Source organism: Protomyctophum parallelum, assembly GCF_964188405.1.
Source record: "Protomyctophum parallelum genome assembly, chromosome: 21".
Taxonomy (NCBI): domain Eukaryota; kingdom Metazoa; phylum Chordata; class Actinopteri; order Myctophiformes; family Myctophidae; genus Protomyctophum; species Protomyctophum parallelum.
In genome coordinates, this window is record NC_139713.1 from 34,871,151 (window position 1) to 35,015,329 (window position 144,179).

General features: G+C 40.6%; 4 protein-coding genes across 5 annotated transcripts in view; 2 read left to right on the forward strand and 2 right to left on the reverse strand.

Annotated features, from left to right (window-relative positions):
• The window catches only part of ythdc1 (YTH N6-methyladenosine RNA binding protein C1), a 16,998-nt gene extending 11,720 nt beyond the window's left edge, over window positions 1-5,278 (forward strand). Inside the window, exons 12-16 of one of the 2 annotated variants that reach the window (XM_083793749.1) lie at window positions 506-542; window positions 911-950; window positions 1,172-1,234; window positions 3,068-3,316; window positions 3,985-5,278. In XM_083793749.1, coding sequence (XP_083649875.1) covers window positions 506-542; window positions 911-950; window positions 1,172-1,234; window positions 3,068-3,316; window positions 3,985-4,230 — 635 coding nt within the window. In that variant the 3' untranslated portion in view covers window positions 4,231-5,278. The remainder of the gene's footprint in view (window positions 1-505; window positions 543-910; window positions 951-1,171; window positions 1,235-3,067; window positions 3,317-3,984) is intronic. The other variant, XM_083793750.1, reaches the window with a different exon arrangement.
• A 329-nt stretch (window positions 5,279-5,607) lies between these two features.
• LOC310878961 (uncharacterized protein) lies at window positions 5,608-8,694 on the reverse strand (the record flags this gene model as incomplete). Its single annotated transcript, XM_083793377.1, has 3 exons — window positions 5,608-6,728; window positions 6,976-7,105; window positions 8,299-8,694. 3 exons carry the CDS (start codon window positions 8,692-8,694, stop codon window positions 6,268-6,270), a joined length of 987 nt encoding a protein of 328 aa, XP_083649503.1. The 3' UTR covers window positions 5,608-6,267.
• A 6,825-nt stretch (window positions 8,695-15,519) lies between these two features.
• Window positions 15,520-64,632, forward strand: apc (APC regulator of WNT signaling pathway). The gene is made up of 22 exons (XM_083793378.1): window positions 15,520-15,693; window positions 32,016-32,168; window positions 37,426-37,510; window positions 39,054-39,294; window positions 41,235-41,343; window positions 41,580-41,693; window positions 42,288-42,344; window positions 43,291-43,341; window positions 44,616-44,714; window positions 45,263-45,440; window positions 46,538-46,738; window positions 46,996-47,091; window positions 47,764-47,903; window positions 48,449-48,526; window positions 48,663-48,779; window positions 51,885-52,099; window positions 52,250-52,586; window positions 52,868-53,482; window positions 54,150-54,533; window positions 54,749-57,937; window positions 58,924-59,120; window positions 59,743-64,632. Exons 2-22 carry the CDS (start codon window positions 32,034-32,036, stop codon window positions 61,817-61,819), a joined length of 8,715 nt encoding a protein of 2,904 aa, XP_083649504.1. The 5' UTR covers window positions 15,520-15,693; window positions 32,016-32,033; the 3' UTR covers window positions 61,820-64,632.
• Window positions 64,633-136,872: 72,240 nt separating this feature from the next.
• LOC310878963 (myosin light chain kinase, smooth muscle-like) overlaps window positions 136,873-144,179 on the reverse strand; it is a gene marked incomplete at both ends in the record, with an annotated part of 7,639 nt that continues 332 nt past the window's right edge. Inside the window, 9 exons of the mRNA XM_083793379.1 lie at window positions 136,873-137,078; window positions 137,391-137,462; window positions 137,974-138,061; window positions 138,363-138,492; window positions 139,860-139,979; window positions 140,985-141,108; window positions 142,199-142,416; window positions 142,762-142,968; window positions 143,131-143,233. Coding sequence (XP_083649505.1) covers window positions 136,873-137,078; window positions 137,391-137,462; window positions 137,974-138,061; window positions 138,363-138,492; window positions 139,860-139,979; window positions 140,985-141,108; window positions 142,199-142,416; window positions 142,762-142,968; window positions 143,131-143,233 — 1,268 coding nt within the window. The remainder of the gene's footprint in view (window positions 137,079-137,390; window positions 137,463-137,973; window positions 138,062-138,362; window positions 138,493-139,859; window positions 139,980-140,984; window positions 141,109-142,198; window positions 142,417-142,761; window positions 142,969-143,130; window positions 143,234-144,179) is intronic.

Consider the following 144,179-nt stretch of genomic DNA (forward strand, 5'->3'; position numbering starts at 1 on the left):
TGGATTTGTGGGAATTGGGCCATTACATTTAGTTTGACTCTGTTCCACAGATAAATATTGTGGAAATAGCCGCTCTGCATGCTCGTAACACTTTGCAATGAGAGTCGTAAGCTTGTCCAGCTATTTTCTCAATTTGTGCCTCTTTCTTACATTATTGTTTGGCCATTGTTTCACCAGTTTTTATAGTATGGTTTGATTACTTTTTAGCTATTTAAAAGGTCTTAAATTGTAACTACTGTCATCTGTGGACCTCCCTGAGGGTCTTTTTCTCTTCTTTTTTTACTTGGCACCGACTGGTTTAGTTAAACACTGTTTTATTCCTTTTTAATATACTTGCTGTTTAATGTATGTTTTAGTAGTTAATTTACTCAGGCCATTTTAATGTAAATTTTAACTTGACAGTAGTGGCTGACAGTGTTTGGAGATGGTGTTTTGAAAAACAAACGTTGAGCTGTGTCTCTCCCCCCCCCCCCCCCCCCCCCCCCCCCCCCCCCCCCCAATCCAGGTTTCATCCCGGACCCACGCAACCCACCGGTAGACAGGTAAACAAGCCTTCCACTTAGTATTTAACATTGACCTTGAGTTCACCACTAGCCTTTAACATTCAGCACAAAAGGTTAACCTCCAGTTATTGTTGGAAAGAAAACATATTTCTTTGCCTTTACTGATGGTAAACAACAGTAGACTGACAGGAAATGGGGAGCCGCCCGGGCCAGATCTCTTCATCTTTTTAGGAAGAAAATATCTTTTAGGAAGATCTCTTTATCTTTTAGAAAGAAAACATCTCTTTTAGGAAGAAAAGAAGAAAACATCTGTTATGGGTTTAGGAAGAAAACATCTCATCTTCTTAGGAAGAAAACATCTGATCTATCTTTTAGGAAGAAAACATCTCTTATCTTTTTCTTCTCAGGAGATTCTCGGGTGTCCGACGTGACGTCTTCCTGAACGGCGTGAGTACCAACGTTCTAGCTTCAGAATCCATTAAGACCTGTTTTTTTATGTTCAAAATGAAATGCTCTCAGCGTAATATAAAATCTAAAATGATGCACATACTTTCCCCGCTTGAACGTTTTAAGTATGCATTTTTCTTTTGCATTTTACATCATGCCATGTTAAGTGACATATATTGGCAATGTCATGGGAATTTACATTTGGTTTGTGTTGCTTTCAGTCGTACGACTACATGAGAGACTTCCATCACAACATGGGCCCACCTCCGCCTTGGCAAGGAATGGTAGGCCTACTCGCACTAACACTGTACTCTCCCTAAAACCTCCGCCTTGGCAAGGAATGGTAGGCCTACTCACACTAAACGCTGTACTCTCCCTAAAACCTCCACTTTGGCAAGGAATGGTAGGCCTACTCGCACTAAACTCTGTACTCTCCCTAAAACCTCCACATTGGCAAGAAATGGCAGGCTTGCTGCTCGCAGTAAAGGTCCCTGCACACAGAGCGTGTTTTTCGGATTCTTAGCTGCGTTTCTCCATCGGTTTTCCGAAAAACGCAACCATCTTTACACTATACTCAGCCCTAGATTCACACCGTACTCCCACTAGGATGGCAAGTTTATTGTATAGCAAATCAGTCTAGACGAGGAACTTCGTGTGAACCGTACGGATGACCGTATGTTGCAGAAACACTTTGCAACCACACTTCCCAATTTCTAAAAGAATTCTCCTTACTACTGTTGTTACCTCAGTGTTGTTAGAACAATTATTATTACTACTGTTACTACTAATATTATTACTACTTTTGCTACTACTAATAGTTTTACTACGATACGCCACATGCAGATTATCCTCCATCTCTCGCTTGCTCCAGTTAGTGTTGATTTCGTTGACTAAAACAATGATGAAAAATGTTCGCCGACTACCGTTTTACACTGAGGAAAACGAAATGAGAACTATGCCATGATGACTAAATTTATGACTAAATATATTGACAATTTCGTCAACAAATAAAAACTAGACTAAAATATTAGGAAGGTACTAGTGGTCAAGAAATCCAGTATAAGTAAGACGCAAGTCATTTTACTCTTGGTTTTATGCTGAGAATAGCAGATTCTACAATGGCAACAACGCATCGCGCTGCGACACATTGTGGGCTTGTAGATCGGCTATTTTCAGCAATCGTAAAGTCATTACGATGACATCAAGGCCTGCCTAAATACATTTTAGTCTACTAAATCAACTGTAGATTTAGTCGACTAAAATCTTATGATACATAGTCAACTAAAACTAGACTAACGCTACAACTGGTGACTAAAAATAAATTAAAAACTATTCCAAGAGACTAAACTAAACAATTGATTAAATCAATTAACACCCTGAGAGCACAGGACGAAGTTCTCCGCCTTTTCAATTAGTATCGCCCAGCGCCCAGGACGAAGATTGATCAAAAGGACGGAGATTATTGATATAAAAACCGATCGCATCGCTCCACAGGCTGGGAGTGTCTGTTGCGCAACATTCAATGTTGCGCAACAGTGGGAATCGAAAATGTTCCCCCCCCTGTTTAGCCGACAAGACCGAAAATCTTAAAACGTTAATAACTCTTGATCTAAATCATTCCATCCAATTCTAAGCAAATATTATGTGTTAGATGGCCCACCACGGTCCCGACGCAGCGACGCTAGTCGCGGTAGAATTAATCATACCTCCACGATCGCCTCGTGTTTTGGCTACATCTAGCTGCTTTAGCCACATCCGGGATAACATCCAGGCGTCGGTAAAAGTGCTCCGCTGCTATAAATCGTTGGGTGTTATTATTTAACGGATTAAATAACCCCGGATGTTCGGGTGTTAATTACCAGCTGCATTGTTCATATCTGCAGGAGTCCGCTATAACTGCCTCTGTCCGTTTCAGCGCAGTAGTTTAGGTAGGAACCAAAATTCTCTAAGGCAGAAGTATTGTGTTCTGAGTTGTTCGTTTCTGCCTGGACATTTGCGGTGCGCACATACATCAGTCTAGCTTGAACATCAATGATAGTCACAGCTTGCTATGCATAGCAGCAGGTAAAAATTTAAATGTCAAAATCAACACTGGCTCTCTCTCTCCATCTGTCCAGGCTCCTTATTCGGCGGTCGAGCCCCAAGCTCCACCCCCCCACCACCACCACCACCCGCACCACTCCTCCCAGTACTACCACCACCACCAGTCAGCCGTGGCCTCTTCCTCCTCCTCGGCCCCGCCCCCGCACCACCACCACCCCTATCCCCCCCAGGGTGCGGGGGGGCCCCTGGGGGCCCACCACCAGGCCTACCGGGAAAACAAGCGCTCCTCCGGCCCGAGGACCCTGTCCTCCAGCCTGGTGAGTGTGAGTGTTGTCTTTTTATTGATTTAATAGTTTATAAATGTAAAAAACAGCAGCAGAGGACAGTCAAACATAATCCTTGCGGTCTTGTTTCCATGTAGGCCCTATACAATCAATTCATAGACATGACAAAATCAACATCAATGTGGTTAAATGTGCACGGTGGTGCAGTCGGTAGCGCTGTTGCCTCACAGCTTAAAGGTCCTGCCGGGTTCGATTCCCGCTGTTGGCGCTGGGGGTGTGTTCTCTCCTCTCCATCAGTGCCCATACCCTGGGTGGGGTTGGCAAAAGGGCCTTTCTGTGTGGAGTTTGCATGTTCTTCCCGTGTCCCCCTAGGGTAGGTACCCTCACAAAAAAACATACAGTAAAACTGCCTCCCACTGGCCAGCCGGGGCGCCTGATGGAGGGGAAAGGAACTGTTTGGAATAACGTGTTCCTTCCAAGCGCCAATTGGGGAAACTCCCCCCGGTCAGGTGCAAAGAAGCGGCTTGGACTCCTCATGCATAGAAGGAAGCATGAGGTTAGTCCGTTGCTCTCCCCAGGTTGACAGAGGGAGTGTAGAGCCCAGGATTACATTAGATAATTGACATTGGGTGAAAAAATTAGTTGCAAAATCATGGGATAAAAAAAAAAGTGCTGTCAAAATCAACGCTGGTTCTGTGCTTTTGCAGCACGACTACGACATGCGCGTGGACGACTTCCTGCGGCGCACGCAGGCGGTGGTGACGGACAGCCGCAGGTCCCGCCCCCGCGAGAGGGACCGCCCCCGCGAGAGGGAAGGCGGTGCCTCCTCCCGCGACGGCGGCGGGAGGCGCGACCGCGAGCGGGAGAGGGAGAGGAGGAGCGACCGCAGCGACAGAGAGCGAGAGAGGCCCAGGGAGCGAGGAGACAAGGAGAGAGGGAGGTACCGGAGGTAGGCGAGGAGAGTAGGGAAGGAAAATGGAAGACAGGCGAGCTAGCCCATCAAGACCTGAGACCACATTCTACAAAATGTCTTCTAAACAGTTTTCTGAAAAACCTTATGTTTCTGTGTCAGTGGTTCTCAAACTACCCTATTGGCCTGAATATAAGACTATGTTTTTTTCCAATGGAAATATCCTAAAAAACGGGGTTGTATTATATATGATGTATGAAAAAGGGGGGGTCGTCTTATAATCAGTGGTCATATATTCGGGGCAATGCGGTATTTCATGTCAAGGACCCCAAAAATGATATTTAATTGGCCGCCGACCCCCATCTGAAAATGTTGTGTGTCGTCGTCCCCCTCCCACCCCCAGAAGCACGTTTTGCGCGCGTTTTCACATTTTATTTTAGAACTGCTTTTTTCAATAGCTAAAAGGAGTCACAGATGTGTCCTCAGGTCTAAATGGGCTGGGGAAGGAGGCATCTTTCTCGTTCAGAACTGAACACACCTCAGAAGAATTCCGTTTTTCCAGGAAACGCGGATTGGGCCGGAGTCAATTCTGTTGGTTCCCTATCCGTCGTTTTTCTGTGTTTTTCACGTTCTTTTCGCCACTTTTTTTTATTTTTTTAAGCAAGCAAAGAAGGAAAATGTACGCAGTTCTTAATGTCTATATCCATACAAATAATGTCCATACTTTTAAAAATATTAATGGATCTGAGATCAAAAAGGACGAAGCAAGGTCTTTCGGTATGTTTGTGAATAGCATAGTTTCTGTTTACGTGTGACTTTTTCTGGCGATATTTTTCAACATAATGAGCTTGGACAAACTTTCCCTCTTCTCGTTAATGGCCAGTGTCATTTCTGTAAAAATTACACCACAGGGTTTCTTCAGTCAACACTTTTAGTCGCATGTTTTCTTGTATTTGGTTCGTTCTTTTTTTTGTTTACGATGGTTCTTAGCAAGTGGTTTAAAAACACAAATCAAGAGAAATGTAAAAAGTCACGTTTTGTTTTGTCCATATGCTTGAATGTTGACATGAATAAAGTTTTTTTTGTATGGAAAAAAATCATAGTCTGTTGTGGTTCATGGTTGGTTGCAATTTGTAGTTCTAATACGAGACTACACACAATTGTAGGGCTTATAGTGTTGGTACCAGTAGTAATTGTCTATTCACAATAATACCAGTAATAATAATATTAGAAATAAAAGTTCTGAAACTACAGACATCTTGCTCACACTGTCACACACACCACACTATATCAATGATTCCTATAACATGCAGATGATGCTGTAATTGGAGCACTACTGCAAATACAAAAGGAGAGGAGCCAGAGCTCTTTTTTTTGCTGCATGAATCATTTTTTTATTTTATGCCATCAGTTGTGTCACCTTAAAAAGGTCCTCCAGGATCCCATGAGATCTACACCTCACCCAGACTAGGCAGGATGAAGGTTTATACACTGAACCCATTATCAAGACAAGTGAATGCTATTTCACAATACCATACACCTGATGAAAAATCATAAATGCAACAATTGAATTAAGTCAATGTCAGTATTGTTTTTCTATACATTGTATGCCTTTTATTTAAAATACCATTCATTTACATTAATTCAGGGGTAATTACCGTGCTGGCTTGTGGTGGACATTTTTGTAAAAAAAAAAAGAAAACTTGCCATGGTCATACAAAATGAGCGGACAATAATATAACCAGAAACACCTGGCTTAGGCTGTAGGTCACCTCCTGCCCCCAGGTTAGGCTACTTTCTGTAGGTCAAGCTCCTTTCAGTCCCCCTACCCACCTTAAAACTAAAGGTGACCTCTTTCTGTTGTTGCGACTCTGGAACTAGCCTCAGTACAGGCTTTTATTTTTGTACTCTGGAACAATCTTCCATCACAGGCAATTGACTTCAGTGACCAGGGAGGGGGGGCAACCTTACCGTTCTTGTTCCACTAGAAGGCTAGCCTGGATCCAGCCCAAAGCTGGATCCAGGTCAGACAGTTCTGATTCTGACAGCTGCTGACTCTGAAAACTGACATTAGACTCTTCTATGCTCTCCTGTGCTGTGGCAGGTGCTTCTCTTTGAGCTTTAAGCTCGTGTAGATCTTCTCCACATTTTCTGACATGGCTTGTTGTTTAAGGACTGCATTGGCATGTGTGGTGGTGATGCCCATCCTGCTCAAATGCTCGAAGACCGTTTTTGTACCACCGTACTGCAGCACACTGTTGATGTAGTATGCAAAGGCTGAAAGATGGTTCTCTCTCCCTCGAAGGGCAATAGCAGCAGCTGCACAGGCTTGGTTTGTTTGCTGTCCCGATATGGTGCAGATCATAGAGAACATGAACGGTGCCATCTGCTCCAAATCCTTCTTAAGGTTGTGTAAGGAGAATTTTTTCAATTCTTCTGGGGAACTCTTCCACAGCACGAAACCATTTATTTGATGGCATAGACGCTGGCACTCCTTGTCAATAATGTCTTCCATCACAGGTTTGAGTGCACCCATGAGACCTGAATAGAATAGAATACTTTTATTGGCAATTTTAAAACTCCCAACAATATCAAAATGCATTGCCCAAATGGCAGTTGCAAGGAGTTTGGTGTGGATTGACATTAAAACTGTTTTGTTGCAAGGAGTTGTGACTAGTTGCATTGGTGCGGTCTGGCCTAAGAATAGAATCCAATGCAGCCAAAAGGTGCAGGCTATCAAGGAAAACAATCTATGACCAGTTAATGTTGAGATGAAGCCATGATTTACCTGCATTCTGCACCATCAGTCTGGCTGCTGTGGTGAAGTTGCTCTTTGCCAGATTGTTTATGACTCCACTGATGTCAGAGTCACATTTATGCTTCTCTGCGTTGGTCTTACTGGGGTAATTGATATACACCTAAAAGGATGAAATAAAAGACAGACTTTAATAGGATCGTAGTCAGAATGAGTGCCACAGACGGAAAGACCCATACATTTAGCGGTTACATTTTAAGCATAGTAGGCTAGTACCAAGCCGTCCTGGTGAATCATGTCCATAAAACATTTGATTCTGTGGTGTCACCACTCCTTTAAAAGAGACTTGACAAGGACAACTCCTCACACTGATGAAAGCTGTATAGCCAAAACGTTTGTCCTGGTGTAGAGAAATAAACCTCTTGAAAATTGATTATTGGTGTGAGCAACCTCTTCACCTACTCTACAATGTTGATTTAAGCTGGTAACGCACCATAAGTCAGAGTGCAGTAGTCACAAGAAAGTTTGCTATTGTTAAAAAAAAATACCAATATTGGAAAACCACAAAAGGGTATTTATTACATATATAGTATAATACAATTAAATATTCAAATATTGAGTCACCACCAGGTGCCTGGATGACTTTGTTCCAGGCTTAAAATAATTTATCTAAATATCATTGGAAATCTCTATATACCACAACATGTCTGCCAAAATGACACTGCTAGAGTTTAGATATAACATTTACATATACTGTATCATATAATAAACTACCCAACTAACTATGTATGTGACAATAATGACAGTTAATTATGGTTATATTAGGGATAATATAATTGTAAAGTGCTTGTGCTTAGGGACATAAAATGTGGATGAGGATTAGAGAGGAGTAGGCAGAAAAGTCCACAAATCTCTAATTTTGAATGAACTTTTCCTTCTAACATCAAAAGGTGGGTCTTTAAATAGTAAATACACAAGCTAAAAGAGATGAGTTCTATGCATTTACTTTATTGTAATGTTTACAATGGAAATCATAAAAAGGGTGGTTCATTATTAAAATGATGATAAACACTAGAAGAAACATTTGTACGTCTCAATGTTATGATGAATTGAACATGGTGGACCCATCACCCTATTGTAAACAAGCGTAATGCTTTATGGTGTCGTTCACACTTCACAGTTAACAGTTTTGGCTTGAAATGTAATGTAATTCTCCAATCCGTTAGTAAATACTTCAATCAATCAAACAGTACGAGTCAACTACAGACTCACATAGCCAGACCTTTCACAGCTCAATGGACGTTGAGAACAACAAAAAACTAGTCACTAGGCAGCATGGCAGTGTGTTGTGTTTACCTCTGTTGTACTGACACGAGATTCTGGGTTGAGACTTTTACAAAGTTTCTTTTTGCGTGGGGTCTCCGTTGGTGTGTCACGGTCCCTCTTCTCCTCTCTGCCAGATCCTCCGTCATCTGTTTCGGTCCCGACGTTATGCTTCCATTTATTAAGAGTACTTATGGACTCTTCTACCCTGACAAGTACATTGTAACATGCCCTGCAGATCCTCCCAGAATAGATGCCGGGTCGACACTGGAGAACGACCCCGATATCTTTGAAACGATCGCTTAAGAGTTTCTCTGCCTTTACGCTGCTAAATAACACTCGTGTGTTTGTTATAACCCCCTTAACTTCCACGTTTTTGTTACACAGACGGCACGTCTTCTCTACCTCCCATTTGTCGTTGTTCGCCATTGTTTTTATTCTCCTTATTTATACTTATTTAATGTTGTTTTGCCTCCACTCATAAATCCCTCCTAATTCAAGTGTGATTCACGCATGCGCAGCAATGTGAGCGCCCGTGTCGCCTGCAAACGACGTCAGATGAAGGTGGATCTGTGGCTATCATGTGATTGGTTGAGGGAAATTCTAATCCTCTCCCCCTTGAAATCGCTCAGACAGGAGACAATGTCAGACTGCGGCTGCGGCATTGCAACATGTATAGAGGAACCAGTTGCTTCTATAATCTCTGAGCTTTCAAAATCACAGCTTTCATAAATAGTTGTTAAATGTCAGAAGAACATGCCACAGGATCACATCACAACCCTACTGATTTAGATTCTATTATATATCAGCAAGCAGTCTCAGCAGAGTTTGCTGGGGACCCCCTCAAGGACCCCACTTTGTGAACCACTATGTAAGCTCTAGTCTAACAGGATAACTGTTTACCTTTTTTTGATTGATTGAAATATTTATTAACAGTTTGTAGAATTACAGTACATTTTAAGCACAAACTCAATACAAAGACTGTTAACTGTGAGTGGACGACCCAATTAAGCATTACACTTGTTTACAACAGGGTCCACATTGTTCAATTCATCAAAACATTTAGAGACATACAAACATTTAGACACATACAAATAGACATTTCTATGTAGCTAAAGAACAGAACAGAACAGAACCTGTTTACGTATAGGCTATATACCCAATATCTTCACTTTGTCAGGATCATTTTCGGGGGCGTTCAAGAGAATACATTCAACATTTGCATGTAATTGCATGAAGTAGTTACTTTGTACTATTGAATACTTAACAATAACATACTGTAGTTGCATAATACACAATAGTAGGCCTAGCCCTATATACAAACAACCTCAATCGCAATTTCTGTGAAGTTATATCCCCCAATTTGTGTTTGGCAGTTCACACATATACAGTAGGCTATGTGCAAAAGAAATAGCAGAGTCATGGTTTGAGCAGGTCTGAGAGGCCGGCTAGAACCAGTTGATTGATTGAAATATTTATTAACAGTTTGTAGAATTACAGTACATTTCAAGCACAAACTCAAAATACAAAGACTGTTAACTGTGAGTGGACGACCCAATTAAGCATTACACTTGTTTACAACAGGGTCCACATTGTTCAATTCATCAAAACATTTAGAGACATACAAATAGACACTTCTGTGTAGTTAAAGAACAGAACAGGAATTCATCATATAGGAACAATGCACAATGTTTATCTCTATTTGAAATTAGGGCGTAATTTGCAACATTCAGGTATGAGGCAGTGGAGATTTATGGGGTGGGGGTGGGGGCAGTTTTTGTATGAGTCACAAGGTGAAACCACAACACCTTCTATGTTAACTTCTAGTAACTAACTTAACTGTACTCAACTGGTCCCGATGTGCAGGTTGGCCACTTGCATGGTTTCCTCCGCCAGCGGTGTGTGCCTGGGTGAATGTGAAGTGCATTGTAATGTAAAGCGCTTTGGAGAAAGGCGCTGTATAAATGCAGTCAATTTACCATTGATGGTTATATAGGAACCAAATGGACCCCCTTGTACCAGCCAGGTATGCAACTCTACAAATTGAACCAGTGTGTACACTTGTTAAATCAACACGGAGGATATGTTACAGTTACACTATAGATTGGGGTCCCCCTTCTGAACGCTTGCGAGTTGCAACAAGCAGGGCCCTGGTCTGACTCTCAGGGCCCAGGTCTGAACTGCAGGGCCCAGTTCTAGGAGCCTGGTAAACCATTCCGTTCTTGTTTCTTGTTCTGGTAGAACACACAACCGGGATGGTTTACTACCAGGCTACAAGTTGAGCCCAGGGGTCATCGCCATGTTGGCTTGTGGTGGACATTTTTGTCAAAATTAAATTTTTGCCACAGACATACAAAATGAGCGGAAACACATAAAGAGATAGCCCTGAATGACCATAACAAGTCTGTAACTCTGAGTCTCTGAGTGTGTACACTCTCAGTCAGAGTTAAGGGGGTCCAAATAAAATGTTTGAGAACCACTGGTGGACTCTATATATGCCATAGTGTGGTAGTAAATAGGTGACTCTAAGGTAAGGGGTCAGATTGGGCCAAACTGAAAGCCCACTGTGGCGATAGCGTTGATGGTGAAATTCCTGAGCCAGCCCTGCCCTGTAAAAAGCTACAACATTTGCTACGTGTTCTCTTACATGGCTCTCTCACACGTTACGTGCCTCCCATTCGTCACTGAAAGTCATCTTATACTGTAAGTACTGGAGGAGGACTTGTCTCACAAACAAGTCTTCCAGTATCTTGCATTAACGTTTCAAGCAGAGGGGAGCCAAGGTAAGAGCATATGTTCTTACAGTTGCATGTGAACCTGTTAAAATTATTCAGTTAGACTAGACTTTAAATGTATTTCTTTTATACTTTTACATTTTCAACAGGCTTGTGTGTGATGATGTACAGCATGCATTCCATGGCTGTTCTCATGGCATTCATTCCAGCTCCTGGTATGAATGTGGACGTGGTGTCTACCGCGTACAGAGGTAGGCCTACTGTCCCTTGTTATTGTTTATTCAATAACCAGAAGACTTGCATCAAACTTTAAATGCTGGCATAGTTCATAATTAGACAACCTTACTATTCTCTCATATTTGTCATGATACCACATTCTGAGCAGCATGACTATACCTTACTGTACAAAGAATACTGCATACATGTGAAAATAAATATTGCATTTGGTGTACAACAGCTTATCCATGGTGTCTTGTGTTATTGGTTGGCAGCCTCGATAGATGCACCTCATGGACAAGTGCACTTCTTCGGGTCCTTCCGAAACCAATGTAAACCTTTCCCACCTGGGGGTTTCTACACGGTCTCTGCCGTGCACTTCCAGCACATTGTGGAGGAAGTGGTTCCAACTGCTGTCGTGCTCTTGCTGAAGGACTGCAGTGGATTTGACATGACGGGACAAACCTACCTCCTTCGAGATGGGTAGGTCTATGTGTGTAGATGGCTTGTGTATGTGTGTGTGTGTGTGTGTGTGTCTTTCCTTAACTATAGTAGTGGTGGACAGTAGTAGGCTACATTGATTTACTTGAGTATTGCAGGGCTACTAAAAGCCAGCATGTGACTCAAACTTTTCACTATTTTTGGAAAATTCCTGAAAATCCTTTCGATACACATTGACGATGAATGAAAAATGTACTTTGCAATTAATACTTTTTGAACACTTAAGTACAGACCTCTACATACTTTGTCTAATATAGAGTGAAAGAATGAAGGATGAAATAGTAAGGTAGCACGTGGGGCCCTGCCTTTCTTCTCCCCATATTATTTCTGGTGGACAACCTTTGATGTTATGGCAAATGCAGGTTTCCTAAAAAAAAGGGTGGGTTTTCCCCCTGGGTACCATGCAGGTGTCCTGCCATCCCTGAGGTGACGGTGCTGGAGAACGGCGTTTCCCTCCAGGCTCGTTTCTCTGTCCTGGCAAGCGTAGAGCTGCTCCAGCGCATCCCGGCAGGCCTACTCAACATAACCTGCACCTTTTGGATCTGTGACCCGGCAGTCTCCATCTGTTCTCCTGTAAGCTTACACACTGACAACACACAGTGAAGCACAGCATGTGAATATATATTGTAGTAGTGCATGTTTTGAAAGTGTGTAGTGAATATTGTTCTCCATGTGTTCTCACTGCTCGCCAAGGTTATTATATTAAACTAAAACGAACGAAAGAACTAAAAGTAAAATAAAATAAAATACATTTTTGTTAACTGAACTAAATAAAAACTAGAAAAGGAAAAGAGAAGCGGCAACTACAACTGAAACTGTATTGTGTGTTTACAAAATAACTAACTAAAACTAACTGGAATTATGGACATGCCCTTAGTTTTGTAGTGTTTGTCTGTTTATTTTTAAGCTTAATTCTTTTTTTTAACTGTTTTTTAATCTGTTCTTGAGCTTTTATTACACAATACTTACTCTGGCCCTTTTCAATCCTGCACCTGACTTATTTGTCAGGTGCAGGATTGAAAAAGGCTGAAAAAACTAAAACTAAGAGTAAAATAAAAAAGAACTATAACAAACTCGCTCTAAAAACGAACTAAAACAAACTGAATTAGAAAAGAATAAGTCAAAACTAACTAAAACTCAACTATAATGAAAAATCCAAAACTATTATAACCTTGGTGCTCACTCCATTCACAGGTTTGCCCAAAGCCAAAGCGGACAGATGACGTCTGTGAGTATCTATACGTTAATATTGTGAAATACAAGGATGGATTTGAAATAAATTGTGAAATAAATTGTGAAATAAATTGTGAAATAAATTGCGTTTTCTCTCTTCTTCACTGGTCAAAAAAGAGCTGTAGAGGGCCTGCCCTCCTGCCTGCCTGCATGTGTGGTGGAGAGGAGAGGGACGTGATGAAGTCACCACTGCTCATCAGACCACTACCCAGATGGCCCCACAGATATCTTTCTTGAACTTAAGAAGATAATGACTTGTAGGATAATATCTACGCAACATTTTAAACGAGACCTCCCTCACTTTGGTGGTAAGAAGATATTTATATGGAAGATTCCAAGTCAATTCCCAGTTCAAGTTATTAACAAATCTGGACCAATGAATAGGATAGGCTACTACATATGATGTACTAATCATATTTTTCTGGAACAAAGTCTGTATGTACTAGTGTTTCAGCTGTGTAGATTACAATCTCCCCTCCCCTCTCCTCTACTGTACTCTCCTCTCCTGCTCCCATCCCCTCCCTTGATGCAGTTTGTCTGTATTCTTTGCAGCAGAGGGCAGTAACAGCTTGATAGTCTGCATGGTCATTATTTGTTTATGGTTTCCACAAAGAGGAAAATCGCACAAACAAATAAAGGAATATACCACACAATGGGATGGACATTATCTGCATTCAATAACGTCATCATTATGCCTTAATATGCATACCAAACTAAATTAATATAGCCAAATCAACAGAATATATGTGAAAATAATAATTGTAGCAGGGAAAGTAATCAATTAGCAACAACTGTATATTATTATGTCACTATGAGCTTGTAGATATGCTTTTTCTTTTAAAAACATTGTGACAAATCTTTGAATATATATGGCCAAATAGACCCCACATGTTGGGGTCCTCACATACGTTTTTCAGAAGACATACAATCAATTATAGATTCTGCCTCAGGTGTAAATGGACTATTTCACAACATATTCACTGTTATGTGTAAGTTAAGGATCTGTTCTCCCTGAATGTTTGTGGAGATGACTGATTTGTCCTGTGAAGTAAAGTCACCTTTATTTGCATGTATTATTTAAATAAAAACAGATGTTGACCCAAGCTTTGGCAGAGGAATAGCATAGGTGTAATTGATGATTTATACACATTTTAAGTCATATCAGGAGTTGGGGAATCAATGTAATTTGATGGTGAGGGGTGAATTTTTGAAATGTCTTCAGGGTATAGCAGAATCTAGTTAAAAAACATTTTTGGTTTGGTTCTTGCCACCGACAATGCGTAGTGCTTCAACAATTTACAAAAGCATAATGGAATTACAAAGTGGGGAGACTGAAACATTTAAATTAATATGGCAAAGGGATTTAAAATGTGAAATAAGTGAAGAGAAATGGTCGAATATAATTTCCAAAGTTGGATGGGCCACTAGGGATAATAGAAGCAAATATATACATATCCATTACAAAATCATAGTGATTTTGTTTATGATGGGCTTGGTAGAGGACAAAAGGTGGAATGTAAGGGAGAAAGGAACTTCATCAGGCTATCTTTATTTATCTTTATTACATAAAGATAGCCTGATGAAGGCTGCATAGGCCGAAACGTTGCTGTTTCCCTGAATAAAAGTTGGTCACTGCATTTGAAGACAGTGTGCGGGTGTTTGTTCCATTTTCATTTTTGGGGCACCGTACCCTCTCCTACGCACCTGTCGCCTGTAGGTGTGCAAAAGCCTTGCTTTTTATAGAATGTAAGGGAGAGAATGGTACATTTTACATGCTTTTTGGGAATGTACAGTGGTTTTTCCCCTTATGGAAAGTGGTCCTGGGGAAACTTGGTGAATGGTTGGGAGTCTGGGACTAATATACCAGAATGCCCAAGATCCTGTCTCCTGGGAGATAGCACACTTTTGCCACAAGGTGTCACCAAGGCATAACATGCATTGGTGACTGCAGGCAAGCCTTATATTATCACTGCAGCCAGTGGACCCAATTTGAAACTGCAACTTATGAGTATTCAATTGCCAGAAAGAACAATGTTGAAAATGAAACTAAATGAAAGTTCCATTTCGTATAAAGGATTGGTGCATTATTAACAATTTGTAAATATTACAGATATGACAATCACTATTGTTAACAAGAATGTAGAGGGGTGTTGTCCATTAGTTACTTTTGACTGCGTGCGTGTTGTGTTTTGTTTTTCGTCTTTTTATTTGTGTATTCTTCTTTTATGTATTGAAAAATCAATTATAAAAAAGATGTTGACCCAATGCTTTCCATTAAAAGTAGGCCTATATGCAATATGCAGGTGAAAGTGAAAGCCACCATGCACCCATGCCCAGCCCTGGATCAAGACAAGTAGGCAATGGAAACAAGACAAGTGCAAGTGATAAGATCTTCTCCACACACATTTAAACAGTAGCTGCTGACACTACAGCTACAGCATATTATTATTTATATACTGTGCAGTGTGCAGTAAACAGTTGAGTACAGCATATTGATTGGAGAGGAGGCCTTAGCGGGCTTCTCGCGATGTCTGGCACCTCCCTCCCTCCCTGTCTGGAGAGTCACTCACTCATACAATATGGCTTCCATACAGCCAAAGTAAAAATGAATAGTGAATACCCAATAAAGTAGAAATGAGAAAAGCTTCGTAGTACTTCTCACAACATGGACTTTTATTGGGATTACTTTCGGATTCCGTGAAAAAGAAACAACCGGATTCTTTTCTCGGACGCACGTGGAAAGGTAACCTTTTTTTACCCTTCTTTTTGTGCTTTGTTTTGTTTGTCTTTGTTTGAGAACATCTATCTTTAAAGCTTAATAAATTAATACATACAATTGAGTTTTTCCTCTGGAAACGGCACAGTTCGCCTCTTTAAACTAAAAACGTTTTTTTTTACGCGCATATCCAATAGCTCTTATATCCTCCAAAAAGAGAGAGAAAAAAGAGGCGAGCACAGAGCGGCTGGGAATTGTTTCTTCGCTGTTAGCCTAGCCACTTAGTTTGCAACAATTACAAAGAACCAAAGCTTGTATGTTTACGTACATGGTTCATGTACGTTCTGTCCGTGGTGTGTTTAAATGGTCGATTTAATACAACGACAGCAATGACACAAGTGTCAGCAGTACGAGTTTGGCATGAGTTGTTAGCCAGCCTAGCCACCGGCCGGTTAGCCTGCTAGCTAAAGGTTGATGGTTCCACTCCCGAGGGAGTGCAGTATCAGTGCTCTCCTCTGTGTCTGTCTGTCTGTCCGGTACACGTGTGGTGGTACCTGCTGTGCATACGTTCAGGTACCGGATGATGAGATAGTACATAAATAATTAGGAAGTGTGTATTGCTGATACAACCACTTGACTACAGTACTATCACTACTATGGATAATTTGGAAGTGTTCGTACTGCTTTGCTGCTATAGCCTTGGACGATGAAGAGTGGAGACTATCATAGATGTATTTTTTATCGATTCTGCCTTTTGTTTTCAGACTAGCTTACTACTAGCTTTACTACTATTACATTACTATCACTTCTGGTATTGTGACGGTTTCTACTTTACTACTATTACTGTTATTATTGTGACTGACTACTATTACAATACTACAGTATTGAATGGTCTTATTTGTACTGTGGCCACGTTCAGGTGTTTAGACAGAACTGACAGTTGGGTCCAATCTCAAACGAGCCCTTGCTCGAGCAACCTGCAAGCCAACTCCACCTGCCTGAAAGTTTTATTTACCTGCCAGAGGCAGGTGGGCAATCCTTATGGCCTATTCATACTCCAGCTTTAGGTAATAAGTTGACCAACGAAAACTACAACATGATGATTCACCGCTCACCCAAACATCTCTGTTTTTACTAACCACCGTTTCAGTGGTCACCTTATCACCTACAACTGGAGTATGAATACTAATAGGCCTTTAGTGTCAACGCCTGTGCTATTACTACTGCAGTTCTACTACTATTACAATGGTCCTGCTGCTACTGCGCTGCTATTACACTGTCATTATTGTGACTGCTGCTGCTGCACTGTTTATACTGTGACTGCTAATACTACCACTATTACAATGTTACTACTATTTCTATTAATGTGACTCGTTACAATACCGATTGTTTCTAAACCCATAAATACAATGATGATGCTTGCCAATAGAACGTGGTTCCCCAATTAGCTTTCCCCGAGGGATATGCAGTAAGCAGTATACACTATGCACGCACAACGCAGATTAATTAATTCATTTTAGAATTGATGTAGATTAGAAGAGCTATTTGACAGTTGCAGAAACATAATTGCCTTCCTTGATGCATTAACAAGCATCAACAAGATACACACACACACACACACACACACACACACACACACACACACACACACACACACACACACACACACACACACACACACACACACACACACACACCTCTCCTCTGCAGTAAAGTCTAAAGTGACTGGAGTCTCATTTCTCTCCAAAAGCCATTGACTATGATGGAGTATGATTAATAATAATAATAATAATAAACTTTATTTATATAGCACCTTTCATACATAAATGTAGCTCAAAGTGCTTTACAGAGCAAAAAAGATAATAAAAACAAAAGCAAAACAAAACAGCATAAAAACAGGCATGCAGTTAAAACAATAGGACAATAACGCAGTGTCAAATCAGGAGAAGGCAGTGGTACAAAGATAAGAACAGATAAACTAAGGCAACGACATAAAAATAAAAATAAAGCAGTAATACAATACAGTGAGAACGTGAATAACAAAACAAAAAAGATCATTTAAAAGCAATGTTGTAGAGGTGGGTCTTGAGCTGAGCTTTAAAAATGTCTACAGAGGCTGCCTGACGAAGGTACAGTGGGAGCTTGTTCCATGCCGACGGCCCGTAGAAGCAAAAAGCTGCTTCCCCGTATTTTTTAGTTGCCATTTTTTTAGGCAAAGCGAGCAGGCCAGCCGTGGAAGGGGCCGGTTTGGGACATATTTAGGGAGGCAGTCATGTAGGTAGGAAGGTGCGAGACCATTGAGAGCTTTATAGACAAGTACAATAATTTAAAAATCAATCCTAAAAACAACAGGAAGCCAGTGCAGTGATGCCAAAACTGGAGTAATATGTTCTCTCATCTTAGTTCTAGTTAAAACTCTAGCTGCTGCATTTTGGACAAGTTGTAGTCTGTCAGTTGTTTTCTTAGGCAGTCCTGAAAAGAGCGCATTGCAGTAGTCAAGCCGAGAAAAAACAAAGGCGTGGATTAGCGTTTTTGCATCGTCCAAGGACAAATAGGCTCTGATTCGTGCAATATTTCTAAGGTGAAAAAAGGCAATCTTGGTAACATGATTAATGTGTGAATTAAAATTAAATTCAGAATCAATAATAACCCCCAGGTTCTTTACTATACTGTTACTTTCTACAGTCAGGTTGCCAAGCCTGCTTGTTATTGATTCTTTCTGCTCGCTAGAACCGATTATGAGAACTTCTGTCTTATCCTCATTTAGCTTGAGAAAGTTCTCACTCATCCAACATTTGATGCTAGACAGACATGTCAGCAGTGGGTCTAAGGCACAGGGATCATCTGGGGCCACAGAAAGATATAGTTGGCTATCATCAGCATAGAAATGAAAATTGACTCCGTGATTGGTAATGAGTTCGCCCAATAGCAGTATGTACAAGGAGAAAAGCAGAGGACCAAGAATCGAGCCCTGTGGAATACCAGAACTGATGTCGTGTTTGTCCGAGTCAAACTCGGCTAGATTGACAAAGTAACTTCTGTTTGATAGGTAGGAGGAGAACCAGGACAGGGCCGTACCAGACAGGCCTATCCAGTGCTCCAGACGCTGTATTAAAATTGAATGATCAATCGTGTCAAATGCAGCCGATAAATCTAGAAGTAAGAGAACGGATACATGTTTCTTGTCAGCAGACACCCTAAGATCATTCATTACTTTTACAAGTGATTAAGGATGGCTATGATTATTATGGTAATCAATCACACACACCATACTTGTAACTTTCACAAAAACAAAACAAAAAACAAAACAAACAATTGGACAGGTCTCTCCCCCCCCCCCCCAGGCCGCAAATGGTCCGCAGGCCGCCTATTGGAGAACCCTGCATGCATAGATGTTGGCTTATAGAACTTGTTCTTAATTTATAGATTTGTAGTACAACTGTGACACCATTGCATTATGTATTATGAAATATGAATAAGCTTTAGGATGGAAGATAGTTATCATTGATAACTAAACAAATGATTGTTGTGTTTATCGGTAACCATTACGTTTCATATCCCGCACAGTATACTGCCCACAATTTACAATTCAGGCATTTAGCAGATGCTCTTAATCCAGACTCCAGAGTGATTTACAGTAAGCAAAAACATGGTAATGCATCGATTCATATACATAAAAATAGTCATCATGAATCATACCAGTGGAATATCTATATAATGAAACTATGCGTATATAGTATATACTATAGAGCACCGAAGTCTGACGTCACTTTCAGTAGAGGGCGTCAGTCCCCAGGTTCATGTATTTGTTTAGTTGCATTGAAATCACCATAGGAGGAGTTTTAGATTGATTCATATAAGAACTGTGTTTGAAAAATAAACATGTCATCCCGGCCGCTTCACTCACATGGATATGAAGAATCAACTGACTGAGAGAAAACGCTAATGTTACTGCTGCTGAATTAGTTAGATTTTCGCTAGAAGCAGACTGTATCATATATGAGTGACTGACTGTTGCAAACGATACAGAGACACCTCCCTGACAATAACGCCGAGACAGCTTGTTTATTTTTGGACCACAACGCTTATAGTAGACGATATTAAGATCACCCCATGTTATTCTCCATAGAGAAACTACTTCCGTGAACCAGGGGAATCGCCGGGATGAGCGAGTTACGTCAGGACTTCGGTGCTCTATAGAGTCAGTGCTATGTCTATATAAAATGCTATCTAAGTTACATAAGTTGAGCCTTTGCATATGCCTGTAAGGTCGTCGAGGCTAGGGCAAGTGCTACATGGAGTCTGAAGAGGTGGGTTTTCAGACTACGGTGGAAAATTGGGAGTGACGGCTGTAACTTTTAACTAGCCAAAGAGAAATAAATAAATCATTTTAAAAAATAAAATGAGAAAAAAGTGCACTCAGTGGGGCCCATAGCATCAACCCAAGTTAACCCAAACCATGTCCGCGCCGAAATCAGGCTGATCCGGTGCGTCTCAGGAGCGGACACAATACTTGAATAAAGAAGGCGCCAGAGCAACTCGGGATGATTGGAGCCTTTTAATTACTTTTAATAACAGGATGCAAAGCAAAAAAAACTACGTTTTAATGTCACGTTACATCTCCGTCAACATCGAAACATTGTCGCTTTCTTACTTTGCACCCTGTAATTAAAGTATAAGGCCCCAAATCATCCATGTTGTTGGACACTTGCAGTAAAATGACTGGGTTGTGTCATGGTAGGTTTGTGTTGACACACACACACACACACACACACACACACACACACACACACACACACACACACACACACACATGCACAGCTCACACTATAGCAGCAGCCTGCCCTGCTATTTAGATCTTTACCTGGGTGTGATTTGCCTCAAGTGGCGCTGGTAAGAAGCCTACTGAATTTAATGAACAGGGATTTAACATTATTCCTCTACTAAGTAGAGTAGTGGTTTTCTACCCTTTTCATATCAAGGACGATTATTTATTCGGCATTTGAGCCACGGCACGGACCACCATTTGATGACATTTAGCCTCTCAGACCCTAGACTTACGATCTTTTGTTGTCGTCCACAATTCCAAGGTGTAATGATGGTGGTACCATAGGAGAGATATCAGGCAAACATTTATCAAAATAACAATTATTCTACATTCTCTAATTGTGTAGACTTCTTGTAAATTAAGTAATGCAGATGTTTAAACCAAATGGACCCATAAGGTTCATTTCACGCTAGAGTTAAAGATCTATAAGGGTCCATTTGGTTACCAACTATCCATCATGAACCCATTTTGACCTGAGATCAGATTCTAAAAATGTCTTCTACATCCTGACAGTTTTCTGAAAAAGTTATGTTTCTATGTCAGTCGTTCTTCGATAAAAAAAAAATAGCAGACCTACAAGCTTGTAGCGGTGGCGGTAGCGGTGGCGCTATGAGCTTGTAGATCTGCTATTTTTTATTTTCGTTTTATAACAGTATGGGTGTCAAGCATAGACTGTAAAAAATATGGACAAAGCGTTCCCCGGGTCTAACATGAACGTAAAATGAAGCCTGTAATAATATGCTAATTCCTGATGTAAGTCGCCATCTTTGGTACCAGCTGGCCATTGGCTGGCTCCGTTTTGTATACCAGCTGGTCATTGGCTGCCCAGACAACGAGGCGGGACTTCCCCCCTTCTTCTCCGTTGGTTTTTATTTTGACTCGAGTGGGAGGGGAATCCCGATCATAGACTGTAATGGTAGCCACGCCCCTCAGAACATACGCGATGGGTTTTTTTCTTTATGGTCATTTTTTTAATTAATGGGACCATAATTTTCCAAAAAGAATATTATGACATTAGAAATGAGACTTTAAACTAGTGACTGGAAGAAGAAAGTATTCATGACCATGTTTATTAAGGTAATACAGTCTAGGTGAAGTTGGGCCAAAATACATGGGCCTCTATGGAGCTATGGGGCTTTTTGGGTCCGGTCCAGCGCCACAACAGGCCATTATATGAACTACCGATTTCAAATGAGGCTTCACGAAATATCTGGCTGACTGCCCCCCTGGTGTCAAGTCACAGATTAATAGAAAATAAAACATTAGATTTTAGTATCAGTGACTGGGGTGAACAAACGTACTGTATGAATCACAGAGATCGTGGGCAGACATATTGAGAAGACTGTTATTGTGCAAAACATGGCCCTTCAAGACAAAAGAAAAAGAAAAACATTTTCTCCCCTTCAAGTCCCAATTTAGTATAGCCACTTCTCAAGTACTCCATCTCTGCTAACCCCCACAATCAGTCATTGGGAGGGTGAAGAAAGCCTCAGGTCTCCTCCGATACCCGGGCCGTCAAGCCAACATCTTCTTTCCACCCGACAGTGAAAGGTCTCACTAGGGGGGCGTAACGCATGTGGAGGTACACGCTATCCCCCCCACCTCCTCCTTCCCCTGAAGATCTGCTATTTTTCAATAGCTAAAGCATAACATAATGCTAACACCAAAAAGGGGTTCCCGCCCTAACTTGGTGAAAACCACTGAAGTAGAGGAACAATGTTAAATTCCTATATATATGAAGTAGAGTCCACTTAGAGTCCAGTATTTCATATATTGCCCTATTAACTCAATTAAATAAATCTATCAAAGGCACTGCTTCACACTGGGTGTAATTTATGTTTTATTTTTTTGTTCTAGCAAAGCATACCCTTCTGGGACATTCCTATGAATGAAAGCCATATTGCCTATGAGTAATCGGGCGTGCTGTAGCAGCTGCCCGTCTTGGTTCTCGTACCTCTGAGTCTGCGCCTCCGGTTACAGCAACAACCGCAGCAGCACTTTGCTCCTCTCCTCTCCTCTATGCTTTTGTCCTGCTTCTCCTTCACTTCCGCTGTACTGGCGTCCACTCCTATCCGACTTAGTGAGTTTCCTTGCCTGACCGCCTGTCCTGTCCAGTTAGAGAATCGGTCAATGAAATTGTATTTAAAACCACTTTAAAAATGTCCAGTCCAACTCTATTTGGTCCCCATATAATTACACTTTCAGAGAGAGAGAGAATAACTCATGCTTCTTTACGGGAATCGTACATGCGCTAATGTCTCTCTGAGAGGGAATCTGAATCTGTCAGTTGTCATTGAGATTGATAGCTGTCCCACATCAGTGTGGCCCTCGTGTATAGTAAGGTCTGCCTCCAGGAAGAAGGATCTTCAAAATGTTGTTTTTCAGGCATTTACTTGCATATTCCTATGGTTGCTGTAACCTTAATGTGCGCCGATAGCCTATGTGAAGTTCCAGAACGTTTTCCCCTCCCTTCCCTTCACGGAATGATACACCAGGATCTGTGAATCCTGCTGGCTTCATTGACATCTACCCAATGCTTGTTGTTAATGTGCTTGCTGACTGCTGATATTATCGGGTATCTTTTGTGAATGATGACGATTCCAATTGAACATTGATTCAACATTCACGTGACACAATGTGTTTGTTGTATCATCTATTTCTCATTGTCGGTGTGCTGTCTGGAGTTGAAGAAAATGTAAAGACTAGCTAGACAAGATCATCTGTGCCTTCTTCCAACTAGCATTATTGCCTGCTCTACACTACTCGGTGCCAAACGACAGTCAAGACATGAAGACAGTAAGACAGAACTGATTAAATAATGATTTGTAGTCCATCATTATGCTGATCTACCAGTTCTCAATGTGTTTCATTGCGAAGCAAGCAGCAACCTGCTAATCAGGATCACTTGAAGTTCGGGCCCAGGGGTAGACATTTGAGGGACATTTTATTTTTATTTTTTATTTTCTTATTAGGGTTGCATCCATCATACAACGATGTAGCAGATAAAAAACGAATAGATCTGCTATTTCCGGCCTGCAGCCTTGTATGACCAAATATAAATCAGGCTTTGGGTTTCAGATTAAGTCACAAGGTCCTGTCAGCTCATCATGATTGTGTAGGCAATGGATTCGATTAGCAATGCCTGGAGGAGGCTGCAGTCTGTGCACTAGTCTGTGCTTGTTATGTGTGAGCTGTAAAATTACTGGAGTTATCGTTTCTACGAAGAGGATATCTTCTGAAAACGCTACACCACTGACACTACATTAGCCTCTAGATCTGTCCTTTTTTAGCAAGCAGCACAGTTGTACTACTACTCACAGTTGAGCATAACTTGAGCTTACTTGCATACTCATACTCATATTCTGTTACACAGAAAATAAATCATCAATGCATCAAAAGTAATCAACAAAATACAATAAAAACTGGTCAAACATTGGCCAAATTGTCAAATATAAAGAGGCAATTGTTTTTAAAATAGTTGATCTACAAGCTTGAAGATCTGCTATTTTGACTATCTATGCCTGAGAACTGAGTGAAACTAACTGTGTGTGTGTGTGGGGGGGGGGGGGGGGGGGGGGGTATTTTTAGGGGTCATGGCCTGAAAAGGTTGTGAACCGCGGAATAAAACGTGATAAAGTGAAGAACTACAGTTGCACATGCCATGAGTTTTACACACAGAATACAAGTTCAAGTACAGCATCAAGAACACAAAGCACAGTTAATTTCACCCTAACTCACACTTCTCCTCTCCCCCTCTATCTGTTCCATCTGCAACTCCACCCAGTGCTCTTGAACTTGAACGTGTAACAGCATAACAGGGTAGCTCTCGCTCTCCTCATCTTTTGCCTTTTTCAAGCCTATATATATTTTTTAAATTTGTGCAAATCAGACTTTTCTGTATTTCATAACATAAAACAGTGTACAGTAAGCAAAAACAACACATGTTAATACATCAAATACATACAAAATAGTCACCAAGAATCATGAGGAAGCTAAGAACCTAGCATTTGTCTAACCGTAGACAAACTGTACAGTAAAGCTATAAGTATACACTATTCTAGAGTGCAATGTCTACATAAAATGCAATCTGAATTGCATGAGGCTAGTGCAAGTGCTACAGGCTAAGATGGAGTCTGAAGAGGTGGGTTGTCAGACTACGGCGGAAGATTGGGACGAGTCTGCAGTAAATGATTGCAATGGGAAGTTCATTCCATAGTTTTGGAGCCAGAAGGGAGAAGAGAAAACGTGCATACAATGAACAGCAAGATGTCTTTTCTCTGCTGGAGGTGTAAAAACAGAGAGGGACTTTGTTTCATCCATATGCTCTGGTCATGCAGTGTTGTGTCATCATTTTGGCACTAAATTGAAGATGCCGTCTCATCCTCCTTGGGGTTTTCTGTTTCCCATTCCCCTCGCCTATGCCTTTTTGGCACTGGGGGAACAGAACAGACACGAAAAGCAATACATTGACCTAGCTTTTATAGCGGCAAAGAAATGTATCACAATACTGTACATTGGTCTTCTATCCCTCCTACTATTTCACATTGGTTAAATTAACTATCCAGACACACACCCCTCCAGATAATGCCCAACCCCCCAGTTTTTTTCTTGTCCCTTCTTTTGTGATTATCATTATTTATGAGGATATTGAGCTCTAGTTTGTGGCATTGTGCTAATTGTGGCTTTGTCCCCAACCTCAGCCCTCTGCTCTGTATACTTGTATCTTTTGTCTTGTGTGTTATCTTGTTGTGTCTGTTGGGCAGCTCAAAGGGAAAAAAGAAAAGTGCACTGGGAATTTAATGTTTTAACAATTGAGCTGTCAGAATGTTTGCACTGTGAATAAATACATTATTAAAAGTAGTAGTAGTAGAACAAAAGTAGTGGTAATTAGAAATGGGAATACTATAGTCTTAAGTCTTCATAGCCATTAAGTTCTTTGGAATAGTTTCATCCCTCTTCTATTTGCATGCAAGAACACAACCCTTTCTCTCATTCATTCCTCTCCACGACAATTAACATTCTGGTCATTTACTGGTAGCATCCACACAGACTTAGAACTCTATAGCAGTAGGCTACTTCTGGTTGTTATAACACTATTAGTAGTAAAAGTACTAAGAAGTCATTAATAGTTGTACTAAAAGCAGAAACAATTCTGGTTTTCATTTTAACAGTCAGCACTATTTCTAATGCTATACTTAGTAGCAGCAGTAAAATACAATTTATACTTATACATACTAATACAGATTATGGTATTAATGTAATTAATAGTTGAGCAGTAACATGAATATGCAGTAATAACAGTAGTGCTAAATAGTATTATATAGAAAAGTACAAATAATTTGATTTAGATTAAGAAAAATGTCTAGAAATACTCATGCATTTGTCATTTTGATGATAATAATAATAATTTCTTATCACTGTTACTTTTGACTATTGCTTCTTTTTGTTTTAGTTATGGTATTTTATATTGTTTGTAGGCTACTGTTTATTAGTTTGTTTCTTTGCACTCACTGTATTATGTACTGGGAAAGCTTACTAGGAAAAAGAGGAACAAACAAGAGTGCATTAAGGTTTGCATGTCCTACTCAGCTGTCAAATTGTTGTATTATATAATAACTTGATGTACGTTGTTAAATAAAAAAATAATCCCAATCCATTAGACTCTCCTCTCCTCTCCTCTCCTCTCCTCTCCTCTCCTCTCCTCTCCTCTCCTCTCCTCTCCTCTCCTCTCCTCTCCTCTCCTCTCCTCTCCTCTCCTCTCCTCTCCTCTCCTCTCCTCTCCTCCCATTGGCTGATCCTGTGGTACCACATGACCCCCGTCTCTCTCTGTGTGCCGATGGTTAGACTAGAGAGAGCTAGAGAGGGAGAGATAGAGAGAAGTGATGGATGCTGATCTGGCGATGGGGTAAGAGATCTCTTCCTCGTTCCTCGTTTTTTTTAATCAAATGCATTCCCGCCTGCTATGGTCCCTTCTTTGGGGAGGGATGGAGAGTCCAGTGGCGGACGGAGGGATAGACAGATGGTGCAAGCAGAGACAAAGGGATGAGTGGTTTCTCTCTCTCTCTCTCCATCTTTGGTGAAAGGAGGTTAATGGATTCAGGGAGGGAGAGACAGAGGGAGGGGTCGCCGTGGCAATACTCTCTGGGTTTTTTTCTCCCCCTGTCTGTTGCCGAGGAGAGAGGGATGAGAGAGAAGAGGAGAGAATCAGGGGAAGGGGGGATGGGTGGAAAAAATGGTGAGTGTGGTGGGGGGAGGTGTGGATCCATTCACTCTGCAGTCTGATCGGCCTTTGCTGCACTGTTACTAAGGAGGTTCTCGGAAGCGCTTGAATGTGCTCAGTGGCGTTTGATTGGACAGGGTTAGGTAGTGTTGGATATAACACCGAAGGAAGTCTTTGAATTTGACATGCAGGGGCAGTGTCTGAGGCGGCGCCATTTGGTGTTGAAACCAGATATTTGAAGTGCTTGATTTTGTTTTTTTAGGGGGGGGGGTGTTTCTGTCAAGCATTTAGGGCTGGGATGCTTTGAGGAAGTGCTGGAGAATGCTGGAATTTCATGACAATTCTTTGGACCAGATGAGACATGACCTCTTCCTGTTATGTGCTCAAATGACATCACTAAGTGAAGCCCTCGAAGGTGCTTGGTTAATTAATTTCATTACTTGTTAGGCGGTGAGAAAGTGCTTGGCTGTTTTGCGTAGATGTTGGAGGTACTTGATTGCTTGTGCTTGTGTCTACAGTATATCATTGATGGAGGGCTCCTTGTGCTTTATTTACTCATGTCTTTTGCATCTAAATCATATACATTTCTAAATAATTCGTTTAGTCACGTAATTATATAAATATAAGTAAATATCTAAATATTCTGAAATGATGAATGTTATTATCTATAGGTTTTTATTGTAATACTAATTTAATAGTACACTGAAATAGTGAATGAATATTATTCAATTGTATATGCATTATACATTGCATTATGTTCTATCGCTATAACGTATAAAGCCTGACATCAGACTCTATTTTCAACTGACAGCTGAGTCAAATTCAAAATGGCCGTTCTCTTCTCTTCTCTTCTCTTCTCTTCTCTTCTCTTCTCTTCTCTTCTCTTCTCTTCTCTTCTCTTCTCTTCTCTTCATATTTGTAAATTGTTACTATAGTATTGTTGCCACTACTAGTAGTAGTACTACCACCACTACTGCTAAGTATTGTTGTTACTACCACTACTCCTGTTAACTGTTACTACAATATGGCTATTTTGGCAAGCTGTTTGAGCATTTATTCCCTATCCTTGATATCAGATCTCAGTTTACTCCACTAGTTTGGTCAATGTCAGCACTAGTTTTGACTAATTGTCATTGAACAAAACATCTTGCAGTACAGTCTTTTTCAGCAACTAGTGGCAAATCTGCCCAGCACACTAGTAGCGTGAAAGTCCCACCTATTATTAGTCAGCTTGTTGATGTGCTAACCAGCTCAGTGGCCTTGTGGTTAGAGTGTCCGCCCTGAGACTGGTAGGTCGGGGGTTCAATCCTCGGCCGGGTCATACCAAAGACTCTAAAAATGGGACCCAGTGCCTCCCTGCTTGACACTCAGCATCAAGGGTTGGATTGGGGGTCAGTCCCTGTGACATGTGCTAGTGGAAGTTGTGGCCCTCTGGACTGAACCAGTAACACAGAAAGTAGTTACTGGTTACTTTAGTGAATGGCAATACCTCTGACATCATGTTAACTAGTCAAACATGGATTCAGCTGTAGTAACCTATTCATTATTTAACAAATGAGAGCCCTAATTAAATTGACCTTCCTAGTTACAATAGCGAGGCTACATAAATGGGGACAGGATTGATTGATTTATTGATGGATTAATTTGAAACTTAATTAACAGTTTTCAAAAGGTACAGCTGTACAATTATACAAAAATGCGAAATGGATAGCACAAAAGTCCCTGAGGGCTTGTTTCCATTGTGGTCCTTTGTATTCAATTCAGGATAGACTAGTTAACGTATCCACTATCCAAGGAACTTTGAGATTTGAGTATGGTTGTATTTAGTTCAAATACATATAAACATACGGTATGTAGGTCTTGTCATCCTTTTAGACTTTAGTTGTTTGGAGAGGCTGAGAATTGTGGCTTACACAACTACTGGCGGGAAACTAACGTCTTTGATGTCAAGGATATGGATATTAAGACCTGATGACGATTCTACAAATGCCTTCTAAATCAGTAGTTCTCTCACACAAGAGTTTTTTTTATTTATTTTTACGAAGTGATACGCTGTGAGCTTGTAGATCTAATCTTCTGTTTTTTAAATCTAAAATTACACTTCATGGTTAAATGCTCAAACGACTTGTCATGCTACTAAATATGCTACTACTAGATCACTAGTATCTAGTTTCCCAAACAATGGGACCCATTTGTGGGTCACAGACGCATTTTTATGGGTTCCCTAATATGTTTTGATTCTTACATTATCTTTTAAAGGACCACTTTTCAACCACCACTGTTCAACCTATCTTCATATAATTGGTTGTCATGATAAAATGCTACATACCATTTGTGGATAGGTTGTTGAACTGCCCACAGCCCTCCTATGAGACACAGACAATTATTGTGGTATTTTTTTCATGAACATGACCAATTATATGAAGATAAGTTGAAAAGTGGTCCTTTGATAATTATTTCAAAACATTTTCAAAAAGCGTTCCAAAAAAGGAAATTAAAAACAAATTAAATTCTTGTTTTCAGTGAAGAAATCAACGAAAAATCTAATTCCATAAATTAGGGAAAAAAAGTTGTAGTGAAAATAGCCGATCTAGAAGCTTACAACACTGCGCGACTAAATAGTTTGGGAACCACTGTACTAGCAGTACAATGCAAGTACTAATAAGTTATAACCTTACCTTTCCTGCAGTTACTACCATACTGCTAGTACTACTACTATTCTACCACAACTTCATGTACTAAACTACTAACTTTCCAACACATGATCATCATACGACACATCACCACAAATCCTATGTAATTGAATCAACGATGCACCATGAAATGAATCTCACACACACACACACACACACACACACACACACACACACACACACACACACACACACACACACACACACACACACACAGAGATTCAGTGTTTGTTTTGTTCAAGGCCACTGAGAGCTCAAAACCAGGAGCCTCCTGGCTCCCAGACGAGCGCGCTGCCTCCTGAGACACTCCTAGTATTACAACATTATTATCATGTACACTGTATCTCAAACACTGGTGTGGGAGTCGTGGGACCCATTTGCGGGTCGCGGACACATTTTAAAGGCGTACATTTCCAAAAAAACAAAACAAAATAATTTATGAATTAAAAATATTACGTGGCCGGTTAAGACTGAGGTCAGGGTTAGCGACCTACGTGGTGGTTTAAGACTGAGGATAGGGTTAGCGACCTACGTAGCCGGTTAAGACTGAGGTTAGGTTTAGCGACCTACGTGGTGGTTTAAGACTGAGGTGTGACCGGTTAAGACTGAGGTTAGGGTTAGCGACCTACGTGGTGGTTTAAGACTGAGGTGTGACCGGTTAAGACTGAGGTCAGGGTTAGCGACCTATGTGGCCGGTTAAGACTGAGGTCAGGGTTAGCGACATACGTGGCCGGTTAAGACTGAAGTCAGGGTTAGCGACCTACGTTGGCGGTTAAGACTGAGGTTAGGGTTAGCGACCTACGTGGCCGGTTAAGACTGAGGTTAGGGTTAGTGTTAGTAATCGGTCAGACTAACGGGAGGTCGAAACAATTACATGTTACCTTGGGAGTTGGGAATCTCTCCCAATGGAGTCACAATTCTTTTTTTTAACAAAATAAGATTCCAGACAAAATATGATTGCATTTTGACAAAAATAATCTCTTTTTCTCTTCTATATAACCACAGGTTGTAGTTAATGTATGTTGTACGGCAGTGTCGCACATTAAAATATATTTTCAGGCTTTATGTTTGAGTTTATGTTACAGGGTCAGACTCAGGTCATACTGTGTACTGTAGTCTTTTTGGTGACATCAATGGTCATTATTCCAGCAATCCGTTATAATTGCCATCCCCAAAGGACCATTAAAAATAAAACAAAGCTGGATTTCGACTGCAGCTTTTATGTCACCGGAAGCAATTCCCCGAAACATGTTTTAAGCTGAGGAAAGAGGTGTGAGAAGGAGTGGCTCTGCAGTCCTGACTGAAAGGAAAGCGGTGATTCCAGTAATTCCACAAATAGTTTGCCAAAAATAGCAAATATACCAGCTCACAGATTGTAGATCGGCTATTTTTTTTACCTGCGTTCCCCCAGAATAGGGATGCTGGGGGATCAAGTGGTTAACAAAAGTGGCATTTAAATATTAATATTTTGATTATCGTTAATCGCAAATTCGCAATAGTTTTTGCCACAATAATTGTAATTGTCATATACAATTACATTTTCAGAATAATGCATAATAATAGTATAATTGATCCATTATGGGCAGATCATATATCGGCCTGACATATATCGGTCATGCATCCATAAATAGGAGTATTGGTGGTATTGTAATACCTACAGGTCCTCATGGCACGTGTGCCATTGTATGATTCTACAAAACAACATTGGGATCCTTAGGATTTGAACGATTCCAGTTCCTTAACGATTCCCTCTTAGTGGTCCAATACCTATGGTTCGAAATGGACCGCAACGGGTCTGTAACTACTAACTAGTGACTCTGAGACCATTACGGGTTCATTTCGTTTCAATTTGTACACACTCAGTTATTGTGGTCCACCGGTATTGTAATTGTATAGCAGACTTGAAGTCCACACGACAGCTCTTGACAGTGATAAAGCGGTTTATTTTGTGCTCTAGCCTAGGCGCAGCTATTAGCCAAGTCTTTATAGACGTCTATATTTGAGCTGTTTTAAGGGTCTATACTGTATATAGACCATCTATATATAGCTGTTGAAATGACGTTGTTTCAACGTCTCTAATCTAAGCCTAGACCCCCCCAGTTATAACCCGGTTTTAGATGGCCACATTTAGAGGTATTTTAGACCGTCTAACACCTCATCTACACAGGCAAGGAGTGAGCGTTCCGGCGGCGGTATTCCGCAAATAAACCGCCCTGATATGGATTGCTTTGCACTGTAGCCTGAACCAATCAAATAACCAATAAATAGTAGCGTGTAGATCTCAACCAATAAAAGTGTTTGGGGCTGTGAAAACTCCATTAGAGATTCTGAGAGCGAATATAATGGAAGACATCCTGAACGGCGTGTTGTCACTCACGGTGCGTCAGGAGTCACTACAGTCTCATTGAAACACATTCTCTAATGAGATTTCATCGTTCCACCGCTCGCTTCGCTAGCAGTGTCCTATCCCGAATGGAACCGATTCCGGTTTCTCTATGTTGGATCCGGTTCCTCCGGTTCCTCCGGATCTGGATCCAACATTCCCAACAATAAACATACTGCATAGTGCATCAATCTAACTAACCAGTAACCTTTCTGTGTGCCGCAGGTCAGCAGGAAGTAGAAGATGTGTGCTGCGTCTTACGATCAGCTCCTCAGGCAGGTTGAGGTGCTGAAGATGGAGAACTCCAACCTACGACAGGAGTTACAAGACAATTCCAACCATCTGACCAAACTGGAGACTGAAGCCTTTAATATGAAAGTATGTATACCTGCCCTGGTGCTGTAATACTGTTGCTGCAGTACTAGTACTACTATTACTACTGCTGCTGACACTCGTAGTACTGCTGTAGCCAATACAGCAGTGGTTCCCAAAGTGGGGTCCGGGGACCCCCAGGGGTCCTTGAGGGAGTTCAGGGGGTCCCCAGCTAAATGATAGTTTGGAACCAAATGGACCCTTATGGGTCTGTAACTCTGAGAGTGTAACGGGTCCATTTGGTTCCATTTTTTTTACAATATAAAATGCTCAGGGAATAAATTGAATCTTGACCACCAGGTCAAAATCAGTGTCAGATGCTGTGTCTAGGTGAGACGTGACCTTTGACGCGATGTAAATGTCTGAGAGCAGGGAGACCAAATACAACAACAATATGTTATTTTGTATTAACATACACTACATTTAACCCATTCTGACCTGAGATCAGATTCATAACGAGGTTTCCGCTGGACACACACTGGTCTGATGAACCCATTCTGACCTGAGATCAGATTCTAAAAATGTCAGTCGCTCTTCGATTTTTCAAAAATAGCAGACCTACAAGCTCGTATCGCGCCACTCGGTGGCGCGATATGAGCTTGTAGATCTGCTATTTTTCAATAGCTAAAGCATAACATGATGCCAACACCAAAATGGGTGCCCGGTCAGAATGGGTTAAACGTTGTCTGTATGGTTTTCATGATAAATCACACTCATGTGAAGTGAGGCGTGCTCTTATCATCATACATCATCGCACATTTCGTGCTCAGCCAATCAAATCATCACAAATGTGGTACACACAGTCTAGACACACAAAGCTTGGCATAGGAGGGGCTAGCGCCCCTCAAAAAGGTTACATAGTTCCACTTTAAAGCCCAAATCACACCGATGGGTCGATGAGTCGAGGCGCAACAAAACGGCCTGATGGAGGGGAAAGGAACTGGTCGGAATGACGTGTTCCTTCCATGCACTACGTCCAGCCGGGGAAACTCCCCTGTCAGGTGAAAAGAAGCAACTTGGACTCCTCATGCATAGAAGGAAGCATGAGGTCAGTCCGCTGCCCCCCCCCCCCCCCCCATGTTGGCAGAGGAAGTGTATAGCGCCCATTATTACATTAGATTATTGACACTGGGTGAAAAAATGGGTTACGAAATCGTGAAAAAAAAAAGTAGGTGATAAGGTGACCACCGAAAACTACAACATGACGTGACGCCGTGGTGATGAGCCACTCACCGCTCACCCTAGCACATCTCTCTGTTTTTACTAACCACAGTAAGGTGATATTACCTAAACCTGGAGTATGAACAGGATCCAATTTTAACCTGAGATCAGATTCACACGAGGTTTCCACTGGACACACACTGGTCTGATTAACCCATTCTGACCTGAGATCAGATTCTAAAAATGTCAGTCGTTCTTCGATTTTTCAAAAAATAGCAGACCTACAAGCTCGTATCGCGCCACTCGGTGGCGCGATATGAGCTTGTAGATCTGCTATTTTTAAATAGCTAAAGCATAACATGATGCTGGCACCAAAATGGGTGCCCGGTCAGAATGGGTTAAAACTTCATTTGTTCAATATTTGTAAAAACCCACACAGAGATGTTGAATAGCACTGATTTATATATAAAGAAAAATTGAGTTAGCTGGTTTATGCCCGACAGCCACGTATAACTCATAGACCCTAGAAGTGTTACACGCTCATTCTGTTTTTCAAAGTGACGGTCAGCAGTTATCAGACTGGATTCGGCACACTGATTGGTTTTGCATGCGTTTTCTAACATGCAAACTGCTTTGATGTGTCGACGTGATGAGTGATGCTGGTAGTGACTGAGAGAACCAGTTCTCAACAATCGCTGTGAGACGGACGTCAACTTGTTGGATTTGTGTATCAAATATCCAATGTTGCTGCCTTGCTGGCATCCACAAAATCTATAATATGAGCCCATTAAGACCTGAGGCCAATTCTAAAAATGTATTTTTTACTACATGTGGTGCTGACATGGTGTCAAGGACCCCCAAGATTATATTATGGCCCCTCTCAATGGGTTTTAATCTAAATCCAGTAAGCTGAAATATTATTTTTAATGCCTCGTCTTCTGAAAAAAATAAAAGCCTTGCCATAGCTGATAGACATCGAGCAAAAACAAAAACCTTTAGCAGTGGAAAACATTTCCATAAAGAACGTGCACCGTGCCATTAAACTTGTCCTCTCTGTCTGTAATGAGGAGTCTTCTTTCACTACACTGCTAACAGCAGTTCAGTTCCGCTACATGTTATGATACAGTCGCTGTGTCCAATGATTTGCACTGCAATGTTAATTTGTTTACTCTTAACCTCACGGAACAGTTAACTGCATTAAACCATTCAACACGATAAATGTGTAAACAAGTGTCCAAGAAAATGGCCCAACTATAGCAATGTGACCCATTATTTTAGCTGGGTTGAAGGGTAAAGCCAGCCACCATCATCGTGGCTGATGGTGAAAGAGGTTTTCGGTTCAATTTAGTTTCACCCGTGTATGACCAAATGGTATAAAAGTGTTCAAAATGACATGCTGGTGGTGGAACTCAATGACACTCTCCCTCCCCGAAGGTCCTCGTGAGTTGTGAGACTCGTACAACAAGAGTCGTTGTTTGAGACACGCGCACACGCATGCGCGGGCACACACACACACACACACGCACACACAATTAATGTGACTAGCTTGTGATTCATTGTCCGTGTGTGCGCTTGCGCCCGTCTGCCTGCGTTCGGCCATCCTCCTCCCATCCTCTTCCTGTATTTTTGTGTTCGAAGAGAAGAACTCAGTATTTATTGTTTTTCTTTTCCCTGTTGTGTTGACCTGGTGACATCATCAGAGTGTGTGTGTGTGGGGGGGGGGTTTAAAGGTCTTACTACACGCACACACACACAGACACACACGCACACACGCACGCACACACACACACACACACCCACACACACACACACACACGCACACACTCATATTTGGTGTTAGCCTGTCACACAAGCTAGCTATTGTGTTGAAAATAGAAGGGAAATGCTTTTATTTCCGTATGTATGTGGAAATGCAGGCTTCCTTCCTCAGGGTGGAAGAGAAAGAGGGAGAGGTGTCTGGTGGCGTTTTCTTCGGGCCGGTTGACACCAGTACAGAACTATAGTTCAGTAGAGTAGTTAGTTAGTAGGCCAAGAGACAGAGTACGTTCACTCTGGCTCTCTCAATCACCAGAATGGATTTGAATCTTTACAAGAGATGCCGATTTATGGACTTGAAACTCTATAGGAGATGTCGATTCATAGTGGTGAGTACTAACGTTTTCATAACTCTTCAACCCGTTAAAGCTGGGGAATCTGTGCAATGTCATTTTTAGATTTTCACCACTTTAACCATATTGTATACTTTTATATTCAAAAACAGCAGTTATACAAGCTCATAGCCGGTACTTTGCGCCACAATATGAGCTTGTAGATCTGCTACTTTATGTTTTATTATCGTGAAAATTTGTTCAAATCTGAAAATATTTGTAGAACAATAATTGTTCATGGGTTAAATCGATTCGTTTTAATAACCGTTTCATCTTCGATCGCTGGTAGATCGGAGGAGTACCTTTAGCACTAGTAGTTGTACTAATGCTAGTATATTCTGTATTAGTAGTAAGTACTAGTGGGAAAGTACTAGTAGAACACAGTGACCCTTGATTAGATTCTTGGCTCCTGGCTCAGTGTAGAAGTGTCGCTTATAAGCGACTTTGGTCTTGTTTTTCCTGTAAAAGCACTGGTAAATATTGGTAGTTGTGGTCTGCATTTCTTTGAGGCTTGTTTCTAAAGTGTAGTTCCTAGTGGCCTAATGCTATTTATTTTAAACCAGTGGTTCTCAAGCATTTTCATGTCAAGGACCCCCAAATTAATATGTATTTAGTAGTATTGCTCCTAATTGGTAGATCTAGAGCTTGTAGATCTTCTATTTTTGAAGAGCCATTACACTGATGCTTCCCGGTTTTAATGGGTTGAATGCAAACGATGAATTGAAGGCATGTGCAAATCCATCCATCAAATCGATCCGCTTATCTGTAGTCGGGTCGCGGGGGCAACGGCTCCACCAGAGAGCTCCAGACTTCCCTCTGTACTTGCAAATACTTAAAGCGGACACATTTATTCTTATTTTACTAAAAGATTGCTAATAAAATAGTTTTAGGGGAGTAGTTGTGTTTTTAATTAAAAGTACTCTTAATACTAATTGGTAATACACAAGTTGCTATAGCACAAATGTAGTAATCAATATTTGTGTGTGTGTGTGTGTGAGGGTTGTAATGACCCCTCCTTCCTGGAATGCGACCCCAATCAGCAGCAGCTGCAGGGGTCAATAGGTCGTACTCAGACATGGGGACATACAGACAAACAGACGCACTCCATCACTTAAAGGAGAACTTGGCACCGCTCAAAAATAGGGACACCATGTTGAAAGTTGAAAGTTTTAAGACTGCACTATGTAACTTTCCTGTTCTAATCCAAATTTGAACCCGCGTGCAAGTGCTGATATTTCCACCACCGAGCTAATAGAGCCTGCCTGCTTGCTCTCGGGAGGAATATAAATTTCTAAACATTAAATAGAAGGGCAGGGAGACTAAATTCAGCCACCCCAATAAGGGCCCTTCTCGGCCTCACCCCTCTCCCATTGTATATATTGTGTTTAGGATCCATATTTAACCAATTAAAAGTATTAAAGCTGCACTATGTAGTATGTAACTTTTCTCTTCTACCCCTGATTGAACCCGGTTTCCTGTGTAAGTGCTGACATTTTATTAAAGCTTTGAATAGAGCCGGCATGTGGCAATAAGGATACATTGAATCGTAACCATCAGGTCAAAATTCGTGTCGGATCCTGTGTGTGAGACATGACCTTTGACACGATTATATTGTATTGAGAGACAGATACAGATCTGTACCATACAGATTGGACAAAATTACATTTTATTCGTTATTATTATTATTATTTTTTACATAATGTTTTAAACAATAGGGTTTGACTAAATAACTACATTGGATCCATTGGAGCACAGCTTATTTCTTTGCCATTTGCTGAAAAGTAAGACATACAAGATTTCCACCCGACATTGACGATATATGCTGTGTTTTATATAGTGTGTGTGTGTGTGTGTGTGTGTGTGTATATATATATATATATATATATAATCTTGCATATACTGTACTTTATTTTATGATGCATATAATGCATCACTTCCTCTTCCTGTCATTACAGGAAGTCCTCAAGCAGCTACAGGGCAGCATCGAAGAAGAGCCAAACGAGGTGGCCGGCCAATCAGAGCTCATCGATCGACTGAAAGGTGAGCGCACGTGTCGTGGACATTTTGAGATAAACATTTAATAATACTCCAAGTTACAGTTTGGTGCTGTGCCCTGTGCTGCTTGTTTTATGACGTCACTGTTCCATTTGGTGAATGCCTTGAGGCTATATGTTGGGGGGTTGTCTGTGGGAGCAAGCTACCGTAATTTCCGGACTATAAGCCGCAGCTTTTTACCAGGGGGGCAGTCAGCCAGATATTTCGTGAAGCCTCATTTGAAATCGGTAGTTCATATAATGGCCTGTTGTGGCGCTGGACCGGACCCAAAAAGCCCCATAGCTCCATAGAGGCCCATGCATTTTGGCCCAACTTCACCTAGACTGTATTACCTTAATAAACATGGTCATGAATACTTTCTTCTTCCAGTCACTAGTTTAAAGTCTCATTTCTAATGTCATAATATTCTTTTTGGAAAATTATGGTCCCATTAATTAAAAAAATGACCATAAAGAAAAAAACCCATCGCGTATGTTCTGAGGGGCGTGGCTACCATTACAGTCTATGATCGGGATTCCCCTCCCACTCGAGTCAAAATAAAAACCAACGGAGAAGAAGGGGGGAAGTCCCGCCTCGTTGTCTGGGCAGCCAATGACCAGCTGGTATACAAAACGGAGCCAGCCAATGGCCAGCTGGTACCAAAGATGGCGACTTACATCAGGAATTAGCATATTATTACAGGCTTCATTTTACGTTCATGTTAGACCCGGGGAACGCTTTGTCCATATTTTTTACAGTCTATGCTTTTTACCCATGATTTGAACCCTGCGGCTTATACAACGGTGCGGCTAATCTATGGATTTTTACAGCTAACGCAGAGCCATCTCAGGCTCTGAGCTAACGTAACTGCGGTTTAATAGTCCGGTGCGGCTTATAGTCCGGTGCGGCTTGTATATGGGATTTTCCCTAAATTTGGCTGGTGCGGCTTATATTCAGGTGCGGCTTATAGTCCGGAAATTACGGTATATAAGCTGTCGTTTCTTGTCACTCTGGAAGCCAGACTGGGTTTCCATACATGAAACGGGTTCCTTTACACACGCCACCGTAAAATAGGAATATAAAATCTGCACTTCTCTGTAGTAGTCTTAGGAGTCTTGTTTAATATAATGTTTTAGAATCCGCAGCAGCAGTCTACCAAACAGACGCGTTTAGTCGCTTCGCGCACCATTGTGAGCTTGTAGATCGGCTATTTTCACTATTACTAATATTTGTTCTAATTTATGGATTCTTTTTAGATTTTTCTTTCATTTCTTCACGACATTACTGAAAATAACTTTGGATTTTGTCATTAAATTCATGAAAAGTTTAGGCTTTTTCTGAATGTTTTTTGAAAATGTTTTGAAATAATAATAATTAAAAACCAAATGTAGGAAACAAAAAACAAGGGGACCCATAAAAATGTGTCCACGACCCACAAACAGGTCCTGACCCACTGTTTGAGAAACCACAGTATACACATGGAGATCAAGATCAACAAATAAATTACACCCAAATATATGCCCTAAATAAATGCCCTCTCTCCTCCTAGCAGAGATGAGCATGGACCCATCCGGAGGCTTCCAGGGAGCGAAGCTTCGCTCCAAGCCCCAGCTCGGTGCCTTGTCGTCAGGCAACAACCCCCAGGGCTCCGGGCCCTCGGCCACAGGCTTCCCCAGGAGAGGGATGCCTCTACCGCCGGGCAGGGAGGCTCGAGACCCCCCGACACCTGTGGTTAGGGACCCCAGAGACACGCCGCAGCCTGGCTATCTGGATGAGCTGGAGAAGGAGAGGTGAGCTTCACGCTGGGCCAGACCTACGCTGTAGACAGTACCGCCCAAGGAAATGACGTTGACGCTTTACAAATCTGTTTACATTCTCCGTGGATGAAACAAGAAAAATATCGTATCCAGGGCAAATACATCTGATGGATGTTCCGGCCTGACACCTGCTTTAGGCTTTTCTCTTTGCAGATGAGTAAGACTGGGACCGAAATTCCAATGGTTCGGCCCATTCGCCCACTGTTTTGCTGCCCCTCTCTTCCTTTTTTTTTTACCAACTTTTTTTGTTTTTGTTTTTAAGAAACCCAACAGACATTACAGGGTAAAAAAAAACATGATGTGTAATTGTGTATATATATATATATATATCGCACAATACATTTCTTTTTTACAAAACAATTAAATGGAAACCAAAACTAATCATGACTGTTATTGGACGCTCTCTAAACTCAGAAGGGAGGACAAATCTCAATCTCTTATCAATCTCTGATGCAGAAGTGCAGGTCCAAGAGAAGAACTCCATTATGTTCAACCTAATGGAGTTCTGATTTAACCTTCTGTGCCGTAGTAAGTAAAGCTTGGATCGAATCCGTCCTCCAATCTCAGAACCTCATAGAAGGACAGCTTCCAACGACGGATACTGAGGTTATGAGGAGGTTTCCATCTCAGTACCACCATCCTCTTTGCTGCCGTTAAACTGGCCAATAACACTCTTCTTATGAAGTGCTAGGTTTAGAGATGAATCATCATTTAGTAACAGAATGTGTGGCAAACAAGGTATTTGTCTCAGTTATGTCAGACAGGAATAATGCAACCTTGGCCCAAAAAGCTAGTGCTCTTGGACAGTCCCACATCATGTGTACGAATGTTCCCACGAATCCCACTAATGAACATAGAGGACTTTGTACTATTTTGATTTGGCAGAGTTCCCTGGGTGTTGAATAAAATCTTTGCCTCCCTCTTCCTAATGGGCTATAAGCACACATGCCATTTTGGAAATAACTTGGGCCCCTTCCTTAATTCCTTCACAGTTGTTACTGATGATTCTAGTGAAGGCTCTGTTCCATTCTGGTCAAACAGAGTCAGGGTGCTGCTATTGTGCATGTTGGCTCACTGAAACCCTCTGCTACACCAGTGGGTCTCAAAGTGTCCTTGAGTGGGTTCCAAATGACCCCACACGTGTGTGTGTAACTCTTAGAGTCTACAAATGGAACCATTTGGTTCCATTTGTACACTCAGACTTATGGGGTTCCTTGAAATTAAAAACGTTTGTGAACCACTGCACACTAAATGGAACAGAGCCTTAATTACTAGTATCATCGGTAACACCTGTGAAGTAAGTAGGGAAGCGGAAGTTCCATGAAATACATGGCAGTGGATGGGACAAGCTCATGAAACACTATTTATGAACCATTGACCATTTGTTATATACTCGGTTCAGGAATATAAAAGAAGACATATCACATGTTGTTTTCTTATCACTTGCTTTTCGATGTGCACTACATCATTTTATTGAGGCATCTAAACAGGTATAGTTTCTGTCTCTGAGGTATCGCGAGATTTGGTTGCCAGACAGGAAACGGTGGATTGGCACGTTCAGAAACTAGTTTGTGCTTTTTAGATACCTCTATAAAATTACACAGTGTACACATCGGAAAGCAACACAGCAGACAATAATGTGCTATGTCTTCTTTTATATTCCTGAGCCGATTATATGACAAAGGTCTCAATGTTTCATAAATAGTGTTTGTTCATGAGCTGGTCCAGCCGGCTCCATTCACTGCCATGTATTTCATCGAACTTCCGGTACGAGGTTCAGGTTTGTCACAGAGAGCGTCATGGCGCAGCCCAGTCACGTGACCATGATTTATCCTTCTGTAAGCTGTTATTCTGTGTGCATAGAGTCCATTGGCTAACATCTGTGTCTGTATGCGGCCCCCCCCATCCCCCAGGTCGCTGCTATTGGCCGAGTTGGACAAGGAGGAGAAAGAGAAGGATTGGTATTATGCTCAACTGCAGAACCTCACCAAGAGGATTGACAGTCTCCCTTTGACGGAGAACGTACGTCACAATTATTACATGACCAAATATTTCAAATATTTCAAATCGCAATTATTTGAGATAATCAATCATAATTATTTTGTCATTGTTTCCATGTTGAAACATTTTCATACATTACAAAAGCAGAAATCCTTTCTTGTCTCCCTTCCTCTTCTCCTCTGCTCTCCTCTCTCCCCCTTATCTCTTCTCCTCCTTTCTTCTCCTCTCCTTTCCTCTCCTCCTCGTTACTCCATCAGTTCTCCATGCAGACGGACATGACTCGCCGGCAGCTGGAGTTCGAAGCGCGGCAGCTCCGTGCTGCCATGGAGGAGGAGCTGGGTACCTGTCAGGACATGGAGAAGAGAGGACAGGTAGGAGAAGAGGGCTTCATTTCGTCGACTGAAACTAGGCTATGATGAGTATAGCTAAATATAGCGCCAATTTTGTCAACAAAGACAATATGGATTTAGTTTATCAAAAAGAGAAAAACCTTCCAAGGAAGGGACTGCACACTCCAGGGAACAGAGTTTAGTTCAGTAGAACTAAAGGTCCTTACAGACTGCTGCTTTTTCAGAAAAATAAAAACTCAGAAAACCTTGGAAAAAAACGCAGCAGTCTGCAAGGTTTAGACGAGTCATTTTATGCTTGGTTGCATGTGGGTGTCTATGCGCTGCCTACGGAACTCGCCTATTGGCTCGTTCCTGCAGCAACGCAGGCGTGCCTTTAATGACTGTAAAGCACACCCTCTCGTGTAATATTGCTTACAACACTTGCCTATGTTCTTTGTATTATTGTTTAATCTTGTGTACTTTTGTGTATTCTGATCTACCTTCATCTGTGTTTGTGCACTCATGTACTGTAATCTACATGTGTGTACGCTCACATGCTTTTGTGCCATTTTGTTTGCTCTTGTGTACATTTGTTACTCATGTGTGCTGAACCGCACTCCCATACCCCACCGCCAGGCCCGAGTTGCTCGCATCCAACACATCGAGAAAGAACTCCGGCAACATCGACAAGAGGTAATACTGGGCAGAATGAGCGAGAGAATGAGGACTAGGGCAAAACTGAGAATAATTGAGAGAGTGGAAGATTGAGAGAATGTGAAAGAGAGAGAGATTAGAGTACCGAAGTCCTGACGTCACTCGTTCATCTCCTGGGTCGTGGAGGTTTTTCTCTATGGAGAATAACATTCGGTCATCTTAATATCATCTCATATAAGCATCATGGTCCAAAAATAAACTGTCTCTGCGATATTGTCGGGGAGGTGGCTCTGTCACTCATATTTGATACAGTATGTTCCTAGTGAAAATGTAACTAATTTGGCGGCAGTAACATTAGCGGGTTTTGTTTTATGAGTGAAATCACCGGGATCATTCGTTTATTTTTGGAACACATTTTTGGAACACAGTTCATGCAATATACCGGTAAGAAAAGTCTGTGGGAATTCAGAATGGGGCAAAAAAACATGACCCAGGTAGGATGTGTAAATTATGTCAGACTTCGGTGCTCTATAGTGTGAAGTGATGATTTTCGACTAATACTGACAAAAAATGTTCGTCGTCTACCTGTTTTCAATGATAACTAAATGAAAAGTAAGCTATGATGACTAAAGCGAAGACTAAATATTGACAATTAATTAATTAATGAATTGACAACGTTAACAAATAAAAACTAGACTAAAATGTTAGCAAGGGACTAATGGAAAAGAGATCCAGTATAAGTCATTTTACACTTGGTTGCATGCTGAAAATAGCTGATCTACAAGCTCACAACGCGTCGCAGCGCGCTGCGTTGTAAGATTGTAGATTGTCTATTTTTAAGTGTAAAATCAGTCATTACGATGGCATCAAGGCCCGCCAAATTACACTAAAACATTCCAGGTGACTAAAATCTGACTAAAACTAAATGAAAACTATTCAAGGGACTATGACTAAAATCAACTCTCTCTCTCCATCTATTTTCCAGTCTCCTTCCAGTGCTACTCTACAGGTTGACGGAGTGAATGCAGACTCTCAGGTAAGATCATAGATCACTGCTATGCAAGGAAAATGTTTTTTGTACAGGATCATACTGGAAAGTCCTATCAATCTACTATATACTAGGTGCGTTTTGCATGGACAGGGAGACCCTCTCTACTAGGAGCGTTTTGCATGGACAGGGAGACCCTCTGGAAGCTACCTGCTGCGTTATTCAATTAGCCCTTCGCTAAGTCCCTCACCAGCTCAGTGGCCTTGTGGTTAGAGTGTCCGCCCTGAGACTGGGAGGTCAGGGTTCAATCCCCTGCCGGGTCATACCAAAGACTATAAAAATGGGTCCCAGTGCCTCCCTGCTTGACACTAAGCATCAAGGGTTGGATTGGGGGTATTTCCCTGCGACTTGCCTGCGTCATGTCCAGGGGGTGTACTTGTACATCAATCTGCCTCACGCTACAGAAACAGGAGATAGGCTCCTGCCCTATGGGCTACTTACTTACTTAAGTCCCTCCCCGACCTGTCCTTGTCCAATAGGCCCGTTAGCAGTGAGGATACATGGCAAGCTGTCCTTCTCCCCCATAGAGATGCATATTAAATGACGGGATTTCTCCATATAAATAATGGATAATTTCAGTAGCAAAACCTTCATAGCAAAATGCCGATGCACACCTCAATAGGCTGGTGCGTAGGGCAATAGAGCATATAATGAAAAGGGTATCTTTGAAAGACAAAGAAGAGGTCCTGCACACTGTCAGACACTTGCCAAAAAAAGTTGCTCTTCATTTTGTCGCCGTTTCGGGCGCTTAGAACTTCATCAGGACAGACAATGATTGTCTGTCCTGATGAAGGTCTTTCAAAGATACCCTTTTCATTAGTAGCAAAACTTTATAAATCTAGTCAACCAGGCCTGGAGTAGACTTTATTTCAATAAACTAGAAATACGAGGAAATGACAGTGTGAGAAACAGTATCCAACAATCAACTTTTAACGACCGGCGAGAGTTTTCACGTTGCACGGTAAGACTATGGTCATTAGTATTATTGCCATCACCTGGGAGACTCAGTCGTGTAGCTTTCCCGACGATAAGCTGTGTACTGTATGTGTTCAACAACACAGCCATGCAAAATAACACTGACAGCTATAAGGTGACGAAAGCTTGCCCAGCTTAGCAACGGTTGCTAAACTATTTGGATTGGCATTGGAACAATCACTTTTTGGGGTGGGATTTAAGGAAGGGCTAATTGTGACCAATATCCGACAATTCAGCGTTCATTTCAGGACATTTTAAAATGTCTGTTATGCTTTCTGTCCGTCCAGGTTGCTGGCAGCCGATTGGAGCATGAGCCGTCAAACGAGATCAGCTGTGTGGGGGGTTACCCCGCCCCCCGGCGACTCACCAGTCACCTGGGAACCAAGGTGATCATTGTAAATGTAAACCCTAGCAGGCTTCTAGCTTTTACCACCAACAGCCCCATCTAGTGTCTGAATTGTGTACGCCAGGACTGCCACACATTCATTTTCTATTGTGAACACCTTTATTTTGAAAGCCGTTTCACTCAGAAACCGAGAGTCAAGTCAATAATCGTTATGTAACGGGTCCCGCGAATGTTATTTCATTCTCCCAAAACCATCAGAAATGAGGCTCAAATCAAGCTTATTTTGAGCCAAAAAGAAGAATCCGAGATATTACGATTCTAAAAACTGCGTCCCCAAAGACTGCATATTTAAGCCAGTGGAATTGTGACTTCACTTTTTCTTTTTTTTTTATTACACCCGAACCACTGTTACGAGCGCATAAAGAACACAGTTGTGAACTGTAATCAATTAATATTAAAATAGGCATCAAAAGGCGTTTGTTTTGACCAGGAGGCGTCAAAAGGCGATCTTTGTTGTACATGTCTACTATTACTATTACTATAGTAGTAGAAGTACTACTACTACTAATAATAATAATGTGTTACCAGGTTGAGATGGTGTACAGTCTGTTGTCCATGTTGGGGACACATGACAAGGACGACATGTCTCGCACTCTGCTGGCGATGTCCTCGTCCCAGGACTCGTGCATCGCCATGAGACAGTCAGGATGTCTCCCGCTGCTCATTCAGCTCCTCCACGGCAACGACAAGGACTCCCTGTTGCTAGGTAACGATCCATTTACAGCAATGCTAATGATATAATCAGCCAGCATGATTGCGGGAGAAACGGGTGTGCGCCTTTTCTCTCTCTCTCGTCTCCGACGCATTGAGAGCGTGTAGATTTCTTTGTATTATGTAGGAATAGAAAATGGGATTTTTACTCGAGTCGTGACCCATAACAATTGGTCATTGACCCACAAATGAGTCCCGACCCACTGTTTTAACGGTGCCTTAACCCATTCTGACCGGGCACCCATTTTGGTGTCAGCATCATGTTATGCTTTAGCTATTTAAAAATAGCAGATCTACAAGCTCGTATCGCGCCACCGAGTGGCGCGATACGAGCTTGTAGGTCTGCTATTTTTGAAAAAAATCGAAGAGCGACTGACATTTTTAGAATCTGATCTCAGGTCAGAATGGGTTCATCAGACCAGTGTATGTCCGGCGGAAACCTCGTATGAATCTGATCTCAGGTCAGAATGGGTTAAAGTGTGTAAATCTAGCCTGGCTTGGCCAGCGTGGAGTCACTGAAGCTTTCTCCCCGCATATGAGTCTGGACTTCGGCCCATAAGCAGCATGAAAAGTGGGCGTTAGTAGTTGCCTTGACAGACAGACCCATCTGGCCAATCAGAGTAACACACAGTGTGCTAGTCTGCTCCTCATGCATGAAAGATACCACGCTAAAAACAACAAGGTCTGTTTAGTATTTACTTTCTACGTGAGCGAGATATGTGGGACATATATGTCAGAGTCTATAATCTGAAATGACTGCTGGTCTTATCGTTTCTGTGGAAACCTTTAAAACGTGTTGCGTTGAGGGCAGCCATTATTGTTTTGAAAGTACTGCCAGCATGAATGTTACGTCACCATATACACATGAACCAATCAGAGGCTGCTTTTCACTGTTGTACGGAGAAGCCGTTGAAACGCAGTCACTGATTGGCCCTGATCATTTTCTGATTTCTCCAGCTTCCGCATGCTCTCTGCCGAAGTCCAGACTCATATGCGGGGAGAAAGTGGGGAATCCCCCCCCCCCCCCCCCCATTTTGAAAGTGAATTTCAGGTCCCCACCTAACCAAGCCACCTTGTCCTTGTCCAATCAAGGTAATTCCAGAGGAAGCAAGGAGGCGCGTGCGCGCGCCAGCGCCGCGCTCCACAACATCGTGCACAGCCGTCCGGAGGACAAGCGCGGCCGGAGGGAGATCCGCGTGCTGCATCTCCTGGAGCAGATCCGCGTCTACTGTGAGGCGTGTTGGGCCTGGCAGGACGCCCACGAACAGGGCCTGGACCAGGACCACAACCCTAGTGAGTTCCATCAATTCAGAGTTTTTATGAATATTTTTGACCTTTCCGATCGCTAGTACAGCTCTGTGACCCTCGATAGAACACGGGCGATTTATTACTTTCGGTTCAGACATGACAACAACAGCTCTTCTTCTCTGCTTATTTCGTCCATTTCTCTGGCACTTTCTACCTACCGCCCCCATATGGTAACCGGTGTCTAAAGTGTGCCATGATTGAGTCCTTTTTCCACCACTGTCTGTTTGTCTGTCCTCTTTCAGTGCCGTCTCCGGTGGACCACCAAATCTGTCCGGCAGTGTGTGTCCTCATGAAGTTGTCGTTTGACGAGGAACACCGGCACGCCATGAACGAACTGGGTACGATGTTACAATTATTACATAATCGCCTAATCGCAGTTATTTGAGATAATCACAGTTAATTTCGCATAATCGCCTGCCATTTTCCGCTATTTTGAATTTTTTGGGCAAGACAATAATATTACATGTGTCAGTGATTTCTTTGTATTTGTGTCGTAAGTGTAAAATCAGCCATTACGACGTCATCAAGGCCCGTCAAAATACATTTTAGTCGACTAAATCAACTGTAGATTTAGTCAACTAAAATCTTATATTTAGTCGACTAAAACATCCCATGTCACTAAAATGTGACAAACTAAATTAACCCATTCTGAACGGGAACCCATTTTGGTGTTAGCATCATGACGTGCTTTACCTATTGAAAAATAGCAGATCTACAAGCTCGTATCGCGCCACTCGGTGGCGCGATATGAGCTTGTAGGTCTGCTATTTTTGAAAAATCGAAGAACGACTGACATTTTTTAGAATCTGATCTCAGGTCAGAATGGGTTAATCAGACCACTGTGTGTCCAGTGGAAACCTCGTATGAATCTGATCTCAGGTCAGAATGGGTTAAAACTATTCAAGAGACCTGTATGACTAAAACTGAAATCAAAATGTCCTGTCTAAATCAACACTGCTTGACCGTACCTTCTCCCCCCACCCCCCCCCCCCTGTCCCATTGATCCTCAGGCGGTCTGCAGGCCATCGGCGAGCTGCTCCACGTGGACTGTGAGATCTACGGACTGACCAGCGAGCACTACAACATCACGCTGCGCCGATACGCAGGCATGGCGCTGACCAACCTCACCTTCGGGGACGTGGCGAACAAGGTTGTAGTCCTATTCTGCTCGGAGATCTATCTCAAGGGTTCTCAAACGTTTTGGGCCACGACCCCTCAAAATAGTCATATTTGAACTGGGGACAACCCCCCCACACACACACAGACCCACCCTGACAAGCACTTGGAACTGTAGGCATTCTTACATTTAGTTTGACTCGTTTCCACAGATAAATATTGTCAAATTAACCAAACTGCACGTCAACAGCGCTATGAGCTTGTAGATCGGCTATTTTCGCAAAGTCTGCCTCTTTTCTTACGTAATATTTGACAATTCGGCCAATTTGGTATTGAAACGTTTGTAAAAGTTCTTAAATTCTCACTTTTAGAAATGTGCAGATACCCTGTATACACTTATACTGTATATTGTTTTGTTAACGGTTGAGTGAGAAAACAATGTCATCTGGGGACCTCCCAACATAATTTGGGGACCCCCAGTTTGGGAGCCACTGATCTGCCTGAGCCGTGCATCCATCCATCTAGCTAGCTTATCCATCTGTCTAACCTGTGGTTTTTGTTCTGCTTTCTTCCCATCAGGCCACACTGTGCTCCATGAAGGCATGCATGCGTGCGATGGTCGCTCAGCTCAAGTCGGAGAGCGAAGATCTGCAACAGGTACTCTATGCACCAGGCTAATGGAGCCTAATAATCTAACCCATTGAGACCAAGATCAAAAACACTTCCATAGAAGACACACTGACTTCTATGGAATCCAGATGACTGAGAACCTGAATCCATGTGTGTGCTGCAGGTTATCGCCAGTGTCCTGAGGAACCTGTCCTGGCGAGCCGACGTCAACTCCAAGAAGACGCTGAGAGAAGTCGGCAGCGTACGTGCGCTGATGGAGTGTGCCCTGGAAGTCCAGAAGGTAGGAATGTGACCCAAGCCCCCAGTAAGGCTATCCGATGTTGAAGATGCCACTACCTACGGGCGAAATGTGGAATTGCAGCACTTTAATGGAGGTGGACGGACGTTCATGAGTCTATGACGTCATGTGCGGAAGTTTAGCCTAGCCCCGGGGCTAGGCTAAACTTCCGCTCGCTCGAGCCATTGAGTTATAATTATACTTCCGGGTGCTTCAAAACGCCACTGAGCAACTTCCACTGAAATTAATAGCTTGGGGGTGGGGCTAGCGCTCCGGTTCGGTCTCTATCCTTTATAGCTCTGGGCTGACCACGGGAGACAAAACTTGGACAGAGAAGAGAGGTCACACAGCTCGCAGTCACGATGCAAATATACTTTATCTTGGAGTACCAACCTTTCGACAAAAAATGCCTTCTTCAGAGTATCTATTCTTCTTCTTATTAGTATTACTCTTATTATTATCATCATCATCATCATCATCGTCATAATAATACAGAACTGTTACTATCTTGGGTATATTGTATTGCTGATGTTGAAGTCTTGCAGAACATTGTCACACAACATCTCACTGCATGTACGTGTAACAAAACATCAGAAATCAATACAAACGAAATAAATAAAAAGGCAGGGAGTACCTCAGTCTCTTTTGCAAGTAGCAGTAGATATTACATTTGTATGAAGTGGCTAATCCTAAGCAGCTCCCAAACTGGTATTCTTAATGTGTCCACAGAAAAACAGCATTTTAACACTTTCTGTTCTCTTTTTATTTTTAAAGAATCTTCCTTCATAGAAAATAATAGCCAATGATCATTATTTAGGAGGAAATAGGATGATGGCATTCCTCCAGGCCCTGTAAACACTTTCAGACCGTACAAATTGGATCTTGTGAGATGGACATCACTGCCGGTTTCCGTGGCGGGCAGGCTTAACACGATTTAAATGACAGCGTTGCCTCATATGCTGTGTCTGTTTCCAATTATTCCTTTACTTCTACCTAAATCTATGTTCCGATATCTTGACAGTCACATCTCTTTATTTTGGTGGAACATATCCAACCCATGATGATCTTCTAAAAGAACCCTTCTAGAACTGGTCAGCAAATATAGCTGATATACTTACTGGATCTCCTTTAAAAAATACAATAAAAGCCCCACCTGGGCTCTTATGGAGAATTGGAGATGCTGTCTAATGCCAATATTTATCCAACCTCCATTCCATATTGAGTTCTGCACTACCCAGGGAAACTATCAAATGAGGATAATCCTGTGTAAAAAAACCATTTTACTTAATTTCAATACTACATGTGGCCATTTACACATGACTAGACATGGCACATAGTCATCTTTATATTTTATCTGGTATGGGAATAATGTTATTGAATGGCAAAGCAGAGGAAGCCTGTATCTCCATATACAGTATATTGTATTGTTTGTTAATACAGTAACCTCTGCAGATTGTTCTTTTCATTATTTTGACCGTATATGCTCCCAAAGTGAGAGAAACCGTCAAAATGTATGACCTGTATCAGGTGCCACTTTGAAGCCAGCCACATTTGGCCATGTTTTGTAGCTTCATTCCTCTTATAAGCCTGAATCATTTCATAAATCAAATCAAAGAAGTGTGATTCTTTATTCCATCACAAAAACTGAGATATAAGCCTATCCCCCCCTTTTTTATATATATAGAATTCACTCTTCTACCTTTTTCCTAAATTCTATATCAAATCTGGTAATTCGGCCTGGGTGAGGTTTCACTTCCACTCAAAACAGGCAGGTGTACTGTACATAAAGGTTTTTTTTTACTGTCTACACTGCCCTCTGAAGGCTGATCACAGTAACTACATTTTAGAGTATACCTGCTATGCTATTTTTGTGGTATGAATTAGCATTGTTATATAATATTAGCCACACGTTTAGTTACTATAATCTAAAAGAAGCACATGTTACTGTTTTTGTTGCTGTTTAATTCTATTTAATTTCAGCCTTTATTTAATTCTCAGAAAACACACTGAGAGGGCTGGGACCTTCTTTTCCAGTGGTGCAGAGATCACAAGTTGGAGAAAAAACACAAAACATATCGATTGAATTAATACAAAATAGAATTACAGGATTTAAAAGAAACTTGCATCGCATGATTTATCAATTAAAACGGGTGCAATTTAGCTTTACCAAAGTTGATACATCCAACTGAAAATGACCAAAAGGAACAAGAGAGTTGTACTTGAGCAAACCCTGTACAAAACTGAAAAGCAGACTTTCTGAACTCTGTGGAGACACGCAGAATCTCAAGCATGAAACAGTCTCGAGAGCATGTGTGTTAGGTACTCGTTTTCCAATTTCAAAAGGTCATTTAAGTAAGGGTATAAACTACCAATTCAGACTTTATAGATAAATAAAAACGGGGCCAACCTACCATATTGTCCGTGTTGATTTCGTCGACTAACACTAGGATGGAAAAATCGATTACCTTTTTTCACTGACAAAAACTAAATGAAAACTAAGCTATGATGACCTAAAAGTAAGACTAAATATATTGACAATCAACAAATAAAAACTAGACTAAAATGTTAGGAAGGGACTAGTGGACAAGAGATCCAGTATTATTTTACACTTGCATGCTGAAAATAGCAGATCTACAAGCTCAACGCGTCACAGCGAGCTCGACTAAAACTAGACTAACACTAAAACATTCCAGGTGACTAAAATGTGACTAAAACTAAATGAAAACTATTCAAGAGACTGACTAAAACTAAAATCCAAATTTGCTGTAAAAATCAACACTGCAACCTACCCTATTATACAGTAATGCAGTGAGGGGTGTAGCTGTCCGCCTGTTATATATCTGAGGGCAGAGTGATAAACTGCGTCTAAAGTCCAAAGTGTGGTAGCATGCACATACATCCCTAGTGTACAACATACATACCCATGTCTGCCAGTATTTAAAATAGATTTACAGTACCTTCATTGTCATTTAGTATTCCAGTATCTACGTATACTGTTGGGAATACTATAGTAACTATACATGTATAAAAATAAAGAATACACTATGAAATCTCCCTCTTTCCCTCCTCTCTTATCCTTTTCTCTTCCTCTCCGTCCCATCGCCCCAGGAGTCCACCCTGAAGTCCGTCCTCTCGGCCCTGTGGAACCTGTCGGCTCACTGCACCGAGAACAAAGCGGAGATCTGCCGGGTCCTCGGAGCGTTGGCCTTCCTGGTCGCCGCCCTCTCTCATCGTAGCCATAGCAACACGCTGGCCGTCGTCGAGAGCGGAGGCGGAATCCTGCGTAACGTCTCCAGTCTCATAGCGACCAATGAGGACTACCGGTAATAAATGCCATTATAGTTTTACGACCAGTGGTGGGGAAAAAGTATTCACATGCTTTCAGAAATATCATGATTTCTTCAGCTGGTCGGCCCTAAAACATCATTACATTTTCCAGTCTTGAGATTTTATTTGTGCTTTATTCCATGCAGCCAGATCCTCCGCGACCACGACTGCCTTCACGTGCTGCTGCGCCACCTGCGCTCCCACAGCCTCACCATCGTGTCCAACGCCTGCGGCGCCCTGTGGAACCTGTCTGCGCGCTGCGCCCGCGACCAGGAGGCGCTCTGGGACGCCGGCGCCGTCTCGGCGCTCCGCAACCTCGTCCACTCCAAGCACCGCATGATCGCCATGGGCAGCGCGGCGGCGCTCAGGAACCTCCTCGCCAACCGGCCGCCCAAGTACAAGGACGCCAACGTGGTGATGTCGCCGCCGGGCGCCGGCGGCGCTGGCGGTGCGCCGCAGCCGTCGCTGCATGCCAGGAAGCAGGTGACTGAGAACGAACAGTCCTCATCCACAAGCGCCTATTAACCTGATTCTACAAATGTCTTCTGAATCCCTAACTGTTTTCTGAAAAACTTGTTGTTGTAGATCAGTGGTTCTCAAACTTTAAAAATCTCGATAAAAAAATCAAGAGTTGGACAATATCGGAAATGTGGATATCGACCAAAAAAGCCAATATATTATCTAACATCCCTAATTTCCATCCTTTCCATTTCCTCTCCCTCTCTCTCTATCCAAATCTCCCTCACTCCGTTCCTCCCGAACAGAAAGCTCTCATTGAGGAGCTCGACGCCCAGGACCTCTCCGAGACCTTCGACAACATCGACAACCTGAGCCCCAAGATGCACCGGGGCAAGGCGGGCGCGCGGGCCGCCAAGCCCGGCACAGGCGGCGGAGGAGGCGGCGGCGGCGCTGGAACGGGGGGCTACGGGGATTACGAGGCGGTGACGGGGAGCCCGAATGGCCCCGGCGGGGGACGCTCGCCGTATGTCAACACCCCTGTCCTGTCGAGTCCTTCCTCCCGAGCGGGAGTCGCAGAGAGAGACCGAAGGGGAGGACGGGGAGGAGGAGTGGAGAGGGAGCGGCGAGCGGGGAGCGGAGGAGAGCGACGAGGCGCGGGGCCGTTCCACATGGACCCGGACGCCAAGCGGAGCGGCGCTCCGCCGGACCAGACCAGACCACCTCCTGTACCGGTCGCCGTGACCTCTGCGTATGCCCGCGCTTCCAGCGACAGCCTCAACAGCGTCACAAGTGCCGACGGCTATGGCCGGCGGGAGCGGGCGGCGGCGGCCGACTCCAACTACTCTGAGGACGATGACGCAGGTTCCACGTCGGGGAGTCGCCATGGCTACAGGAAGTACCCCCCAGACCTGCCGCACAAGGTATGTCGAGTTATGGGTAGGACTAGCTGTATGAATAGCAATACTAGTAGCACTAATGCTAGTAGTAGAAGTGCTAATTGTGGAAGTAATACTAAGTAGTAGTACTAGTATACTAATGGGAGTACTAGTGATAATAGTTTTACTAATTGTTCTAGAAGCAGTAGAACTAATACTTTCTTTTTGTCTGTTTTTAATGTGACAAGCACCAGGAGTTACGGAGAGCGCTATTTTGCTCCCATGTATGCTAAGTATGTATTATTATGGAAGTGACAATAAAACACATTCAGTACAGTGGACTTTTCAGCTCGACACCCAAAAGAAAGATTAGACGTTTACCCAATTATTTATGGAAAAACTTAGATTTGTTTATTTGTTTTGAAATTTATAAAAGTATTAAAATATAGCTACCGGTGTATATATATATTTAATAATATATTTTTTAATCATTTTATTTTTCAAATAAATTGAAGCCGAATAAACTCGAGCCGTAACCAATAAAAATTGGTCCGTGACCCACAAATGGGTCCCAGCCCACTGTATGGGAAAGTGCAGTAGAGTATTAGCAGTAGTAGAAGTATAATACATAGTCCCATTAATTCCCATATATGACCGTGTTTTCCCACAAATCCCCCACGTTTCCTCGTTAATCACGTCTACTTAATTCCAGGACGACGAGGTCTCGGCGTCTTCCGGCTCGAACGCCTCGAGCGGCGTCCGCTGTGCGGCGTCCTACCGGAAGTACCCGGCCGACCTGGCGCACAAGATCCACAGTGCCAATCACGACATGGAGGCGGGCGAGGGGGCGGAGCTGGACACGCCCATCAACTACAGCCTCAAGTACTCGGACGAGCAGCTCAACTCCGGGCGCCAGAGCCCGACCATGGACCACCCCGCCGACCGCTGGGCGACGGCTCCGCCTGCGGGGGGGAGGGCGCCGGGCAGCCCCGGGTACCGCCCCGCCGCGCTCTACCAGGACAACGGCGGCAACGGGCCGACAGCGGCCAACGAGGGCGAGGAGAAAGTGCTGCTCAAGAGGAAGTACCACCTCCAGGTTCTTAACGATACTTTTCTTTCTATTATGATGCTATTGATCTGTTGTTTCAGTATTCTGTTCCGTTAATCTCTTGTTCCTTTACTCTGTTACATTGACGTATGCGAGAGTTAAGACCATACAGTCATGTTGAAATAAGATAATTAAGTCACGAGCAGAATTTAATTCCATAGATTATCATTAATCAGTGACACGTTTCACCCCTATACGTCCAGGCCCCCTTCAGGTCCTCGGACCCCAAAAAGACCTCGCCGCAGACCCTGACCGCCTCCTCCTTCGACGACGACGACGACGACAAGCCCATCAACTACAGCGAGCGCTACGACGAGGAGCGCCAGGAGGGCCGAGACGCAAACAACCCACAGCCCATCGACTACAGCCTGAAGTACGGGGGCGGGTCCAGCGACGACCACGGCCACACCGTGCCTTCCCAGAAGCCCCAGCTGTTCCTCCGTGGCGGAAAGCATCCGCCGCCTCCTCCGGCGGCAGGCGCCGCCACCGCGACCTCCAAGGAAGAGGCCTCCATAAAGAGCTCGGCCAGGAGGCCCAAACAGCCTCCTCCTCTTCCCGGCGGCCAGGGGAGCGGGACCGGCAGGCCAGCGGCAGCCAACCATGAGACCCTCCAGACGTACTGCGTGGAGGACACGCCCATCTGTTTCTCCCGCGGCTCGAGTCTGTCGTCGCTGTCCTCGCAGGAGGACGAGGACGGCGAGGAGCCGACCGTCCGTCCCCTGGCTCCGAAGGACGGGTCCGCCAACGCAACGCCCTGCCCCGCCTCCTCCTCCTCCAAGGAGCACGGCAGGATGAAGGCTCGCCACCATCACCATCACGCTCCTCCCGGCTCCGGCCACCCGCACTTGGTCCTCCCCCACAAGACCAGCCCCGGCTCCCAGACCCCGCCTCATCCGTCGTCGGCCACATCCGGCGGCCCCCCTGCGTCTTCCCAGCCTCCTACACCTCTGGCACCTTCCGCACACGAGCACGAGACGCCGCTCATGTTCAGCCGCTGCACCTCCGTCAGCTCGCTGGAGAGCTTTGGGACGCACTCCATCGCCAGCTCGATCCCGTCGAGCGGCGATGGGGAAGACGGAGCGGGCGGAGGCTGCTGCAGCGGCCTCATCAGCCCCAGCGACCTCCCCGACAGCCCCGGGCACACCATGCCCCCCAGCCGCTCCAAGACGCCTCCTCCGCAGCCCGCCTCCCCGCCCACGGGGGCCCCGGTCGGTCAGTCGCATCCCTCTGACCGCGGCCCCGAGGGCTACCGCGACCACCTCCCGGTGTGCCACAAAGGCATGCCGAGGCCGAGCAACAAGAAGCCGGCTGGAGGCGGCGAGCGGGCAGACCGGGAGTTGCTCCCGTCGGTCGGCGGCGGCGGGCCCCGTCTGCTCCATCTCCAGGAGGATGAGGGGCGGGGAGGAGGGGTGGGTGGAGACGCGCTGCTCCACTTTGCCACGGAGAGCACGCCCGACGGCTTCCTGTCGCGCTGCTCCAGCCTAAGCGCGCTCAGCCTTGACGAGCCGTTCATCCGCCGCGACCCGGGGGGCCTCCGGACGCCGCAGCAGGTCCGCGAGGCGTCAACAGCTCCTCCTCCTCCTCCCCTCCGAGTCCAGGAGATGAAGCAGGCTCCGCCCCAGCCACCACCGCCCCAGCCTCCTCCTCCTCCTGCCCCTCTCCTCCAGGAGCCCGATCACCTCCTGGACGATTCGGACGGCGACGACATCGAGATCCTGGAGGCGTGCATCAACTCGGCCATGCCCACGCGCTCCTCGCGGAAGCCAAAGAAACCCGCTCCCGCCAACAACTCCTCCGCCGCCGCCTCCACCCGCAAGCTTCCTCCTCCGCCCAGCCAGCTCCCTGTATACAAGCTCCACCCCTCCTCGCGGGGCGGCGGACCCGCTCCTCCCTCCTCCACCTCCATGGCGGCGGTTTCGGGAGAGGAGCTTCCCCGCGTGTACTGCGTCGAGGACACGCCACTCAACTTCTCCACGGCTGCCTCGTCGCTCAGCGACCTCACCATCGAGTCGCCGCCCAACGAGCGGATGCACGCCGTGGCCGAGGGGACGGAGGAGGAGCGGCCCTCGCTGGGCCCCGCGGCGCACCACCACCCCCCCCGCCGGCCCCGTCCGGACAGCGAGGCGGCCGGCCACGATGACATCCTGGCAGAGTGCATCAGCGCCGCCATGCCGAAGGGCCGCCCTCCTCCTGCCGCCGCCCACAGCCTCCCGAGGGGTCAGCCCACCCCCTCGCTCCCCCACCACCTCCACCACCACCACCACCACCCGCCCTTCCACCGGCCAGAAGTGCGGGAGGAGGACCGGCGGCGAGGCAAGCCCACCTCGCCGGTCAAGCCCATGACCCGGCCCCGCCGCGACCTTTCCCCGCCGACCCACCCGCATCCGTCCCTCCCTCCTCCCTCCTCCTCCACGCTTCCTCCTCCCCCTACCGCCCCTCCGGGGGGCGGGGCCAAGCGGAACCCGACGGCCGCCGGCTTCTCCCTGGACTCCCCGCACCGCTACACGCCGGTGGAGGGCACGCCCTGCTGCTTCTCACGCAACGACTCGCTGAGCTCGCTGGACTTTGACGAGGACGAGGAGGACGAGGGCAGGGCGCCGCGGGAGAGGGAGGAGCGCGAGGACCGGCGGGCGGACCCTCCCTTCATCACGCAGGCCTCGAAAGCGGACGCCCGCCCCCAGCAGCAGCCGAGCAGGGAGGAGGGGAGCACGGACGGGCCCCACTTCTACTCCCCGTCTTGTCAGCTGAGTGACGTGGACCAGGAGAACAACAACAGGGAGGCGTCTCCGGGGTCACGCGGGCCGGCGGCGAAGGAGGTGGACAGAGGGGACTCCTCTCCTCTGTCGCCTCCTTCTCCCTCCGCCCTTCCTCCTCCCGACAGCCAGGCCCCGCCCCCGGCCTCCTCGTCTCCTCCTGCTCCTCCCACCTCCTCCTCGGCGTATGCCCCGCGGGCGTTCAACGTGGAGGACACGCCCGTCTGCTTCTCGCGCAACTCGTCGCTGTCGTCGCTGAGCGTCGTGGACTCGGAGGACGACCTGCTGCAGGAGTGCATCTCCTCGGCCATGCCCAAGAAGAAGAAGAAGACGGCGGCCAATTCTGCCAAGGTGCCGCCGCCGCCGCCCAAGCGAACCACGCCGCCTCTTCCTCTCGCGGGAGACGGGGCGCTGCCGCGGGGCGCCGCTCCTGGAGGTAAGGAGGAGCAGGAGGCGGAGAAGGAGGACAAGCGAGCTCTCCGGGACGCCGGGACGCCGCCGGACGATAGGGAGCCAGAGGAGCAGCAGGAGGAGGTCCGGGCAGAGGACGAGGAGGAGGAGGAGGAGGCGACGGAAGGGGAGGAGGAGGAGACACGGGCAGAGGAAGAAGGGCCTCGGGAGACCCAGGAGCACCTGGAGGTAGGCCCGTCACAGTTAGTACATAATCGCCCAATCGCAATTATTTGAGATAATTGCAATAATTTTTGCATAGTCGTCTATCGTTTCCATGTTGAGAAATAACCATGCATTTAAAAAAATTATAATCAAAAATATCACTTCGTAAGATTATAGATCAACTGTTTCCGCTATTGTACATTTTTGTAACGAAAAACAATTAAAAGCTATTAAATGTGTCAGTGATTTATTTATACGCTCTTTGTCATATCTGCCCCTGTGCAATTTGTGATTACGAAGCCCTAAAGGGCAAACAGAAATACAAAGTAACGTTCCAGAGTTCAATGCAAAAACAAAAACAAAACAAAAAACACAATTGAATCTTTAATCACAATTATTTGTGTGACAATTAATGGTCACCTTAACCCATCTATACCTGAGGACGCGTCTGTGTTTTTTTTGGGTGCAATTGACCCTAAAAAACCTAAAAAAAATAAGAAACTTGTTTTTATTTCACGATCCCTTTAACCGTTTCCCTGCGGTGATTAAACAACCGTGTTCCAGATCTCCCATAGTTTTCTCCGCCTAATTTTCACTAACCTTAGAAGAGCCACTGCGCCGACTTGATTGTTGCTTGACATGAAAATCCGCTTTGAAGCGGTGTAATCGATTGTCGTGTTGAGAAATATTCCAAAGTAGCGATCACAACAACAGACCGTGCACTGCGTGGCACTGCCGCCATTGTAATGCATTGGGCCTCAATTTCCCAGAATCCTTAGCATGCTTTTTTTTTTCAAGCTTTTGTTTTGCGATGACGTCATCAAAACACGTCACCTACCAACTCTGTCCGATGGAAACCCAGTATGACTTAAAAACGTATTAAAAAATGCGGATTAAACAATAAAAACATAACTTGTGTAACCTTATCGGGAGGGAAGGTGTTCTACAGTCAATTAACTCCTGTTAGAGAGGGAAAGTGTTAATGTGTGTAATGTTGTGAACCGTGCCAGGCGTACGTGGTGCATCTCCAGGACGATGAGGAGGCGTTGGACTGGAAGGCCATCCAGGAGGGAGCCAACTCTGTGGTGTGCAGCCTGCACCAGGCCGCCACGGCCACCGTGGGGAGCCACAGGCGCACGTCGCACCGCTCCTTCACCGACTCCGTCTCCTCCTCCGACGAGGACTCGGACTCGGTGCTCTCACTCAGGTCAGTGTTTTCTTTCAGACTATTTTTATTTAGTCTTAGTCCTATTTAGTCTTCTGAATTGGTTTAGTCTCAGTTTAGTCTAAAGCCCAAACCACATCAAAGGGTCGCCATGCAACTCCTGTTTGATGTTAACAAAATGAACTCTGCCTCAGGTTAGGGGTGGTGGGGACCTTTTATTGCAAAGGATTTACGTTCATATTCCGTCGTGGAGAGCGACGGATTCCGGGCCATGTTACACACTTTGGAGCCACACTACATCGTCCCATCTCGGGCCACATTTCACAGACGGTCGATGGTGTGAGTTTTATCGAGTTCTCGCGTCCCCTCAACCTCATACAATCCAAAATGTTCCCTTTCTGTCATCTTTTTTTCTCTTCCCCTCCACGTTGGTAACTCGTTCTGTTTTGGTTGTTGAAAGCTAAAGCGTGTGCGAGCGCTGTGTGTGTCACTCTAAACGGTCCGGTACGACGCTGCAGTGCATCGATGAATTATCGTCCATGACGGCATCGCTTTTACCACTAATCGTGATACTGCATGAAAGAATATCATGAATGATAATATCATGTATCGTGGTAACATATGGTGATATTATTTTTTTCCATTTCGCCCACCCCTACCTCAGGTCCTCCATCGGCTCTCCCTTTCACCTCCCCTCCTCGTCCAGCGGCAACAACAACGCTGCCCAGGAGACCGCCAAGCTCCCGCCGCCCCCCTCCTCTCTAACCGCGGCACCGCCTCCAGCTCCTTCTAAAGCAGGGAATGCGGGCGTGACGGTCGGCGTTCCGGGAGCTCCCGGATCGGTGGGAGGCCCCCGCATCCTGAAACCGGGCGAGCGGAGCTCCCTGGAAGCCCGGCGGGTCGAAGAGAAAGATAGTGCCGCCGCCGTGAAAGGAGGGAAGAAGGTCTACCGGAGCCTGATCACCGGGCGGCCCCGGGAATCCGTGCCCACGGCGGCCCCTCCCCTGCTGGGGCCCCGGGGCCGGAGCAACGCTCACCTCCCCGGCGGAGCCGGCCGGAGCTCCTCCCCCAGCACCTCTCCCGTTCAGAAGAAGCTTCCCGTCAAGCAAGCACCTCCCGCCGGCTCCCCCTCGGCCAATCAGAACGCCCTGAGAGCCGTGAAGCCCATGCCCGGGCCTACGGGGCCCGCTGGCGGCAAAGCCAGCCTCCGACCTTCCTCCTCCGCTTCCCCGGGGCGGAACCAGAGCCTCCTCGCCCCGCCCCCCGCCTCCACCCCGGCCTCCAAGCTCTCCTCCACTCAGCTCCCTCGCACCGCTTCCCCGGGAGGAGGGGGCGGGAGCTCTGCCTCCTCCACCAAGTCCCTGTCCTCCGGCCGCATCTCCTCCTCCTCCTCCACCCACCACCCCTCCCCCGCCCGCCAGACCTCCTCCCCCTCCATCGGCAGCACCGCCTCCTGCAGCGGGATCCCGCGCAGCGAGTCCACGTCCAAGGCCCTGGGGGGAGGAGCGGGAGGGTCCAGGAAGACCTCGTCCTCCGCCACCGGCTCGGCCACTTCTTCGGAGCGCTCGGACAGCAAGCCCCCCGGCCTGGTGCGCCAGTCGACCTTCATCAAGGAGGCGCCCAGTCCCACGCTGAAGCGCAAGCTGGAGGAGTCTGCCTCCGTCGAGTCGCTCTCCTCAAGCCCCTCCCTCCCCGACATGTCCCCCGTCCCCTCGTCCAATAATCAGCAGCCGCCACTCCTCCCCGGCGGGACCAAGCCCTCGTCCAACCAGGAGAAATCGGGAGGAAGCGGCGGTGCTAGAAGAGGAGGAGGAGGAGGTGGAGGAGAAGGTGGTGGTGGCGGCGATCCCAACCGCTCGCATTCGGAGAGCCCCTCCCCCCGACCGAGGCCCCTGGCGGGAACCTGGAAGAGGGAGGGGAGAGGCAGAGGAGGAGGAGGTGGTGGCGGCACCAACAACCCGTCCTCCTCCACAACGTCCTCGCTGCCCCGCGTGGGCACGTGGAAGCGCGCCGGCAGCGCCTCGTCCATCCTGTCGGCGTCCAGCGAGTCAAGCGAGCGCGGGGTGCGGAGCGAGGAGGAGGAGGAGCGCAAGAAGCAGCGCAAGGGCACGTGGCGACGGAAGACGACGACGCGGAATGGCCACGCCGCCACCTCGCCCATGGACACGTCCTCGTCCTCGTCCAACCGGGAGGACGTGTGGGTCCGCATCGAAGACTGCCCCGTCAACAAGCCGCGCTCCGCCCCGGTGGTGACGACGGGCAACGCCCCTCCGGTCATCGACGGCGTCTCGTCGTCCTCCTCTGAGACCAACCTCAATCACGTGCTGTCGGAGCGGCGCCGGCTGGCACGGAGCAACCCCTGCATCGTCTCGGACCCGCAGCCGCCGCAACAGATCCAGCAGCAGCGCTCCAACCCGTTCGCCGCTCCAACCTCCTCCTCCGCCGCCTCCTCCTCTTCCGGAGGCGCCAGCCAAGCGCTCCTGGCCGCCCGGGTGAGCCCGTTCAATTACACGCCGAGCCCCCGGAGGGGAGCGGCCGCCACGGGAAGCGACGCCGGTCCACAGAGCGTCGCCGGTCGGCCCTCGCAGATCCCCACGCCTATCAACGCGGGCGGCGGCAAGAAGCGAGACGCGGGCAGCGAGAAGGCCGGGAGCGGAGGAGACAAGGGGGGAGGGGGGGGCAGCGGAGCGGAGAGCGTGGCAGGTGGCGAGAGCGGCTCTTACATTGTGACGTCGGTTTGACGTCACAATGTAGGGGGAGAGAGGAGAACGGGTTTGGAGACAGTGTTGATTTCGTCGACTAAAACTCGGACGAAAAATGTTAGACTAGTGGAGAACAAAAATACAAGTCACTTTATGTTTGTATGCGCTCAGGTGAAAATTCCAGATCTCTTACAACTCTCTCACAACGGCTTTTAGCTATTTCCAGCATGCAACCAAGTGTATAATCAGCCATTACATTTTAGTTGACTAAATCAACTGTATATTTAGTCGACTAAAACTAAAACTTTTCAGATGACTAAAATGACTAAAACGAAAAAAGAATTTGTCGTCAAAATCAACACTGTTTGTAGAAGAGGGTAAAGTTTGCAGTGAGAGTATTCCATTATTTATTTAAGTTGTTCTTAACTCTCCGTCCGCCAGAGGGCGTTCCCGAACAGCCTGTCATCTCACTCCTCCTCCCCCTCAAGACGTTTTTTTTTATGTAGTATTATACATTTTCAAATAAAACAAGATGGAATATCATCGGTTAATAACTATCATCAAACATGGCGGACCTCCCATTGTGCTTATTTTGAAAATGGTTTCCCGTTACTTTCATCGGCGGTGTATCGGACCCCTCCCTGGAAGACGGAACAGTTTGTAAATATTAATACAACAGCCAATCACTGCTGTGGGACGGCCGAATGGATTTGGGGTGAGGGAGGAACTCTCGGACAGGAGAGGAGTTCCTCATCTATGTAAAAAAGAAAGAAAGAAAAGAAAAAGCAAGCAATATTTATGCTGACCCGTACATGGGAATCGTTTGCTGTACAGACATTACTTATTTAAAAAAACACAACTCCCACAGTCCTCTTTTGTTCCCCCCTCCATATGCCCTTCTTTTTCGCTCCCTCTCTGAGCTCACTTTCTGCAGTGTGTGTGTGTGTGTGTGTGTGTGTGTGTGTGTGTGTGTGTGTGTGTGTGTGTGTGTGTGTGTGTGAGAGAGTGTGACCCCCCCCAACAGCAGTCTCTCACTGTCTTTCTCCCTTTCTCCACTTATTTTTCTTCGTAAGAAGAAGAAAAAAAAAGTTTGGCCAATGTCATTTCTTTGTTTTGTTTTTTTAGGGAACCTGCGTCATGGACACGGGCCAGCTAGCTCAGTCTCTTAATGACTTGTGTAAATAAATAGAAATATTATGCCGCATGACAGGGAAGGATTTAGCTTTTGCCAATATTCCGACATTAATTTATTTCTGGCGTTTCCGTTTTCTTTAGGATTAATTCATAGCGTTATTGGAACAATCCTAAAATCGATGTACTTGCTAGCTTAGATCCCACTTGAGTAGCACATCTCACAAGACTGTCATCGCTTGTCGATGACATCGGGACGTCCGCTGAATGAAATCCTTCCCCCTAAAAATGACCGATCGTATCCGCTGCCTTGTTTTTCAGTCACTTTACTGTCTTGTCTGAAATATTTTAATGAAGCCAAAATTTGTCTAACGTCTGTCAAGAATGTTTTCAGCTTAATAACACCCTGTTCTGTAATTTACCCAGAGTTCAACAGTAACAGTAGGAATAGTAGCTAACCCACCACCACCCCCTCGTCAAGGCCAAAGAGCAGTAACCACCTGAGACAAATAATTATCCTACGTATAAATATGGGGTCTCATTTCAGGGCCTAAATTTTTCTGAATTGAGGTGAAATCCCCCGACCTCTAACCTTTTTCTTAAAAACTAGTGGTTACCGCCATTTTGCGGAGGAGGGGCAGTATTTGAGGTGTTTTTTTATATCTTGAAAGTATTCATATGGTAGACATGAAAGTCGTATGAGCGCACGCTATGCTAGGCTAAAGCTAACAATTGCAGGAGGAAAAAAAACGACGTTAACGTAGTGTTAAAATAATCACTTGTAAAAAAAATAACTTATTGCTCGTATAAAAGTTTTGAATTTCTTTCGTAAACACTTGTTACACCTTCTTTCTCCGTCTGTCTCTCTCTGTCTTTCTCTCACTCTCTCTCTCGATCACTGTTAAAATTTGCAAAGCACATGAGAGCAGTGGGGTGTCCAAGGGGTGGCCTAAGGTGGCACGGGCCACCCCTGGAATCTGAACAATTCATGAGTGTTGCGCTCTGGAGCAGCACACAATGACCACTCTGAGCAAAAAGCCAGGTTGTCTGATGTGCGTCTGAACATTTGTGATAACGGTGATGGATGACATTGCAAAATGTGATGTTTGTGAGTTCTTTGGTCCTCTAGACTAGAGTTTTCAACATGCATATAGTATGTGTAACGGGTTAAACCGGTTGTAATTATGTGTATAAATGGGATGACTTTATGTTCATTTGAATGCATTTCAAAAGATGGAAATGGCAACGTTGAGCATCGACTGACTGTTCGTAAATTAACATAACAGAGCACTCTATAACGTCAACACCAGAGCACTATGAAATCTGATTCAGAGCATATGAAACTTGAAACACAGGAATGTAAGACACTGTAATGTTAGTAATTAAAGTAGAAATGGGTTGTGGAGACAAAATAATGGTAATAATGCGGCGCATGTGTCCACTTATGTGCGTGCGTCTATTTATGCACATGTGCTCGTACCTCATTCCACCCCGCATACAGAAGTCAGTGCCTCAGTCACTTGGGCCACCCCAGTCAAAAAACTCTGGACACGCCGTTGCATGAGATTAGGAAAAAAAAGGAACTGACTCGTTTCCTTTTTTCTTTTTTTGCCAAAAAAGGAACAACAAAAGGTCTCTTATTTTCTTTCCTGTTTGCTAATTTTAAAATGAATAAATGGTGAGTTCGTTTTACCAAATGTACAAATAAATAAAAGTGGTGGTTGAATTAATAAACGTTGGTTTAAATAAAGGTTGGTTGGTTGAGTCATTGTTACCTTGGAAACATTTATTTATACCTTACGCACATGTATTGTGTGTGTGTGGGGCAGGCTTTTATTTTATTTTTATTTTTTTCAATCAACAGGACCAGAACACACCTGGGCTGGCTGCCAGGATCACATGATTCTCAAATCCTCGAAGATGATGAAAAACGGCATGCTATAGTATGCCGTCTGAGGCCATGAGCTATAGCCCATGGTCTCGGAGTGGTTTTCGGCTTTTTTTTTCAAATCCTCAAAAATGATGAAAAACAGCATGCTATAATATGCCATCCGAGGCTGTGGGCAGAACTTGAACCCACAACCTGTGGCTCACATATAGACAGCAGCTTATCACAGAGTGCCACCATGCTCTATGAGGGTCTCCTCATCTTTCCATCTCTTTCTTGTGTTCTTCTGGATGTTATTCTCCAAAACATGCAGAGTGAAAGTAGGAGGAACTAAGCTGGATTTGAACTCACAACCTCTGGCTCACATGGACGTCATCTTAACAACTGAGGCTACTAGTCCTACATACTTAAACCTACCAACCCCATTCTAGCCTACTTAGGTTCATCTTACGGTGGACATGTTTGCCTGAAAAGGAATCTTTGAAAGGTGTCATAGTTTTAGAAATATAGTGCTTTCAAATTTGAGACTTTTAACATGGGGCTCAATGGCAGATTTGTCAAAAAATCACTTTCACCTAGAAACTCCATTCACACTTTTTATTATTCAGCTTACTGTGGAGACACATGCTGGAACGTTTTACTTTGAAATGTTTTGTAGTTTCTGAGTTATTGTGGGCTCGCCACAGCGAGCACACACTAGTTACTCTGTTTATATTTATTGTGGGCTCGCCACAGCGAGCACACAATAGTTATTGCCAGCCTATATTTATTTGTTTGTTTATTTATTCCACCCTTTTTTTGGCAACTACTTCCACATACTTTATACTAGAAATTTAGTTCAAACTTCAAACTGTTCAGCTCTTTGCAGTTATTTATGCTTCAATTAGAATTTTTACAAAGTTTTATACTTTTTATACTTTTTAACTTTTTTTTACATTCTTTATAGTGAGAGTCGATGGAAGAAAGGTCCCATTTTTCACAGTTAACTTTTTTGAGCTCTTATTACTCCGTCATACTTTCACTTTGAAACTTCATTCAAACTTTATAATGTTCATCTATCTTTGAACTTTCATTGGTGAAAAAGTTGTTTTGAAAAGGTTTATACTTTTTAAATATATAACTTTATTTATAGTTTTTCCTCCCATAGACAATGTATGGGATTTATCTCTAAATCAACCTCACTTTTGCAGCCTCATTACTCTGGCATACTTTGTCGTGGAAACGTGATTTAAACTTTAGAAAGCTCACACGACTCTGGACTTTTTCGTGGTTCAAACCGTAATCGAATACGTTAAACGGTTTTTCCGAAATCGCAGTTCAATCGCAGGCCGTTTCGCCTAATTAGTGCCAACTTAGAGTGCGGGGCTTCTTTCACTAGAGTGCGGGAACTGAAAATCTTTCCTTGAAAATTTACCAAACAAATTGTCGTCCCGGCCAAAATATTCATTTTACACGCATGTTCTTTGGTCATTTTGTAGCCACACATGTCCTCTTTCACACAATGTGACCACCAAAGCACAGAGACATACAGAATGTGAACTACGGCCTTTTAAGTGACACAAATACAGTCAAGCCTCCATTGACCTCCATTGTAAAATTCTTACGAGGAAATTATCGCGATGACAATTCTTAACTCGCTCTTATAACCACATTTTCGATCGTACCAACACCACAATCGCACATGGTGTACCTCAATATCTCAGGCCACTCACAGCGAAAAAAATATTTGCATTTGACTTTTACTTTTTGCGATAGAGCAATTTGTTCGGGCATAGTTTCCCCCCATTCAGGACCATTGTAAAATAGCCGATCTTCAAGTTCATAGCGCGCCACTCCCAGTCATAGTGCTGGCAGTCTTTTACACTTCCACAGCTGAGACATATAAGGGCTTAATTACAGGGCTGAAATTAAAGTTACAAGATCTCAATGAGTTGCTCTGCGATACCTTGTGGGCTTGTAGGTCTGCTATTTGTGCAATTGGATGGCCTTTACACAGCTCTCGCAAGAGCACGCACGCACGCACGCACGCACACACACACCCTGTCTTCCTATTGGCTGGCCTTTACACAGCTCTCGCAAGCACACGCACGCACGCACGCACGCACGCACACACGTTTATAAAAAAAATACTTTCATAATTTTTTTTTCTTTTTTTTAATTTAAAAAAATGAAAAAAATGAAAACATTGAAAAAATTTAAAAAATTTGATTAAAAAAAAAACATTAAAAAATTAAAAACTTTAACTTTTTTTTAAAACTTAAAAAGAAAAAACTTAATAAAGAACTTAATATTATTATTTTTTACATTTAAAGAAAAATCTTAGACCATTATCAATAATCATTGTGTTTATGCTTTTAAAGATAGGCCTATATGCTATTTGAACCTTATTTTTACATGTAAAAGTATGCTATTTCTGTTAAGCTCATGAATGCTTTTATATGTATACTCCATTGGATTGACTTTTTTTTCTTTTTCTTTTTTACCTTTTCTTAATTCATCAAGAATACATTGTAAAGCATTATTCATACATTACAAATCATTAGTAGACAGTAATACTTTACTTACTTTATTCTGCCACTTTTTGGGCATCGTACTACTTCCACATACTTTATTCCGCTTTATGCAGTTTTTTATGCTTATTCTTTTTACCAATTTTTATACATTATTTTTTAAACTTTTCCTTCAGCTTTAATACATTTTCTACTGTACATTATATACATTGCGTCTTTTGGCGAGCCCACGCAGTTTCTGCAGGGAACTGCTTTCTAGTTTAACTTAAACTCCCAATGCATTCTCTATAGCAATAGCACAAACTTTGGCATGCTACTAGTCCTACATACTTAAACCTACCAACCCCATTCTAGCCTACTTAGGTTCATCTTACGGTGGACATGTTTGCCTGAAAAGGAATCTTTGAAAGGTGTCATAGTTTTAGAATATGGGCTATCGTTTTTTTCTTTTTTGCCGTACGATATGGGCTATAGCCCATGGTCCAAAATGATGAAAAACGAGGATTTAAAAAAAATTGAAAAAACTATGGGCTATAACCCATTGTTTTTTTCATTTTTTTCAAATCCTCAAAAATGATGAAAAACGAGGATATTTCTTTTTTCAAAAATTCAAAAAACGATGGGCTATAACCCATCGTTTTTTAAATTTCTTTCAAATCCTCAAAAATGATGAAAAACGGCGTGCTATAGTATGCCGTACGATATGGGCTATAGCCCATGGTCCAAAATGATGAAAAACGAGGATAAAAAAAATCAAATAAAAAAAACGATGGGCTATGATGAAAAACGGCGTGCTATAGTATGCTGTACGATATGGGCTATAGCCCATGGTCCAAAATGATGAAAAACGAGGATTTTTTTTCTTCAAAAATTCCAAAAACGATGGGCTATAACCCATCGTTTTTTTCATTTTTTTCAAATCTTTAAAAATGATGAAAAACGGCGTGCTATAGTATGCCGTACGATATGGGCTATAGCCCCTGGTCCAAAATGATGAAAAACGAGGAGAAAAAAAAATCTAAAAACGATTGGCTATAACCCATCGTTTTTTTCATTTTTTCATTTTTTTTCAAATCCTCGAAAATGATGAAAAACGGCGTGCTATAGTATGCCGTACGATATGGGCTATAGCCCATGGTCCAAAATGATGAAAAACGAGGATTTTTTTTCTTTTTCAAAAATTCAAAAAACGATGGGTTATAGCCCATCGTTTTTTTTTTTGGGGGGGAGGTGTTGACCAGGAGATAAAACTTTGACTAAGAAAGGCCGCACGTACAGCTCGTAGTCACGATGCCAAAAACTTCATTTCGGCAAGCAGGTTGCCTTCTTCAGGGTATGAGCTATGCAGTTAAAACATAAAGAAAGAAAGATTTGATCTCATCTATACCTATAGTTGAGAATATTTAAAAAATATATTGCTGCAAGGTTAATATTAATAGGACCATATACAAAGCATCATATTCGAAAACAAAGTTAACTAAGTTAAAGGTAGAATTGTCTAGTTAAATGACATCTTTATTGACTGTGTCTAACTGCATTTACCCAGTACCCACAGGGATCAATATAACATTGTCTTTATTTTAGAACGAGTGGGACCATAAAAAAAGATAATGCTACATTCCCATCTAGTGGACATGTTTGGCACGTCATGCTGCATAAGCATGATTGCTGCAATGCTGTAGGCCAGTGGTTTTCAACCCTTTTCATAGCAAGGCCCAATATTTATTCTGCATTTGAGTCATGGACCACCATTTCATGACATTTAATGACAAATGTTGATCAAAATATTGACATGCAGCTGTTTGTTCTATACCCTTACAGGTATGCCGGAACGTGCATCACAACCTTCTCTCTCATGAAGCATATGAAGTACTCAAAGCAACAAGAACACATCGAAACGTTAATGAAGACAATATAAACTAAATATAATTATATTAAAGGTGTCTTTGCACAGACAGTATGCATGCAGCATTACAGATACGCCTCATCTGTGACGCCAGCACAAATTAGTGACTCATTGACAGCATTATCAGCTAAATCAAACAGTGTTCACGCTTCGTGATGTCTCTCAGAACATGAGACGGCGTGGCTTTCGCTTGAAAACCTCTATAACAGAATCGTAGTTCAGACCTTCAGTTAAACCTCTCAACCGCTAGGAGACAGAGACCATTTAGGCGACATGTTTTGTACTTCTGTGTGCTTTTTACTCTTTTATACACTTAGTAAACAGGCGTTCAACAGTACATGTGGTCATTGGCAGGGTAATTAGTGCCCTGGAGTGGACACTGCACTGCAGGGCATGCATCAAATACCTACACCTACATGAAAGGATTGGAAGATTAAGAGCAGCATAAAAAAAATAACAAGATGATGTTCAAAGTGTATTATGGACGGTTGATCAAACCCTGATTCTTATTTTCCATTCATGCCTCATGCAATTTCAACTATTTATTTAACATTCTTATCATTCAATTTTTTTAGGGTGGGGTATTTATATGTGTGGTTGTATGGTCTTCTTCTGTCGTACTTATATGTCCTTAGACCTTCAGCTCCGTTGCAGCAAGCCGGTCCAGTGTGTCATCGTCTAGGACGGTCAATTAAGCCACGATCCCCATTCGATGGCCGGTATTTGGGGCAGCAGGTCATCACGTCTTCCACAGTCTGTAGTGGATCCCCACATGCGCAGTGGACACTGTCTGTGACAGTGAGACCCCACAGTGGACACTGTCTGTGAGACCCCACAGTGGACACTGTCTGTGAGACCCCACAGTGGACATTGTCTGTGACAGTGAGACCCCACAGTGGACACTGTCTGTGAGACCCCACAGTGGACACTGTCTGTGAGACCACACACTGTCTGTGAGACCCCACAGTGGACACTGTCTGTGACTCTGTGAGACCCCACACTGTCTGTGAGACCCCATATATATGAATATGAATCTACTGTGCTGTGCTACACCATGATATATTAAGAGTACAATAACATTCCATTGTGAATAAAAACGTATTAACCACAGTGTATGCTAAAGGTTTCATCACAGGGCTGTCTGCTTATATGTAATATAATTAAAAGTGTTGTTGGTGACAGTTATATGGGTCACGTGGTGTTGCGTGCTACTACCCTACGTCACTCATAGTAAAGTCAGCTGTTCGCGAGGCGGCATTTCATGAATGGAAGGAGAGAGGGGTGAACGGGGAAGGTCCAACTTCGTTGACCGCAATCGCTTTTTACTATGCTGTGATTCACTGTGGTAATGTTCTCTAACTTTAATACAATATAACAAAAGCAGTAGCCTACCCTGGCCTGGAGCAGTGATTCTCATGCAGACAACGACTAAAGCAGCGAGTCTGACAGCTAAAACGTTTCCCCGCTTTAGCCTCTCGGCGTCATACGATATAGACGCCATACAAGTGTATTGTGAATCAATGGATTGAGTGCTATCCTTACTTTCATGCAAAGCACCAACTTCAGTGTTTATGGACTGACCTATAATAACAATAGGCCTATAGCCTACAATAGCACAGTGAGTCACAGACTGGGGGGTCCGGGGAACCCATGCAGTAGCTACCTGTCAGTTCCTGGGGTCTGGGGACCCCCAGTAGGCCTACCTACCTGTCAGTTGCTGGGGTCCGGGGACCCCCGTTAGGCTACTGGCTGGGGGTCCCAGAGTTAGAAATGCCACTAAATGGGGGTCCGCAGTCTAATGCATGTCAAACTAGCCCTAACCATAACCTCACAAAAACTAGTAGTCTGTGTTGTATAGGAAATTTACCAACTGGGTTTGAACAGGCAAAGTTACTAGGTTAGGACTCCAAGTCAGATGACTAGTCCACTAGACCACCGAGGACGCTGCCAAGTTAGAGTTCGGGCTCTGTCTTGAGTATTTAAGCTGTGATGTCAGCCACTTCCGGGTTCTGGTTCTACTCAAGGAAGTTCCACGTCATATATTTTCTTTGTCATGGACACTTACATTAATAATTCTACTCGAGTTGGAAGCATTAAGAACCATTTTAACCCTCAATGGCTTCCTTTCTGACAAATAACGTTAGCAGCAGGTAAATGTTATTTAATATTTAACGCTGTTGTTGTTTTTGTGTTCAAACGTCTATCACTTATGAAGTTACTTGTTATGATGTTTATATATGATGTTTACACAAAACTGTAAAACAGTGTTCCAGTAGCTGAATGGTTACTGTCGATGGTTTATAAACACGAGTTCACGTCCCCGAGGACCGAGAGTGTTTTTCCTTCTTACCAAACAAACACAATTGTTTTTGCATCTAGTCAATGGTGGTCAGTGGCTCGGGAGGCATACTATCATCCGACAGAGCATTGCAATGCTCCGAGGTGCGCTGCGGGTCGGGAGAGGGTTGCGGGTAGGTTTAGGTGTCTGCCCCGGGGGAGGTTAGGGTTAGGGTGAGGGAGGAGGTAGGTTGTCGTTCGGACCAATGCTCCGTCGGATGAAAGTACTGCACTCCAGTGGCTCAAATGGGTCTGAGAGACTAAATGGCCTCAAATGGTGGTCCGTGGCTCAAATGCTGAATAGATAATCGGTGAAAAGAGTATTGTTTGGTAGGTAAAATGACAAACATTCTGTGACAATTGGCGGGAAGCAACAAACATTCTTTGAAATTGGCGGGAAACGATCCCTGGCACTCATGTTAACAAAGCTCACCACTAACCACTATGGCTATGCTACAATCAGCATTATACAATCAAAGGATCAGAAGTAGCAATCTTCTACATTCTCTAATTGTGTAGTTTTTTGGAAATTAAGCAGATGCTTAACAACAATTGAACTATTGAGAGTGTAAAGATCTACTATTGGGGTCCATTTGGTTACCTAAATTAAATTGCTCTGTATTGTGACAGTAATCATTGCTATAGAGTGTGTGTTCAGTAACAGTGTTAAATAGCTCTATAGTGTGACAGTAATCATTGCTATAGTGTGTGTTCAGTAACAGTGTTAAATAGATATTGTGACAGTAATCATTGCTATAGTGTGTGTTCAGTAACAGAGTCTCTCCAGCTTTTTGTTAAACAGAAAAAGCATTTTCTGAAACTGCAATTTTATCCAATCAGGAACGCAGTCAGGATACAGATTAAACAAGTGGAATTGTAATGACTGTAACAGACAAAATTAGAACTGGAACATTAAGCTCATAAATAGCTACTTTCTCCTGATTGGCTGAAAATGTGTCACCTACCTGTTTTTTTTTTAAATATCGTCACGGTGTCACCTTATTAAACTATATGTCATTTTTTCAAGGTTTTCAGGAAACACAACTGGTGGCCAACAGTCGTAACCAACACCGCCACCGACCCACATAGAATACCATCGCACAGTGGTATCAGACCAACCACAATCAGCCAGCCCTCAAACCAAACCCTTCGACCTAGAAGAACTCAAAACTGCAATGGGGAAGTTGAAACCCGGAAAAGCAGCAGGGATTGATGACATACTGGCAGAAATGATACAGCACCTGGGACCTAACGCAAAGACCTGGCTTGTGGGGATGCTGAACACATGCATAGCACAGAAAACCATCCCTTCTGTCTGGAAAAAGGCCAAAGTGGTTGCAATCCCTAAACCTGGCAAAGACCCATTATCCCTGAAGAGCTACCGACCCATTTCGCTCCTCTGCATCACCTACAAGCTATATGAGAGGCACTAACATTTCTGAACAGACTATATTTACATCAATATGTCTGGGTCCCCACCTACTCACTCAGGGTTGACGTGTCACACCTGCAGTGATGGGCACCAAAATGTGGTGTTTTGATTGGTTAATGGGGGCACTCCCTTAGTATAAAAGTGTATGTTTTGTGTACACATGACCTGATGAAGATCAGAACGTCTTTCTTATACCTGTTGTGTGCGGGCTCCATCCAATACCTACACCAGTTGTGATGCAACAGAGTTTGCTGTGACCGTTGTGAATTATGGGTGGTGTGGTCTTTGCCAAGACGGTGGATTGTGGCCCATGCCTTCCTGCTGTTATTTGTCATGTTGGTGTTCTCTATATCTTTTCGTCCTGGGCATGACGTTAAACTGTTCCGTTCGAGAGGACCGGCGACCCTCGAATGTAAACAGCCATGAAAGGAAACTATGTGTGTGTGAGGTGTTCTCTATCATTTCATTCCAGACTTTCCTTCGTTCATCCCCAACTTCACTGTCTATCTCCTGTGTTCTCCATTCATCTTGAGCAATACACATCGTCTGATGTGCGGGGTGAGGTGCCGGCTAGCGCATAAAGGCACGGGACAGGTGTTGTCTTGACGCATCCCGTGATGATGCGACAGGTGTCATTTAGGGCTGTGTCGACCAATTTGGTGTGACGTGATCGGCTCCAGCTTGAGCAGGCATACTCTGCTGTAGAGAAAGCAAGCCAGCTAGCCAGCAAGCCTGCCCAGTCAGCCAACGCAGCCAGTCAGCTCCGCCAGTCAGCCAGTGTAGAAAGTCAGGCTGCCAAGCCAGAGCATATCAGCCCTTGCAGTCAGCCATTGCAGCCATACCAGCCTTGCTCAGTCAGCTCAGCCAGGCCTCTCTCGAGGCCTGGCTCTCTGTCTGCCTGGCCCGGTCTGCCCTGCCCTGCCTTGCAGCAACAGAACCAGCCTTTCTGGCAAGCCAGCCAGCTCAGAATGCGAGCTGAGCAAGCCAGTGCAGCAACAAGCCCAGACTAGGTTACTGCAGCCTTACTGTGCAGCCACAGCCACTCAGCCCAGACCAGCAGGAGCAAGCCAGGCTCCAACCCTTGCAGCGCAGCCTTAGGCCGGATAGTCCCCCTGCCTGCACTTTGTTTGTCTTTGTTTGTCTGCCTGCCTAGGCGCCTCTGTCTTCCTGTCTGTCTGCCCTGGCCTGCCGGTCTGAAGCTGGTTTAGACTAACTGCGTGCTTGCCAGCTGCGCTGGCTTGCTGAGCTCGTATTCTGAGCTGGCTGGCTTGCCAGCAAGGCTGGTTCTGTTGCTGCCACTCTCTCCCCATGGCACCGTTATTAATTATTGCCTACAATGTAAATTGTGAAATTACTTTACCGTTGAAATGCAAAATTTACATTTCCATGAATGGATCTGTACAACAAAACGAAAACCAAGGCACTGGTTGTGGTACTTCTGGTTTACCGGAATGGGGTTCAACTCCCTGCAGTGCTCTGCTCAATTTGTTGTATTTACATGGTTACACTTTTTTTTCCTGTTCATTGTGTTGCCTTTTCATAGATAGCCCCCAGGTTCTTTACTGTGTTTGCACTCCCTACAGTTGGGTTACCAACTATTTATTTATTATTTCTTTTCACTAGAACTAGAACCAATTGATGGAACCTTACAGGTCTGTAACTCTGAGAGTATTTTTTTCAAATCCTCAAAAATGATGAAAAACGGCGTGCTATAGTATGCCGTACGATATGGGCAAAATGAAGAAAAACAAGGATACATTTTTTTTAAATGAAAAAACGATGGGCTATAACCCATCGTTTTTTTTAATTTTTTAATTTTTTTCAAATCCTCAAAAATGATGAAAAACGGTGTGCTATAGTATGCCGTACGTCTAAAAATAGACGTCTAAAACACGTCTAAAAATAGACGTGTCTATTTTTAGACATTTTTTATCCGATTTTTAGACGCACGTCTAATAGCCGGCTATTGCTCAGTGGGATGGTAAAAAATGATGAAAAACAAGGAATTTTTTTTCTTCAAAAATTAAAAAAACGATGGGCTATAACCCTTTTTTTTTTTTTTTTATCCTCAAAAATGATGAAAAACGGCGTGCTACAGTATGCCGTACGATATGGGCAAAATGATATGGGCTATTAGACGAGCGTCTAAAAATGGGATAAAAAACGTCTAAAAATAGACGTCTAAAACACGTCTAAAAATAGAAGTGTTTTAGACATCTATTTTTAGACGTTATTTAGACATCTATTTTTAGAAATTTTTTATCCAATTTTTAGACGCACGTCTAATAGCCGGCTATTGCTCAGTGGGATGGTCAAAAATGATGAAAAACGAGGATAAAAGAAATTATCAAAAATTCAAAAAACGATGGGCTACAACCCATGTTTTGTTTGTTTTTTTCATTTATTTCAAATCCTCAAAAATGATGAAAAACGGCGTGCTATAGTACGCCGTACGGTATGGGCTATAACCCATGGTCAAAAATGATGAAAAACGAGGATTAAAAAAAAATTCAAAAATTCAAAAAACGATGGGCTATAACCCATGTTTTTTTTCTTCCTTTTTTTCAAATCCTCAAAAATGATGAAAAACGGCGTGCTATAGTATGCCGTACGGTATGTGCTATAGCCCATGGTCAAAAATGATGAAAAACGAGGATAAAAAAGAAATCAAAAATTCAAAACACAATGGGCTATAACCCATGTTTTTTTTTTCAAATCCTCAAAAATGATGAAAAACGGCTTGCTATAGTATGCCGTACGGTATGGGCTATAACCCATGGTCAAAAATGATGAAAAACGAGGATTCATTTATTTTTTCAAAAATTCAAAAAACGATGGGCTATAACCCATGTTTTTTTTTTTTTCATTTTTCTCAAATCCTCAAAAATGATGAAAAACGGCGTGCTATAGTATGCCGTACGATATGGGCTATAGCCCATGGTCCAAAATGATGAAAAACAAGGATATTTTTTTCTTTTTCAAAAAACGATGGGCTATATATAACCCATCGATTTTTACATTTTTTCATTTTTTTTAAATCCTCAAAAATGATGAAAAACGGCGTGCTATAGTATGGCGTACGATATGGGCTATAGCCCATGGTCCAAAATGATGAAAAACGAGGATTAAAAAAAAATCTAAAATTCAAAAAACGATGGGCTATAACCCATCGATTTTTACATTTTTTCATTTTTTTCAAATCCTCAAAAATGATGAAAAACGGCGTGCTATAGTATGCCGTACGATATGGGCTATAGCCCATGGTCCAAAATGATGAAAAACGAGGATAATTTTTTTTTCAAAAATTCAAAAAACGATGGGCTATAACCCATCGTTTTTTTCATTTTTTCCCAAATCCTCAAAAATGATGAAAAACGGCGTGCTATACATTGACATAACAACGCGTCATCAGAGCGGAGGGAGGGGCGTCAGCTGCGACTCCGCGGCTCCGCCCACCCCCCAGGGTAAGATTTGTGATTTGTGATTTGCTCTCGTTCACTGCAATGCAATTTGCGGCATTTTCAAAACAATATTGCGCAGAGTAGCGATTATCAAACGTATTTGCAATGCCATACGTTGAAAGATCTGTTGCCCGCGGACAAGGCACGTTACCTCCGCAAGTTAGATATTATCGGCATGGATGTTTGTCCGTATGTGATTAAGGATTGGAAAAAGTTGCATTGGCAGCCATAGAAAATTCTGCCCAGGGTAAAAAACCGGATGTGATGTTTTTGGGCGTTCCTGTCTTGTTAAAAAACCGGCTGTGACGTTTTTGGGCGTTCCTGTCTTGTTTCGTGTCAATGTATAGTATGCCGTACGATATGGGCTATAGCCCATGGTCCAAAATGATGAAAAACGAGGATATTATTTTTTTCAAAAATTAAAAAAAACAATGGGCTATAACCCATCGTTTTTTTCATTTTTCCAAATCCTCAAAAATGATGAAAAACGGCGTGCTACGATATGGGCTATAGCCCATATCCTCGCGGTGTATAGCGGTGTATGAGAATGGGTGTTGCGGAGGATGAGAGCATTCCTCTCATCCTCCGCAACACAATGCATTCTCTATGGCAATAGCACAAACTTTGGCATGCTACTAGTCCTACATACTTACACCTAGCAACCCCATTCTAGCCTACTTAGGTTCATCTTACGGTGGACATGTTTGCCTGAAAAGGAAACTTTGAAATGTTTCATAGTTTTAGAAATATAGTGCTTTCAAATTTGAGACATTTAACATGGGGCTCAATGGCAGCTCTATAGGCACGTCAAAAGTCACTTTCACCTAGAAACTCCATTCACACTTTTTATTATTCAGCTTACTGTGGAGACACATGCTGGAACTTTTTTTTATTTTTATGTTTTGTAGTTTATGAGTTATTTAACTTAAACGCCCAATGCATTCTCTATGGCAATAGCACAAACTTTGGCATGCACTAGTAACTACATACTTACACCTAGCAACCCCATTCTAGCCTACTTAGGTTCATCTTATGGTGGACATGTTTGCCTGAAAAGGAAACTTTGAAATGTTTCATAGTTTTAGAAATATAGTGCTTTCAAATTTGAGACATTTAACATGGGGCTCAATGGCAGCTCTATAGGCACGTCAAAAGTCACTTTCACCTAGAAACTCCATTCACACTTTTTATTATTCAGCTTACTGTGGAGACACATGCTGGAACTTATTTTTATTTTTATGTTTTGTAGTTTATGAGTTATTTAACTTAAACGCCCAATGCATTCTCTATGGCAATAGCACAAACTTTGGCATGCACTAGTAACTACATACTTACACCTAGCAACCCCATTCTAGCCTACTTAGGTTCATCTTACGGTGGACATGTTTGCCTGAAAAGGAAACTTTGAAATGTTTCATAGTTTTAGAAATATAGTGCTTTCAAATTTGAGACATTTAACATGGGGCTCAATGGCAGCTCTATAGGCACGTCAAAAGTCACTTTCACCTAGAAACTCCATTCACACTTTTTATTATTCAGCTTACTGTGGAGACACATGCTGGAACTTTTTTTTATTTTTATGTTTTGTAGTTTATGAGTTATTTAACTTAAACGCCCAATGCATTCTCTATGGCAATAGCACAAACTTTGGCATGCACTAGTAACTACATACTTACACCTAGCAACCCCATTCTAGCCTACTTAGGTTCATCTTACGGTGGACATGTTTGCCTGAAAAGGAAACTTTGAAATGTTTCATAGTTTTAGAAATATAGTGCTTTCAAATTTGAGACATTTAACATGGGGCTCAATGGCAGCTCTATAGGCACGTCAAAAGTCACTTTCACCTAGAAACTCCATTCACACTTTTTATTATTCAGCTTACTGTGGAGACACATGCTGGAACCTTTTTTTATTTTTATGTTTTGTAGTTTATGAGTTATTTAACCTAAACGCCCAATGCATTCTCTATGGCAATAGCACAAACTTTGGCATGCACTAGTAACTACATACTTACACCTAGCAACCCCATTCTAGCCTACTTAGGTTCATCTTACGGTGGACATGTTTGCCTGAAAAGGAATCTTTGAAATGTTTCATAGTTTTAGAAATATAGTGCTTTCAAATTTGAGACATTTAACATGGGGCTCAATGGCAGCTCTATAGGCACGTCAAAAGTCACTTTCACCTAGAAACTCCATTCACACTTTTTATTATTCAGCTTACTGTGGAGACACATGCTGGAACTTTTTTTTATTTTTATGTTTTGTAGTTTATGAGTTATTCAACTTAAACGCCCAATGCATTCTCTATGGCAATAGCACAAACTTTGGCATGCTACTAGTCCTACATACTTACACCTAGCAACCCCATTCTAGCCTACTTAGGTTCATCTTACGGTGGACATGTTTGCCTGAAAAGGAAACTTTGAAATGTTTCATAGTTTTAGAAATATAGTGCTTTCAAATTTGAGACATTTAACATAGGGCTCAATGGCAGCTCTATAGGCACGTCAAAAGTCACTTTCACCTAGAAACTCCATTCACACTTTTTATTATTCAGCTTACTGTGGAGACAAATGCTGGAACCTTTTTTTATTTTTATGTTTTGTAGTTTATGAGTTATTTAACTTAAACGCCCAATGCATTCTCTATGGCAATAGCACAAACTTTGGCATGCTACTAGTCCTACATACTTACACCTAGCAACCCCATTCTAGCCTACTTAGGTTCATCTTACGGTGGACATGTTTGCCTGAAAAGGAAACTTTGAAATGTTTCATAGTTTTAGAAATATAGTGCTTTCAAATTTGAGACATTTAACATAGGGCTCAATGGCAGCTCTATAGGCACGTCAAAAGTCACTTTCACCTAGAAACTCCATTCACACTTTTTATTATTCAGCTTACTGTGGAGACACATGCTGGAACCTTTTTTTATTTTTATGTTTTGTAGTTTATGAGTTATTTAACTTAAACGCCCAATGCATTCTCTATGGCAATAGCACAAACTTTGGCATGCACTAGTAACTACATACTTACACCTAGCAACCCCATTCTAGCCTACTTAGGTTCATCTTACGGTGGACATGTTTGCCTGAAAAGGAATCTTTGAAATGTTTCATAGTTTTAGAAATATAGTGCTTTCAAATTTGAGACATTTAACATGGGGCTCAATGGCAGCTCTATAGGCACGTCAAAAGTCACTTTCACCTAGAAACTCCATTCACACTTTTTATTATTCAGCTTACTGTGGAGACACATGCTGGAACTTTTTTTTATTTTTATGTTTTGTAGTTTATGAGTTATTTAACTTAAACGCCCAATGCATTCTCTATGGCAATAGCACAAACTTTGGCATGCACTAGTAACTACATACTTACACCTAGCAACCCCATTCTAGCCTACTTAGGTTCATCTTACGGTGGACATGTTTGCCTGAAAAGGAAACTTTGAAATGTTTCATAGTTTTAGAAATATAGTGCTTTCAAATTTGAGACATTTAACATGGGGCTCAATGGCAGCTCTATAGGCACGTCAAAAGTCACTTTCACCTAGAAACTCCATTCACACTTTTTATTATTCAGCTTACTGTGGAGACACATGCTGGAACCTTTTTTTATTTTTATGTTTTGTAGTTTATGAGTTATTTAACCTAAACGCCCAATGCATTCTCTATGGCAATAGCACAAACTTTGGCATGCACTAGTAACTACATACTTACACCTAGCAACCCCATTCTAGCCTACTTAGGTTCATCTTACGGTGGACATGTTTGCCTGAAAAGGAATCTTTGAAATGTTTCATAGTTTTAGAAATATAGTGCTTTCAAATTTGAGACATTTAACATGGGGCTCAATGGCAGCTCTATAGGCACGTCAATAGTCACTTTCACCTAGAAACTCCATTCACACTTTTTATTATTCAGCTTACTGTGGAGACACATGCTGGAACTTTTTTTTATTTTTATGTTTTGTAGTTTATGAGTTATTCAACTTAAACGCCCAATGCATTCTCTATGGCAATAGCACAAACTTTGGCATGCTACTAGTCCTACATACTTACACCTAGCAACCCCATTCTAGCCTACTTAGGTTCATCTTACGGTGGACATGTTTGCCTGAAAAGGAAACTTTGAAATGTTTCATAGTTTTAGAAATATAGTGCTTTCAAATTTGAGACATTTAACATAGGGCTCAATGGCAGCTCTATAGGCACGTCAAAAGTCACTTTCACCTAGAAACTCCATTCACACTTTTTATTATTCAGCTTACTGTGGAGACAAATGCTGGAACCTTTTTTTATTTTTATGTTTTGTAGTTTATGAGTTATTTAACTTAAACGCCCAATGCATTCTCTATGGCAATAGCACAAACTTTGGCATGCTACTAGTCCTACATACTTACACCTAGCAACCCCATTCTAGCCTACTTAGGTTCATCTTACGGTGGACATGTTTGCCTGAAAAGGAAACTTTGAAATGTTTCATAGTTTTAGAAATATAGTGCTTTCAAATTTGAGACATTTAACATAGGGCTCAATGGCAGCTCTATAGGCACGTCAAAAGTCACTTTCACCTAGAAACTCCATTCACACTTTTTATTATTCAGCTTACTGTGGAGACACATGCTGGAACCTTTTTTTATTTTTATGTTTTGTAGTTTATGAGTTATTTAACTTAAACGCCCAATGCATTCTCTATGGCAATAGCACAAACTTTGGCATGCACTAGTAACTACATACTTACACCTAGCAACCCCATTCTAGCCTACTTAGGTTCATCTTACGGTGGACATGTTTGCCTGAAAAGGAATCTTTGAAATGTTTCATAGTTTTAGAAATATAGTGCTTTCAAATTTGAGACATTTAACATGGGGCTCAATGGCAGCTCTATAGGCACGTCAAAAGTCACTTTCACCTAGAAACTCCATTCACACTTTTTATTATTCAGCTTACTGTGGAGACACATGCTGGAACTTTTTTTTATTTTTATGTTTTGTAGTTTATGAGTTATTTAACTTAAACGCCCAATGCATTCTCTATGGCAATAGCACAAACTTTGGCATGCACTAGTAACTACATACTTACACCTAGCAACCCCATTCTAGCCTACTTAGGTTCATCTTACGGTGGACATGTTTGCCTGAAAAGGAAACTTTGAAATGTTTCATAGTTTTAGAAATATAGTGCTTTCAAATTTGAGACATTTAACATGGGGCTCAATGGCAGCTCTATAGGCACGTCAAAAGTCACTTTCACCTAGAAACTCCATTCACACTTTTTATTATTCAGCTTACTGTGGAGACACAAGCTGGAACTTTTTTTTATTTTTATGTTTTGCAGTTTATGAGTTATTCAACTTAAACGCCCAATGCATTCTCTATGGCAATAGCACAAACTTTGGCATGCTACTAGTCCTACATACTTACACCTAGCAACCCCATTCTAGCCTACTTAGGTTCATCTTACGGTGGACATGTTTGCCTGAAAAGGAAACTTTGAAATGTTTCATAGTTTTAGAAATATAGTGCTTTCAAATTTGAGACATTTAACATGGGGCTCAATGGCAGCTCTATAGGCACGTCAAAAGTCACTTTCACCTAGAAACTCCATTCACACTTTTTATTATTCAGCTTACTGTGGAGACACATGCTGGAACCTTTTTTTATTTTTATGTTTTGTAGTTTATGAGTTATTTAACTTAAACGCCCAATGCATTCTCTATGGCAATAGCACAAACTTTGGCATGCACTAGTAACTACATACTTACACCTAGCAACCCCATTCTAGCCTACTTAGGTTCATCTTACGGTGGACATGTTTGCCTGAAAAGGAAACTTTGAAATGTTTCATAGTTTTAGAAATATAGTGCTTTCAAATTTGAGACATTTAACATGGGGCTCAATGGCAGCTCTATAGGCACGTCAAAAGTCACTTTCACCTAGAAACTCCATTCACACTTTTTATTATTCAGCTTACTGTGGAGACACATGCTGGAACTTTTTTTTATTTTTATGTTTTGTAGTTTATGAGTTATTTAACTTAAACGCCCAATGCATTCTCTATGGCAATAGCACAAACTTTGGCATGCACTAGTAACTACATACTTACACCTAGCAACCCCATTCTAGCCTACTTAGGTTCATCTTACGGTGGACATGTTTGCCTGAAAAGGAAAATTTGAAATGTTTCATAGTTTTAGAAATATAGTGCTTTCAAATTTGAGACATTTAACATGGGGCTCAATGGCAGCTCTATAGGCACGTCAAAAGTCACTTTCACCTAGAAACTCCATTCACACTTTTTATTATTCAGCTTACTGTGGAGACACATGCTGGAACCTTTTTTTATTTTTATGTTTTGTAGTTTATGAGTTATTTAACTTAAACGCCCAATGCATTCTCTATGGCAATAGCACAAACTTTGGCATGCACTAGTAACTACATACTTACACCTTGCAACCCCATTCTAGCCTACTTAGGTTCATCTTACGGTGGACATGTTTGCCTGAAAAGGAAACTTTGAAATGTTTCATAGTTTTAGAAATATAGTGCTTTCAAATTTGAGACATTTAACATGGGGCTCAATGGCAGCTCTATAGGCACGTCAAAAGTCACTTTCACCTAGAAACTCCATTCACACTTTTTATTATTCAGCTTACTGTGGAGACACATGCTGGAACCTTTTTTTATTTTTATGTTTTGTAGTTTATGAGTTATTTAACTTAAACGCCCAATGCATTCTCTATGGCAATAGCACAAACTTTGGCATGCACTAGTAACTACATACTTACACCTAGCAACCCCATTCTAGCCTACTTAGGTTCATCTTACGGTGGACATGTTTGCCTGAAAAGGAATCTTTGAAATGTTTCATAGTTTTAGAAATATAGTGCTTTCAAATTTGAGACATTTAACATGGGGCTCAATGGCAGCTCTATAGGCACGTCAAAAGTCACTTTCACCTAGAAACTCCATTCACACTTTTTATTATTCAGCTTACTGTGGAGACACATGCTGGAACTTTTTTTTATTTTTATGTTTTGTAGTTTATGAGTTATTTAACTTAAACGCCCAATGCATTCTCTATGGCAATAGCACAAACTTTGGCATGCACTAGTAACTACATACTTACACCTAGCAACCCCATTCTAGCCTACTTAGGTTCATCTTACGGTGGACATGTTTGCCTGAAAAGGAAACTTTGAAATGTTTCATAGTTTTAGAAATATAGTGCTTTCAAATTTGAGACATTTAACATGGGGCTCAATGGCAGCTCTATAGGCACGTCAAAAGTCACTTTCACCTAGAAACTCCATTCACACTTTTTATTATTCAGCTTACTGTGGAGACACATGCTGGAACCTTTTTTTATTTTTATGTTTTGTAGTTTATGAGTTATTTAACTTAAACGCCCAATGCATTCTCTATGGCAATAGCACAAACTTTGGCATGCACTAGTAACTACATACTTACACCTAGCAACCCCATTCTAGCCTACTTAGGTTCATCTTATGGTGGACATGTTTGCCTGAAAAGGAAACTTTGAAATGTTTCATAGTTTTAGAAATATAGTGCTTTCAAATTTGAGACATTTAACATGGGGCTCAATGGCAGCTCTATAGGCACGTCAAAAGTCACTTTCACCTAGAAACTCCATTCACACTTTTTATTATTCAGCTTACTGTGGAGACACATGCTGGAACTTTTTTTTATTTTTATGTTTTGTAGTTTATGAGTTATTTAACTTAAACGCCCAATGCATTCTCTATGGCAATAGCACAAACTTTGGCATGCACTAGTAACTACATACTTACACCTAGCAACCCCATTCTAGCCTACTTAGGTTCATCTTACGGTGGACATGTTTGCCTGAAAAGGAAACTTTGAAATGTTTCATAGTTTTAGAAATATAGTGCTTTCAAATTTGAGACATTTAACATGGGGCTCAATGGCAGCTCTATAGGCACGTCAAAAGTCACTTTCACCTAGAAACTCCATTCACACTTTTTATTATTCAGCTTACTGTGGAGACACATGCTGGAACTTTTTTTTATTTTTATGTTTTGTAGTTTATGAGTTATTTAACTTAAACGCCCAATGCATTCTCTATGGCAATAGCACAAACTTTGGCATGCACTAGTAACTACATACTTACACCTAGCAACCCCATTCTAGCCTACTTAGCTTCATCTTACGGTGGACATGTTTGCCTGAAAAGGAAACTTTGAAATGTTTCATAGTTTTAGAAATATAGTGCTTTCAAATTTGAGACATTTAACATGGGGCTCAATGGCAGCTCTATAGGCACGTCAAAAGTCACTTTCACCTAGAAACTCCATTCACACTTTTTATTATTCAGCTTACTGTGGAGACACATGCTGGAACCTTTTTTTATTTTTATGTTTTGTAGTTTATGAGTTATTTAACTTAAACGCCCAATGCATTCTCTATGGCAATAGCACAAACTTTGGCATGCACTAGTAACTACATACTTACACCTAGCAACCCCATTCTAGCCTACTTAGGTTCATCTTACGGTGGACATGTTTGCCTGAAAAGGAATCTTTGAAATGTTTCATAGTTTTAGAAATATAGTGCTTTCAAATTTGAGACATTTAACATGGGGCTCAATGGCAGCTCTATAGGCACGTCAAAAGTCACTTTCACCTAGAAACTCCATTCACACTTTTTATTATTCAGCTTACTGTGGAGACACATGCTGGAACCTTTTTTTATTTTTATGTTTTGTAGTTTATGAGTTATTTAACTTAAACGCCCAATGCATTCTCTATGGCAATAGCACAGACTTTGGCATGCACTAGTAACTACATACTTACACCTAGCAACCCCATTCTAGCCTACTTAGGTTCATCTTACGGTGGACATGTTTGCCTGAAAAGGAAACTTTGAAATGTTTCATAGTTTTAGAAATATAGTGCTTTCAAATTTGAGACATTTAACATGGGGCTCAATGGCAGCTCTATAGGCACGTCAAAAGTCACTTTCACCTAGAAACTCCATTCACACTTTTTATTATTCAGCTTACTGTGGAGACACATGCTGGAACTTTTTTTTATTTTTATGTTTTGTAGTTTATGAGTTATTTAACTTAAACGCCCAATGCATTCTCTATGGCAATAGCACAAACTTTGGCATGCACTAGTAACTACATACTTACACCTAGCAACCCCATTCTAGCCTACTTAGGTTCATCTTACGGTGGACATGTTTGCCTGAAAAGGAAACTTTGAAATGTTTCATAGTTTTAGAAATATAGTGCTTTCAAATTTGAGACATTTAACATGGGGCTCAATGGCAGCTCTATAGGCATGTCAAAAGTCACTTTCACCTAGAAACTCCATTCACACTTTTTATTATTCAGCTTACTGTGGAGACACATGCTGGAACTTTTTTTTATTTTTATGTTTTGTAGTTTATGAGTTATTTAACTTAAACGCCCAATGCATTCTCTATGGCAATAGCACAAACTTTGGCATGCACTAGTAACTACATACTTACACCTAGCAACCCCATTCTAGCCTACTTAGGTTCATCTTACGGTGGACATGTTTGCCTGAAAAGGAAACTTTGAAATGTTTCATAGTTTTAGAAATATAGTGCTTTCAAATTTGAGACATTTAACATGGGGCTCAATGGCAGCTCTATAGGCACGTCAAAAGTCACTTTCACCTAGAAACTCCATTCACACTTTTTATTATTCAGCTTACTGTGGAGACACATGCTGGAACCTTTTTTTATTTTTATGTTTTGTAGTTTATGAGTTATTTAACTTAAACGCCCAATGCATTCTCTATGGCAATAGCACAAACTTTGGCATGCACTAGTAACTACATACTTACACCTAGCAACCCCATTCTAGCCTACTTAGGTTCATCTTACGGTGGACATGTTTGCCTGAAAAGGAAACTTTGAAATGTTTCATAGTTTTAGAAATATAGTGCTTTCAAATTTGAGACATTTAACATGGGGCTCAATGGCAGCTCTATAGGCACGTCAAAAGTCACTTTCACCTAGAAACTCCATTCACACTTTTTATTATTCAGCTTACTGTGGAGACACATGCTGGAACCTTTTTTTATTTTTATGTTTTGTAGTTTATGAGTTATTCAACTTAAACGCCCAATGCATTCTCTATGGCAATAGCACAAACTTTGGCATGCTACTAGTCCTACATACTTACACCTAGCAACCCCATTCTAGCCTACTTAGGTTCATCTTACGGTGGACATGTTTCCTGAAAAGGAAACTTTGAAATGTTTCATAGTTTTAGAAATATAGTGCTTTCAAATTTGAGACATTTAACATGGGGCTCAATGGCAGCTCTATAGGCATGTCAAAAGTCACTTTCACCTAGAAACTCCATTCACACTTTTTATTATTCAGCTTACTGTGGAGACACATGCTGGAACTTTTTTTTATTTTTATGTTTTGTAGTTTATGAGTTATTTAACTTAAACGCCCAATGCATTCTCTATGGCAATAGCACAAACTTTGGCATGCACTAGTAACTACATACTTACACCTAGCAACCCCATTCTAGCCTACTTAGGTTCATCTTACGGTGGACATGTTTGCCTGAAAAGGAATCTTTGAAATGTTTCATAGTTTTAGAAATATAGTGCTTTCAAATTTGAGACATTTAACATGGGGCTCAATGGCAGCTCTATAGGCACGTCAAAAGTCACTTTCACCTAGAAACTCCATTCACACTTTTTATTATTCAGCTTACTGTGGAGACACATGCTGGAACTTTTTTTTATTTTTATGTTTTGTAGTTTATGAGTTATTTAACTTAAACGCCCAATGCATTCTCTATGGCAATAGCACAAACTTTGGCATGCACTAGTAACTACATACTTACACCTAGCAACCCCATTCTAGCCTACTTAGGTTCATCTTACGGTGGACATGTTTGCCTGAAAAGGAAACTTTGAAATGTTTCATAGTTTTAGAAATATAGTGCTTTCAAATTTGAGACATTTAACATGGGGCTCAATGGCAGCTCTATAGGCACGTCAAAAGTCACTTTCACCTAGAAACTCCATTCACACTTTTTATTATTCAGCTTACTGTGGAGACACATGCTGGAACCTTTTTTATTTTTATGTTTTGTAGTTTATGAGTTATTTAACTTAAACGCCCAATGCATTCTCTATGGCAATAGCACAAACTTTGGCATGCACTAGTAACTACATACTTACACCTAGCAACCCCATTCTAGCCTACTTAGGTTCATCTTACGGTGGACATGTTTGCCTGAAAAGGAAACTTTGAAATGTTTCATAGTTTTAGAAATATAGTGCTTTCAAATTTGAGACATTTAACATGGGGCTCAATGGCAGCTCTATAGGCACGTCAAAAGTCACTTTCACCTAGAAACTCCATTCACACTTTTTATTATTCAGCTTACTGTGGAGACACATGCTGGAACTTTTTTTTATTTTTATGTTTTGTAGTTTATGAGTTATTTAACTTAAACGCCCAATGCATTCTCTATGGCAATAGCACAAACTTTGGCATGCACTAGTAACTACATACTTACACCTAGCAACCCCATTCTAGCCTACTTAGGTTCATCTTACGGTGGACATGTTTGCCTGAAAAGGAAACTTTGAAATGTTTCATAGTTTTAGAAATATAGTGCTTTCAAATTTGAGACATTTAACATGGGGCTCAATGGCAGCTCTATAGGCACGTCAAAAGTCACTTTCACCTAGAAACTCCATTCACACTTTTTATTATTCAGCTTACTGTGGAGACACATGCTGGAACTTTTTTTTATTTTTATGTTTTGTAGTTTATGAGTTATTTAACTTAAACGCCCAATGCATTCTCTATGGCAATAGCACAAACTTTGGCATGCACTAGTAACTACATACTTACACCTAGCAACCCCATTCTAGCCTACTTAGGTTCATCTTACGGTGGACATGTTTGCCTGAAAAGGAAACTTTGAAATGTTTCATAGTTTTAGAAATATAGTGCTTTCAAATTTGAGACATTTAACATGGGGCTCAATGGCAGCTCTATAGGCACGTCAAAAGTCACTTTCACCTAGAAACTCCATTCACACTTTTTATTATTCAGCTTACTGTGGAGACACATGCTGGAACCTTTTTTTATTTTTATGTTTTGTAGTTTATGAGTTATTTAACTTAAACGCCCAATGCATTCTCTATGGCAATAGCACAAACTTTGGCATGCACTAGTAACTACATACTTACACCTAGCAACCCCATTCTAGCCTACTTAGGTTCATCTTACGGTGGACATGTTTGCCTGAAAAGGAAACTTTGAAATGTTTCATAGTTTTAGAAATATAGTGCTTTCAAATTTGAGACATTTAACATGGGGCTCAATGGCAGCTCTATAGGCACGTCAAAAGTCACTTTCACCTAGAAACTCCATTCACACTTTTTATTATTCAGCTTACTGTGGAGACACATGCTGGAACCTTTTTTTATTTTTATGTTTTGTAGTTTATGAGTTATTCAACTTAAACGCCCAATGCATTCTCTATGGCAATAGCACAAACTTTGGCATGCTACTAGTCCTACATACTTACACCTAGCAACCCCATTCTAGCCTACTTAGGTTCATCTTACGGTGGACATGTTTGCCTGAAAAGGAAACTTTGAAATGTTTCATAGTTTTAGAAATATAGTGCTTTCAAATTTGAGACATTTAACATGGGGCTCAATGGCAGCTCTATAGGCACGTCAAAAGTCACTTTCACCTAGAAACTCCATTCACACTTTTTATTATTCAGCTTACTGTGGAGACACATGCTGGAACCTTTTTTTATTTTTATGTTTTGTAGTTTATGAGTTATTTAACTTAAACGCCCAATGCATTCTCTATGGCAATAGCACAAACTTTGGCATGCACTAGTAACTACATACTTACACCTAGCAACCCCATTCTAGCCTACTTAGGTTCATCTTACGGTGGACATGTTTGCCTGAAAAGGAATCTTTGAAATGTTTCATAGTTTTAGAAATATAGTGCTTTCAAATTTGAGACATTTAACATGGGGCTCAATGGCAGCTCTATAGGCACGTCAAAAGTCACTTTCACCTAGAAACTCCATTCACACTTTTTATTATTCAGCTTACTGTGGAGACACATGCTGGAACTTTTTTTTATTTTTATGTTTTGTAGTTTATGAGTTATTTAACTTAAACGCCCAATGCATTCTCTATGGCAATAGCACAAACTTTGGCATGCACTAGTAACTACATACTTAAACCTAGCAACCCCATTCTAGCCTACTTAGGTTCATCTTACGGTGGACATGTTTGCCTGAAAAGGAAACTTTGAAATGTTTCATAGTTTTAGAAATATAGTGCTTTCAAATTTGAGACATTTAACATGGGGCTCAATGGCAGCTCTATAGGCACGTCAAAAGTCACTTTCACCTAGAAACTCCATTCACACTTTTTATTATTCAGCTTACTGTGGAGACACATGCTGGAACCTTTTTTTATTTTTATGTTTTGTAGTTTATGAGTTATTTAACTTAAACGCCCAATGCATTCTCTATGGCAATAGCACAAACTTTGGCATGCACTAGTAACTACATACTTACACCTAGCAACCCCATTCTAGCCTACTTAGGTTCATCTTACGGTGGACATGTTTGCCTGAAAAGGAAACTTTGAAATGTTTCATAGTTTTAGAAATATAGTGCTTTCAAATTTGAGACATTTAACATAGGGCTCAATGGCAGCTCTATAGGCACGTCAAAAGTCACTTTCACCTAGAAACTCCATTCACACTTTTTATTATTCAGCTTACTGTGGAGACACATGCTGGAACCTTTTTTTATTTTTATGTTTTGTAGTTTATGAGTTATTTAACTTAAACGCCCAATGCATTCTCTATGGCAATAGCACAAACTTTGGCATGCACTAGTAACTACATACTTACACCTAGCAACCCCATTCTAGCCTACTTAGGTTCATCTTACGGTGGACATGTTTGCCTGAAAAGGAAACTTTGAAATGTTTCATAGTTTTAGAAATATAGTGCTTTCAAATTTGAGACATTTAACATGGGGCTCAATGGCAGCTCTATAGGCACGTCAAAAGTCACTTTCACCTAGAAACTCCATTCACACTTTTTATTATTCAGCTTACTGTGGAGACACATGCTGGAACTTTTTTTTATTTTTATGTTTTGTAGTTTATGAGTTATTTAACTTAAACGCCCAATGCATTCTCTATGGCAATAGCACAAACTTTGGCATGCACTAGTAACTACATACTTACACCTAGCAACCCCATTCTAGCCTACTTAGGTTCATCTTACGGTGGACATGTTTGCCTGAAAAGGAAACTTTGAAATGTTTCATAGTTTTAGAAATATAGTGCTTTCAAATTTGAGACATTTAACATGGGGCTCAATGGCAGCTCTATAGGCACGTCAAAAGTCACTTTCACCTAGAAACACCATTCACACTTTTTATTATTCAGCTTACTGTGGAGACACATGCTGGAACCTTTTTTTATTTTTATGTTTTGTAGTTTATGAGTTATTTAACTTAAACGCCCAATGCATTCTCTATGGCAATAGCACAAACTTTGGCATGCACTAGTAACTACATACTTACACCTAGCCACCCCATTCTAGCCTACTTAGGTTCATCTTACGGTGGACATGTTTGCCTGAAAAGGAATCTTTGAAATGTTTCATAGTTTTAGAAATATAGTGCTTTCAAATTTGAGACATTTAACATGGGGCTCAATGGCAGCTCTATAGGCACGTCAAATGTCACTTTCACCTAGAAACTCCATTCACACTTTTTATTATTCAGCTTACTGTGGAGACACATGCTGGAACTTTTTTTTATTTTTATGTTTTGCAGTTTATGAGTTATTCAACTTAAACGCCCAATGCATTCTCTATGGCAATAGCACAAACTTTGGCATGCTACTAGTCCTACATACTTACACCTAGCAACCCCATTCTAGCCTACTTAGGTTCATCTTACGGTGGACATGTTTGCCTGAAAAGGAAACTTTGAAATGTTTCATAGTTTTAGAAATATAGTGCTTTCAAATTTGAGACATTTAACATGGGGCTCAATGGCAGCTCTATAGGCACGTCAAAAGTCACTTTCACCTAGAAACTCCATTCACACTTTTTATTATTCAGCTTACTGTGGAGACACATGCTGGAACCTTTTTTTATTTTTATGTTTTGTAGTTTATGAGTTATTTAACTTAAACGCCCAATGCATTCTCTATGGCAATAGCACAAACTTTGGCATGCACTAGTAACTACATACTTACACCTAGCCACCCCATTCTAGCCTACTTAGGTTCATCTTACGGTGGACATGTTTGCCTGAAAAGGAATCTTTGAAATGTTTCATAGTTTTAGAAATATAGTGCTTTCAAATTTGAGACATTTAACATGGGGCTCAATGGCAGCTCTATAGGCACGTCAAATGTCACTTTCACCTAGAAACTCCATTCACACTTTTTATTATTCAGCTTACTGTGGAGACACATGCTGGAACTTTTTTTTATTTTTATGTTTTGCAGTTTATGAGTTATTCAACTTAAACGTCCAATGCATTCTCTATGGCAATAGCACAAACTTTGGCATGCTACTAGTCCTACATACTTACACCTAGCAACCCCATTCTAGCCTACTTAGGTTCATCTTACGGTGGACATGTTTGCCTGAAAAGGAAACTTTGAAATGTTTCATAGTTTTAGAAATATAGTGCTTTCAAATTTGAGACATTTAACATGGGGCTCAATGGCAGCTCTATAGGCACGTCAAAAGTCACTTTCACCTAGAAACTCCATTCACACTTTTTATTATTCAGCTTACTGTGGAGACACATGCTGGAACTTTTTTTTATTTTTATGTTTTGTAGTTTATGAGTTATTTAACTTAAACGCCCAATGCATTCTCTATGGCAATAGCACAAACTTTGGCATGCACTAGTAACTACATACTTACACCCAGCAACCCCATTCTAGCCTACTTAGGTTCATCTTACGGTGGACATGTTTGCCTGAAAAGGAAACTTTGAAATGTTTCATAGTTTTAGAAATATAGTGCTTTCAAATTTGAGACATTTAACATGGGGCTCAATGGCAGCTCTATAGGCACGTCAAAAGTCACTTTCACCTAGAAACTCCATTCACACTTTTTATTATTCAGCTTACTGTGGAGACACATGCTGGAACCTTTTTTTATTTTTATGTTTTGTAGTTTATGAGTTATTTAACTTAAACGCCCAATGCATTCTCTATGGCAATAGCACAAACTTTGGCATGCACTAGTAACTACATACTTACACCTAGCAACCCCATTCTAGCCTACTTAGGTTCATCTTACGGTGGACATGTTTGCCTGAAAAGGAAACTTTGAAATGTTTCATAGTTTTAGAAATATAGTGCTTTCAAATTTGAGACATTTAACATGGGGCTCAATGGCAGCTCTATAGGCACGTCAAAAGTCACTTTCACCTAGAAACTCCATTCACACTTTTTATTATTCAGCTTACTGTGGAGACACATGCTGGAACCTTTTTTTATTTTTATGTTTTGTAGTTTATGAGTTATTCAACTTAAACGCCCAATGCATTCTCTATGGCAATATCACAAACTTTGGCATGCTACTAGTCCTACATACTTACACCTAGCAACCCCATTCTAGCCTACTTAGGTTCATCTTACGGTGGACATGTTTGCCTGAAAAGGAAACTTTGAAATGTTTCATAGTTTTAGAAATATAGTGCTTTCAAATTTGAGACATTTAACATGGGGCTCAATGGCAGCTCTATAGGCACGTCAAAAGTCACTTTCACCTAGAAACTCCATTCACACTTTTTATTATTCAGCTTACTGTGGAGACACATGCTGGAACCTTTTTTTATTTTTATGTTTTGTAGTTTATGAGTTATTTAACTTAAACGCCCAATGCATTCTCTATGGCAATAGCACAAACTTTGGCATGCACTAGTAACTACATACTTACACCTAGCAACCCCATTCTAGCCTACTTAGGTTCATCTTACGGTGGACATGTTTGCCTGAAAAGGAATCTTTGAAATGTTTCATAGTTTTAGAAATATAGTGCTTTCAAATTTGAGACATTTAACATGGGGCTCAATGGCAGCTCTATAGGCACGTCAAAAGTCACTTTCACCTAGAAACTCCATTCACACTTTTTATTATTCAGCTTACTGTGGAGACACATGCTGGAACTTTTTTTTATTTTTATGTTTTGTAGTTTATGAGTTATTTAACTTAAACGCCCAATGCATTCTCTATGGCAATAGCACAAACTTTGGCATGCACTAGTAACTACATACTTACACCTAGCAACCCCATTCTAGCCTACTTAGGTTCATCTTACGGTGGACATGTTTGCCTGAAAAGGAAACTTTGAAATGTTTCATAGTTTTAGAAATATAGTGCTTTCAAATTTGAGACATTTAACATGGGGCTCAATGGTAGCTCTATAGGCACGTCAAAAGTCACTTTCACCTAGAAACTCCATTCACACTTTTTATTATTCAGCTTACTGTGGAGACACATGCTGGAACCTTTTTTTATTTTTATGTTTTGTAGTTTATGAGTTATTTAACTTAAACGCCCAATGCATTCTCTATGGCAATAGCACAAACTTTGGCATGCACTAGTAACTACATACTTACACCTAGCAACCCCATTCTAGCCTACTTAGGTTCATCTTACGGTGGACATGTTTGCCTGAAAAGGAAACTTTGAAATGTTTCATAGTTTTAGAAATATAGTGCTTTCAAATTTGAGACATTTAACATGGGGCTCAATGGCAGCTCTATAGGCACGTCAAAAGTCACTTTCACCTAGAAACTCCATTCACACTTTTTATTATTCAGCTTACTGTGGAGACACATGCTGGAACTTTTTTTTATTTTTATGTTTTGTAGTTTATGAGTTATTTAACTTAAACGCCCAATGCATTCTCTATGGCAATAGCACAAACTTTGGCATGCACTAGTAACTACATACTTAAACCTAGCAACCCCATTCTAGCCTACTTAGGTTCATCTTACGGTGGACATGTTTGCCTGAAAAGGAAACTTTGAAATGTTTCATAGTTTTAGAAATATAGTGCTTTCAAATTTGAGACATTTAACCTGGGGCTCAATGGCAGCTCTATAGGCACGTCAAAAGTCACTTTCACCTAGAAACTCCATTCACACTTTTTATTATTCAGCTTACTGTGGAGACACATGCTGGAACCTTTTTTTATTTTTATGTTTTGTAGTTTATGAGTTATTTAACTTAAACGCCCAATGCATTCTCTATGGCAATAGCACAAACTTTGGCATGCACTAGTAACTACATACTTACACCTAGCAACCCCATTCTAGCCTACTTAGGTTCATCTTACGGTGGACATGTTTGCCTGAAAAGGAAACTTTGAAATGTTTCATAGTTTTAGAAATATAGTGCTTTCAAATTTGAGACATTTAACCTGGGGCTCAATGGCAGCTCTATAGGCACGTCAAAAGTCACTTTCACCTAGAAACTCCATTCACACTTTTTATTATTCAGCTTACTGTGGAGACACATGCTGGAACCTTTTTTTATTTTTATGTTTTGTAGTTTATGAGTTATTCAACTTAAACGCCCAATGCATTCTCTATGGCAATAGCACAAACTTTGGCATGCTACTAGTCCTACATACTTACACCTAGCAACCCCATTCTAGCCTACTTAGGTTCATCTTACGGTGGACATGTTTGCCTGAAAAGGAAACTTTGAAATGTTTCATAGTTTTAGAAATATAGTGCTTTCAAATTTGAGACATTTAACATGGGGCTCAATGGCAGCTCTATAGGCACGTCAAAAGTCACTTTCACCTAGAAACTCCATTCACACTTTTTATTATTCAGCTTACTGTGGAGACACATGCTGGAACCTTTTTTTATTTTTATGTTTTGTAGTTTATGAGTTATTTAACTTAAACGCCCAATGCATTCTCTATGGCAATAGCACAAACTTTGGCATGCACTAGTAACTACATACTTACACCTAGCAACCCCATTCTAGCCTACTTAGGTTCATCTTACGGTGGACATGTTTGCCTGAAAAGGAATCTTTGAAATGTTTCATAGTTTTAGAAATATAGTGCTTTCAAATTTGAGACATTTAACATGGGGCTCAATGGCAGCTCTATAGGCACGTCAAAAGTCACTTTCACCTAGAAACTCCATTCACACTTTTTATTATTCAGCTTACTGTGGAGACACATGCTGGAACTTTTTTTTATTTTTATGTTTTGTAGTTTATGAGTTATTTAACTTAAACGCCCAATGCATTCTCTATGGCAATAGCACAAACTTTGGCATGCACTAGTAACTACATACTTACACCTAGCAACCCCATTCTAGCCTACTTAGGTTCATCTTACGGTGGACATGTTTGCCTGAAAAGGAAACTTTGAAATGTTTCATAGTTTTAGAAATATAGTGCTTTCAAATTTGAGACATTTAACATGGGGCTCAATGGTAGCTCTATAGGCACGTCAAAAGTCACTTTCACCTAGAAACTCCATTCACACTTTTTATTATTCAGCTTACTGTGGAGACACATGCTGGAACCTTTTTTTATTTTTATGTTTTGTAGTTTATGAGTTATTTAACTTAAACGCCCAATGCATTCTCTATGGCAATAGCACAAACTTTGGCATGCACTAGTAACTACATACTTACACCTAGCAACCCCATTCTAGCCTACTTAGGTTCATCTTACGGTGGACATGTTTGCCTGAAAAGGAAACTTTGAAATGTTTCATAGTTTTAGAAATATAGTGCTTTCAAATTTGAGACATTTAACATGGGGCTCAATGGCAGCTCTATAGGCACGTCAAAAGTCACTTTCACCTAGAAACTCCATTCACACTTTTTATTATTCAGCTTACTGTGGAGACACATGCTGGAACCTTTTTTTATTTTTATGTTTTGTAGTTTATGAGTTATTTAACTTAAACGCCCAATGCATTCTCTATGGCAATAGCACAAACTTTGGCATGCACTAGTAACTACATACTTACACCTAGCAACCCCATTCTAGCCTACTTAGGTTCATCTTACGGTGGACATGTTTGCCTGAAAAGGAAACTTTGAAATGTTTCATAGTTTTAGAAATATAGTGCTTTCAAATTTGAGACATTTAACATAGGGCTCAATGGCAGCTCTATAGGCACGTCAAAAGTCACTTTCACCTAGAAACTCCATTCACACTTTTTATTATTCAGCTTACTGTGGAGACACGTGCTGGAACCTTTTTTTATTTTTATGTTTTGTAGTTTATGAGTTATTTAACTTAAACGCCCAATGCATTCTCTATGGCAATAGCACAAACTTTGGCATGCACTAGTAACTACATACTTACACCTAGCAACCCCATTCTAGCCTACTTAGGTTCATCTTACGGTGGACATGTTTGCCTGAAAAGGAAACTTTGAAATGTTTCATAGTTTTAGAAATATAGTGCTTTCAAATTTGAGACATTTAACATGGGGCTCAATGGCAGCTCTATAGGCACGTCAAAAGTCACTTTCACCTATAAACTCCATTCACACTTTTTATTATTCAGCTTACTGTGGAGACACATGCTGGAACTTTTTTTTATTTTTATGTTTTGTAGTTTATGAGTTATTTAACTTAAACGCCCAATGCATTCTCTATGGCAATAGCACAAACTTTGGCATGCACTAGTAACTACATACTTACACCTAGCAACCCCATTCTAGCCTACTTAGGTTCATCTTACGGTGGACATGTTTGCCTGAAAAGGAAACTTTGAAATGTTTCATAGTTTTAGAAATATAGTGCTTTCAAATTTGAGACATTTAACATGGGGCTCAATGGCAGCTCTATAGGCACGTCAAAAGTCACTTTCACCTAGAAACTCCATTCACACTTTTTATTATTCAGCTTACTGTGGAGACACATGCTGGAACCTTTTTTTATTTTTATGTTTTGTAGTTTATGAGTTATTTAACTTATACGCCCAATGCATTCTCTATGGCAATAGCACAAACTTTGGCATGCACTAGTAACTACATACTTACACCTAGCCACCCCATTCTAGCCTACTTAGGTTCATCTTACGGTGGACATGTTTGCCTGAAAAGGAATCTTTGAAATGTTTCATAGTTTTAGAAATATAGTGCTTTCAAATTTGAGACATTTAACATGGGGCTCAATGGCAGCTCTATAGGCACGTCAAATGTCACTTTCACCTAGAAACTCTATTCACACTTTTTATTATTCAGCTTACTGTGGAGACACATGCTGGAACTTTTTTTTATTTTTATGTTTTGCAGTTTATGAGTTATTCAACTTAAACGCCCAATGCATTCTCTATGGCAATAGCACAAACTTTGGCATGCACTAGTAACTACATACTTACACCTTGCAACCCCATTCTAGCCTACTTAGGTTCATCTTACGGTGGACATGTTTGCCTGAAAAGGAAACTTTGAAATGTTTCATAGTTTTAGAAATATAGTGCTTTCAAATTTGAGACATTTAACATGGGGCTCAATGGCAGCTCTATAGGCACGTCAAAAGTGACTTTCACCTAGAAACTCCATTCACACTTTTTATTATTCAGCTTACTGTGGAGACACATGCTGGAACTTTATTTTTATTTTTATGTTTTGTAGTTTATGAGTTATTCAACTTAAACGCCCAATGCATTCTCTATGGCAATAGCACAAACTTTGGCATGCTACTAGTCCTACATACTTACACCTAGCAACCCCATTCTAGCCTACTTAGGTTCATCTTACGGTGGACATGTTTGCCTGAAAAGGAAACTTTGAAATGTTTCATAGTTTTAGAAATATAGTGCTTTCAAATTTGAGACATTTAACATGGGGCTCAATGGCAGCTCTATAGGCACGTCAAAAGTCACTTTCACCTAGAAACTCCATTCACACTTTTTATTATTCAGCTTACTGTGGAGACACATGCTGGAACCTTTTTTTATTTTTATGTTTTGTAGTTTATGAGTTATTTAACTTAAACGCCCAATGCATTCTCTATGGCAATAGCACAAACTTTGGCATGCACTAGTAACTACATACTTACACCTAGCAACCCCATTCTAGCCTACTTAGGTTCATCTTACGGTGGACATGTTTGCCTGAAAAGGAAACTTTGAAATGTTTCATAGTTTTAGAAATATAGTGCTTTCAAATTTGAGACATTTAACATGGGGCTCAATGGCAGCTCTATAGGCACGTCAAAAGTCACTTTCACCTAGAAACTCCATTCACACTTTTTATTATTCAGCTTACTGTGGAGACACATGCTGGAACTTTTTTTTATTTTTATGTTTTGTAGTTTATGAGTTATTTAACTTAAACGCCCAATGCATTCTCTATGGCAATAGCACAAACTTTGGCATGCACTAGTAACTACATACTTACACCTAGCAACCCCATTCTAGCCTACTTAGGTTCATCTTACGGTGGACATGTTTGCCTGAAAAGGAAACTTTGAAATGTTTCATAGTTTTAGAAATATAGTGCTTTCAAATTTGAGACATTTAACATGGGGCTCAATGGCAGCTCTATAGGCACGTCAAAAGTCACTTTCACCTAGAAACTCCATTCACACTTTTTATTATTCAGCTTACTGTGGAGACACATGCTGGAACCTTTTTTTATTTTTATGTTTTGTAGTTTATGAGTTATTTAACTTAAACGCCCAATGCATTCTCTATGGCAATAGCACAAACTTTGGCATGCACTAGTAACTACATACTTACACCTAGCAACCCCATTCTAGCCTACTTAGGTTCATCTTACGGTGGACATGTTTGCCTGAAAAGGAAACTTTGAAATGTTTCATAGTTTTAGAAATATAGTGCTTTCAAATTTGAGACATTTAACATGGGGCTCAATGGCAGCTCTATAGGCACGTCAAAAGTCACTTTCACCTAGAAACTCCATTCACACTTTTTATTATTCAGCTTACTGTGGAGACACATGCTGGAACCTTTTTTTATTTTTATGTTTTGTAGTTTATGAGTTATTCAACTTAAACGCCCAATGCATTCTCTATGGCAATAGCACAAACTTTGGCATGCTACTAGTCCTACATACTTACACCTACGTAGCAACCCCATTCTAGCCTACTTAGGTTCATCTTACGGTGGACATGTTTGCCTGAAAAGGAATCTTTGAAATGTTTCATAGTTTTAGAAATATAGTGCTTTCAAATTTGAGACATTTAACATGGGGCTCAATGGCAGCTCTATAGGCACGTCAAAAGTCACTTTCACCTAGAAACTCCATTCACACTTTTTATTATTCAGCTTACTGTGGAGACACATGCTGGAACTTTTTTTTATTTTTATGTTTTGTAGTTTATGAGTTATTTAACTTAAACGCCCAATGCAAATGTCTCTATGGCAATAGCACAAACTTTGGCATGCACTAGTAACTACATACTTACACCTAGCAACCCCATTCTAGCCTACTTAGGTTCATCTTACGGTGGACATGTTTGCCTGAAAAGGAAACTTTGAAATGTTTCATAGTTTTAGAAATATAGTGCTTTCAAATTTGAGACATTTAACATGGGGCTCAATGGCAGCTCTATAGGCACGTCAAAAGTCACTTTCACCTAGAAACTCCATTCACACTTTTTATTATTCAGCTTACTGTGGAGACACATGCTGGAACCTTTTTTTATTTTTATGTTTTGTAGTTTATGAGTTATTTAACTTAAACGCCCAATGCATTCTCTATGGCAATAGCACAAACTTTGGCATGCACTAGTAACTACATACTTACACCTAGCAACCCCATTCTAGCCTACTTAGGTTCATCTTACGGTGGACATGTTTGCCTGAAAAGGAAACTTTGAAATGTTTCATAGTTTTAGAAATATAGTGCTTTCAAATTTGAGACATTTAACATGGGGCTCAATGGCAGCTCTATAGGCACGTCAAAAGTCACTTTCACCTAGAAACTCCATTCACACTTTTTATTATTCAGCTTACTGTGGAGACACATGCTGGAACTTTTTTTTATTTTTATGTTTTGTAGTTTATGAGTTATTTAACTTAAACGCCCAATGCATTCTCTATGGCAATAGCACAAACTTTGGCATGCACTAGTAACTACATACTTAAACCTAGCAACCCCATTCTAGCCTACTTAGGTTCATCTTACGGTGGACATGTTTGCCTGAAAAGGAAACTTTGAAATGTTTCATAGTTTTAGAAATATAGTGCTTTCAAATTTGAGACATTTAACATGGGGCTCAATGGCAGCTCTATAGGCACGTCAAAAGTCACTTTCACCTAGAAACTCCATTCACACTTTTTATTATTCAGCTTACTGTGGAGACACATGCTGGAACCTTTTTTTATTTTTATGTTTTGTAGTTTATGAGTTATTTAACTTAAACGCCCAATGCATTCTCTATGGCAATAGCACAAACTTTGGCATGCACTAGTAACTACATACTTACACCTAGCAACCCCATTCTAGCCTACTTAGGTTCATCTTACGGTGGACATGTTTGCCTGAAAAGGAAACTTTGAAATGTTTCATAGTTTTAGAAATATAGTGCTTTCAAATTTGAGACATTTAACATAGGGCTCAATGGCAGCTCTATAGGCACGTCAAAAGTCACTTTCACCTAGAAACTCCATTCACACTTTTTATTATTCAGCTTACTGTGGAGACACGTGCTGGAACCTTTTTTTATTTTTATGTTTTGTAGTTTATGAGTTATTTAACTTAAACGCCCAATGCATTCTCTATGGCAATAGCACAAACTTTGGCATGCACTAGTAACTACATACTTACACCTAGCAACCCCATTCTAGCCTACTTAGGTTCATCTTACGGTGGACATGTTTGCCTGAAAAGGAAACTTTGAAATGTTTCATAGTTTTAGAAATATAGTGCTTTCAAATTTGAGACATTTAACATGGGGCTCAATGGCAGCTCTATAGGCACGTCAAAAGTCACTTTCACCTAGAAACTCCATTCACACTTTTTATTATTCAGCTTACTGTGGAGACACATGCTGGAACTTTTTTTTATTTTTATGTTTTGTAGTTTATGAGTTATTTAACTTAAACGCCCAATGCATTCTCTATGGCAATAGCACAAACTTTGGCATGCACTAGTAACTACATACTTAAACCTAGCAACCCCATTCTAGCCTACTTAGGTTCATCTTACGGTGGACATGTTTGCCTGAAAAGGAAACTTTGAAATGTTTCATAGTTTTAGAAATATAGTGCTTTCAAATTTGAGACATTTAACATGGGGCTCAATGGCAGCTCTATAGGCACGTCAAAAGTCACTTTCACCTAGAAACTCCATTCACACTTTTTATTATTCAGCTTACTGTGGAGACACATGCTGGAACCTTTTTTTATTTTTATGTTTTGTAGTTTATGAGTTATTTAACTTAAACGCCCAATGCATTCTCTATGGCAATAGCACAAACTTTGGCATGCACTAGTAACTACATACTTACACCTAGCAACCCCATTCTAGCCTACTTAGGTTCATCTTACGGTGGACATGTTTGCCTGAAAAGGAAACTTTGAAATGTTTCATAGTTTTAGAAATATAGTGCTTTCAAATTTGAGACATTTAACATAGGGCTCAATGGCAGCTCTATAGGCACGTCAAAAGTCACTTTCACCTAGAAACTCCATTCACACTTTTTATTATTCAGCTTACTGTGGAGACACGTGCTGGAACCTTTTTTTATTTTTATGTTTTGTAGTTTATGAGTTATTTAACTTAAACGCCCAATGCATTCTCTATGGCAATAGCACAAACTTTGGCATGCACTAGTAACTACATACTTACACCTAGCAACCCCATTCTAGCCTACTTAGGTTCATCTTACGGTGGACATGTTTGCCTGAAAAGGAAACTTTGAAATGTTTCATAGTTTTAGAAATATAGTGCTTTCAAATTTGAGACATTTAACATGGGGCTCAATGGCAGCTCTATAGGCACGTCAAAAGTCACTTTCACCTAGAAACTCCATTCACACTTTTTATTATTCAGCTTACTGTGGAGACACATGCTGGAACTTTTTTTTATTTTTATGTTTCGTAGTTTATGAGTTATTTAACTTAAACGCCCAATGCATTCTCTATGGCAATAGCACAAACTTTGGCATGCACTAGTAACTACATACTTACACCTAGCAACCCCATTCTAGCCTACTTAGGTTCATCTTACGGTGGACATGTTTGCCTGAAAAGGAAACTTTGAAATGTTTCATAGTTTTAGAAATATAGTGCTTTCAAATTTGAGACATTTAACATGGGGCTCAATGGCAGCTCTATAGGCACGTCAAAAGTCACTTTCACCTAGAAACTCCATTCACACTTTTTATTATTCAGCTTACTGTGGAGACACATGCTGGAACCTTTTTTTATTTTTATGTTTTGTAGTTTATGAGTTATTTAACTTAAACGCCCAATGCATTCTCTATGGCAATAGCACAAACTTTGGCATGCACTAGTAACTACATACTTACACCTAGCCACCCCATTCTAGCCTACTTAGGTTCATCTTACGGTGGACATGTTTGCCTGAAAAGGAATCTTTGAAATGTTTCATAGTTTTAGAAATATAGTGCTTTCAAATTTGAGACATTTAACATGGGGCTCAATGGCAGCTCTATAGGCACGTCAAATGTCACTTTCACCTAGAAACTCCATTCACACTTTTTATTATTCAGCTTACTGTGGAGACACATGCTGGAACTTTTTTTTATTTTTATGTTTTGCAGTTTATGAGTTATTCAACTTAAACGCCCAATGCATTCTCTATGGCAATAGCACAAACTTTGGCATGCTACTAGTCCTACATACTTACACCTAGCAACCCCATTCTAGCCTACTTAGGTTCATCTTACGGTGGACATGTTTGCCTGAAAAGGAAACTTTGAAATGTTTCATAGTTTTAGAAATATAGTGCTTTCAAATTTGAGACATTTAACATGGGGCTCAATGGCAGCTCTATAGGCACGTCAAAAGTCACTTTCACCTAGAAACTCCATTCACACTTTTTATTATTCAGCTTACTGTGGAGACACATGCTGGAACTTTTTTTTATTTTTATGTTTTGTAGTTTATGAGTTATTTAACTTAAACGCCCAATGCATTCTCTATGGCAATAGCACAAACTTTGGCATGCACTAGTAACTACATACTTACACCTAGCAACCCCATTCTAGCCTACTTAGGTTCATCTTACGGTGGACATGTTTGCCTGAAAAGGAAACTTTGAAATGTTTCATAGTTTTAGAAATATAGTGCTTTCAAATTTGAGACATTTAACATGGGGCTCAATGGCAGCTCTATAGGCACGTCAAAAGTCACTTTCACCTAGAAACTCCATTCACACTTTTTATTATTCAGCTTACTGTGGAGACACATGCTGGAACCTTTTTTTATTTTTATGTTTTGTAGTTTATGAGTTATTTAACTTAAACGCCCAATGCATTCTCTATGGCAATAGCACAAACTTTGGCATGCACTAGTAACTACATACTTACACCTAGCAACCCCATTCTAGCCTACTTAGGTTCATCTTACGGTGGACATGTTTGCCTGAAAAGGAAACTTTGAAATGTTTCATAGTTTTAGAAATATAGTGCTTTCAAATTTGAGACATTTAACATGGGGCTCAATGGCAGCTCTATAGGCACGTCAAAAGTCACTTTCACCTAGAAACTCCATTCACACTTTTTATTATTCAGCTTACTGTGGAGACACATGCTGGAACCTTTTTTTATTTTTATGTTTTGTAGTTTATGAGTTATTTAACTTAAACGCCCAATGCATTCTCTATGGCAATAGCACAAACTTTGGCATGCACTAGTAACTACATACTTACACCTTGCAACCCCATTCTAGCCTACTTAGGTTCATCTTACGGTGGACATGTTTGCCTGAAAAGGAAACTTTGAAATGTTTCATAGTTTTAGAAATATAGTGCTTTCAAATTTGAGACATTTAACATGGGGCTCAATGGCAGCTCTATAGGCACGTCAAAAGTCACTTTCACCTAGAAACTCCATTCACACTTTTTATTATTCAGCTTACTGTGGAGACACATGCTGGAACCTTTTTTTATTTTTATGTTTTGTAGTTTATGAGTTATTTAACTTAAACGCCCAATGCATTCTCTATGGCAATAGCACAAACTTTGGCATGCACTAGTAACTACATACTTACACCTAGCAACCCCATTCTAGCCTACTTAGGTTCATCTTACGGTGGACATGTTTGCCTGAAAAGGAAACTTTGAAATGTTTCATAGTTTTAGAAATATAGTGCTTTCAAATTTGAGACATTTAACATGGGGCTCAATGGCAGCTCTATAGGCACGTCAAAAGTCACTTTCACCTAGAAACTCCATTCACACTTTTTATTATTCAGCTTACTGTGGAGACACATGCTGGAACCTTTTTTTATTTTTATGTTTTGTAGTTTATGAGTTATTCAACTTAAACGCCCAATGCATTCTCTATGGCAATAGCACAAACTTTGGCATGCTACTAGTCCTACATACTTACACCTAGCAACCCCATTCTAGCCTACTTAGGTTCATCTTACGGTGGACATGTTTGCCTGAAAAGGAAACTTTGAAATGTTTCATAGTTTTAGAAATATAGTGCTTTCAAATTTGAGACATTTAACATGGGGCTCAATGGCAGCTCTATAGGCACGTCAAAAGTCACTTTCACCTAGAAACTCCATTCACACTTTTTATTATTCAGCTTACTGTGGAGACACATGCTGGAACCTTTTTTTATTTTTATGTTTTGTAGTTTATGAGTTATTTAACTTAAACGCCCAATGCATTCTCTATGGCAATAGCACAAACTTTGGCATGCACTAGTAACTACATACTTACACCTAGCAACCCCATTCTAGCCTACTTAGGTTCATCTTACGGTGGACATGTTTGCCTGAAAAGGAATCTTTGAAATGTTTCATAGTTTTAGAAATATAGTGCTTTCAAATTTGAGACATTTAACATGGGGCTCAATGGCAGCTCTATAGGCACGTCAAAAGTCACTTTCACCTAGAAACTCCATTCACACTTTTTATTATTCAGCTTACTGTGGAGACACATGCTGGAACTTTTTTTTATTTTTATGTTTTGTAGTTTATGAGTTATTTAACTTAAACGCCCAATGCAAATTTCTCTATGGCAATAGCACAAACTTTGGCATGCACTAGTAACTACATACTTACACCTAGCAACCCCATTCTAGCCTACTTAGGTTCATCTTACGGTGGAAATGTTTGCCTGAAAAGGAAACTTTGAAATGTTTCATAGTTTTAGAAATATAGTGCTTTCAAATTTGAGACATTTAACATGGGGCTCAATGGCAGCTCTATAGGCACGTCAAAAGTCACTTTCACCTAGAAACTCCATTCACACTTTTTATTATTCAGCTTACTGTGGAGACACATGCTGGAACCTTTTTTTATTTTTATGTTTTGTAGTTTATGAGTTATTTAACTTAAACGCCCAATGCATTCTCTATGGCAATAGCACAAACTTTGGCATGCACTAGTAACTACATACTTACACCTAGCAACCCCATTCTAGCCTACTTAGGTTCATCTTACGGTGGACATGTTTGCCTGAAAAGGAAACTTTGAAATGTTTCATAGTTTTAGAAATATAGTGCTTTCAAATTTGAGACATTTAACATGGGGCTCAATGGCAGCTCTATAGGCACGTCAAAAGTCACTTTCACCTAGAAACTCCATTCACACTTTTTATTATTCAGCTTACTGTGGAGACACATGCTGGAACTTTTTTTTATTTTTATGTTTTGTAGTTTATGAGTTATTTAACTTAAACGCCCAATGCATTCTCTATGGCAATAGCACAAACTTTGGCATGCACTAGTAACTACATACTTAAACCTAGCAACCCCATTCTAGCCTACTTAGGTTCATCTTACGGTGGACATGTTTGCCTGAAAAGGAAACTTTGAAATGTTTCATAGTTTTAGAAATATAGTGCTTTCAAATTTGAGACATTTAACATGGGGCTCAATGGCAGCTCTATAGGCACGTCAAAAGTCACTTTCACCTAGAAACTCCATTCACACTTTTTATTATTCAGCTTACTGTGGAGACACATGCTGGAACTTTTTTTTATTTTTATGTTTTGTAGTTTATGAGTTATTTAACTTAAACGCCCAATGCATTCTCTATGGCAATAGCACAAACTTTGGCATGCACTAGTAACTACATACTTAAACCTAGCAACCCCATTCTAGCCTACTTAGGTTCATCTTACGGTGGACATGTTTGCCTGAAAAGGAAACTTTGAAATGTTTCATAGTTTTAGAAATATAGTGCTTTCAAATTTGAGACATTTAACATGGGGCTCAATGGCAGCTCTATAGGCACGTCAAAAGTCACTTTCACCTAGAAACTCCATTCACACTTTTTATTATTCAGCTTACTGTGGAGACACATGCTGGAACCTTTTTTTATTTTTATGTTTTGTAGTTTATGAGTTATTTAACTTAAACGCCCAATGCATTCTCTATGGCAATAGCACAAACTTTGGCATGCACTAGTAACTACATACTTACACCTAGCAACCCCATTCTAGCCTACTTAGGTTCATCTTACGGTGGACATGTTTGCCTGAAAAGGAAACTTTGAAATGTTTCATAGTTTTAGAAATATAGTGCTTTCAAATTTGAGACATTTAACATAGGGCTCAATGGCAGCTCTATAGGCACGTCAAAAGTCACTTTCACCTAGAAACTCCATTCACACTTTTTATTATTCAGCTTACTGTGGAGACACGTGCTGGAACCTTTTTTTATTTTTATGTTTTGTAGTTTATGAGTTATTTAACTTAAACGCCCAATGCATTCTCTATGGCAATAGCACAAACTTTGGCATGCACTAGTAACTACATACTTACACCTAGCAACCCCATTCTAGCCTACTTAGGTTCATCTTACGGTGGACATGTTTGCCTGAAAAGGAAACTTTGAAATGTTTCATAGTTTTAGAAATATAGTGCTTTCAAATTTGAGACATTTAACATGGGGCTCAATGGCAGCTCTATAGGCACGTCAAAAGTCACTTTCACCTAGAAACTCCATTCACACTTTTTATTATTCAGCTTACTGTGGAGACACATGCTGGAACTTTTTTTTATTTTTATGTTTCGTAGTTTATGAGTTATTTAACTTAAACGCCCAATGCATTCTCTATGGCAATAGCACAAACTTTGGCATGCACTAGTAACTACATACTTACACCTAGCAACCCCATTCTAGCCTACTTAGGTTCATCTTACGGTGGACATGTTTGCCTGAAAAGGAAACTTTGAAATGTTTCATAGTTTTAGAAATATAGTGCTTTCAAATTTGAGACATTTAACATGGGGCTCAATGGCAGCTCTATAGGCACGTCAAAAGTCACTTTCACCTAGAAACTCCATTCACACTTTTTATTATTCAGCTTACTGTGGAGACACATGCTGGAACCTTTTTTTATTTTTATGTTTTGTAGTTTATGAGTTATTTAACTTAAACGCCCAATGCATTCTCTATGGCAATAGCACAAACTTTGGCATGCACTAGTAACTACATACTTACACCTAGCCACCCCATTCTAGCCTACTTAGGTTCATCTTACGGTGGACATGTTTGCCTGAAAAGGAATCTTTGAAATGTTTCATAGTTTTAGAAATATAGTGCTTTCAAATTTGAGACATTTAACATGGGGCTCAATGGCAGCTCTATAGGCACGTCAAATGTCACTTTCACCTAGAAACTCCATTCACACTTTTTATTATTCAGCTTACTGTGGAGACACATGCTGGAACTTTTTTTTATTTTTATGTTTTGCAGTTTATGAGTTATTCAACTTAAACGCCCAATGCATTCTCTATGGCAATAGCACAAACTTTGGCATGCACTAGTAACTACATACTTACACCTAGCAACCCCATTCTAGCCTACTTAGGTTCATCTTACGGTGGACATGTTTGCCTGAAAAGGAAACTTTGAAATGTTTCATAGTTTTAGAAATATAGTGCTTTCAAATTTGAGACATTTAACATGGGGCTCAATGGCAGCTCTATAGGCACGTCAAAAGTCACTTTCACCTAGAAACTCCATTCACACTTTTTATTATTCAGCTTACTGTGGAGACACATGCTGGAACTTTTTTTTATTTTTATGTTTCGTAGTTTATGAGTTATTTAACTTAAACGCCCAATGCATTCTCTATGGCAATAGCACAAACTTTGGCATGCACTAGTAACTACATACTTACACCTAGCAACCCCATTCTAGCCTACTTAGGTTCATCTTACGGTGGACATGTTTGCCTGAAAAGGAAACTTTGAAATGTTTCATAGTTTTAGAAATATAGTGCTTTCAAATTTGAGACATTTAACATGGGGCTCAATGGCAGCTCTATAGGCACGTCAAAAGTCACTTTCACCTAGAAACTCCATTCACACTTTTTATTATTCAGCTTACTGTGGAGACACATGCTGGAACCTTTTTTTATTTTTATGTTTTGTAGTTTATGAGTTATTTAACTTAAACGCCCAATGCATTCTCTATGGCAATAGCACAAACTTTGGCATGCACTAGTAACTACATACTTACACCTAGCCACCCCATTCTAGCCTACTTAGGTTCATCTTACGGTGGACATGTTTGCCTGAAAAGGAATCTTTGAAATGTTTCATAGTTTTAGAAATATAGTGCTTTCAAATTTGAGACATTTAACATGGGGCTCAATGGCAGCTCTATAGGCACGTCAAATGTCACTTTCACCTAGAAACTCCATTCACACTTTTTATTATTCAGCTTACTGTGGAGACACATGCTGGAACTTTTTTTTATTTTTATGTTTTGCAGTTTATGAGTTATTCAACTTAAACGCCCAATGCATTCTCTATGGCAATAGCACAAACTTTGGCATGCTACTAGTCCTACATACTTACACCTAGCAACCCCATTCTAGCCTACTTAGGTTCATCTTACGGTGGACATGTTTGCCTGAAAAGGAAACTTTGAAATGTTTCATAGTTTTAGAAATATAGTGCTTTCAAATTTGAGACATTTAACATGGGGCTCAATGGCAGCTCTATAGGCACGTCAAAAGTCACTTTCACCTAGAAACTCCATTCACACTTTTTATTATTCAGCTTACTGTGGAGACACATGCTGGAACTTTTTTTTATTTTTATGTTTTGTAGTTTATGAGTTATTTAACTTAAACGCCCAATGCATTCTCTATGGCAATAGCACAAACTTTGGCATGCACTAGTAACTACATACTTACACCTAGCAACCCCATTCTAGCCTACTTAGGTTCATCTTACGGTGGACATGTTTGCCTGAAAAGGAAACTTTGAAATGTTTCATAGTTTTAGAAATATAGTGCTTTCAAATTTGAGACATTTAACATGGGGCTCAATGGCAGCTCTATAGGCACGTCAAAAGTCACTTTCACCTAGAAACTCCATTCACACTTTTTATTATTCAGCTTACTGTGGAGACACATGCTGGAACCTTTTTTTATTTTTATGTTTTGTAGTTTATGAGTTATTTAACTTAAACGCCCAATGCATTCTCTATGGCAATAGCACAAACTTTGGCATGCACTAGTAACTACATACTTACACCTAGCAACCCCATTCTAGCCTACTTAGGTTCATCTTACGGTGGACATGTTTGCCTGAAAAGGAAACTTTGAAATGTTTCATAGTTTTAGAAATATAGTGCTTTCAAATTTGAGACATTTAACATGGGGCTCAATGGCAGCTCTATAGGCACGTCAAAAGTCACTTTCACCTAGAAACTCCATTCACACTTTTTATTATTCAGCTTACTGTGGAGACACATGCTGGAACCTTTTTTTATTTTTATGTTTTGTAGTTTATGAGTTATTTAACTTAAACGCCCAATGCATTCTCTATGGCAATAGCACAAACTTTGGCATGCACTAGTAACTACATACTTACACCTTGCAACCCCATTCTAGCCTACTTAGGTTCATCTTACGGTGGACATGTTTGCCTGAAAAGGAAACTTTGAAATGTTTCATAGTTTTAGAAATATAGTGCTTTCAAATTTGAGACATTTAACATGGGGCTCAATGGCAGCTCTATAGGCACGTCAAAAGTCACTTTCACCTAGAAACTCCATTCACACTTTTTATTATTCAGCTTACTATGGAGACACATGCTGGAACCTTTTTTTATTTTTATGTTTTGTAGTTTATGAGTTATTCAACTTAAACGCCCAATGCATTCTCTATGGCAATAGCACAAACTTTGGCATGCTACTAGTCCTACATACTTACACCTAGCAACCCCATTCTAGCCTACTTAGGTTCATCTTACGGTGGACATGTTTGCCTGAAAAGGAAACTTTGAAATGTTTCATAGTTTTAGAAATATAGTGCTTTCAAATTTGAGACATTTAACATGGGGCTCAATGGCAGCTCTATAGGCACGTCAAAAGTCACTTTCACCTAGAAACTCCATTCACACTTTTTATTATTCAGCTTACTGTGGAGACACATGCTGGAACCTTTTTTTATTTTTATGTTTTGTAGTTTATGAGTTATTTAACTTAAACGCCCAATGCATTCTCTATGGCAATAGCACAAACTTTGGCATGCACTAGTAACTACATACTTACACCTAGCAACCCCATTCTAGCCTACTTAGGTTCATCTTACGGTGGACATGTTTGCCTGAAAAGGAATCTTTGAAATGTTTCATAGTTTTAGAAATATAGTGCTTTCAAATTTGAGACATTTAACATGGGGCTCAATGGCAGCTCTATAGGCACGTCAAAAGTCACTTTCACCTAGAAACTCCATTCACACTTTTTATTATTCAGCTTACTGTGGAGACACATGCTGGAACTTTTTTTTATTTTTATGTTTTGTAGTTTATGAGTTATTTAACTTAAACGCCCAATGCAAATTTCTCTATGGCAATAGCACAAACTTTGGCATGCACTAGTAACTACATACTTACACCTAGCAACCCCATTCTAGCCTACTTAGGTTCATCTTACGGTGGACATGTTTGCCTGAAAAGGAAACTTTGAAATGTTTCATAGTTTTAGAAATATAGTGCTTTCAAATTTGAGACATTTAACATGGGGCTCAATGGCAGCTCTATAGGCACGTCAAAAGTAACTTTCACCTAGAAACTCCATTCACACTTTTTATTATTCAGCTTACTGTGGAGACACATGCTGGAACCTTTTTTTATTTTTATGTTTTGTAGTTTATGAGTTATTTAACTTAAACGCCCAATGCATTCTCTATGGCAATAGCACAAACTTTGGCATGCACTAGTAACTACATACTTACACCTAGCAACCCCATTCTAGCCTACTTAGGTTCATCTTACGGTGGACATGTTTGCCTGAAAAGGAAACTTTGAAATGTTTCATAGTTTTAGAAATATAGTGCTTTCAAATTTGAGACATTTAACATGGGGCTCAATGGCAGCTCTATAGGCACGTCAAAAGTCACTTTCACCTAGAAACTCCATTCACACTTTTTATTATTCAGCTTACTGTGGAGACACATGCTGGAACTTTTTTTTATTTTTATGTTTTGTAGTTTATGAGTTATTTAACTTAAACGCCCAATGCATTCTCTATGGCAATAGCACAAACTTTGGCATGCACTAGTAACTACATACTTAAACCTAGCAACCCCATTCTAGCCTACTTAGGTTCATCTTACGGTGGACATGTTTGCCTGAAAAGGAAACTTTGAAATGTTTCATAGTTTTAGAAATATAGTGCTTTCAAATTTGAGACATTTAACATGGGGCTCAATGGCAGCTCTATAGGCACGTCAAAAGTCACTTTCACCTAGAAACTCCATTCACACTTTTTATTATTCAGCTTACTGTGGAGACACATGCTGGAACCTTTTTTTATTTTTATGTTTTGTAGTTTATGAGTTATTTAACTTAAACGCCCAATGCATTCTCTATGGCAATAGCACAAACTTTGGCATGCACTAGTAACTACATACTTACACCTAGCAACCCCATTCTAGCCTACTTAGGTTCATCTTACGGTGGACATGTTTGCCTGAAAAGGAAACTTTGAAATGTTTCATAGTTTTAGAAATATAGTGCTTTCAAATTTGAGACATTTAACATAGGGCTCAATGGCAGCTCTATAGGCACGTCAAAAGTCACTTTCACCTAGAAACTCCATTCACACTTTTTATTATTCAGCTTACTGTGGAGACACGTGCTGGAACCTTTTTTTATTTTTATGTTTTGTAGTTTATGAGTTATTTAACTTAAACGCCCAATGCATTCTCTATGGCAATAGCACAAACTTTGGCATGCACTAGTAACTACATACTTACACCTAGCAACCCCATTCTAGCCTACTTAGGTTCATCTTACGGTGGACATGTTTGCCTGAAAAGGAAACTTTGAAATGTTTCATAGTTTTAGAAATATAGTGCTTTCAAATTTGAGACATTTAACATGGGGCTCAATGGCAGCTCTATAGGCACGTCAAAAGTCACTTTCACCTAGAAACTCCATTCACACTTTTTATTATTCAGCTTACTGTGGAGACACATGCTGGAACCTTTTTTTATTTTTATGTTTTGTAGTTTATGAGTTATTTAACTTAAACGCCCAATGCATTCTCTATGGCAATAGCACAAACTTTGGCATGCACTAGTAACTACATACTTACACCTAGCCACCCCATTCTAGCCTACTTAGGTTCATCTTACGGTGGACATGTTTGCCTGAAAAGGAATCTTTGAAATGTTTCATAGTTTTAGAAATATAGTGCTTTCAAATTTGAGACATTTAACATGGGGCTCAATGGCAGCTCTATAGGCACGTCAAATGTCACTTTCACCTAGAAACTCCATTCACACTTTTTATTATTCAGCTTACTGTGGAGACACATGCTGGAACTTTTTTTTATTTTTATGTTTTGCAGTTTATGAGTTATTCAACTTAAACGCCCAATGCATTCTCTATGGCAATAGCACAAACTTTGGCATGCTACTAGTCCTACATACTTACACCTAGCAACCCCATTCTAGCCTACTTAGGTTCATCTTACGGTGGACATGTTTGCCTGAAAAGGAAACTTTGAAATGTTTCATAGTTTTAGAAATATAGTGCTTTCAAATTTGAGACATTTAACATGGGGCTCAATGGCAGCTCTATAGGCACGTCAAAAGTCACTTTCACCTAGAAACTCCATTCACACTTTTTATTATTCAGCTTACTGTGGAGACACATGCTGGAACTTTTTTTTATTTTTATGTTTTGTAGTTTATGAGTTATTTAACTTAAACGCCCAATGCATTCTCTATGGCAATAGCACAAACTTTGGCATGCACTAGTAACTACATACTTACACCTAGCAACCCCATTCTAGCCTACTTAGGTTCATCTTACGGTGGACATGTTTGCCTGAAAAGGAAACTTTGAAATGTTTCATAGTTTTAGAAATATAGTGCTTTCAAATTTGAGACATTTAACATGGGGCTCAATGGCAGCTCTATAGGCACGTCAAAAGTCACTTTCACCTAGAAACTCCATTCACACTTTTTATTATTCAGCTTACTGTGGAGACACATGCTGGAACCTTTTTTTATTTTTATGTTTTGTAGTTTATGAGTTATTTAACTTAAACGCCCAATGCATTCTCTATGGCAATAGCACAAACTTTGGCATGCACTAGTAACTACATACTTACACCTAGCAACCCCATTCTAGCCTACTTAGGTTCATCTTACGGTGGACATGTTTGCCTGAAAAGGAAACTTTGAAATGTTTCATAGTTTTAGAAATATAGTGCTTTCAAATTTGAGACATTTAACATGGGGCTCAATGGCAGCTCTATAGGCACGTCAAAAGTCACTTTCACCTAGAAACTCCATTCACACTTTTTATTATTCAGCTTACTGTGGAGACACATGCTGGAACCTTTTTTTTTTTTTATGTTTTGTAGTTTATGAGTTATTTAACTTAAACGCCCAATGCATTCTCTATGGCAATAGCACAAACTTTGGCATGCACTAGTAACTACATACTTACACCTTGCAACCCCATTCTAGCCTACTTAGGTTCATCTTACGGTGGACATGTTTGCCTGAAAAGGAAACTTTGAAATGTTTCATAGTTTTAGAAATATAGTGCTTTCAAATTTGAGACATTTAACATGGGGCTCAATGGCAGCTCTATAGGCACGTCAAAAGTGACTTTCACCTAGAAACTCCATTCACACTTTTTATTATTCAGCTTACTGTGGAGACACATGCTGGAACTTTATTTTTATTTTTATGTTTTGTAGTTTATGAGTTATTCAACTTAAACGCCCAATGCATTCTCTATGGCAATAGCACAAACTTTGGCATGCTACTAGTCCTACATACTTACACCTAGCAACCCCATTCTAGCCTACTTAGGTTCATCTTACGGTGGACATGTTTGCCTGAAAAGGAAACTTTGAAATGTTTCATAGTTTTAGAAATATAGTGCTTTCAAATTTGAGACATTTAACATGGGGCTCAATGGCAGCTCTATAGGCACGTCAAAAGTCACTTTCACCTAGAAACTCCATTCACACTTTTTATTATTCAGCTTACTGTGGAGACACATGCTGGAACCTTTTTTTATTTTTATGTTTTGTAGTTTATGAGTTATTTAACTTAAACGCCCAATGCATTCTCTATGGCAATAGCACAAACTTTGGCATGCACTAGTAACTACATACTTACACCTAGCAACCCCATTCTAGCCTACTTAGGTTCATCTTACGGTGGACATGTTTGCCTGAAAAGGAATCTTTGAAATGTTTCATAGTTTTAGAAATATAGTGCTTTCAAATTTGAGACATTTAACATGGGGCTCAATGGCAGCTCTATAGGCACGTCAAAAGTCACTTTCACCTAGAAACTCCATTCACACTTTTTATTATTCAGCTTACTGTGGAGACACATGCTGGAACTTTTTTTATTTTTATGTTTTGTAGTTTATGAGTTATTTAACTTAAACGCCCAATGCATTCTCTATGGCAATAGCACAAACTTTGGCATGCACTAGTAACTACATACTTACACCTAGCAACCCCATTCTAGCCTACTTAGGTTCATCTTACGGTGGACATGTTTGCCTGAAAAGGAAACTTTGAAATGTTTCATAGTTTTAGAAATATAGTGCTTTCAAATTTGAGACATTTAACATGGGGCTCAATGGCAGCTCTATAGGCACGTCAAAAGTCACTTTCACCTAGAAACTCCATTCACACTTTTTATTATTCAGCTTACTGTGGAGACACATGCTGGAACCTTTTTTTATTTTTATGTTTTGTAGTTTATGAGTTATTTAACTTAAACGCCCAATGCATTCTCTATGGCAATAGCACAAACTTTGGCATGCACTAGTAACTACATACTTACACCTAGCAACCCCATTCTAGCCTACTTAGGTTCATCTTACGGTGGACATGTTTGCCTGAAAAGGAAACTTTGAAATGTTTCATAGTTTTAGAAATATAGTGCTTTCAAATTTGAGACATTTAACATGGGGCTCAATGGCAGCTCTATAGGCACGTCAAAAGTGACTTTCACCTAGAAACTCCATTCACACTTTTTATTATTCAGCTTACTGTGGAGACACATGCTGGAACTTTATTTTTATTTTTATGTTTTGTAGTTTATGAGTTATTCAACTTAAACGCCCAATGCATTCTCTATGGCAATAGCACAAACTTTGGCATGCTACTAGTCCTACATACTTACACCTAGCAACCCCATTCTAGCCTACTTAGGTTCATCTTACGGTGGACATGTTTGCCTGAAAAGGAAACTTTGAAATGTTTCATAGTTTTAGAAATATAGTGCTTTCAAATTTGAGACATTTAACATGGGGCTCAATGGCAGCTCTATAGGCACGTCAAAAGTAACTTTCACCTAGAAACTCCATTCACACTTTTTATTATTCAGCTTACTGTGGAGACACATGCTGGAACCTTTTTTTATTTTTATGTTTTGTAGTTTATGAGTTATTTAACTTAAACGCCCAATGCATTCTCTATGGCAATAGCACAAACTTTGGCATGCACTAGTAACTACATACTTACACCTAGCAACCCCATTCTAGCCTACTTAGGTTCATCTTACGGTGGACATGTTTGCCTGAAAAGGAATCTTTGAAATGTTTCATAGTTTTAGAAATATAGTGCTTTCAAATTTGAGACATTTAACATGGGGCTCAATGGCAGCTCTATAGGCACGTCAAAAGTCACTTTCACCTAGAAACTCCATTCACACTTTTTATTATTCAGCTTACTGTGGAGACACATGCTGGAACTTTTTTTATTTTTATGTTTTGTAGTTTATGAGTTATTTAACTTAAACGCCCAATGCATTCTCTATGGCAATAGCACAAACTTTGGCATGCACTAGTAACTACATACTTACACCTAGCAACCCCATTCTAGCCTACTTAGGTTCATCTTACGGTGGACATGTTTGCCTGAAAAGGAAACTTTGAAATGTTTCATAGTTTTAGAAATATAGTGCTTTCAAATTTGAGACATTTAACATGGGGCTCAATGGCAGCTCTATAGGCACGTCAAAAGTCACTTTCACCTAGAAACTCCATTCACACTTTTTATTATTCAGCTTACTGTGGAGACACATGCTGGAACCTTTTTTTATTTTTATGTTTTGTAGTTTATGAGTTATTTAACTTAAACGCCCAATGCATTCTCTATGGCAATAGCACAAACTTTGGCATGCACTAGTAACTACATACTTACACCTTGCAACCCCATTCTAGCCTACTTAGGTTCATCTTACGGTGGACATGTTTGCCTGAAAAGGAAACTTTGAAATGTTTCATAGTTTTAGAAATATAGTGCTTTCAAATTTGAGACATTTAACATGGGGCTCAATGGCAGCTCTATAGGCACGTCAAAAGTGACTTTCACCTAGAAACTCCATTCACACTTTTTATTATTCAGCTTACTGTGGAGACACATGCTGGAACTTTATTTTTATTTTTATGTTTTGTAGTTTATGAGTTATTCAACTTAAACGCCCAATGCATTCTCTATGGCAATAGCACAAACTTTGGCATGCTACTAGTCCTACATACTTACACCTAGCAACCCCATTCTAGCCTACTTAGGTTCATCTTACGGTGGACATGTTTGCCTGAAAAGGAAACTTTGAAATGTTTCATAGTTTTAGAAATATAGTGCTTTCAAATTTGAGACATTTAACATGGGGCTCAATGGCAGCTCTATAGGCACGTCAAAAGTCACTTTCACCTAGAAACTCCATTCACACTTTTTATTATTCAGCTTACTGTGGAGACACATGCTGGAACCTTTTTTTATTTTTATGTTTTGTAGTTTATGAGTTATTTAACTTAAACGCCCAATGCATTCTCTATGGCAATAGCACAAACTTTGGCATGCACTAGTAACTACATACTTACACCTAGCAACCCCATTCTAGCCTACTTAGGTTCATCTTACGGTGGACATGTTTGCCTGAAAAGGAATCTTTGAAATGTTTCATAGTTTTAGAAATATAGTGCTTTCAAATTTGAGACATTTAACATGGGGCTCAATGGCAGCTCTATAGGCACGTCAAAAGTCACTTTCACCTAGAAACTCCATTCACACTTTTTATTATTCAGCTTACTGTGGAGACACATGCTGGAACTTTTTTTTTTTTTATGTTTTGTAGTTTATGAGTTATTCAACTTAAACGCCCAATGCATTCTCTATGGCAATAGCACAAACTTTGGCATGCTACTAGTCCTACATACTTACACCTAGCAACCCCATTCTAGCCTACTTAGGTTCATCTTACGGTGGACATGTTTGCCTGAAAAGGAAACTTTGAAATGTTTCATAGTTTTAGAAATATAGTGCTTTCAAATTTGAGACATTTAACATGGGGCTCAATGGCAGCTCTATAGGCACGTCAAAAGTCACTTTCACCTAGAAACTCCATTCACACTTTTTATTATTCAGCTTACTGTGGAGACACATGCTGGAACCTTTTTTTATTTTTATGTTTTGTAGTTTATGAGTTATTTAACTTAAACGCCCAATGCATTCTCTATGGCAATAGCACAAACTTTGGCATGCACTAGTAACTACATACTTACACCTAGCAACCCCATTCTAGCCTACTTAGGTTCATCTTACGGTGCACATGTTTGCCTGAAAAGGAATCTTTGAAATGTTTCATAGTTTTAGAAATATAGTGCTTTCAAATTTGAGACATTTAACATGGGGCTCAATGGCAGCTCTATAGGCACGTCAAAAGTCACTTTCACCTAGAAACTACATTCACACTTTTTATTATTCAGCTTACTGTGGAGACACATGCTGGAACTTTTTTTTTTTTAATGTTTTGTAGTTTATGAGTTATTTAACTTAAACGCCCAATGCATTCTCTATGGCAATAGCACAAACTTTGGCATGCACTAGTAACTACATACTTACACCTAGCAACCCCATTCTAGCCTACTTAGGTTCATCTTACGGTGGACATGTTTGCCTGAAAAGGAAACTTTGAAATGTTTCATAGTTTTAGAAATATAGTGCTTTCAAATTTGAGACATTTAACATGGGGCTCAATGGCAGCTCTATAGGCACGTCAAAAGTCACTTTCACCTAGAAACTCCATTCACACTTTTTATTATTCAGCTTACTGTGGAGACACATGCTGGAACCTTTTTTTATTTTTATGTTTTGTAGTTTATGAGTTATTTAACTTAAACGCCCAATGCATTCTCTATGGCAATAGCACAAACTTTGGCATGCACTAGTAACTACATACTTACACCTAGCAACCCCATTCTAGCCTACTTAGGTTCATCTTACGGTGGACATGTTTGCCTGAAAAGGAAACTTTGAAATGTTTCATAGTTTTAGAAATATAGTGCTTTCAAATTTGAGACATTTAACATGGGGCTCAATGGCAGCTCTATAGGCACGTCAAAAGTCACTTTCACCTAGAAACTCCATTCACACTTTTTATTATTCAGCTCACTGTGGAGACACATGCTGGAACTTTTTTTTATTTTTATGTTTTGTAGTTTATGAGTTATTTAACTTAAACGCCCAATGCATTCTCTATGGCAATAGCACAAACTTTGGCATGCACTAGTAACTACATACTTACACCTAGCAACCCCATTCTAGCCTACTTAGGTTCATCTTACGGTGGACATGTTTGCCTGAAAAGGAAACTTTGAAATGTTTCATAGTTTTAGAAATATAGTGCTTTCAAATTTGAGACATTTAACATGGGGCTCAATGGCAGCTCTATAGGCACGTCAAAAGTCACTTTCACCTAGAAACTCCATTCACACTTTTTATTATTCAGCTTACTGTGGAGAGACATGCTGGAACCTTTTTTATTTTTATGTTTTGTAGTTTATGAGTTATTTAACTTAAACGCCCAATGCATTCTCTATGGCAATAGCACAAACGTTGGCATGCACTAGTCCTACATACTTACACCTAGCAACCCCATTCTAGCCTACTTAGGTTCATCTTACGGTGGACATGTTTGCCTGAAAAGGAAACTTTGAAATGTTTCATAGTTTTAGAAATATAGTGCTTTCAAATTTGAGACATTTAACATGGGGCTCAATGGCAGCTCTATAGGCACGTCAAAACTCACTTTCACCTAGAAACTCCATTCACACTTTTTATTATTCAGCTTACTGTGGAGACACATGCTGGAACTTTATTTTTATTTTTATGTTTTGTAGTTTATGAGTTATTCAACTTAAACGCCCAATGCATTCTCTATGGCAATAGCACAAACTTTGGCATGCTACTAGTCCTACATACTTACACCTAGCAACCCCATTCTAGCCTACTTAGGTTCATCTTACGGTGGACATGTTTGCCTGAAAAGGAAACTTTGAAATGTTTCATAGTTTTAGAAATATAGTGCTTTCAAATTTGAGACATTTAACATGGGGCTCAATGGCAGCTCTATAGGCACGTCAAAAGTCACTTTCACCTAGAAACTCCATTCACACTTTTTATTATTCAGTTTACTGTGGAGACACATGCTGGAACTTTTTTTTATTTTTATGTTTTGTAGTTTATGAGTTATTTAACTTAAACGCCCAATGCATTCTCTATGGCAATAGCACAAACTTTGGCATGCTACTAGTCCTACATACTTACACCTAGCAACCCCATTCTAGCCTACTTAGGTTCATCTTACGGTGGACATGTTTGCCTGAAAAGGAATCTTTGAAATGTTTCATAGTTTTAGAAATATAGTGCTTTCAAATTTGAGACATTTAACATGGGGCTCAATGGCAGCTCTATAGGCACGTCAAAAGTCACTTTCACCTAGAAACTCCATTCACACTTTTTATTATTCAGCTTACTGTGGAGACACATGCTGGAACTTTTTTTTATTTTTATGTTTTGTAGTTTATGAGTTATTTAACTTAAACGCCCAATGCATTCTCTATGGCAATAGCACAAACTTTGGCATGCTACTAGTCCTACATACTTACACCTAGCAACCCCATTCTAGCCTACTTAGGTTCATCTTACGGTGGACATGTTTGCCTGAAAAGAAAACTTTGAAATGTTTCATATAGTTTTAGAAATATAGTGCTTTCAAATTTGAGACATTTAACATGGGGCTCAATGGCAGCTCTATAGGCACGTCAAAAGTCACTTTCACCTAGAAACTCCATTCACACTTTTTATTATTCAGCTTACTGTGGAGACACATGCTGGAACTTTATTTTTATTTTTATGTTTTGTAGTTTATGAGTTATTCAACTTAAACGCCCAATGCATTCTCTATGGCAATAGCACAAACTTTGGCATGCTACTAGTCCTACATACTTACACCTAGCAACCCCATTCTAGCCTACTTAGGTTCATCTTACGGTGGACATGTTTGCCTGAAAAGGAAACTTTGAAATGTTTGATAGTTTTAGAAATATAGTGCTTTCAAATTTGAGACATTTAACATGGGGCTCAATGGCAGCTCTATAGGCACGTCAAAAGTCACTTTCACCTAGAAACTCCATTCACACTTTTTATTATTCAGCTTACTGTGGAGACACATGCTGGAACCTTTTTTTATTTTTATGTTTTGTAGTTTATGAGTTATTTAACTTAAACGCCCAATGCATTCTCTATGGCAATAGCACAAACTTTGGCATGCACTAGTAACTACATACTTACACCTAGCAACCCCATTCTAGCCTACTTAGGTTCATCTTACGGTGGACATGTTTGCCTGAAAAGGAAACTTTGAAATGTTTCATAGTTTTAGAAATATAGTGCTTTCAAATTTGAGACATTTAACATGGGGCTCAATGGCAGCTCTATAGGCACGTCAAAAGTCACTTTCACCTAGAAACTCCATTCACACTTTTTATTATTCAGCTTACTGTGGAGACACATGCTGGAACTTTATTTTTATTTTTATGTTTTGTAGTTTATGAGTTATTCAACTTAAACGCCCAATGCATTCTCTATGGCAATAGCACAAACTTTGGCATGCTACTAGTCCTACATACTTACACCTAGCAACCCCATTCTAGCCTACTTAGGTTCATCTTACGGTGGACATGTTTGCCTGAAAAGGAAACTTTGAAATGTTTCATAGTTTTAGAAATATAGTGCTTTCAAATTTGAGACATTTAACATGGGGCTCAATGGCAGCTCTATAGGCACGTCAAAAGTCACTTTCACCTAGAAACTCCATTCACACTTTTTATTATTCAGCTTACTGTGGAGACACATGCTGGAACTTTTTTTTATTTTTATGTTTTGTAGTTTATGAGTTATTTAACTTAAACGCCCAATGCATTCTCTATGGCAATAGCACAAACTTTGGCATGCTACTAGTCCTACATACTTACACCTAGCAACCCCATTCTAGCCTACTTAGGTTCATCTTACGGTGGACATGTTTGCCTGAAAAGGAAACTTTGAAATGTTTCATAGTTTTAGAAATATAGTGCTTTCAAATTTGAGACATTTAACATGGGGCTCAATGGCAGCTCTATAGGCACGTCAAAAGTCACTTTCACCTAGAAACTCCATTCACACTTTTTATTATTCAGCTTACTGTGGAGACACATGCTGGAACCTTTTTTTATTTTTATGTTTTGTAGTTTATGAGTTATTTAACTTAAACGCCCAATGCATTCTCTATGGCAATAGCACAAACTTTGGCATGCACTAGTAACTACATACTTACACCTAGCAACCCCATTCTAGCCTACTTAGGTTCATCTTACGGTGGACATGTTTGCCTGAAAAGGAATCTTTGAAATGTTTCATAGTTTTAGAAATATAGTGCTTTCAAATTTGAGACATTTAACATGGGGCTCAATGGCAGCTCTATAGGCACGTCAAAAGTCACTTTCACCTAGAAACTCCATTCACACTTTTTATTATTCAGCTTACTGTGGAGACACATGCTGGAACTTTATTTTTATTTTTATGTTTTGTAGTTTATGAGTTATTCAACTTAAACGCCCAATGCATTCTCTATGGCAATAGCACAAACTTTGGCATGCTACTAGTCCTACATACTTACACCTAGCAACCCCATTCTAGCCTACTTAGGTTCATCTTACGGTGGACATGTTTGCCTGAAAAGGAAACTTTGAAATGTTTCATAGTTTTAGAAATATAGTGCTTTCAAATTTGAGACATTTAACATGGGGCTCAATGGCAGCTCTATAGGCACGTCAAAAGTCACTTTCACCTAGAAACTCCATTCACACTTTTTATTATTCAGCTTACTGTGGAGACACATGCTGGAACTTTTTTTTATTTTTATGTTTTGTAGTTTATGAGTTATTTAACTTAAACGCCCAATGCATTCTCTATGGCAATAGCACAAACTTTGGCATGCTACTAGTCCTACATACTTACACCTAGCAACCCCATTCTAGCCTACTTAGGTTCATCTTACGGTGGACATGTTTGCCTGAAAAGGAAACTTTGAAATGTTTCATAGTTTTAGAAATATAGTGCTTTCAAATTTGAGACATTTAACATGGGGCTCAATGGCAGCTCTATAGGCACGTCAAAAGTCACTTTCACCTAGAAACTCCATTCACACTTTTTATTATTCAGCTTACTGTGGAGACACATGCTGGAACCTTTTTTTATTTTTATGTTTTGTAGTTTATGAGTTATTTAACTTAAACGCCCAATGCATTCTCTATGGCAATAGCACAAACTTTGGCATGCACTAGTAACTACATACTTACACCTAGCAACCCCATTCTAGCCTACTTAGGTTCATCTTACGGTGGACATGTTTGCCTGAAAAGGAATCTTTGAAATGTTTCATAGTTTTAGAAATATAGTGCTTTCAAATTTGAGACATTTAACATGGGGCTCAATGGCAGCTCTATAGGCACGTCAAAAGTCACTTTCACCTAGAAACTCCATTCACACTTTTTATTATTCAGCTTACTGTGGAGACACATGCTGGAACTTTTTTTTATTTTTATGTTTTGTAGTTTATGAGTTATTTAACTTAAACGCCCAATGCATTCTCTATGGCAATAGCACAAACTTTGGCATGCTACTAGTCCTACATACTTACACCTAGCAACCCCATTCTAGCCTACTTAGGTTCATCTTACGGTGGACATGTTTGCCTGAAAAGGAAACTTTGAAATGTTTCATAGTTTTAGAAATATAGTGCTTTCAAATTTGAGACATTTAACATGGGGCTCAATGGCAGCTCTATAGGCACTTCAAAAGTCACTTTCACCTAGAAACTCCATTCACACTTTTTATTATTCAGCTTACTGTGGAGACACATGCTGGAACCTTTTTTTATTTTTATGTTTTGTAGTTTATGAGTTATTTAACTTAAACGCCCAATGCATTCTCTATGGCAATAGCACAAACTTTGGCATGCACTAGTAACTACATACTTACACCTAGCAACCCCATTCTAGCCTACTTAGGTTCATCTTACGGTGGACATGTTTGCCTGAAAAGGAATCTTTGAAATGTTTCATAGTTTTAGAAATATAGTGCTTTCAAATTTGAGACATTTAACATGGGGCTCAATGGCAGCTCTATAGGCACGTCAAAAGTCACTTTCACCTAGAAACTCCATTCACACTTTTTATTATTCAGCTTACTGTGGAGACACATGCTGGAACTTTTTTTTATTTTTATGTTTTGTAGTTTATGAGTTATTTAACTTAAACGCCCAATGCATTCTCTATGGCAATAGCACAAACTTTGGCATGCTACTAGTCCTACATACTTACACCTAGCAACCCCATTCTAGCCTACTTAGGTTCATCTTACGGTGGACATGTTTGCCTGAAAAGGAAACTTTGAAATGTTTCATAGTTTTAGAAATATAGTGCTTTCAAATTTGAGACATTTAACATGGGGCTCAATGGCAGCTCTATAGGCACGTCAAAAGTCACTTTCACCTAGAAACTCCATTCACACTTTTTATTATTCAGCTTACTGTGGAGACACATGCTGGAACTTTATTTTTATTTTTATGTTTTGTAGTTTATGAGTTATTCAACTTAAACGCCCAATGCATTCTCTATGGCAATAGCACAAACTTTGGCATGCTACTAGTCCTACATACTTACACCTAGCAACCCCATTCTAGCCTACTTAGGTTCATCTTACGGTGGACATGTTTGCCTGAAAAGGAAACTTTGAAATGTTTCATAGTTTTAGAAATATAGTGCTTTCAAATTTGAGACATTTAACATGGGGCTCAATGGCAGCTCTATAGGCACGTCAAAAGTCACTTTCACCTAGAAACTCCATTCACACTTTTTATTATTCAGCTTACTGTGGAGACACATGCTGGAACTTTATTTTTATTTTTATGTTTTGTAGTTTATGAGTTATTCAACTTAAACGCCCAATGCATTCTCTATGGCAATAGCACAAACTTTGGCATGCTACTAGTCCTACATACTTACACCTAGCAACCCCATTCTAGCCTACTTAGGTTCATCTTACGGTGGACATGTTTGCCTGAAAAGGAAACTTTGAAATGTTTCATAGTTTTAGAAATATAGTGCTTTCAAATTTGAGACATTTAACATGGGGCTCAATGGCAGCTCTATAGGCACGTCAAAAGTCACTTTCACCTAGAAACTCCATTCACACTTTTTATTATTCAGCTTACTGTGGAGACACATGCTGGAACTTTTTTTTATTTTTATGTTTTGTAGTTTATGAGTTATTTAACTTAAACGCCCAATGCATTCTCTATGGCAATAGCACAAACTTTGGCATGCTACTAGTCCTACATACTTACACCTAGCAACCCCATTCTAGCCTACTTAGGTTCATCTTACGGTGGACATGTTTGCCTGAAAAGGAAACTTTGAAATGTTTCATAGTTTTAGAAATATAGTGCTTTCAAATTTGAGACATTTAACATGGGGCTCAATGGCAGCTCTATAGGCACGTCAAAAGTCACTTTCACCTAGAAACTCCATTCACACTTTTTATTATTCAGCTTACTGTGGAGACACATGCTGGAACTTTTTTTTATTTTTATGTTTTGTAGTTTATGAGTTATTTAAAGGTATATTCAGTGATTTCACTTAATTCAAATATCACTTATTTTTTTGTTTTGTTGTGATAATCCTCCCTACTATAGAGTGTGCTGGCCATATAAGGAGTTCCTCCCTGTCCCCAGTTAACCCCTGGGGGTCAAAAAACCTTAGGTTTCGTTTTTGACTCTCTATCCTGATTGGACGAAAGGCTGGGTCCCACAGCCAAAAACGAAACCTAAGGTTTTTTGAGTGAAATCACTGAATATACCTTTAACTTAAACGCCCAATGCATTCTCTATGGCAATAGCACAAACTTTGGCATGCTACTAGTCCTACATACTTACACCTAGCAACCCCATTCTAGCCTACTTAGGTTCATCTTACGGTGGACATGTTTGCCTGAAAAGGAAACTTTGAAATGTTTCATAGTTTTAGAAATATAGTGCTTTCAAATTTGAGACATTTAACATGGGGCTCAATGGCAGCTCTATAGGCACGTCAAAAGTCACTTTCACCTAGAAACTCCATTCACACTTTTTATTATTCAGCTTACTGTGGAGACACATGCTGGAACCTTTTTTTATTTTTATGTTTTGTAGTTTATGAGTTATTTAACTTAAACGCCCAATGCATTCTCTATGGCAATAGCACAAACTTTGGCATGCACTAGTAACTACATACTTACACCTAGCAACCCCATTCTAGCCTACTTAGGTTCATCTTACGGTGGACATGTTTGCCTGAAAAGGAATCTTTGAAATGTTTAATAGTTTTAGAAATATAGTGCTTTCAAATTTGAGACATTTAACATGGGGCTCAATGGCAGCTCTATAGGCACGTCAAAAGTCACTTTCACCTAGAAACTCCATTCATACTTTTTATTATTCAGCTTACTGTGGAGACACATGCTGGAACTTTTTTTTATTTTTATGTTTTGTAGTTTATGAGTTATTTAACTTAAACGCCCAATGCATTCTCTATGGCAATAGCACAAACTTTGGCATGCACTAGTAACTACATACTTACACCTAGCAACCCCATTCTAGCCTACTTAGGTTCATCTTACGGTGGACATGTTTGCCTGAAAAGGAAACTTTGAAATGTTTCATAGCTTTAGAAATATAGTGCTTTCAAATTTGAGACATTTAACATGGGGCTCAATGGCAGCTCTATAGGCACGTCAAAAGTCACTTTCACCTAGAAACTCCATTCACACTTTTTATTATTCAGCTTACTGTGGAGACACATGCTGGAACCTTTTTTTATTTTTATGTTTTGTAGTTTATGAGTTATTTAACTTAAACGCCCAATGCATTCTCTATGGCAATAGCACAAACTTTGGCATGCACTAGTAACTACATACTTACACCTAGCAACCCCATTCTAGCCTACTTAGGTTAATCTTACGGTGGACATGTTTGCCTGAAAAGGAATCTTTGAAATGTTTCATAGTTTTAGAAATATAGTGCTTTCAAATTTGAGACATTTAACATGGGGCTCAATGGCAGCTCTATAGGCACGTCAAAAGTCACTTTCACCTAGAAACTCCATTCACACTTTTTATTATTCAGCTTACTGTGGAGACACATGCTGGAACTTTTTTTTATTTTTATGTTTTGTAGTTTATGAGTTATTCAACTTAAACGCCCAATGCATTCTCTATGGCAATAGCACAAACTTTGGCATGCTACTAGTCCTACATACTTACACCTGGCAACCCCATTCTAGCCTACTTAGGTTCATCTTACGGTGGACATGTTTGCCTGAAAGGGAATCTTTGAAATGTTTCATAGTTTTAGAAATATAGTGCTTTCAAATTTGAGACATTTAACATGGGGCTCAATGGCAGCTCTATAGGCACGTCAAAAGTCACTTTCACCTAGAAACTCCATTCACACTTTTTATTATTCAGCTTACTGTGGAGACACATGCTGGAACTTTTTTTTATTTTTATGTTTTGTAGTTTATGAGTTATTTAACTTAAACGCCCAATGCATTCTCTATGGCAATAGCACAAAATTTGGCATGCTACTAGTCCTACATACTTACACCTAGCAACCCCATTCTAGCCTACTTAGGTTCATCTTACGGTGGACATGTTTGCCTGAAAAGGAATCTTTGAAATGTTTCATAGTTTTAGAAATATAGTGCTTTCAAATTTGAGACATTTAACATGGGGCTCAATGGCAGCTCTATAGGCACGTCAAAAGTCACTTTCACCTAGAAACTCCATTCACACTTTTTATTATTCAGCTTACTGTGGAGACACATGCTGGAACTTTTTTTTATTTTTATGTTTTGTAGTTTATGAGTTATTTAACTTAAACGCCCAATGCATTCTCTATGGCAATAGCACGAAATTTGGCATGCTACTAGTCCTACATACTTACACCTAGCAACCCCATTCTAGCCTACTTAGGTTCATCTTACGGTGGACATGTTTGCCTGAAAAGGAATCTTTGAAATGCTTCATAGTTTTAGAAATATAGTGCTTTCAAATTTGAGACATTTAACATGGGGCTCAATGGCAGCTCTATAGGCACGTCAAAAGTCACTTTCACCTAGAAACTCCATTCACACTTTTTATTATTCAGCTTACTGTGGAGACAAATGCTGGAACTTTTTTTTATTTTTATGTTTTGTAGTTTATGAGTTATTTAACTTAAACGCCCAATGCATTCTCTATGGCAATAGCACAAACTTTGGCATGCACTAGTAACTACATACTTACACCTAGCAACCCCATTCTAGCCTACTTAGGTTCATCTTACGGTGGACATGTTTGCCTGAAAAGGAATCTTTGAAATGTTTAATAGTTTTAGAAATATAGTGCTTTCAAATTTGAGACATTTAACATGGGGCTCAATGGCAGCTCTATAGGCACGTCAAAAGTCACTTTCACCTAGAAACTCCATTCACACTTTTTATTATTCAGCTTACTGTGGAGACACATGCTGGAACCTTTTTTTATTTTTATGTTTTGTAGTTTATGAGTTATTTAACTTAAACGCCCAATGCATTCTCTATGGCAATAGCACAAACTTTGGCATGCACTAGTAACTACATACTTACACCTAGCAACCCCATTCTAGCCTACTTAGGTTCATCTTACGGTGGACATGTTTGCCTGAAAAGGAAACTTTTAAATGTTTCATAGTTTTAGAAATATAGTGCTTTCAAATTTGAGACATTTAACATGGGGCTCAATGGCAGCTCTATAGGCACGTCAAAAGTCACTTTCACCTAGAAACTCCATTCACACTTTTTATTATTCAGCTTACTGTGGAGACACATGCTGGAACCTTTTTTTATTTTTATGTTTTGTAGTTTATGAGTTATTTAACTTAAACGCCCAATGCATTCTCTATGGCAATAGCACAAACTTTGGCATGCACTAGTAACTACATACTTACACCTAGCAACCCCATTCTAGCCTACTTAGGTTCATCTTACGGTGGACATGTTTGCCTGAAAAGGAATCTTTGAAATGTTTCATAGTTTTAGAAATATAGTGCTTTCAAATTTGAGACATTTAACATGGGGCTCAATGGCAGCTCTATAGGCACGTCAAAAGTCACTTTCACCTAGAAACTCCATTCACACTTTTTATTATTCAGCTTACTGTGGAGACACATGCTGGAACTTTTTTTTATTTTTATGTTTTGTAGTTTATGAGTTATTCAACTTAAACGCCCAATGCATTCTCTATGGCAATAGCACAAACTTTGGCATGCTACTAGTCCTACATACTTACACCTAGCAACCCCATTCTAGCCTACTTAGGTTCATCTTACGGTGGACATGTTTGCCTGAAAAGGAATCTTTGAAATGTTTCATAGTTTTAGAAATATAGTGCTTTCAAATTTGAGACATTTAACATTGGGCTCAATGGCAGCTCTATAGGCACGTCAAAAGTCACTTTCACCTAGAAACTCCATTCACACTTTTTATTATTCAGCTTACTGTGGAGACACATGCTGGAACTTTTTTTTATTTTTATGTTTTGTAGTTTATGAGTTATTTAACTTAAACGCCCAATGCATTCTCTATGGCAATAGCACAAAATCTGGCATGCTACTAGTCCTACATACTTACACCTAGCAACCCCATTCTAGCCTACTTAGGTTCATCTTACGGTGGACATGTTTGCCTGAAAAGGAATCTTTGAAATGCTTCATAGTTTTAGAAATATAGTGCTTTCAAATTTGAGACATTTAACATGGGGCTCAATGGCAGCTCTATAGGCACGTCAAAAGTCACTTTCACCTAGAAACTCCATTCACACTTTTTATTATTCAGCTTACTGTGGAGACACATGCTGGAACTTTTTTTTATTTTTATGTTTTGTAGTTTATGAGTTATTTAACTTAAACGCCCAATGCATTCTCTATGGCAATAGCACAAAATTTGGCATGCTACTAGTCCTACATACTTACACCTATAGCAACCCCATTCTAGCCTACTTAGGTTCATCTTACGGTGGACATGTTTGCCTGAAAAGGAATCTTTGAAATGTTTCATAGTTTTAGAAATATAGTGCTTTCAAATTTACAATGGGGCTCAATGGCAAAAATGATGAAAAACGGCGTGCTATAGTATGCCGTACGATATGGTCCAAAATGATGAAAAACGAGGTTAAAAAAAAATTCGAACAACGATGGGCTATAACCCATCGTTTTTTTATTTTTTTATTTTTTCAAAACCTCAAAAATGATGAAAAATAGCCCATGGTCAAAAATGATGAAAAACGAGGATAAAAAATAAATTCAAAAATTCAAAAAACGATGGGCTATAACCCATGTTTTTTTTTCCTCATTTTTTTAAAATCCTCAAAAATGATGAAAAACGGCGTGCTATAGTATGCCGTACGGTATGGGCTAAAGCCCATGGTCATAAATAATGAAAAACGAGGTTAATTCTTTTTGTTCAAAAATTCAAAAAATGATGTGCTATAACCCATCGTTTTTTTCATTTTTTCATTTTTTTCAAATCCTCAAAAATGATGAAAAACGGCGTGCTATAGTATGCCGTACGATATGGGCTATAGCCCATGGTCCAAAATGATGAAAAACGAGGATAATTGTTTTTTCAAAAATTCAAAAAACGATGGGCTATAACCCATCGTTTTTTTCATTTTTTCATTTTTTCCAAATCCTCAAAAATGATGAAAAACGGCGTGCTATAGTATGCCGTACGATATGGGCTATAGCCCATGGTCCAAAATGATGAAAAACGAGGATAAAAAAAAAATCAAATTTTCAAAAAACGATGGGCTATAACCCATGTTTTTTTTTTTTTTTCATTTTTTTCAAATCCTAAAAATGATGAAAAACGGCGTGCTATAGTATGCCGTACGATATGGGCTATAGCCCATGGTCCAAAATTATGAAAAACGAGGATATTATTTTTTTCAAAAAAAACAAAAAACAATGGGCTATAATCCATCGTTTTTTTCATTTCTCCAAATCCTCAAAAATGATGAAAAACGGCGTGCTATGGTATGCCGTACGATATGGGCTATAGCCCATGGTCCAAAATGATGAAAAACGAGGATAAAAAAAAAATCAAATTTTCAAAAAACGATGGGCTATAACCCATGTTTTTTCATTTTTTCATTTTTTCCAAATCCTCAAAAATGATGAAAAACGGCGTGCTATAGTATGCCGTACGATATGGGCTATAGCCCATGGTCCAAAATGATGAAAAACGAGGATAAAAAAAAAATCAAATTTTCAAAAAACGATGGGCTATAACCCATGTTTTTTTTTTTTTTTCATTTTTTTCAAATCCTAAAAATGATGAAAAACGGCGTGCTATAGTATGCCGTACGATATGGGCTATAGCCCATGGTCCAAAATTATGAAAAACGAGGATATTATTTTTTTCAAAAAAAACAAAAAACAATGGGCTATAATCCATCGTTTTTTTCATTTCTCCAAATCCTCAAAAATGATGAAAAACGGCGTGCTATGGTATGCCGTACGATTTGGGATATAGCCCATGGTCAAAAATGATGAAAAACGAGGATAAAAAAGAAATTCAAAAATTCAAAAAACGATGGGCTATAACCCATGTTTTTTTTTCCTCATTTTTTTCAAATCCTCAAAAATGATGAAAAACGGCTTGCTATAGTATGCCGTACGGTATGGGCTAAAGCCATAGAGTTATTATGGCTAAAGCCCATGGTCATAAATAATGAAAAACGAGGTTAATTTTTTTTGTTCAAAAATTCTAAAAACGATGTGCTATAACCCATCGTTTTTTTTCATTTTTTCATTTTTTTTAAATCCTCAAAAATGATGAAAAACGGCGTGCTATAGTATGCCGTACGATATGGGCTATAGCCCATGGTCCAAAATGATGAAAAACGAGGATAAAAATAAATCTAAAATTCAAAAAACGATAGGCTATAACCCATCGTTTTTTTTATTTTTTTATTTTTTCCAAATCCTCAAAAATGATGAAAAACGGCGTGCTATAGTATGCCGTACGATATGGGATATAGCCCATTGTCCAAAATGATGAAAAACGAGGATATTCTTTTTTTCAAAAATAAAAAAAAACAATGGGCTATAATCCATCTTTTTTTTCATTTTTCCAAATCCTCAAAAATGATGAAAAACGGCGTGCTATGGTATGCCGTACGATATGGGATATAGCCCATGGTCAAAAATGATGAAAAACGAGGATAAAAAAGAAATTCAAAAATTCAAAAAACGATGGGCTATAACCCATGTTTTTTTTTCCTCATTTTTTTCAAATCCTCAAAAATGATGAAAAACGGCTTGCTATAGTATGCCGTACGGTATGGGCTAAAGCCCATGGTCATAAATAATGAAAAACGAGGTTAATGTTTTTTGTTCAAAAATTCAAAAAACGATGTGCTATAACCCATCGTTTTTTTCATTTTTTCATTTTTTTCAAATCCTCAAAAATGATGAAAAACGGCGTGCTATAGTATGCCGTACGATATGGGCTATAGCCCATGGTCCAAAATGATGAAAAACGAGGATAAAAATAAATCTAAAATTCAAAAAACGATAGGCTATAACCCATCGTTTTTTTTATTTTTTCATTTTTTCCAAATCCTCAAAAATGATGAAAAACGGCGTGCTATAGTATGCCGTACGATATGGGATATAGCCCATGGTCCAAAATGATGAAAAACGAGGATATTATATTTTTCAAAAATTAAAAAAAACAATGGGCTATAACCCATCGTTTTTTTCATTTTTCCAAATCCTCAAAAATGATGAAAAACGGCGTGCTACAGTATAGTATGCCGTACGATATGGGCTATAGCCCATATCCTCGCGGTGTATAGCGGTGTATGAGAATGGGTGTTGCGGAGGATGAGAGCATTCCTCTCATCCTCCGCAACACAATGCATTCTCTATGGCAATAGCACAAACTTTGGCATGCTACTAGTCCTACATACTTACACCTAGCAACCCCATTCTAGCCTACTTAGGTTCATCTTACGGTGGACATGTTTGCCTGAAAAGGAATCTTTGAAATGTTTCATAGTTTTAGAAATATAGTGCTTTCAAATTTGAGACATTTAACATGGGGCTCAATGGCAGCTCTATAGGCACGTCAAAAGTCACTTTCACCTAGAAACTCCATTCACACTTTTTATTATTCAGCTTACTGTGGAGACACATGCTGGAACTTTTTTTTATTTTTATGTTTTGTAGTTTATGAGTTATTTAACTTAAACGCCCAATGCATTCTCTATGGCAATAGCACAAAATTTGGCATGCTACTAGTCCTACATACTTACACCTAGCAACCCCATTCTAGCCTACTTAGGTTCATCTTACGGTGGACATGTTTGCCTGAAAAGAAATCTTTGAAATGTTTCATAGTTTTAGAAATATAGTGCTTTCAAATTTACAATGGGTCTCAATGGCAAAAATGATGAAAAACGGCGTGCTATGGTATGCCGTACGATATGGTCCAAAATGATGAAAAACGAGGTTAAAAAATAAATTCGAACAACGATGGGCTATAACCCATCGTTTTAATATTTTATATAATTTTTTTTCAAATCCTCAAAAATGATGAAAAACGGCGTGCTATAGTATGCCGTACGATATGGGCTATAGCCCATGGTCCAAAATGATGAAAAACGAGGATAATTTTTTTTTCAAAAATTCAAAAAACGATGGGCTATAACCCATCGTTTTTTTCATTTTTTCATTTTTTTTCAAATCCTCAAAAATGATGAAAAACGGCGTGCTACAGTATGCCGTACGATATGGGCTATTAGACGAGCGTCTAAAAATGGGATAAAAAACGTCTAAAAATAGACGTCTAAAACACATCTAAAAATAGACGTGTTTTAGACGTCTATTTTTAGACGTTTTTTAGACATCTATTTTTAGACTTTTTAATGCCGTACGATATGGGCTATAGCCCATTGTCCAAAATGATGAAAAACGAGGATAAAAAAAAAGAATCCTCGTTTTTCATCATTTTGGACCATGGGCTATAGCCCATATCGTACGGCATACTATTGCACGCCGTTTTTCATCATTTTTGAAGAATTTGAAAAAAAAGAAAAAACTATTTATAGCCCATCGTTTTTTGAATTTTTGAAAAAAAAGAATTATCCTCGTTTTTCATCATTTTGGACCATGGGCTATAGCCCATATCGTATGGCATACTATAGCACGCCGTTTTTCATCATTTTTGAGGATTTGAAAAAAATGAAAAAACTATGGGAGCCCATCGTTTTTTGAACTTTTTAATAAAAATATCCTCGTTTTTCATCATTTTGTATGTAGGACTAGTAGCATGCCAAAGTTTGTGCTGTTTGCCATAGAGAATGCATTGGGAGTTTACCGGTAAGTTAAATAACTCAAAACAAAAAACAAAAAAGTTACAGCATGTGTCTACTCTCCACAGTAAGCTGAATAATAAAAGGTGTGAATGGAGTTTCTAAGTGAAAGTAATTTTTGACGTGCCATTGAGCCCCATTGTAAATTTGAAAGCACTATATTTCTAAAACTATGAAACATTTCAAAGATTCCTTTTCAGGCAAACATGTCCACCGTAAGATGAACCTAAGTAGGCTAGAATGGGGTTGCTAGGTGTAAGTATGTAGGACTAGTAGCATGCCAAAGTTTGTGCTATTGCGCCATAGATAATGCAAAATCTGCCATTAATATTTGAGGGCCCCTCCTATAGCCTATACAGGTTTAATGTTTGTGTTTATAGTTCAATGTTTGTTTGTAAAACACCATTGACAATGAAGGGAAAATGTATGTAAATTTACGTCATTTACGTCCCTATCACAAACATTAAATGCCATTAACAATAAAGAGAATTTAATGTTTGTTTTGACACTGTTTGTTTTACATCATCATTACATCACCTAATCAAATTGAATCATTGAATTCCCTCCTCAATGTTGTAAGATGATAAGAGCGCCCCTCACTTCACACAGGTGTGATTTTTCCCTGAGATTTACAAAAAATAATGTCCTAGAATCAAGCCATTCAGGATCCTGGAGATTCATGACCATAAAACCTTTGATTCTGTGAAAACACATTTCTGAATATTTAATGATATACATTTAATAAATATATACCAACAACACAATATAATAACATAGAATAGCTGTTGTGTAACAGCGGATCCTACAACTCTAACTCATTTGGACAATACTGGAATAAAATAAATAAATCAATATACAAAGACAACTTAATTTCATTTCAAATCATTTTATTTGACTGACCCAGTGAAACATTACAGTTTCCTCCTGACTCGCTTTCTCTCTTCCTTCAGGTGAACGTTAAAGGGACACTTCACCCCTTTTGCAACCACAATCTTATTTTAATGATGTTTGGGAGACAAGAAACACTTTTTTTGTGGGCAATATGTGTTTTTAGATATTTTAGTATTTCAAAGTATCCATGATGTCATGGACACTGGGCTCACTTCCGTCCTTGACTACATGTCTCAGTAAAACAGCCCTCCCCCTATCTACAAGCAAGGAGGAGCAGTGCACCAAAGTGTTATGCACCAGTCTAGGGGATCTGGTACCCAACATGAAATATGACGCTCCCGCCTTCCCCAACCCCCAAGCAGCCACTCAAACAAGGGTTGAAAAGCAAATATAGGTTTATTAACAAAAATGATATTTACAAAAGGGGTAAAGGAGTTTAAGGCAACTGATAGATTAAATAAGAAAATAACTAGAAACTAAATAATCTTCCCTAACAAAACAAAACACATGGGCTTACCTCCTTAACATAAAACAGGACTTTAACGGGCAACGAAACTCAAAATCCCCTATTCAGGTTTGGACACAACGCAAAAAAAACTCAGAGTAACAAAACATAACATAAGGAAGGGCGGGCGGTGGCCGGTTGGGAGCCGAGGAAGACAGGTCTGTCCCCTGCGTGCCGCACTCTCCTCTGCTCCTCTCTTATGTAGGGGAAAGGCCACCCTCGTTAGCCACTGAGATGTCTTGTGGGGACTCAGGCCTTCTCCACCAATCACGGCTGTCCACCGCGCTCTGCATCCTCTCAGTCACGCCCAGGCTCACGATGCCATCTCCATCTGGGCGATGCACGGGGCGCGCGCACCACTCCAAACCAGGGCAGAAAGACATGTCACAGCATAGGACCACATCACAGTATAAGACCACAGCACAGAATACGACCCCAGTCGTAACAAAAGCATTATGGGAATTGTCGTCCAGGTCGTTGAATTGTTGTCCATACACACTCATGATACATTGTTACTCTTTCACAATGAGTTTGGCAGAGCAGACTGCCTCCCCCTGGTCATTGGTGGCTTTGCAGGTGTAAATATTGGCATCACCAGGGTCCACCTGGGCCAGGACCAAGGTACAGTGGCCATCTTCCTCATACTCAATCTGCACTCTAGATGATTCAACCACAGGCTGCTCACCACACAGCCAGATCACCTCTGGGTCCAGGTAGCCTGTCAAGACAGAGGGGTGGCAGAGTTAGAATTGACGAAACAATTGAAATGGAGAACAAAGGTGACCCACTCAGTGCTGAAACTATGACAATTTCATCCGAAAATATGCCTGTACTAAGGGTGGTCAGTCAATGTGTACGCCAAGTAGGCCTACAACTCGTGGCATAATTACCAACCAATTTCCAAAGCATACTGTGTAAATAAATAAATAAAAATATTAACTAAGGCAAAAAATAATAATACAAATTACAAAACGTGTAACTATATACCTTGTAGGTGACAGGAGAGACAAGCTCTAGAGCCCTGTGTCACTGTCTGGTCCTGTAGTCTCTGGGAGAACTTGCTCTGTCTGTGCTTGCTCTGTCTCTGGTGTCAAGGGGCAATCTGGGACAGAAGGAGTATTATGAGAGTTTAACCTTTAAAGATGTTGAATAAAAGATGTTACACAGAAAGTGTGTGTGTCCTTGTTTTGAGCCACTGAGGAGATCTGTCGGTGCTTGCCCGTTTTTCCTCCCGGAATTTTCCCCAGTGAGGGGGATAACTTGTAATATGCTATTGTTCTGTTTGTATTCTTTTTGGAAAAATATAAAAAGATATTCCAATGGAAAGGCTTTATCATTTTACTGACCCTATACACAATTTAGTATAATGTAAGGTTTTGCCCACTCAAATGGTACCTCGTCAGATAATCCCCACATAGCCTACAACAACTTTTGTGAACCGACTTCACTGTAGCCTTTTCATAAATTCTATTTGTACTTAAACTGTCTGCTGCCGTGAAAGTTTATAGATAGAGATATTCAAAGTCCAGCTGTCTCCCAACCCTCAAAACCGAGAGGAAAACCGAAAAGCGGTGAGTTGTCCTGTTACCCAGAGGAAGTATTGAGTTTCTCACCTTCCCGGGAGCTTGTAGGTGATCCATGGCTGTTTGCTTTAGAGAGCAGAGCCAATCTCGTGATGAACCCCACGGCATTGCCTGCTTTCTGTATGAGGCACAAAAAGAAGAGATTTAAACTAGAATATCATAAGTCAACAGTGAAGAGTGGAAAAAACCATATAGCATTTGAAGAAGTAAGCTTGTGGTGAGATGGTGAGATTATAGCTGAAAAGTTATGAGTGAAATTGAATGAGACATTATTTCCCTTCCTGCAACAACTACTGGTCTAGATGCTGCAGTCAACAACAGATAGTTGTGGTCATACTGGTCAGTTCCTAATATACAGTATCAGTAAATAAAAGGGTAAAATAGCAACTCAAATCAAAAAGGCAAAAAAGCCAGGCTACCCTCCACTTCTGCCTAGCGAGGAACTTCTTCATCTTCTCCTTGGACAGGCTCTTGCCAGTGTCGGAGTCTACCGAGTTAAACGTTGCCATCCAGGGGTGAGCCAGGGCTTCCTTAGAGCACAACCTTCGTCTGGAACAGAACACAGAGGTTTAAAATTTGTTTAGTTTTTGCTATATTTTGCTGATGCAATGGCTCTATTCCAGAGATAACTGTATGGACTACGACTAGACAGGATATCGTTGCTGTCGGGAGGAAACCGCCTAATTCATTTATTTTTGTGCATAAATCAGTGCTATTGAACACCCGTCTGTGTGTTGTTTCGAAAATATTGAACCAATGGAAAGTACTAAAAAATACTTTGGACAAAACCTTAAAGGTATATTCAGTGATTTCACTTAATTCAAATATCACTTATTTTTTTGTTTTGTTGTGATAATCCTCCCTACTATAGAGTGTGCTGGCCATATAAGGAGTTCCTCCCTGTCCCCAGTTAACCCCTGGGGGTCAAAAAACCTTAGGTTTCGTTTTTGACTCTCTATCCTGATTGGACAAAAGGCTGGGTCCCACAGCCAAAAACGAAACCTAAGGATTTTTGAGTGAAATCACTGAATATACCTTTAACTTAATTCCATTGGAACCTCAAACTGTCTGCTAAAGCAATTAACTCCACCACCATTCCCCCTCTCATGCAAGTAATTGACAATATATCAACTCACAACACCAACTTTGATGAGGCAGTAGTGCTTTGTTTTGAAAATATAAGGTTTTCTTAATTTCCTGAAAAATTTGTAATTTTCATTTCCTGAAAAATGAACATTTTGGAGTTAAGAGGTTTCTTCCCGACAGCAGAGATATGTGAATGTTTGTGAAGTCAGTGCCAAGGATTAGGAAAATGTATCAGATATGTGAGTTTAGCAGAGGAGAAAACACTTAGAGGCTGCACAAGAAAAGTAGGCTATAGGAGAGGAGAGAAGGAAAGAAGGGAGAGGAGAGAAGGAGAAAGATCCTAGAACCGTATCTGAAAAGAAACATCGTCGAACCACTGACAACTGTGAATTTCACAAATTTAAAGGAGTCATTTAGTGTCCTAAATAAAAAGAATTGTGGGAGTTTTAGACATAAGACAACCCTTCTCAAGCTTTACGACTGGGTGACTAGGGGCCCGATTCACTAAGCTGTTTACACCCATGGTGTAAAGGAATTTTTCAAACTTCCCACGTTAGTAGTCTGATTCGGTAATCTTTTTTGTCTCTGAATTTTGCAGGGGCAAGTCTGCTTCGATGTAGACTTACACGGGACCAAAGCTTGCTGTATGTCATTAGAATGCCTTATTATTCTAGACTACTATAACATAGGAAGTTTGGAAAATTCCTTTACCAGCCAAAATATGGGTGTAAACAGCTTAGTTAGCTTAGTTAATCGGGCCCAAGAAGTAGGAAGTCAGAAGACCACAGTCAGGCATTATAACACACACATGCTAGGTGTCCTGATGTTACCTGGTGTCCTTCTTGAGCAGGGAGCTGATGAAGTTTTGGGCCTGCTCAGTGATGTCCTCAAAGCTCTCCCCATCAAACTCCCACCGGGCTGCTGTCACAGAGGCCATGGTCTCCATGACACTGTTACCCAGGAATGGAGACACACCACTCAGTCTGAGGAGCACACAACACACACACACACACACACACACACACACACACACACACACACACACACACACACACACACACACACACACACACACACACACACACACACACACAATATATATATAATATAATATTTGAGCTCCACAGGTGGCAAACAAAGTAAAAAGTTCACTGAGAAACAGGCACATGTCTACTATACTGTGTAGACTAGTGTATACAGATCAAGGCACATCAATAAAAGATCAATAAAATATAGAGGTCATATTGTTTATAATGTTTACCGTTACCAATGCCAACCATCCAGCTCTGCCTGCCAGAGTTTGAGAGAGAGAGTGTGCGTGTCCGAGTGTAACACTATATGGAGTTGGAACAACAGATGTTCAGGAGGCGGAGGAACACACCTTGACCATACCTTCACGCCATCCTCCGCCCTCCATGCCAATCTACCTGAGCCTACTTATACCCGCCCTATACAACCCAGCATCCTCTATGCTTTTCGTATCCCGCCACCATCCTCATCACCACCACAGGACCAGCAGCATCTCCTCTGCTCCATCTCCTCCTCCATCTCTCCTCACCTCCTTCCTCACAGTTCCCACGGGGGGATCACGCCTCCAAGTGTACCGCAGGCTGACCGCCACACGACCCCCTCCCCAAAGACTCCAGGGTCGGCGACCCCCCCGGAACCCACGCCCCGCTCCCCCCACTCTCCTCCTCATCATTTCATTCATTCATTCAATAAAATCTTTAAATTTTCCACAATGGTGTGTTCATTCCAACTAGTGAAATAACCACTTTCTGACATATTCTCCACTCAGATATTCACTATCACCATTCACCACCCACTCATTTGCTAACACACCATTGAAATATTCTAGACTTATTATGGAAAGTTAAAAAAGAGTAGGCTGAATGGACCCTTCTTCAAAATATAGCCATGCTTCTAATTCAAACTGGGGTAAGTTAATTACTCACAATATATAGCAGATTACACCGATGCTCCACATGTCAGTGGCCAAGCACACAGGATCATAGCTGAGGACTTCTGGGGCCACGTACTCTGCGGTTCCATGAAACACCTTTAGAGGAGTATTGGGGTCTGCAATCAATGTTATAAATACAGCATTAAAATGCATTTGTGGTAATTTAACTATTTCGTCAATCCAAGCCTAAATCTAAAAAGTTGCTCTCAGTGGTGCCAAAATCTCGAATTTAAAGGGTCAGGACACACAAAATCACATTTTCTTTTTTTAACAACCCGATGATCCGACAGACATGTCTGAGCCATAGTGTCGGGGCTTTGTCATAGTACCCATTGTACCCGTATGCCTGTGTCCCTTTTATGCCCATATGTATGGAGATCCCTGATGACATTAGTATATGCCCAGCCATACCCTGTATATCGGTTGGAACCGCATATCTGAAAGAGTCATCGGCAGGCACGGCACTCCCTCGAATCCTTGCCGAGTCTATCCGTCCCATATACGGTATGCACATGAGTCATGTGACATGGCCATTTATGGGAATAATGGTTGATCTGTGGCTCTGGACAACCAGATCTCCATATATGCCATAGTATGTCAAAATGATATGCCTATATATGGGCATATCTGGTATTGGGTTATGGTCGGTCCTTAAAATGATCCAGATTGAATATGACTAGACCGGTGCCCGGCTTAGAGCGCAGAGTCGATAATGTTGGAAGTTGGAGATCCATGCCCCACCCGGCTATGCAATACCCGTTGTACCCGTGTAAGAGTACCCATTATACCCACCTATCCTTGTCCCTTTTATGCCCATATATGGATATTTCTGTATCTGTGTGTCCCTTTATTTATATGGAGTGTTATGAAGTGTTATGATGACAGGCCAGCTCCATATATGGAGATATAGGGGTGTTCAGGTCCAGATCCCGGGCATAGGTTTTTTGTGGCAGTTCTGGACAACTGTGGGTCCGATCGACCACCAGGCAGGCACTGCACTCCCTGTGGGGGGTGTGGAATGCGTATATCGAATTTGAATAGATAGAACAGATTTGTCGGTGGGGCGAACGGTTCTCGGGTTACGTGGATTACAGACGTACGTACACGCACACACACAGAGAGACTTGGTGCATTTATAGATATAAATGTGGGTGATGCATAGGCTATACGTTATATGAATGTTAGCAAATCACTTATTTTACTCACCCAGTTTGTTGGACATTCCGAAGTCAATGATCTTAATGGAGGTGCTGGTGTGGTCAACACATACAATGTTCTCAGGTTTCATGTCTAGATGGACAATGTTCTTCTGATGCATGTACCCGATTCCTTCAAGGATCTGCTGCATGTAACCCAGACCGACAGGCTCTGTGTACTCAAAGTCGTCATGCACGATGCGTTCAAACAGCTCCCCCCCTTCAATGCTACAGAGATAGCACACAGAGTGACAGAATGACTATTATAATACATGTACTTGCACTTCTTAAATATTCCTTCCTAATAGTCTAATACTGTAATACTGTATACACCATATGAAACTGTGTGAAACCACAACATGTAGGCCTACTGCAATGCAGTACAATGCTATGTTTTACTGCTTCATGACCGAAGCCTCATTTATACTTTGCTACATGGTGGCGTTGCTCACCAACTTAAGAATAACAGATTTTTCAATTGGAAAATGTGACACATCACATCAAATGTGTCAATTAAAAATCTGTTATTTTCGCTATACTGCTACAGCTACATTATTATGTTGCTATACTCACAACTCCATGACCATGACCATCTCAGGTTTGAGGTCGTATGCTGCCAAACAGCGAACCAGTTTGTTGTGGTCGAGGTGGTTCATCAGCTCTATTTCCTTACAAGCTGCCTCCCTCTCCCTGGTACGACGGCCACCGTTGAAGAACTTTCCAGCATACACACGACCTGTCACTTTGTGGGTCAGCTTGAACACCTGGCCATACGTTCCCCTAAGGAAGAAAATTATACTTTTTGTTCGGTTTTAGTAAGAAAGAAATGTGTTTGTTAATATAACTAGAAATTGGCTTGAGATAGTATCATGTTATCAGAGAGAACGGATGTAAGCTGTGTGTTTACAACATTATTAGCAATTAGCCATCACAGACACTCACTCTCCCAGTTTCTCCAGTACATTGTAGTGGTCTGTGACTTTATGGGTAGAATCAACTTTGACCTCTGTATATGTTTGAACGGACTCCTCTCCCTGTGGCTTCTCTGAAAGCAAAATAGGGACATAGCTGATGTCAGAGAGAATACATAATACTATATCCTTATGAGCATAGGGATATTTTGTGCTAATTCGTCAAACAGCGTAACATTTTGCACAGATGTAGCCCAAGGCATGCTCTAATGATTTAGCTAGGACATCCGAGGCAGCGATCTTTGAGGTCACACACATAAATCCATATGATATGGGCACCATTGACAACCTATATAGGCTATAAGGCAACATTTTCTAAATTTCATTATGCTTTAAGTAGCATGTGATGTTTCAAACTAGGAGTTTTTCATGATTCTGAATCCATTCCAAGCATTAGTGTTGCCCGAAAAACACTCCTTGGGCTAAATTCAGCCATAGCCAAGCTTGCCCAAATGTGCCCAGATGTGCTGACCTCCCTTAACTTAAGGGCGAACATAGCGGATCTATAAGCGCTCAATATTGAAATAATAATATTTGAGATATTTGAGAGCTTGTAGATCAGCTATTTTGGGGGGCGCGACCCACACCTTTTTGCTACTGGAGATGTTATGTAGCATATGACAACATGGATTTCTAAACAGAGGACAAATTATTTCAATGCAAAATGCTGCTGTAGTAAAAGGGCAAGGGCTCAAGCCCCCTTTTTCTGTCTATGTGTGCACATGCCTGCAACACACAACACAGCATGCAGCATGATGTCACGTGTTGTGAACATTAACATTTAGATCTGCTATCTTTGGTGCGTGCAGAATGACACCGAAGATAGCTAGCAGATCAGGCATAATCCCTGCTGCACAGACAGACATCTTTATTATCTTTAAAGCTCGGCTAGTTTAAAATCCTTCAGTGTTTTGCACTGACTGCACTCATAGCAAATAAAGGTAATTGCATGTTCTACAATCTACACATTCCCTAAAGACAGGAACAATTGATGGCATGTAATGTCAGCCAAGATTACTC

Coding starts and splice junctions, on each gene's coding strand:
- apc (XM_083793378.1), top strand. CDS start 32,034: ATGTGTGCTGCGTCTTACGATCAGCTCCTCAGGCAGGTTGAGGTGCTG. Junction 43,342..44,615: donor GAGTGAATGCAGACTCTCAG/GTAAGATCATAG, acceptor CTGTCCGTCCAG/GTTGCTGGCAGCCGATTGGA. Junction 47,092..47,763: donor GCACGCCATGAACGAACTGG/GTACGATGTTAC, acceptor ATTGATCCTCAG/GCGGTCTGCAGGCCATCGGC.